Raw genomic sequence first — 144,179 nt, 5'->3', positions numbered from 1 at the left:
TACTTCTTGGGACCTCATTAACACCAGCTCTGAGGGAATGGGCTTCAACACAGGAGACATTAAGCATCTAAACAGCACACTGAGACAGCAAAGACTTCAAGAGCATGGCAGACAAGTGATAGAAATCAAGTAACTGATAGGAAAAGCTGGGCAGGACACAAAGGGCCAAGGGAAGCTTTTCAATTTATATTTCATGTTGATATTACATTTCTTTCCACATAGCAAGGATAGGTCCCCAAAATAGAGATAGTAGAGAGTTTGTGTGCCTCCTGGGGTCCCTGGATTCAGCTGAACTGAAGCCAGAAACAATATCATAAAACTAATTTAGCCATCACACCAATAGGGCTCTTCATCCATGAGACAGACTGGATAATTATATGTTTACTACAATTTCTGACACTTGGCTAGTTTCAGATAATGGCACTTCTAAATATACATTGCTTTGTCACAGCTACCTGTCTACCTCATTTTTTTTTTCCTTCAAACAAAAGAAAATGAACAGGAAGTTAATTGTGATAACAGAAAATCCAAGTCATTTTATCAGAACAATCTAAATTAATTAATGGACCCCAAAGTCAAAGGAACATGAGCTTAGGCAAACTCTGGGAGATAGTGAGAGATAAGGAGGCCTGGCATGCTACAGTCCATGGGGCTGCAAAGAGTTGGACACGACTTAGTGACTGAGCAACAACAGCAAATATTCCTGGTGATCAAGGACACAAGGTGATCAAACCACAGGTTCCTTATCTAAAAAAAAAAATAATTATTTATTTTACTGTGCCAGATCTTAGTTGCAGGATGTGGGATCTAGTTCCCTGACCAGGGATCGAACCTGGGTCCCCTGCATTGGGAGTGCAGAGTCTTAGCCACTGGATCACCAGAAAAATCCCAAGTCATAGGTTCTTAAAGTCCATGCCAAGGGTACCGTCTCAGGACAACTGCTTTACCTTGGACTTTATCTGTAAGTGAGGAGGTTAAATATCCTCTACAGCTCTGCCCTGTGTGGTCACTGATGCTGTGCCAGCCTCTACCACATCTCATTCAACTGTTAGTGTTTCTCTCTTGTCTGTTGTTAAGGCAGAAAGATTTCCTCAGCCTCTTATGCTGTCTGTCCATTGGCTCCCCTGAGTCCTCACGGAGAATACCCAATTTTCTCCAGTGTCTTCCAAAATAAATTTTGGTTCACACATCTATTCACACACATTACAAACAATTAACAGTGAAATCAAAAGTTCTCACTTGGCAGAACAGCTGATGTGGCTAAAAGCAAGGCTAAACCTTCGATATCAAAGTCTCTGGCCACGCTGGAATGGGGTCCTTCCCGCTGGGAGATGCATGTCCAGCAGAATCTGCCCCACCTTCTACCTAAACCAAAAGTGGGCTGTATAAGACCACAAAGGAAAAACCGCCACCAGGAGACACTTTTCCTCTCCAATGACCTGAGTAGAAAAAAAACAAAGATGTGTGATCAAATACTAAGAGTTCATATAGCAACCACTGCACTAAAGATTTAATTCCTTGGTTCATGAATTCATTATAGTAACTCTATGAGGAAGGGACTGTTAGTAGCCCCAGTTTATAGATGGGAAAACCAGGATATAGAGAAGTTAAACAAATGCCTGAAACCAAATAGTTGGTAAATGAAGGAGGCAGAATTTGAACTGAGACATTCAAGTTTTAGAACCTGTCCACTCACCACTACACAACATTAGCTGTTGTGAAGACTTATCATTATGCCTTTAAGAAACACTGATGAAAGCTGCACTCTAATGTGGAAAGCTCTCCTGAGTTCTTAAGACAAGTATCCATCTGGAGTGTGAATATGGATATTCAGGCATCTGTCTATTAATAACTACAGATGTTAATTAGGGGCCTAATAGCAATGAGCACACCAAGAACAAGCAGAGGTTGAATGGCCCTGGGTTCCAGGCTAAAAGAGGGCTATGGAGGAGAAGAGTTACTTGAGAAATGAGATTTAGGAAAATAACGATCTAGGACAATGGAACCAGCCTACAGTGGTGTAAAGTCATACAGATTTGAATTCAAATGCTGGATCATCCATAGGGTGGCTATACATGTTTAGAGTTTTGGTTTTATTGCTATGTCACATACCACCCTGAAACTCAGTACCTTAGTACAACAATGTTTATTTTGCTTCTAAGTTTGCAAGTGGGACAGGACTTTGCAGGGTCAGCTTATCTCTGCTCCATTAGGCATAAGCAGGGGTGGCTTGAGGCTGGGAGAGGGGGTGGAATCATTAGAAGGCTTGGCAACTGGTGGTAGCTGTTAGCTGGGACCTTAGCCAAGGCTGTCTGCTGAAACATCTACATGTGGCCTCTCCACGTGGCCTGAGCCTTCTCACAACATGATAGCTGGGTTCTGATGATGAGCATTCCTGAAGAGAAACAGAGATCTAGACAGAAAAACACCCCTTTCATTGACCCAACCTGAGAAGTCATGCAAAATTTTTACAACATTCTACTTCTTGAGGCAATCACAAAGGCCCGCAGGTTTAAAGGGTAGAGAAAATGGTCTTCACCTCTGGATAGCATAGTGGCAAGATTCTCGACAAGGCATTTCTGGACAAAGAAATACTGCTGTAGCCATATTATGAAACTATAATCTGCCATATTAGGTCAAGTTACTGATTTTTTTGAACCTCAGTTTCTTTACCTGCAAACTTAGGATAATAACGCTTTAAAGAGTTCTCAAAATGGTTGGGGATACTATATGTTATGTGCATGCCTACAGTAGATGCTCAATACTAGCATCTCAGTACAGGCTGGAGGTAAAATGTAGAGAAGCAGAAATGACGTATCGCTCCCCCAGGGGTTGCTGACATACCTGTACCTGGACAAGCAATGAAGCTTGTCATAACTCAGATAAGACTAAAGACCAGTCAACCATCCTTCAGGCTCTTCCTCATTACCCTGTGAAAATCTCACAAGGATATCATCTTGAGAAATTATCAGCTCAGTTCTAGAATGGAGACAGTTAATTTCTCCCACATTATTACATCTACGTTAGGCCATTTAGACTGAGTGTAAACAGCAAGTAACTAAAAATGGTTAGTTAAATGCTGAGGCTTAGAAGGAATCTTAATCTCATTTTCAAGTGTTTACTTATGAGAAGAAAAAAGCTCTTTACAAAAGCTCCAACAGAAGGACTAGCGGCTGGGGCTATTCCCAGAATCCAACATGCTCTCTAAATAAGTCTGAGCCTAGGTTGTTCACTATGCTTCACAGCAAACCAGCTTAAAACATTTAAAACACAAAAATCTGATGTGACAAAGCTAATTCAGATTCATAAATTTCACATGAGAAAATCCATTGATTTTAAAGACCAATGTAGGGGATTCCCGGTGGCTCAACAATAAAGAATCCACCTGCAATGAAGAAGACACAGGAGACGTGGGTTCCATCCATGGGTCAGAAAGGTGCCCTGGAGGAGGGCATGGCAACCCACTCCAGTATCCTTGCCTGGGAAAGCCAGGGGCAGAGCAGTCTGGTGTGCTACAGTCCACGGGGTTGCAAAGAGTCGGAGACGATTGAGCGACAAACACAGACACACTCACACACCATAATCTTTGGGGGTCACCTGAGTTACCCGGAAGGTGCAAATGAAATCTAAGCAGATGAGGCCTTCTGCATAAGACGGTAGGTGTGACAAATCAGCCCTTCAGGGAGATCGCCTCATCTCTGACTCGAGAGAGGTGCAGGTCCATCTCTGCTGAAGCAGGAGTTTTCTCTCAGAGTCCAAGGAATGAGAAAGAAAAGCAAAGCAGATGGGTGAGCATGCACTCTATCTCAAGACAGTATTCATGAGGAGACCCCCACAAAGAAGCTCTTCAAAGGGGAAAGATGAAAGGGGGTCCGGCTTTGTGCTGGCATTTGAGCTGGCATTTGCAGCATTGCCGTGTGACTGGGAGCAGGGCATGAGAAGCCCTTTGATTGCCAAAGAACAGTTGCACCTCTGTCAGCGTGGTCCTCGTGACTCACGCAGCTTAGCAGCAAAGGAGGGATAAGAGCAGATGAGTGGGGGAAGATCACAGCAGAGGGAAAGTTACTTGAATACAAACCAAAAAGAGAGGGGAAAAAAGAAAAGGAGAGGGAGCGTGAGGAAAAAGGAAAAGAAAAAAAGTGTTTGGTATACTCTGGCAGAGCACCTGTTGTCTACAGGCAAAAGCACATCCAGGAGGGAATGAATGGTTCCTTCTTCATCATGAAACCAAACAGCATTGCTGAGAACAGGTCTTAATGGCAGCAAACACCTTCCTTCTCTGCCAGTTTCATACAGTGGAAGCTGGATCTACATTGGAGAGTATGGGAAACTCATGTATTTTTCTTTAAAACATGAATACTTTAATAGCGATTAGAGTGTACCAGGAATTCTGCTGACCCCTTTACAAATATTAACTCATTTAATCCTCTTGGCAGTCTAAGGCGCCAATAAGGAAACTGACACCCTTGTCTCTCTCAGTTAACCATTATAGCTGTCATCATTTCCATCCATCACCACCACATTAGCGACTATTAATTTTTAGCCCTTGCTATCAGGTGTTTCTTACATCATTTTACATACCTCATCATTTCAGTCCTTCTCAACAACCCTATACTGTGGGCACTATTTTTATTTCCATTTTTCAGTGAAATGTAAATATTAAGATTTTACGATAACTGAGAAATGCTCACACGTACATAGAATAATAAGATTAATGGGCAGCAAGTCTGAGGAAAGAACCCAGTTCCATCTATCCTCAAAACCAGTGCCCAAACCACCATCACTTGCAGCCAAGAACCCATGAGGCAATAAATACCCCTTGCCATGTCTCACATGTTAGGCGCTGTGAGACACTCCGGTCTCAAGGAATTCAGTCAGAGCCATAAAGTTCCTGCTATTTCCACTCTCCAGTGGGTGGCCACTGAGTCACAGAACATCAGAGTTTCCCCTCTCTACCCCCATTACACCCACAAAGAAACTGGAGTCCCCAGCATCAAGTAAACTCAGAACCAAAATTCAAATCGCATTACTTCAATCTACCACCTCTTTCAAGAAACTCCTGGCTCAGAAAAATGGATCTATACTTATCAAGTCAATTTTTTGCCAGATATTTTCATTTTAACCAGATGACAAAGCAAATGGCATGGGCCTGGAACATGAATTTATCTGCTTTCACTGTTAACATGTCTAGGGACCTTCTTCTGCCCCATTTGCTGGATGCTCCAGAAAGTCTCATCCTATCTTCTGTGGATAAAGTTCCCATGCTGAAATGACTTTTGCAAACTTCAGAAATGTACTTAATGTCATTAGAATGAATTCAGAATTATCAGGAAAGTGTACAAACATTGGAAATGTTTGTCAATTACTTTGTTTACAGATAACAGATAACCACAAACCAAATCTAAGAAGCATGCTGAAATACTTTAGTAGTTATCCTAAATTTGAGCACAATTAATCAACTAGTTCCTGTGCAGTTTTATTCATTTGTTTATTGAAAACAAAATGTTTACTTCATATTACTGATACCCTGTGCAGTGACAGGCAATAAGAGACACACAAGGACAAGACAAATATCTTCCCCCTAAGGAGCTCCCTATATCGCAGGGGGAATAGGCATGTCTACAAAGAAAATTCAACAGAGCAGCTTTACAGCAAGTTAATCGAAGACCTTTATATATAGAAACTCTAAGAACAGGGCTGTGAACAAAGATAGAGTTCAAAGATCCCTTTATAATTCCATCAGTTGGATAATAATCAAATGACCATTTACCAAAATGATTTGAAACTGCAGAATCCCCTGATCTGCCTTCAGAATTAATACTCAGATAATGAATGCCTAGTTCCTTCAGATGTTTAATTACTGAAGGGCCTTACTTCCTAAAAGAGAGGCTATACAAACTTGGGAAGTGACATGGAATATTAATGAGATGTGATCTTGAGAGGTCATCTCATTCAGACTCCATCTTCAGGCAAGACTCATATTTAAAAACCTCAGGGAGAGAATCTTGACAACCTTCTTTATTGACAGTTTTGACAACCCTCAGATAGGTCTGCAGTGGTAGCTCTTAAAGTAGGTCCTTCCATCATGGCCTCTAAGGTCCCTCCTGGAAACTTGACAAAAGAAAGGCCTGTATTTATTTTGCATCTGGGACATATGTTCTTGTTCCCCCTCCAGTCCAGAGGATTATCTGACTCTCAGCTGGAAGGACTGGGGATTGTGGGGCCAAAGCCAGAGGTGAGGGACCAGCATTTGTGTTGCACGAGGGAGGGGAGACAGAGGTGAATTCCTGGAGCCAGAGATAGTAGCTGAATCGTAACATTCAGTAAAAACTAACATCTGGATAAAATTTACACATTTATAAAGTTCTGTGACATACGTCGTCATTTGGCTTTGAAAGCAAGGTATAATAACAGCCGTGTGATGTGGATTACCATCCCATTTTATTGAATAGAAAATGAGACTCAGAGGATTTAAGTGGTAGATATGAGATGACTATTACTACTCTACTGCTATTCCTAATCATAATAGTATTGTAGATAATACTAATAAACATGTAAATATTCCAGTCACTCTGCATGGAACATTTCATCTAATCTTCATAATGGCCTGGCAAAGTAGATAGTACAGAAGGTGAAACTGGGATTTTAAAAGATTAAAAATTTGCCTATGGTCTCACAGTTAAAAACTGAAGTGAAATTCAAATCCAGGTAATGTGACACCTAAGGGCATCCCTGGTGGCTCAGCGATAAAGAACCCACCTGCAATGCAGGAGATGAAGGAGATACGGGTTCAAACCCTGGGTCAGGATGATCCCCTGGAGGAGGGCACAGCAACCCACTCCAGTATTCTATCCTGGGGAACCCCATGGACAGAGGAGCCTGGTGGGCTACAGTTGAAAAGGTCCCAGAGTCGGACACGACTGAAGCGACTTAGCATGCACACAGTACGACGCTTAAGTCCATGGTCTTGCTATCTTCATGAGCATTTTAGAAAATAACCACCATTTCTACCAGAAATGGGATTAAAAACCTAATAAATCCCTGCCCAAGAATTCTTGATATGTATTCTAACCCACTCTGACAGTGATAAAACCCGCATCTCCCTGTGTCTAATGCCCCATCCTCCCCTCCCCTCTAAGAATCCCTCACCTCCTCATGCATTAACAGTGGCTGGGGTTGACAGTATCCCTCCCCACCAACAGGATGCAAAAAAAGTTAAACTGAGAGAGTGGGCTGCAATTCTCTTGCCTTGGGCACCAGGCAAGACCCTTAAAGAATAATACAGGGCCGGCCATTGGCAGTTTTCCTTCCAAAATACTTTTCCAATCTAGGATTCCATTAAATTTTGAGTTGTATGGAGATATCTGATGAGACTTGGAGAAGCAAAACACTTTCCCAAAGTCACAGAGAACAGGGACTTAAAGCCAGGTCTCCTGAGCTTAATGGTCCAACAAGTCAATTCAATAAGCATTCACGGTAGGCTGTGCATTCAGTTTACTAAGGTTCATAAGAAAATTCATTCATTATTTAAGAAACCCATTCTGAGTAGCTAGAAGGTGCCAGGCACTGCTAGGGCCACTGAAGATATAGCAGGAGACAAAAAAGGGCTGCTGCTTTCTTGAAACACGCTAATAGATGAAGTAAGATAATAAACAATGAAGTAAGTGAAAAAGTTGGCTTAAAGCTCAACATTCAGAAAACAAAGATCATGGCCCCTGGTCCCATCACTTCATGGGAAATAGATGGGGAAACAGTGGAAACAGTGTCAGACTTTATTTTTGGGGGCTCCAAAATCACTGCAGATGGTGACTGCAGCCATGAAATTAAAAGACGCTTACTCCTTGGAAGAAAAGTTATGACCAACCTAGACAGCATATTCAAAAGCAGAGACATTACTTTGCCAACAAAGGTCCGTCTAGTCAAGGCTATGGTTTTTCCAGTGGTCATGTATGGATGTGAGAGTTGGACTGTGAAGAAAGCTGAGCACCGAAGAATTGATGCTTTTGAACTGTGATGTTGGAGAAGACTCTTGAGAGTCCCCTGGACTGCAAGGAGATCGAACCAGTCCATTCTGAAGGAGATCAGCCCTGGGATTTCTTTGGAAGGAATGATGCTAAAGCTGAAACTCCAGTACTTTGGCCACCTCATGCAAAGAGTTGACTCATTGGAAAAGACTCTGATGCTGGGAGGGATTGGCGGCAGGAGGAGAAGGGGACAAGAGAGGATAAGATGGCTGGATGGCATCACTGAGTCGATGGACGTGAGTTTGAGTGAACTCTGGGAGTTGGTGATGGACAGGGAGGCCTGGCGTGCTGCAATTCATGGGGTTGCAAAGAATCGGACACGACTGAGCAACAGAACTGAACTGAAATGCATGTCAGATACCCACATGTGCAGGGAGGGGGAAAAAACATGGTAATGTGGATATGAAGTTTGAGGGGACAGGGGGACTGACTCCTTTATGTAAAGTAATGGCCTGAATATAAGCAGCACCAGAGGAGAGAGGCTGTGAGCTGAGCAGGGATCTGCAGGAGGGGCATCCCAGGCAGAAGGAAAACTGAGTGCAAAGGCCTAGTTGCGGGGGCATGTTGGCCTCTCCAAGAAAGAGCACAAAGGCTGCTCTGAATGGAATGGGAAAGGAGAATATCTGTAGAAGATGAAGTCAGATATGGAGGCCAAACTAGGAGACTTGGAGGCTCCTGCAAGGACCCTGGCTTTACACTTAAGTAGCAGAGGAGGGTGGACCAGAGAAGGAACAGGGCTTAATTTACATCCTAAGTCCTGGTTGCACAGAGGCAACAGGTGGCTGATGGCCTGGCACCCCACCACCTCTCTCTCTCCTCCCATCCGAACTCCTCACTGCCCAGAGCACAGGCTAACCTGGATTCCCTAATCAAGTCTAGGACCCAGGACATGACAGAGAAAGAAAAGAATCAGGTCTGTTTCTAGCCAGAACAATTCTTGACTCTTTATCATACAGGCTGCCTAAAACTGAAGATGATATCCAATCAAGGTCTTACCACACTTTAGAATTTCTAGATATATCCAGTGTCATGCTAACCTTTTTTGACAAAAAGGTTAGACTTATTTACATTCCCATGCTTGTTTGTCCATTATTTATCTTTAGTTCTTTTTTTTTTTAATGTAGTCACAATGGAGTCACCCATCTTATATTTACAGCCTGTCCCTATTAAATTTTATTGTTCATTTATGGCCACTCATACAACTAGCCAAGGTCTTGTTCTACGTCGACTGACTAAAACTGCATCTGAAACCCCTAGCCTGAAGTCATCATGCTGTCAGTGGGTATATAGGACTTATAAATCAGCAGGAAAATTCTCATGGACTTTTTTTTAAAATCTATGGTAGATGAAAAAGGACCACAAATTCTTCCCTGGTTCTCTCAATGATAGGTGAGTCTATTTCTTTCTCCTTGAACCTGCACTCACCCTGTGTCTTGCTTTGACCACAGAATGCATGGAATGAAATAGAACCAATCCTCTGAAACTTCTGAGCCCATGCCTTAAAAGAAGTATCAGCATCAGCTTTTCTCTTTTGGAAGTCAGCAGCAAAAGTGGTAAAGAAGGACAGCACTAGATTATTGAATCATGAGAGACCACGTGGAGAGGGGCTCTCAGAGGGTGAGATGTCTACCATCCTGGACATTTCAGCTTCACTGGAGTTCCCTCCCGAATGCAGCCCCCTGAGTGACCTCAGCTACATCATGTGGAACAGAAGAACCACCTAGCTGATCTCAGTCAACCCACAGAACCATGAGAAATAAGAAATTGTTGTTGTTGTAAGACTAAGTTGGGGACAGCTTATTATAGCAATAGAAAACCAAACAGCCACCCTTATCTAGAATACTCACAGGAGGAAAAATGGTAGGAAGGAGAGGACAGAGGACGAGTTGGCTGGCCTGACAATTATATTGCCGTTCAGTTCTGATTATTATTATTTTTCTTTCTGCATGAACTTTTACTAATGAGTTCCTAATTTTGGTACTCAGGCCCATACTAATGGAACAGAATTTTCTGGAAAATGTGGTTAAAACACCAATCTCTGAACCTTTCCCTTGGAATTTAGATTGACGAAGTTTAAATGGGGTCCAGAAATCTGTATTCTTACAAGTCTTCAAGTGATTTTGAGCACACAGATGTGGGAATCTTGGCTCTAGACTATGAACTACTTGACAGCGGGCAGTAGATTTATCCACTCACTGACCTGGTGGTGGGCAAGGTGGGAGAACAATCAACTCGACAGACATGAATTTGAGCAAACTCCAGCAGATAGTGGAGGACAGAGGAATCTGGCATGCTACAGTCCATGGGGTCGCAGAGTTGGACCCGACTTAGCAACTGAACAACAACATGGGCCTGATAGAGTGTCTAATATTATAGTAACAATGTTCATGTTTAGGGAATGAATGAATAAATGAAAGAATGAATGAATGAATCCCAAGAGAAGGGGAATATCTATAGGTATCCTGACAACCCAACAGAACATAGATATTCAGACCATCTCCCACACCCTTTCCTAATAACACTACCAGGTATATCTCATTCTTCCCTCCTCTTTGTTAATGACTGCTATCCAACTGGGGCTTCCCTGGTGGCTTAGCAGTAAAGAATCCACCTGCAATGCAGAAGACACAGGAAAAGCCGGTTCTATCTCTGGGTCAGGAAGATCCCCTGGAGGAGGAAATGACACCCCACTCTAGTATTCTTACCTGGGAAAATCCCATGGACAAAGGAGCCTGGCAGGCTATGGTCCATAGGGTCACAAAGAGTCGGACATGACAGCAGCAACTGAGCACACGCACACCCTACCCCAACTAGAAAGCTTCTGAGGATGAGAAGAGGGTGTAGATGGTTTGACAGTGGAGCAGTAGGTGAAAGATGTAAGAAAGACAGGGCATTGCTTGTTTGTTTAGTTGCTAAGTCGTGTCCGACTCTTTTGCGACCCCAAGAACTGTAGTCCGCCAGGCTCCTCTGTCCATGGGATTTTCCTGGCAAGCATACTGGAGTGGGCTGCCATTTCCTTCTCCAGATATGGCATTAGGGCAGTGCAAGTATGCACAAAAACAAAACAAAGTAACATGCACACAAACCTGGCACAAGCCTTGAGTACTTGTCTCACTAAAAACCACCCCTGAAAACTGGAAAATAAATTCTCATTTTCTCTCCTTACTTCCCTAGGCAATTCTACTTTCTTTGGGAAGACGTCCTAATTCAAGGACACTGGCAGTTTGCAGAGTTTGGAGGAGAAAGAAGTAGAGAAAAGGCAGAGGGGTGTTTGACAGAGAAGAGCAGAGAAAACCCAGGACACTTCAGGAGATGGGAGGGACCACAGGGATAATACCTCAGCCAAGGCGATTTGCTTGCTTTTTCCACCAAATTCTTTTCCTGTCATGCTGAGGAAAGTCAGGCTCAGGCCTCCGAGACCTGCATTTTAAAAAACCTGAGAACCTGAAAGCCTTCCTCTCCCACTTGAGCTTTCAATCTTCCCTGAATACAAAAGACTAAAAAAAAAAGTACAGATCTTGAAAACCAGTCCCAAACCATTTCCTGCAGCTTAATTCATTCTGATCCACACCTACTCAAATTACATTGGTAACTTTGTTCTCTGGCTGCTTTACTTGCCAAATGAAAGGGCAAGTTTTCTGGGTACAGGGGGCAAACAGGCACATACAGGACCATGCAAAAAAGTGATCCAAGTTGAAATTTCAAAAATGAACTAAACTGAAACCAAGAAAAAAATAAAGCCAGTCTAAACACATTTTATAGAAATTTTAGTTGTCCAGCAATGAATGTGACTGCTGTTTTCTATTTTCAAGACTTGATATTTATGAAAATCTACTCAAAACTTGGACATCAAGTACCAAAATTTGTAATACACAAGTATGCTGTGATGTGCTTAGTCGCTCAGTTGTGTCCAGGCTCCTCTATCCATGGGGATTCTCCATGGAGTGGGCTGCCATCCCTCCTCCAGGGGATCTTCCCAACCCACAAATTCAACCCAGGTCTCCCACATTGCAGGCAGATTCTTTACCATCTGAGACACCAGGGAAGACATACACAAGACATACACATTAATAGTAGAAAAATAAGAGTATAAAGTTTAGCAAAAAGAGGAAATCTTCCAAGATCCTACCATCTAAAGATGAGTATTGCTAACATTCTAGATACATCTATCCAGATTATTATACCTAAAACTATATTTACAAAAATGTGTCACTATGCATACCTTTTTTCACTAAGTAAAAAACCTAAGCAACTTTCTAGAATAATTTAGATATGCATTATCATTAATGAGAGTATAGTATTTGACATATATATATATATTTATAAGCTTGTATTATCCTTATAGCACAGAGTAAAAGTATATATCATATTTTTTTTCTTGTTTTCTTAAGATAAATTCCTATCAGTAGCATTACTGGGTCAAAATTTAGATAAATATTGCCAAATAGCATCTCAAAAACTTTGCACTTCTTGACTCTTTCACTACCTGCATGACAGTGGCCACGTCCCCACTCTCATCATTCTAGGACAGCAACCTTCTTACTCTTGGCTTAAGGGTCAAAAAGAAAAACATTCGAATTCTTTGTTCCTTCCTCACTGGTGAGACTGTAAAGGTCTCTTCTCATATATGTGCTCTTCTCATATATCTATTAGTCATTCTTCTTTATCTTAGACTCTTGAATGTTCTTTTTTTTTTTTTTAAATCTTTAATTCTTACATGCATTCCCAAACATGAACCCCCCTCCCACCTCCCTCCCCATTGGAGTATTTGCATATTCAATATTGATTTGTAACAAATCTTTTTAAAGTAGAGATAGTCATCTCTTGCCTTTGATGACACAGATGTTTTTCCTAGGCTGTCACTGTTTTGTAAATTTGGACTCAAGGTAGCTCCAGGGCTCCCCAAAGGGGACAGGAGAAGCCTTCTTTGAGACTGCTCTGCAGACCAACTTCTGTGCAGCCCTGCTTCTTCCCCTCCTCTTTCCCTGTCCACATGTATGTAAGCATGCTCAGTTGCTCAGTCGTGTCTGACTCTTTACAGCCCCATGCACTGCAGTCCACGAGGCTCCTCTATCCATAGGATTTTCCAGGCAAGAATACTGGAGTGGGTTGCCATTTTCTGCTCCAGGGGATCTTTCCCTCCCATGAATCGAACTTGAGTCTCCTGTGTCTCCTGCACTGACAGGCATTTTCTTTACCACTGAGCCACCCGGGCATTCCCAAACAAATGCCTTGAATATTAACCTCAGGCTCAGTCAGCTTCCTGGAAGGCCCTATCTATAAAATATCCCCTCTGAAACATAAAATTACTGGAGTTTGAATGACATTACATGTCATGATTAATTTGATGGAATCAACATTTTTATAATCTTGCTTGCTTGCTTTCTCATTGTATACTTCTCCATTTGTTTCTATTTTTCTTAAATCCTCAAAAATAATTTGAAGTTCTCTTTACAGAGGTCTTGGAATCTCTTTTAAAGTTTGTTCCTAATTTTTTTGTATAAACTATTGATATTAGTGAAATCTGCTATTTGTTCCTCTCTGTGGTGAAAATGAACTTGTAATCCCAGACACTCTTGTAGAAGAAATTACATTTATTCTGTATGACTTCAAAGGCCAGAACAACTGGAATTTGACCTATCCCTCATATCTTATACACAAATAACTCAAATGGATCAGGATACAAATGTAAAATATAAAACTATATAGAAGGAAACATAGGAAAAAATCTTTAGACAAAAAATTTGTGGATATTATTCCAAAAGCACTATCCATTAGAAAAAAAAAAAAGATAAATTGGCCTTCTTCAAAGTTTTTAAATTCTGTTCTATGAAAGACACTGTTAGGATAATAGAAAGACAGGTTACAAACTGGAGAAAATGCTTGGAATATACAACCAATAAAGGACTCATACACAGAATAAAGAACTCTCAAAACTCTACAGTAATAATATAAACAACACAACTTAAAAATTGGAGAAAGAATGAAATAGACACTTCAACAAAGAGAACATATGGATAAAAAATAAGCAACATGAAAACATGTTCAACATCATTAACCATTAGGGAAAAGCAAATTAAAACCATCTGAGATTACATTACACATCTACTAAAATGGTTCCCAAAATACTGACAACACCAAGTGTTGGAAAAGATTCACAGGAGCTAAACTTCTGATATATTACTGTGGGAATATAAAATTATATGGTACTTTGGAAAACAATCTGCTGTTCTTTACAAATTCTTTTGGCTGTGCTGGGTCTTTGTGGTTTGCAGCCTCTTTGTTGCGGCTCATGGGGACTTCTCTTTCTATGGGGCACAGGCTCTAGGGCATGTGGGATCTTATTCCCCTGACCAGGGGTTGCACCTGTGTCCCTGGAATTGCAAGGCAGACGCTTAACCACTGGACTACCAACGAAGTCCCTCTTTTAATTTAAACATATATATATATATACCACTGGAGAAGGAAATGGCAACCCACTCCAGTATTCTTGCCTGAAGAATTCCATGGACAGAGGAGCCTGAGGGCTATAGTCCATAGGGTCACAAAAAGTTAGACATGACTGAGCGACTATGATATATATATACACTTATACATATATATATACACATGTGTATTATATACATATATATATATATATATATATATATATATATATATATATATGCTGTGGGGCAACTAAGCCTGTATGCTGTAACTACTGAATGACTTATATATATATATATATATATATATATATATATATATATATATATATATAAAACTAAATAATGAAGAAATACCATTCTTAAGTATTTAGCCTAAAGAAATGAAAACATATTCACCCAAAACCTGTTTAAATGAACTTTTATCACAGTTCTATTCATAATCACTGAAAAATAGAATTATATTGGTTTGCAAACTGGCTTTATGCACAGAGGGCAAGGAGAGACTGAAGAAAGAGGCAAGCCACTCCAGATTGGTAGGTGACAGGTTTAATAAGCAAGGAAACTCAAATATAAGCTCTGTCTTATGCAGCTACAAGAAAGTAAATCTCCACATCCACCTGCCAGGAAGTTAAATGTTCAGATAGCGGCCTTAACTGGATTCTGTCACATATATTGTCCAGATGGTCTCAACACCGTGCCCTTTCAAGGCTGTGTCCTTGGAACAGCTCTCACTGTGGGACTAGTTGGCAAAATCTACATTTTTAGGATGAGGGCAGACAGTGGGATCAGGGGCAGTGAGGAGCCGCTGATCACCCCAGTCTAGCTCTTGGGTTAACTGGTAGATTACCTCCTCCAACAGATTAACCCAGTGCCCTCCAGTGAGTAAATGGCTAAGCAAACTGGGGTACATTCATATAATGGAATACTACTCAGCAATAAAATGGCATGAACATTTGAAATACACAACAATTCTGATGAATCTAAGCAAAGGCATCATGCTAAGCAAAAGAAATCAGTCTCAAAAGGTCACATACACCCTCGCATTTACACAGCATGAGGGAAAGCCAAACTGTAGGGAGAGAGAATGGACTGGCGGTTGCTACAGTTAGGAGGTGGAGGAAGGGACAATAAGGAGAAGTTTGATGGGACAGTGAAACTGTTTTGTATCCTGATTGTGATAACAGCTACAAGAATCTATACATTTACCATATGTTTATTTAAAAATTAATTTTTAATGTATTCAATTTATTCAAGAAATACTTGTGTCTTCTCTTTTCCAGACACTGATTTGGATTCCAGCCTTCAAGGTGCTGTAAAACAACAGACAAGGGACTAGCACATAAATAATCCCAGTACACCGTGACAAAGGCCTCGCACATACGTAACTCCAGTTCACCATGCTCATTTGGATGACAGGATGCTGAGAGGATGTGTGACAGAAGACTGCAGCTCTGCATCGAGCATGATTTGGGCAAGAAGTATACCCTGGCAAAATTGACTGGAAAATCAGTTCAGAGTTTTCTGGTTTGGCAAAGAAAGTGGGTGAAAAATATTAGAAGACATTCCAAATGAAGAAAAGCAAGATGATGAAACTGAGGCTTGGAGGGGATGAGTACCTTGCCCAAGTTTCTGTAAACCTGGAGCTATTCTAAAATTAAAAGGTTTTTTTTTTTTTTACTTCTTTTAAAAAAGGAAAAATGGTTCAGGAAAAGAAACCAAAAGCCAGAAGACAGACCTGAGTGCCGGGGCGAATTATTCCCAGACCTTGATACTTAATCAAGCAATAGCTAACATTTGATCAGCTGGATTCCAGAACTGCTGTTTCTAAAATACCAGTGATGCCGTTTTGTGTCATTCAATCCCCCTGTTTTGAGAAGGAATGTCCCCAGAAGTCACCCTGTGCCTGTCTCCCTATTGTGTGTTGGCTATATGTTTCTTCAGGTTCATAAGTGAAGAGGAACTGAACTTGAAGACTTGCATTTAAGGAACGATGCCTGAGGAGATTTTCCTCTCTGGACCCGATTTCAATAATAAAACTTTGGATTTCAAGCTGATGCTTTAATGCGATACTGTGGAGGAATGAATGTATATTGCATGAGGAAATGATGTACGTCATTTAGGGACCAGAGTTTCAGAATATGGTGGTCAACCTCCAAGATGGCCCCAAGGAACTCACATTCTGCTCTAAGACTCTTGTGAAGACCCCTCCTCCATTATGCCAGTGTTGATCTGTATTTCCAATATGACACAGAAAACAATTTGCCACCTCCAATATTAGGTTATAGAAGCCGTGGCAGCCATCTGAGGCACTCTTTTGCTCATTCATGTGGCCTCTGGAGGAAGCCAGTTTCTCTTCTGCATGAAGAACTTTGTTCCAACATGGGAAGAGACTGAAGCCCTCAGTCAACAGCCATGTTCGTGATCTTGGCAGCGGATCCTCCAACCCAGTCAAGCCCTGGCTGACACCCTGACTGCAGCATCATGAGTGATCCTGAGCCATGCTGCTAAATCGCTTCAGTCGTGTCCAACTCTGTGCGACCCCATGGATGGCAGCCCACCAGGGTCCCCCATCTTGGGATTCTCCAGGCAAGAACACCGGAGTGGGTTGCCAGTTCCTACCCCAATGCATGAAAGTGAGAAGTGAAAGTGAAGTCGCTCAGTCGTGTCCGACTCTTCGCGACCCCATGGACCGCAGCCTAGCAGGCTCCTCCGTCCATGGGATTTTCCAGGCAAGAGTACTGGAGTGGGTTGCCATTGTCTTCTCCAGGTCCTGAGCCATAAAACCTAACTAAGTCAGTCATAGCTTCCTGGCCCACTGAAACTGTGAGATAATAAACATTCACTGTTGCTTCAAGCTACTAATTTCCTACACAGAAATAGATAGCTAAAACACTCATTCAGCCTCTGTTACAATCCTAAATCAGCCCACTGCAAGCATCTCTGAAACTCAGCGATGAGCAGCTAAGTGCAAGAAAAGGGAGAATGCTGAGTCAGTAGCAAACTAGTTGGGAAGAGATAAGGAAACTCGTAAGGAAACATTTAAAGCAAGACATCCAGGAAATTGGGGATAAGGATCACCTAGGTAAACAATCATAACACATACTCTGAATAAATCAGGAACCAGAGATTCCAAACTCTGCCTTCCAGAGCAAAACAATCAGGCAGAAGATAACAGGTAGTTGAATGTAAATAAATGGATACCTGTCCAGTTTTCAAGCTGTAGGCTAATTTAAAGCAGCAATAAATTTTTGAGAATGGGCTCTTCATCACTGTCAGAACAAGAACAGAATTCAGTGCAGTCCAACAAATACATAGTGATCACTGGTTTTGCTGCAAAGGGAATGACTGATGCTCTAAAACAGAAAATGGATCATCAATAGTACTGTTATAGAGTGTTTAATCACTCCTCTGGGCATGGATAATAAAAATTAGTGCCTGGGCATATATATGCAAGATTGCTGTAGTCAGAATTAATAAGACTGAAATAAGACAAAAGACAATAGACAATGGAAGAGGTCAAAATTCAGCAGGGAGGGCCTCGGGGGAAAAAAGAGAGTAACAGGAAGAGACAAAGACTCCCTTATGAAGATGTAGTGCCAGGAAAAAAATTTTAAACTCAAAAATAATGTTAAGGGTTAACAGGGAATTGGTATTTTTGAGAGAGAACAGTAAATAATAATAACCATCATCATCATCACAGCAAATGTTAAGGACTCCTGTGCCCAGCATTGTTCTAAATGGGTCTCATGGGTGAGTTTATTTAATCCTCAATAATCCTGAGATAGCTGCTTTATTTTCCTCATTTAAAATGCACTGAAGCATGGAAGCTAAGTGAATATCTCAAAGCCCCAAAGCTGCTAAATGGCAGAGCTAGGATTCAGATCCAGGTGTCCTAACCCCACAGCCTTCCAAGGTGGCGCCAGTGGAAAAGAACCTGCCTGGAAATACAGGGGACAAGATGTAAGAGACGTAAGAGAACGAGAACCTAAGCTTCAATCCGAGGGTTGGGAAGAGCCCCTGGAGGAGAGTATAACAACCCAATCCAGTTTTCTTGCCTAGAGAATCCCATAGACAGAGGAGCCTGGTGGGGTATAGTCCATGGGGTCGCACAGAGTTGGACATGATTGAAGTGACTTAGCACACACAACCCCATAACCAGTGCTATGCTGCCCCTCAGTAAGGCAATGTGGACTACTGGCCTGCGCCCTTGACCACTTGCCATTAGAGCATCAGCTTCTACTGTCACTAGAGGAAGCCAAAAGTGAGAAAGTAAAAATGGGAATCAGAGGACCCAGAACTACTTTCTTCCTGCTCAGCTCTCCTCCTGGGTCAGCTATGGATGAGGTCCTATTAAAAATGCCTCTGAGGTCAACTAACTGCCATGGTTGGTACACCCCTGTCCTGCCTGCATCAAGGTTCACCCCTCCCCACCCTAGAAGACCGATCCAATAAAAAGGCATCACTCAGAGGGCACTCCTTCTCAAGCTGAGCTGGGAGACTCAACATTTGAACCGCACGCAGAAACCCAGCCCCACCAAGCTGCTCCAGACCACTGCTTTTAGACTACTTAAAAATTAAAGAATCTTTCTTTTTAAAACTCATTCTCTGCAGCATCTCTTGAACAAATAATGTTTTAATAATACATATAAGACAACTGGTAATAAGGCAAAATTTATACCTGTGTGTATAAACTGGTATTAAGACAAAGCTGAAATATTGTTACTACTAACAATAAAGTAAGTTTAAAAAAAAGTAATAGTTAAGTGGCAAATATAATAATTTTTGTTGTCGTTATTCCTTCGGCTCCTTGTTTCAGTTCAGTTCAGTTCAGTTCAGTCGCTCAGTCATGTCCGACTGTTTGCAACCCCATGAATCCCAGCATGCCAGGCCTCCCTGTCCATCACCAACTCCCGGAGTTCACTCAGACTCATGTCCATCAAGTCAGTGATGCCATCCAGCCATCTCATCCTCTGTCGTCCCCTTCTCCTCCTGCCCCCAATCCCTCCCAGCATCAGAGTCTTTTCCAATGAGTCAACTCTTCGCATGAGGTGGCCAAAGTACTGGAGTTTCAGCTTTAGCATCATTCCTTCCAAAGAAATCCCAGGGCTGATCTCCTTCAGAATGGACTGGTTGGATCTCCTTGCAGTCCAAGGGACTCTCAAGAGTCTTCTCCAACACCACAGTTCAAAAGCATCAATTCATTGGCGCTCAGCCTTCTTAACAGTCCAACTCTCACATCCATACATGACCGTAGGAAAAACCATAGCCTTGACTAGATGGACCTTAGTGGGCAAAGTAAAGTGCTGCACTCAATATGCCAGCAAATTTGGAAAACTCAGCAGTGGCCACAGGACTGGAAAAGGTCAGTTTTCATTCCAATCCCAAAGAAAGGCAATGCCAAAGAATGCTCAAACTACCGCACAATTGCACTCATCTCACACGCTAGTAGAGTCATGCTCAAAATTCTCCAAGCCAGGCTTCAGTAATACGTGAACCGTGAACTTCCTGATGTTCAAGCTAGGTTTTAGAAAAGGCAGAGGAACCAGAGATCAAATTGCCAACATCTGCTGGATCATGGAAAAAGCAAGAGAGTTCCAGAAAAACATCTATTTCTGCTTTATTGACTATGCCAAAGCCTTTGACTGTGTGGATCACAATAAACTGTGGAAAATTCTGAAAGAGATGAGAATACCAGACCACCTGACCTGCCTCTTGAGAAATCTGTATGCAGGCTCTTTGTTTAAGTAATAGCAAAAAAAAAATTTTTTTTAATCTAAAATTTTCTTTGGTTGCTTACACATCTGTCTTCTTTGTGATCTTAAGGGAACTGAAAATCGTGCCTCTTTTTAATCCCCTCCACAGAGCTCTAAGAATATCCTTGGAAACATCTCTACCTTCATGTGTACATGTCTACTAAGTCACTTCAGTGATGTCTGACTCTTTGAGACCCTATGGACTATAGCCCACCAAGATCTTCTGTCCATGAGATTCTCCAGGCAAGAATACTGCAGTGGGTTGCCATGCCCCCCTCCAGGGCATCTTCCCAACCCAGGGACAGAATCCACATCTCTTACCTCTGCATTGGCAGGCAGTTTCTTCACCATTAACGTCACTTGGGAAGTCCCCTCTACCTCCATACTTTTGCCTGTGTCACACCCTCTGTCAAATCAGTGGTGGGTAAATATGTCAGGCTTCATGGATCCTAAGGTTTCTGTGGCAAGTTCTCAAATCTGCTGTTGTAGCAGGAAGCAGCCACAGACAATGTATGAATAAGCAAACATGACTGTGTTCCAATAATACTTCATTTATACACACTGAAATTTAAATTATATAGTTTTCATGTGTCAGCAATATTACTCTTTTGATTTTTTTTTTCCTGACCATCAGTTCAGTTCAGTTCAGTCGTTCAGTCGTGTCTGACTCTTTGCGACCCCATGAACCGCAGCACGCCAGGCCTCCCTGTCCATCACCAACTCCTGGAGTTCACTCAAACTCACGTCCATCGACTCAGTGATACCATCCAGCCATCTCATCCTCTGTCGTTCCCTTCTCCTCCTGCCCCCAATCCCTCCAGCATCAGAGTCTTTTCCAATGAGTCAACTCTTCGCATGAGGTGGCCAAAGTACTGGAGTTTCAGCTTTAGCATCATTCCTTCCAAAGAACACCCAGGACTGATCTCCTTTAGAACGGACTGGTTGGATCTCTTTGCAGTCCAAGGGACTCTCAAGAGTCTTCTCCAATACCACAGTTCAAAAGCATCAATTCTTTGGTGCTCAGCTTTCTTCACAGTCCAACTCTCACATCCATACATGACCACTGGAAAAACCATAGCCTTGAGTAGACGGACCTTGGTTGGCAAAGTAACGTCTCTGCTTTAAAAACAGCAAATCCATTCAGGCTCTACTACAAAGCCACAGTCATCAAGACAGTATGGTACTGGCACAAAGACAGAAATATAGATCAATGGAACAAAACAGAAAGCCCAGAGATAAATCCACACACGTATGGACACCTTATCTTTGACAAATGAGGCAAGAATATACAATGGAGTAAAGACAATCTCTTTAACAAGTGGTGCTGGGAAAACTGGTCAACCACTTGTAAAAGAATGAAACTAGATCACTTTCTAACACCGCACACAAAAATAAACTCAAAATGGATTAAAGATCTAAATGTAAGACCAGAAACTATAAAACTCCTGGAGGAGAACATAGGCAAAACACTCTCAGACATAAATCACAGCAGGATCCTCTATGATCCACCTCCCAGAATTCTGGAAATAAAAGCAAAAATAAACAAATGGGATCTAATTAAAATTAAAAGCTTCTGCACAACAAAGGAAAATATAAGCAAGGTGAAAAGACAGCCTTCTGAATGGGAGAAAATAATAGCAAATGAAGCAACTGACAAACAACTAATCTCAAAAATATACAAGCAACTTATGCAGCTCAATTCCAGAAAAATAAAAGACCCAATCAAAAAATGGGCCAAAGAACTAAATAGACATTTCTCCAAAGAAGACATACGCATGGCTAACAAACACATGAAAAGATGCTCAACATCACTCATTATTAGAGAAATGCAAATCAAGACCACAATGAGGTATCACTTCACACCAGTCAGAATGTCTGCGATCCAAAACTCTGCAAGCAATAAATGCTGGAGAGGGTGTGGAGAAAAGGGAACCCTCCTACACTGTTGGTGGGAATGCAAACTAGTACAGCCACTATGGAGAACAGTGTGGAGATTCCTTAAAAAATTGCAAATAGAATTGCCTTATGACCCAGCAATCCCACTGCTGGGCATACACACTGAGGAAACCGGAATTGAAAGAGACACATGTACCCCAATGTTCATCACAGCACTGTTTATAATAGCCAGGACATAGAAACAACCTAGATGTCCATCAGCAGATGAATGGATAAGAAAGCTGTGGTACATATGCACAATGGAGTATTACTCAGCCATTAAAAAGAATACATTTGAATCAGTTCTGATGAGATGGATGAAACTGGAGCCGATTATACAGAGTGAAGTAAGCCAGAAAGAAAAACACCAATACAGTATACTAACACATATATATGGAATTTAGAAAGATGGCAATGACGACCCTGTATGCAAGACAGGAAAAAAGACACAGATGTGTATAACGGACTTTTGGACTCAGAGGGAGAGGGAGAGGGTGGGATGATTTGGGAGAATGGTATTGAAACATGTATACTATCATGTAAGAATTGAATCACCAGTCTATGTCCGATGCAGGACGCAGCATGCTTGGGGCTGGTGCACGGTGATGACCCAGAGAGATGTTATGGGGAGGAAGGTGGGAGGGGGGTTCATGTTTGGGAACGCATGTACACTCGTGGTGGATTCATGTCAATGTATGGCAAAACCAATACAGTATTGTAAAGTAAAATAAAGTAAAAATAAAAATTAAAAAAAAAAAAACAGCACATCCATTGTTAATTTGCAGGCTATACAAAAACAGGAAGTTCATTGGATTTGTACCAAAGGCTGTACTTTTCTGACCCTTGTCTTAGACTGTAAGCTGCTTAAAGGCAAGAAAAGAACTCGTTTTTATATCCCCATCACCTACTGCAGAGTCTGCATCAGAGGGGAGCTCAGTATTCATAACTTGAATGGCAGAATAAACGTAAGTAACAATTCTCCCTTGTAAAGATCTGAGTGTAGATGATTACGTTTTTGCCAATTTAACAGGTGCAAATTCCAAAGTTTGTAATTATTACATCCTAATTTCAACCTCGTTTCTGGGTATGGGGCTCATAATTAAATGTGTTTCTTGCCTTAATAATTGACTCCTGGTTTGTGTTCCTGTTTATTTCCATAGAATACTAGCTTTTCTACCATGAACTATGTGCCATTCAATTTTGGACGTGTGGCTCTATTCCTTGAGGCCATCTGCCCAAGATATTTTCCAGCCATCTTGTTTCCAAAGATGCACATGTGTGGTGCATAACAAGAAGTCTTGGCTTGGTGAGGCCCAGGTTTCAGGGGCTCACAATGAGTGGAAGGAGGCGCCTCCATGCTCCTCAGACACACTGACATCCTAGATTTACCTGGGGCTGAAGAAATGGGTACAGATGTGTCAAGTGGGCTGCAAGATTGCAATGGAGTCTCTGCTTGGGAAAGAGCATTGAAAAAAGTGCCTGGTTAAATGCCATAACACTCCAGGCTCAAGAAACCTGAGCTCAGTGTCCTGGAGAAGGACAGTCAAGACACAGGTCATCAGCTTCAGGGCACCTGGCTCCGTTCCAGGGGCACCAACATCACACCCAGCTTTCCAGCTCCACACCATGAAGGCAGCCATAGAAATGGAGTAAAAATTCAGCTCACAATAGCTACTCTATACATCAAGGCCCAAGTCTACAGAGCTCTAGCTTGGCTCGCAGAGTAATAGGCAATGGTCAAGACTCACTGGAGACACCTAGGTACTCCCAGGAATCCTCAGGGTCACAGAATCAGTAGCACTTCATTTTCCAAGTAAATGTGATCACAAATGATGCTGAATTGACAGAATATCGACCACAGTACACATCGGGCATGTGGCAGCCACTCAGTAAACTTTCGAGGATAGAATGACAGAATATTGTCTATGGCCAGTATTTTGCCTGTTCAATCTACATCTTATCCAGTACCTAAAACTGTGCCCAGCGTACAAACAGCACTCAGTAAGTATTTGTTGACTGAAAAAATATTGAGTTTGTGTCTCTTCAGTTCGTTTTATTGTTTTCTATAGATGTGATTTATTGCTGAGAATACTTTTTAAAGATGTAAACAGATTAACAAGCCAGGGAAAAGTCTTCAGTCTTGTGTCCTGATTTTATGTGTTAAAACATGAGATTACCCTGCTTTATATCATTCCTGTGATCCACTTGCCTTTGAACCTGCAGCCACCATTATCCTCTTGTACAGAAGCTTATAAATTAGGCCACCCTGCTGTGCATAACAGTGCTGACGATGTTTGAATATCTGTTTAATAGCAACTATTGCTGGCGTTTCCTTAATGTGGTTTCTCTTGTAATTCTGACAGCTTTATGAATGCTCCAGTAACTTTCGGCTAAATCATCACAGTTTCAATTTCCATCTTTAAGCCCTGTGGATAGATCTGTATCCATATTATGCTAATAAATAACTGCATCTCAGGTGGATGGGGGGAAATGATCTTAAGGAACATACAAGGTAATATTGCTGGTCCTTAGGCTTGAGCTAGCCCTCATTCACTTATTTCCCCTTCAGTGATCAAAGGCGTATTAACCAATTAAAAATAAAACTGGGAAATGGTGCTGACATGATTTTGTTCTTGCTGCTTACTCTAGAAAGGAGAATCTTTCCAGTGAGTCAGTGCTCTCCCTGCAATTTTCCAGCACCATCGCAAAGCACTGGGGTAGAAGAGCAGGCTTATGTGCATGGCTATGTTTCTCAACTAGAAGAAGAGAAAAAAGAACTTTGCAGTTATCATTTAGGGAGCTGATATTGCGTTTAAGACCTATATCTTAATATGTCCATACAAAAAACAAGGAACTCTGACCTTTATGAGGTACCATTAATTATACTTGAAAATTTCTTATATGTTTACTAATTACCGGGCTGCCTTACATTTATTTAAAGGAGACTTTCTTTAAAATGTACTTTTTGCTTCCTTAACATTTCAGTGTTTCAGAGCTCTCAGAGTTTCAGATGTCCAACTGGATAAACTCAAAGTTTTCAAATTTAAGAAAGAGTTTAAAATATCAAGAAACAGCAAAGTATCTTCCAAATGACAAAATGTACCATGTAAATTCCTTTCTTGAGGATCTCTAACTCTCAGACTTGGTGTCTACCAGGAAAGTTGATATTGTTCCAGAATACATCGTGATTTGTAAAACAAATTTATAGTCTCTGTCCAGCAAATTACATAACTCCCTTTGTTTCAAATGCAGGTTACCTTAGAATTGCTAAAACTTCTTATACTGAATCCAGTCCAACCCTGCTCTGCTGTCCTAACCATAGTCATCAACAAGGATTTGCTGATAATCCAGGGGCACATTCCTTTTTTTTAAAAAAAAGAAGAAGAAGAACTGAACTTTAAAAAAATGCGTCTTTAGTTGACTGCAGTGGGTCTTAGCTGCAGTACGCTGCGGCATGTAGGATCTTTTGTTGCAATGGGAGGGCTCTTCATTGCAGTGCACAGGCTTCTCTCTACAAACGGAGTGTGGTGTTAGCTGCCCCACAGCATGTGTGATCTCAGCTCCCTAACCAGGGATCGAACCCACATCCCTTGCATTGGAAGGCAGATTCTTAACCACCGAACAGGGGCACATTCTTGTGCCAGCAGAGAATGCATCTCTGGCATCATAGGTTGAATAATGATGGCTCCCAAAGAGATATGTCTGTATCTTAATCCCTGGAATCTATGAATGTGGCCTTATTTGGAAAATGGCTTTTGCAAGTGGAACTAAGCTAAGGATCTCAGATCATCCTAGATTTAGGCTGGGCCCTACATCCAATGAAAGATGGCCTTATAAGATAAACACAGAGTAAGATTTTCAATACAGGTACACACAGAAAAAAAGCCATATGAATCTGAAGGTAGAGATCAGAGCGTGCAGCATCAAGGTGTTTGTGGAACACTTGGAACCACCAGAAACTGGAAGAGGTAAGAAGGATTCTCCCCAAGAGAATTCAGAGGGAATGAGGTTCTGGAAACACTTTGATTTCAAACTTTTGGTTTCCAAAACTATGAGAATATTAATCTCTTTTGTTTGGGGTACATCAGCCCTAGGAAAGCAACACAATCAGGTACCAGGTTCAACATTTCATGCTTGGAAACATGTCTAGGATTTGGCTTTCATGGATGTATTAGAACCTTTTATTTTTTGGACAAGTAGCTCCCCAACTCCAATCACCAAGTCCCCTACTATGCCCTGTCAAAAAGACAAAAAATCTACTCTTGCATTTACTTTAGTCACACCCTAGTACAGAATGTTAACAAGAGAACATAGTTAAGAATAACTGACAATTTGTTGCTGGTTATTAAGTTGGCTAATTATGCCCCTTACCCTTGGGTGGTCCTCCTTGTCCTTCTATTTAGAATGAGAAAGATACTGTTGTCATAACATTTTGAGTTGCTCTTTAATGAATCAACAACTCTGAGAGAGAAGGAAGATCCAGAATGAGGAAGTAAGAGAGTATTAACGACCAATTTCAGCCTGGCCCTGGCCTTGAGCATTTGAGTTTCCCTGAATATGTAACTTGGTGATTCCCATATATGTCCTATAACCCACACTAAGCAGACTTGAAAGCAGCATGATTTCCACCCTTGGACGGTGAGTAACCAGTCTCCTTCTCAAAGAAACATTCACTGTAAAGCTAAAAGCTCTACAGACCCACTTCCAGGCTGGAGTGGAGGAGTCACCTAATCACAGGACTCTTGGCAGCTAGCTAACAAACCAAGATGTCTTCTAGGACCAACCAGAACATTGTACAACTGGAAACAACTAAACCACAACTATAAACCACTTCATTGGATTTCCAACGCTTATTCTTGACTTCACTGGCAAAACAAAACCAAATCCTGGTATAAACAAGGCTATATTCAGACTATAAGCTTTCTGAACAAGACAATACAACATTCCCCAAACAGATCCCATGTTCTCTGCTTCCTTGCCCTTGTTCTCCCCTGTGTCTCTCACTTCCCCTGTCTGCCTAATGAATGTCTACTCCATCCAAAGTCTAGCTTAGATGTCACTTCTCCCACAAAGATGCCCCCAGCTCCTTTCCCTAACTAAAGCATGAGACCCGCCTTTCAAGCCCATGCTAACCCCTTGTGTCTTTTCCTGACTCCAAGCCCTGTAGTTTTTGTTGTGCTCCTCTTATCCTCCTCCAAAGCTAGGAGACACTGGGGGAGTTCTCAGCTTTGTGACCCAGTGCACATTCCACGTTAGAGTCAAAGGAAATAGCTACTGAATGAAACCAAGCCAAACGAAATCAGGGAACCATCCAGGGAATTGGTGGACCTGGATCCCTTTTTCCTCATCCACACTTCACGGAGGATTCTAAAGAAAATATTCAATCATCTCTAACTTTCTTTCCAGAGAGAACAGTAAGAGCTGACCTGGACTCTCTCCCTAGTCCTCTTCTCAGCTAGAGTAAGGACAAAGTTTTCTTCACCTGCATTGCTCCTATACTGCTTATTCTCATACAAGACACATGGTAGTTCAGTTCAGTTCAGTTGTTCAGTCGTGTCCGACTCTTTGCAACCCCATGAATTGCAGCATGCCAAGCACCTGAAAATATTGAATGGAGAAGCTTTCTAGCCAACAGGAATCTATACAAAAGCACAAGATGGTTTCCTGATCCCTCAGCTCTCTTTGATCCCCATTAGATTGCCAAATCCTGCTCAGTCTCCCTCAGGACCACTCTCAGTATCTCCTCTTTTCCCTTATATTCACATTGCTACCACTCTTTTCCTCCAAAGCTGTTTGCCTATGGGCCTCCGGGTCAAGAAGGCAAGATTCGGCTTCTTAAAGTCCAATATGTTGTCGCGGTTACTTATTTATCTACAAGAGAACAGCCTCCAGTGGATACATATCTGACCGAGTCAAGTCAGAACCCCTAGTCTTGAGTCTAAAGTCTTCCAAAGGCTTGATCTGGCTAACTTATCCAGCCTTTTCATTCATGATTTCCCTTAAATAATGCAAAGTTTTTGCCAAACTAAATATTATTTACTTCCAAATCATACCAGAACTTTTCCATCTCCCTATATCTACTCAGGTCAATACATCCACCTGGGGTGCCCACCTCACCTGTCTCGTTACACAAACCCACCTGTCCTGCAAGGCCAATCCAAGTGCAACTTCTGTCTTGGGGTCACAAACAATTGGACACAACTTAGGAACTAAAAACAGCAACAGCATAGCACCCCCGCTTGTGCCTTCTCCATGCCCTCGGAGAAACAGCATGTGGGGAGACAGAGAAGCTTCCCCGGCTGTGGCTCCAAGCCTTGAGGGCGTCCCTGCACCACAATGGGCTGCTGAAGACCACCCCTCAAAGTGCATCTCCCTCCACCCCACTGCTCACTTCTCTACTCTCACCCGCTTTGGGGCAGAGGACAGAGTAAAGGGAGGGGGTGGGCAGAGGGAAACAGGATCTGATAACAAAGCAAGTCAAAAAACAGACCTAAAAGAGTATGTGGCGAGCCCCAGAGGGTGGCAAAGGCAACAGTCAAAACACCAGGAATGTCTGCCCTTGGCTGCCCCGTGGGCAGTTCCTGTATCTTCAGGGAGGTCTGCCATCTGGGGCTGGGCTGGAGTCCCAAGCCTCCTCCCTGACCTCCTTATCACCATGGGCATCACAACCCAGGCCTCAGAATTCTTTCCCACTGGCGGCAAGGTCACAGTGCCTAGAGCAGAGGGCTGTGCTCAGCAGTCCAGGTCAGGGCAGGCCAGACGGAGGGGGTGGTTTCATGAGGCTGTTTCAAACCCTGAGCTAGGGCGGTGGGAAGGGCACCCACATCCTGTGCGGGCAGTGATGGTGGACAGAGTAAACTGGCAGCAGAGTTGTTCCGGGGAACCAGGCTCAACACAGGGGAAAGGGCTTAAATAGGCTGTGGAGGGGCCAAGGGTTTGCCACATGATGCAGGCTCAGTACCAGCAAGTGTAAGAAAAAGTGCAGGATATGACTCCTGCGAGAAGACGATCTCACCCCCACCCCACCCTCACCGGGGGAGGAGCCACCAACTGGTGATACAGAGGTCATGGTTCCTTCATTTCTCATGATCGGAATCCAGTTTCCAGCTCTGAGGGGGCTGTAGGTGAGCTGAGAGACAAGTGTATGGAGAAGACAACCACCGCTGGCTCTGTGTACCTGAGGACTTGTGCTGAACCAGGGAAAGAAGCAGAAAAGAAGAAAAAATGCCTAACACTGGGATGACAGTTGGGGAGGGCTTGGCAACGGGAGCCTTTCAGGCAGTAGGGATAGCAGAGCACAGCTAGGATGCAGGATCGTCCACGTGCTCTTGGAGGAGAATGGCAATTCCTCACATGGCATGAGAAGAGAGAACGCTTCACGGACCCAGAGGCAGATGTGGCCAGTGGGCAGAGTAGCTGAGGAGATGCAAAGTAGGCCTAAGTGCTGGAAGCTTGATCCTAAATTGGCTTCAGGGACCAGATGAAGAATTTGCTCAGCAGGCTGGTGTTTTCCAGGCTTGTGGGACATTTATTAGAATACAGATTCCTAGGCTCCTACCAGAGCTTCTGATTCTGTAGCTCCGGGGTTGAGTCCAGGAAACATAACTACTAGGAACTACTGAAATAGAAGAGTGGATGAACGAAGCCTGGTTGGAGGCTGTCACAAAAAACAGACCAGTAGCTGTAATCCTAACAGGGGCTTCCCAGATGGTGCTGGTGGTAAAGAACCACCTGCCGATGCAGGAGACATAAGCGATGAGGGTTCAATCCCTGAGTCAGGAAGATCCCCTGGTGAAGGAGATGCAACCCACTCGAGTATTCTTGCCTGGAAAATTCCATGGACAGAGGAGCCTGGTGGGCTCCAGAGAAGGTGGGGAGAGAGGAGGGGACCCAGGCTCTGGGAAGTCGAGAGGTTCGTCCAGTGAGCTGGAATGTGAAACTCATCCATAATCTCCCATTTGTTCCACCTACTCTGTCAGCTAAGAAAAACTGACACTTTCACCAGAGAATGTGCCTTTTTTTTTTTTCTTTCTGATGTTAATCTAAAGAGGTCCCTTATCTCCTTAGACCAATTAATTGTGCAGACCTGACAGCAAAACAGTCTGGGAATTAAGCAACCAGAATCGAGAGATTAAACCCAACCTTACTTATCTGGGTCAGACACTTCTCCGGGTTTCTTGGCTGCAATTTGTGTGGTTTTCTCCCATGAGGTGTCTTTAGGATCCCTTCCCATTCAAATGTATTCTGCTGAAATCCTTGGTTTTCCCCAGGGTTTCTTCCCTGCATCTCTAATCTGAATGTTCTCTTCTGTTGGCCTTCCTTCCCATATGACTGTGAGGAATTTGAATGTGGACATGATTCCCTCGGGAATTCATAAGGCTTCTCAGTTTATCTCCAGGGCAGTTGTGGCATGAGAAGAGCAACACTGGATTGGGAACAAAAGCCCAGTGTTCAGAGCCTGCAAAGTGGGAAGGTCATTTCTGGATTTCTCAGGGGCAAGATGGGAACCCCACTGTGAAGGCTGAGTAACTCAGTGAGCATAGTCCTTCTTTATACACAGAAAAACTTCCCAGGAGGCTCGACAGTAAACAATCTGCCCGCCAATGCTGGAGACACAAGAGACATGGGCTTGACACCTGGATCAGGAAGATCCCCTGGAGTAGGAAATGGCAATCCACTCCTGTATTCTTGCCTGGAAAATTCCATGGACAGAGGAACCTGGCGGGCTACAATCCATAGGGGTCACAAAGAGTCAGACCTCCCCTCCTCTCCGCAGGTTGCTCCTCATGCAGATGATTTAGCTTCTCCGGGTGTAACCTGCACCTATGGAGCTCCCTGGTGAGCAATTGAGCACACAAGCGGTAGGTTAATAAAGCTCTGCTGTAAAAAATCTGCCTACAGTGCAGGGGACGTGGGTTTGATCCCTAGCTTGGGGCGATCCACTGGAGGACAACATGACAACCCACTCCAGTATTCTTGCTGGGAAATCCCATGGTCAGAGGAGCCTGGTGGGCTGCAGTCCATGGGGTTGCAGAATGGATACAACTTAGCAACTAAACAACAACACATATGCCTCAAAGACCATCTCTTCCCATAGACCAGCTGAGCCTCTCCAAGGTCAGGTCACTATCAAAAAATCAGACTCTCTTGGTTCTGGGTGGGGTATGTGCATTTATCTCACCATCTTATAGCTACACAGAGCAGGTCACTGGAGTTCAGGTTTAAAGGCGTCAGCAGGGTTCTGCACTGAGTCAGAGGCCAGGAGACTCAATCACCTTTCTTCAAAGTTAGCCTGTCCTTGACTAGTCAGAGGAGGCTGGGAGAAGCGTCATTCTAAACACAAAGATGGAAAGCTGGAAGACATATATTACTAGGAAGATCCTGGGGGACCCTGTCCCCTCCAACACAGAGGTAGGACAAATCAGCCCATCTCACTCCACCAGCATGTGGGATGCAAAGCCACAGCACCAGTCATGATGCTGCTCAGAGCTCTAGCCTACTAAACATCAGTACAGAGGCAACTGGAGAACACCTGTGCCTGGTGTGGATGCTGTTTTGAATGTTTATTAGGCTGGTCTGGGGCTGTTGTTTATTTCCTAGGAGCAAAATTATCTCCTGAAGTTCTCTGTCACTGTGTATATGAGTTTGGAATATGAATATTAATGAAATAAAATGATACACCTTCCACTAAAACTTTATTTGTAGATTTTATTTTCTGCTTACAAGAATATTCATGTTAGTGCTTAGGTCTTCGCTGCATTTAAAGTGCCTCTTTAAAAATCTCATTTGGAGTGAATATTCCATTAATGTTTTGTAGTTTGGGGCATTGTTCTTTCTGTGTTTTCGCTGTTTGCTTCCCCATGTCAAGGGAGGGTGGGGAAATGGGAAAGAGGAAGGCAGGGACTTCCTTGGTGGTCCAGGGGTTAAGTCGCACTCTTCCACTGCAGGAGACGCAGGTTCGATCCCAGTCAGGGAACTAAGGTCCCAAACACACACTGCACAGCCAAAAAAAAAAAAACTTGGAAAGAGGGAGGCAGAATTCAAGCTATTGAAAAGGAGCTGTGTACATCATGAGGCAACGGAACAGGGTGAAGTGAACAGAGGTCTACAGGGCAAATTCTTGTTATGGTGAAGGCAAGTCTTGTGAGTGTTTCCCATTCTCTGCACGGTCCCCTACTACCAAACACCCATTCTTTATTTTGACTATTTTCTGTATTTATAAGCTCACCTTGTTCAAGAACGGATTTAGCTAGCTTCAAAAAGTTCCTGTGATTAATTTATTTTGACAATCGATGAAACAATCCCAAATCTTTGAACAAATGACTCAAGCTCCCTGGGAACAGATAGCATATGGAGCTATCTTCCCAAATAGCTCTCATGACCAGATCAGACCTGTTCAAGGACTCCTGAAAATAAAACTGACAGCTGGGCTGGAGTCATCCCAGAGTTTGGGTGAAATACGCCCTCACACAGACCCCTGAGGAAAACCCATTCATGGACTTGTCAGCTTCTCTTATCAGAGCTTTCGGAGGACTAAGTAGCACCTCACTATACACATTCCTGGGATTTCCCTGACATCTCGGACAGTAAAGAATCTGCCTGCAATCCAGGAGACCTGGGTTTGATCCCTGGGTAGGGAAGATGCCCTGGAGAAGGGAATGGCAACCCACTCCAGTATTCTTCCCTGGGAAATCCCATGGACAGAGGAGCCCAGTGGGCTATAATCCATGGGGTCACAGAGTTGGACACAACTGAGCAAGTAACACACACACATACACATTCCTACTGCACGAGAAGGCAACGAGCCTTGGCAGAGGGGGTGCGGTGGTCACACCTTCCCCACTAGCTCTCTGCAGGAACCCAAGGCAGAGGGCAGGAGTGTGGCAAGAGCTCACTGTTTCATGAAGCCAAGCATCCGCTCCTGGAGCAGAGTAAAGCCTTGCTCCACCATGATCCTAGAAGGAGGATGCAAGAGGCCTAAGTGCACAGCCAAGAACTGGAGTGTCATAGGTTTTATACTATATATCTCCTCTGTCTATGGGATTTTCCAGGCAAGAATGCTGGAGAGGGCTGCCAATGGCTACTCCAGGGGAGCTTCCTGAGGCAGGTATCTAGCCCACGGCTCTTGGTGTCTTCTGCATTGACAGGTGGATTCTTTACCACTAGCACCATCCGGGAAGCCCAGGTTTCATGCTGCATGGCTCCACAGAAAGAAGAAAAGGTTCATACCAGGGTACACTTTGAGGACGAGACAGCAAACATTGACCCTCAGTCTCAACCCAAATAGCTCCCACGAATATCAATCAACTTATGCTCCACAGCTCTTACCAAGAGACAGGGAAAAGGATGGCACAATTAACAGGCTTGGAGGCAGTCACAGCTGGGAGCAGTTCCTCCTACTCTCCAAGGCCATCTGCATGGGCAGCCCAGTCCTCTGACTAATCACAATGTAAAGGTTCCCAAAAACCACAGAAAAACAAGGTGAACTAGACTAAATTGCTGAGGGTAAGGCTGTACTGTCATTTCTGTTACGTACATGGAATTAGCAGACATACTTCTCTTCCCTTTCCTGTTGCAAAGCCTGCCCCAGGATGGGATGGGAGAGGGAGCCTGGTCCACCAGGACCTTCCCCCGGTCACTAACATTCAGGACCCCTAAGAAGAGGTACTCGTTGGTATTGTTCACAGCTAGATCTTCAGTAACAGCAGCCAGCCTGGCAGCGAGTAAGTCATCAACAATATCTATTGAATAAATGGTGAATGGAGTCTATCTTCAAGAGAAGCCTTAAAAACAAAACCAGTTACCTACTGTGGATTTATTTGTGGTTTGGGAAGGAAAACTCCAAGGACTGGATCACAAAAGGCAAGTGATGTCTGAGTTTCTAGGGGCTGAAATGAACATCCTGAGACAGCCCAAACAGGCCACAGAGGAGCGTGGCAGTGAGCACAGTGAGGGGCAAGTCACACGGTATCACGAGGAGAATCCTGAAGGGCCCACATGGTAGAAGACTGACAATGCCATCTTCTCCAACCTCCTTCTGAGTAAGAGGACTCTTTTTCCATAGGATCCCTCCAGTCAGAACAGGAATTAACAGAGTCACCCAGGACAGTTTAGGTGACAAACAGAAGGCAAATAGTGGTGCTAGTGGTAAAGAACCTACCTGCCCATATGGGAGATGTAAGAGATGTAGGTTCGATCCCTGGGTCGGGAAGATCCCCTGGAGGAGGGCAAGCAACTCACTCTAGTAGTCTTGGTGTAGAATTCCAGGGACAGAGCCTGGCAAGCTATGGTCCACAAGGTCGCAAAGAGTCAGACATGACTGAATCAACTTAGCAGACACGCATGCAGATGGTAAATGAGTATCTTCCCTATCCCCACCCCAAATCTTTGCATATAATCAGAAAGAGTAATATCAGAAGAGTATGATCCATAGATTGAGGAGGAAATGGCAACCCACTCCAGTATTCCATGGACAGAGGAGCCTGGTGGGCTACAGTTCTTGGGGTCACAAAGAGTCGGACATGACTGAGCATAAACACACACACATATTATCTGCAGAATATCTAACTCATTTGTTCAACAAATAAGTCCAACCTCTCTGAGAATACAGCACTGATCCAGATCTAAATTCTGGCCCCCAGGACTAATGTACCACCTGCTTTTGTGAGGACTATCACAGTTTATAAAGAACTTTTAGTTTATTTGATGGTATGGCCACATTAAAATTGTTAGTAAAACTGCTTTAGGGTACAGTCTGTTGAACAAATTTCTTCATGTGGTGGGGGTGGGTGGCCTCCTTCTGGGATCCTAAAACATAACCACCCATCAGGCCTTGAAGTTTCCAGCCAAAGGGCAGCAATCATGAGTCATAGCTTATCCCCAAGGCCCCTCTTTTCCCCTTAATCTTTCAAATCAATAAGATAATTACTGCTCTTGTCTGAAGGTTTTACATTTTCTATTATTCTTGTTGACTGCAGTCAATTTTTAATGTTTATTTTTAACTTAATGATTTTTGTGGAGAGATTTTCTAGTTCATTGGAGGTTTGGGGTTTTATGGTAGATTTAAAGAAACATAAGAATATAATTTTGTCTGATTTTCTTTTCTGGCCTAAATCTTATTTGGCTATGTTGGCCAAGGGTGAGTTTTTGTGAGTGTGTCCGTTTCTGTGACCAGTATTTCAGTGAGGGTAATAGAGTTAGCTACAAGGAACAGAATGATGTTTGGTAAAAAGTAGACAAATCACAGATATTCCGGACCCCAGAGCAAAGGCTTGGAGTCTGTTTCATTCTCATGTTCTACTCTTACCCACTCCCTCTCCTTGCCTGTGACCCTGCAGCCCTGCAACTGGGTCTTCCACTCCCCTCCAGTCAAAACATCGCGTCTCTCACCACTGTGTGACTGGTGGGGATGCACAGTCCTCTCTGTCTGGCTTCTCCGCATCTTATCACTGCAATGAGGCCAAGCTGTACTCCAAGTCACCCTGACATTCAGAGAAGGGCTCCTCCCCAGCCTTCTGCAGGCTTCTCCCTGGATTCCTCTCCCCACTAGACTCTCAGCCTCCTCTCTACTTTCCTAAATTGTATTGGCTCCTGCAGACTTCTCCTGTCTTTTGGTCACTCCTGACCTTCTTGCAAGCATAGTCACATCATGGGGCTTTCAGGTCTCTCAAAAATGTCTTCCCCTTTCTTCATCTCTGCCCCACTTCACAGAGGTCTTTTGTTTAGGCCCACTATCAAGAAAAGTCACCCTCTCTGGGCAGGCAGAAACTTGGCAAGGGGAGCAGAAACTGGATTTCAAACCCAACTTGTCCCCAGAATGGGATTCTAAATGTGAGTTTAGCACACTAACCTCACATTTATATTAATAGAGGTTTCTGCCTCAGATTCAAGTATGCTTAGTGGCAGAAGTTGGGGGGAAGGTGACATTTCCAAGATTCCCATTTATGGATTACATCTACCATATAGCACTGGTTCCAGCCTACCTGAGCCCCAAGGGAGAATTAGAAGGAACATTTCATTGTATCAGAGGAAGAGAGGAAAATGAAGAAAGAAAAGGGGAAATGGAAGAGTAGAAAAAGTTAGATTTTCATCTATCTTCCTTTTTTTTGGTTAATTTTGATGTAAATATAAAATGTCTTTCGATTTTCTTTAACCCAATTAAGTAGCTATTTGCCGTTAGGAAAACAAATTTCTATACTGCAATCCCTTAATGTTCTTTTCCTAAGTCACATCTGGCTTTGTTTGGGTCTTGGGATTTCTTTTCTGCCTTTTTTTACAGTCCTCACGACAGCCACCCCAACGCTGCAGTGTCATTAACCCAGCTGCAGCTTTGATTCTACTGGCTCCTTACCACGGTTCCCACAGCTGTCCCAGCCCACTGTCCTCCCCCGCAGAGTGGTCAGTGGAAGCTATAACTCAGGGGCTGAGGTGTTCAAAGAAATTTCAGGGAGTCATCATCTGGGTGTCAAAATAGGCAAGAATATAAATGCTAAGAACTCATGCTGTGAAGAATCAGGAGGAGCAAGGCTCCTTCTACCCCTGCTGCTGAGGTATCCCCTTCCAATGTTCTGAGAGAATGTGAAGCCCCATGTGTCCTGACATCTAGAAACAGCCTTAGCTTCTCCTAAGATGAATCACAGGAGCACCTTCTAGGTGACCAGTACTGTGCTGGTTGGGCTTCCCTAGTGGCTCAGTGATAAAGAATCCACCTCCCAATGCAAGACCCACAGGAGATACTGGTTCAATCCCTGGAAGATCCCCTGGAAGAAAACCCACTCCAGTATTCTTGCCTGGAGAATCCTATGGACAGAGGAGCCGGGCGGGCTATGGTCCATAGGGTTGCACAGAGTCAGACACACACACCATGCCAGTTGCTCTACCCATATTATCTTTCATTATTTTCCTTTTATTTTTCAGATGAGGAGACTGAGGCTAAGAGACAGAAAGTGACTTCTGTAGAGGTCACATGGTCATCAAGAGATCAATTCACATAAGGGGAACTTATTATATGTAAATTAAGGCTAAGTAGGGCCCAGAAAGCAGAGTGAGGCCATTAGGACGTGAAAAAGGGAGCAAAAGAGGGAAACTGACCCTACTCATCATAGGCCAGAATTTAGGTATCAGGACATTAACCTTCTAATAATGTAAACTTGACTCTACTTTGTGCCCTGGCACTGAGTTGATATTCAAATGTTCCATGACTCCTCCACTAACCCAGCTCTGAATTAAGCAGCAAGGGATGTGAAGCTAAGCAGTGTTGCCAACCACCTCTAATCTCGTTTGCTCACCTGTGGGCACATGGCTTGCTTCTTAGGACTAAGATTGGTTACACCTTCTTTGTCCAGTATGGCTCTAGCCTCTCAACTCCTCTCTTCAGGGAAGAGATAAAACATTCCATTTAGGGGCTGTTGGCTTATAGCCCAAAGGCTTCATCCCAAATTGATCTGCATCTGGCTGCCCCCCCGCCCAGGGCAGACAGGTGACATCCGTACTCTCAACTTATCCAGACCATCTGCTCACTTTTCAATAACACTGTCCTCCGGGTCCGTGCTAAGGTACCATTTAAGAAAATGCTGCTCCAGTAACTAAGCCCTTTAGTGGGAATATAAGATAGATCCTTATTATAATTAACCTGATAGCCCATAAAAATTATTGTGGGTTTCCAATAGAGTCCTAATTTTCTCCATCAGGTGAAAACAAAGAGGAATTAGAAAAGTAAATAGCTTTATTTTTTTTACCTCCTAGACAACAAATCAACTGCATAAGTCCAATATTAGAGCAGCATCACGGCCCAATTCATTGATTCCCACAAGCACTGGATGACTCTCTGCCATGCCCAAAGTTTCCTGATATAAAAAAATCAAGGGACACAGTCATGATAAAATGAATTGAAACCCCTAAGGGGGGGTTTGAAGAAAAATATGTGGCCCTTATTAGGCTAACTTGGAGAGCTTTATTTTCCTGACTAGATTTTTTTACTCTCACTGAAGAGAAACTATAGACCAGAGGGGAAGAGAAAGGACACAGAAATACTGCCTGATGTAGAAATGTGATTGTCCTGCTGTATGATTTATGAGGGACTCTTATTTCCAATAAATGCCTCACAAAACTGTTGAGAAATTCTACATTTTCATCACTGTGTTTTGAGTTTCTCTTTTCTTTATGGGAATAGATGCATTAAAATGCTATGTTGGCAGAGTCTGTGAAGGCGGGCCCAGTCACAGGTGTATTACACAAAATGAGATAAACGTGTTTCCTATGATCAAGTAACTCATGATCTGGTAGGACTGGAAAGACAAAGAATAGTACCAAAACAGGTAAGGCTTTGGTCAAGACCCAAGTAAGGTGCAAAGTCAAAGAAATTCAGAGCGGAGCAAGACATCATGACATCATTATGTTGACACTGCTGATTTTGTATCATAAGCGCCACCTGAGTTCTGTTTTTTATTGTCCCATCTGCTGAAGTTGAGGGTGGAGAGAATAAAGAATAGGGTGAGGATGTCTGATTTGTATCTTATTTGATGTAACCTGACAATATATGGTTGTCAAAGTGACAGAATATAATGCACATAAAGAGTTCTATCCGTTGGGATGGAGGGACCTCTAAGCATTATCCCAAAGCCAGAAACAATAATATGAAATAATGTGATTTCACACATAAAGAGACACAAACACACAAACCAAGTTAAAAAAAAAAAAACGTTAAAAAATTTACAACATATATCACAGACTATCATCTGCTCTCTTTTAGACTGATTTAAGTTTGCCTTCATTATGCACTTAGATTCTTACCAAGCTCTGCCCTGCATCAGCATAAAAATGATTTATTCAAATGATTAATAAAAGCATACATCTGAGAAACTGTCATTGACCAGAGAAGACAAGGAGGAAATGACAACTAAGTGCAAGGTGGGATTCTGGGCTGGATACCAGGACAGAAGAAGGAAATGGACCAAGTATATGTTCAGATAATTCAAAGGAAGAAATGAATAAAAATGAATATGGCCAATGGAAAAGAAAAAGAAGTCCAACCTTACCAATGATCAAAGGAAACTGTATACATAATTCATATTCTAACTTGTGTATATAATCCATATTGTATAATTTATACTATGCATATAGCCCTTAGATTGGCAAAGACAAAAAAAGATCAATGATATCCCTTCTAATATTGGTATTAACTGGTAAAATCATAAAAGCATCCATTTTCGTCTACTTTTGCCTTGATTTCTTATTATTGTCCATGCTTCGGATTAGTTTAGTGTTATCATCTGTCACTTAGACAGTTAGCCTCTTAACTTGTCAACCTGTGTTCATTCTTGCCTCTGTTTATGAGTCCTTTCTACTCAGCCAAAGTTATCTTTTTAAAAAGTAAATATGATCCCCAATCGCTGCTTATATCTCTCCTAGCACTGGAATAACAATAACATTTTTAACAAGACTTATGAATCCACCAGTAGCATGCTCCCTACCTATATTTCCAGTCTCATTTTTGCCTAGTGCTTTCCCTCCCTTTCCATGGACTCCAGCCACACAAGCCTTCTTCAACCCCATGCCCCACCAGAAGCCACATTTGCAAAGGCTGAGGCTGAAAATCTCTTACCCGCCTCAATTCCCCCACAGTCTAGTTAACTCCAACTGAAGCTTCAGGCCTTATCTGAAACATCACTTCCTCCAGGAAGTCGTCCTTGAGCTCCCCAGCTAGGCAGAATTCGCACTACTGTACTTTCTCACAGTATATGTGTCTTCTGTTAGAAATACTTACACAGACTCCACAAGGGCAGGGACTACACGTGGTGTTGCTCATCTCTGTACCCTAAATAGCACACAGTACTTGCCACACACTAGGAATTCAATAAATGTTAAATGGATCATAAATCTTTCTGGATGTAACATTTTAAACATTTGGCAACATTTTAAACATGTATGTTTTTTGACTAGGGAATTTATTTCAGGAAATTTATTTTTCTTTTATTCCATTATGCACACACACACAGAGCACAGCATAAACACAAAGGAGTGTTTGGGTTTCCACATTTCTAAGTACAGTTAACCCTTGAACAACTCAGGGAGTTAAGGGTGCCAACCTCTGCACAGAGAACCGTCAGCACTCTGGATAGGGCACTCTATAGGTGCTTCCTCCCTGTGTTGTAGTCCCTAAATTGTGTCTGACCCTTTGGGGACCCCGTGGACTGTAGCCTGCCATGCTCCTCGTCCATGGGACTGGCCAAGCAAGAATACCAGAGTGGGTTAGCATTTCCTTCTCCAGGGGATCTTCCTGATCCAGGGATTGAACCCAAGTCTCCTGCATTGACAGGCAGATTCTTTACCACTGAGCCTCCAGGAAGCCCACTTCGTCCCTATGCCTGGTTCCAAATTCTAATTCAACCAACTGCAACTCCCGTGGTACTGCAGTGTACATTTACTATTGAAAACAAAAGTCCATGTATAATTGGACCCATATTGTTCAAGGGTCAACTATAAATGAATGTTCTATAATCAGAAACAGAAAAGATATTTTCATTGGGGTTGGGGGGTAAGGGTGTACATGAATAGTGTCTTACGTAGGTTGTATCTTTTTCCCCAGATTAAAACAGTTGCATCAAAGGGCAAAGACATCAAAATATCACTATCATTCCAGCCCCCAAAGAGTCACATGTTAAAAGCCAGAGCAAGGGAGTACCCAGAGAGGCGCCAGGGAGGACAGCTGCCCAGCCAGTTCTTCGCTGTCGCCCAGCTCAGAGAAGGCCCTGCTGCCAGAGCTCAAGGGGCTGCAAGAGGAGCCAGTGGAGGGCTTCGGTGTGTGAGGGCGATCTGCCTACTGAGAGGTGCAGCACCCCAACACCTATTCTGAGGGCTGCTACTTGAAGGCATACCTATAGATCGCCATTGGCTACCCTTACTCCTAGCCAGCCTTTCGTTCCCCGCCCCCAAGATGCGGTGCCCCGACATCTAATAGGCTCAAGACGTGTGCATCTCCCCCCTTCATTCTCCGCTAGACAAACTGGGCCAGGGAACGCCCCCAGAACATGGGATCATCCTCCTGAGCATCATCTCCCTACTCAACGAATTCAACACCGTCTTACCTGCCAACTTGGACACCTCTGTGATGCACAGGAAATGAGAAGAGGGCGAAGGCAGGCCTGGGAGCACGCAGACGTCATCAGGAGGCAGGTCCCCGGGACAAGGGCGGATGCTGGGTGAAACGGCGTGAAGGCCCCGCCTGGCGGCCCCCTGCAGCATGAAGACCCCCACCCCCACCCCCACCCCCCGCTGCTCAACCAGGGCTCAGACTTCTACCACCACGACCTCAGGATGGCGAGGCCCAAGCTGAGGCCCACAGCTGACCCATGAGGATTGCTGACACCACGTGCCCATGAATAAGCTTTAAAATTTTTACCTCAGCTGCTCCAACCGTGGGGGTACTTGGTGCCCCTGCCGACCCTGGGCCCCTCTCCCTGTACTTCCTCTGCTTGGGGGGAAGGCCCCGCCCTGCCTGCGGTCATGCCCTGGGGGCCACAGTACTGCTAAGCTGACGCTCTGGATCCAGAAGGAGGGGGAGACTGGGGAGAAGGGGAGCAGGGAGGTGACAGAGGAAGGGGTCAGCGCCTTGGGACCTTCGACCACCCCCACTCCACCCCACACCCCGCCCTGCCAGCAGCTTCCGGTGGGTGGAGTCAGGCACTTCCGGGAGAGAGGTCTCAACTCACTAGTGGATGGGTTAACTTGGGTGTCGTCTCTTCTCTCTGCTTTGGTTTAGAATCTAAAGCAACTTTATGAGAAGCCAAAAAAAAAAGTCAGAACAGGTAGAAATTTTCGACTAAGTATAGGAAATCATAGAGGCTCCAATGTCCAAGAATATCTTCAGGAAAAGATAGCATATGAGTCAGGTTATAAAGGTAGTCAGGATTCACGTGGAAGAAAGGAGAGGCTGGGAACAGTGCAAGTCATGCAACAGGAAACAGGATTGCATAAAGAGGTACAGAGACAGGGAAGGGGCAGGGCAAACAGAGTGCTCATTTGGCCAAGTGTAAGGGGTGTAGCAAGATACAAGATGGAAAAAGTATGCTGGGGCCAGATCAGGAGAATTTCAATAACTGATGGGGAACAATCAGAGGATTAGAGGGTAAACAAGCTTTACTATTTTTTCATTTCTGTTTTGAGATGGTAAAATATGCTATTATGCTTAACACTGCAGTAAATATCCTTATGTTTTTCTCCAGGCAGAAGCTTAAACGTAACTGTAGAAGTTCCTAAACATGGAATTGATGTGTGAAAGGGTATGCACATTTTAAATGTTGATAAATATTCTGAGATTGCCCTCTTTAGAGGTGGCATCAATTTACATACCTCAAAAATGTATAAATGTCTGTCTTCCTATACCCTTGTTGAAAATAAATTGTCAAAAATACATTTAAGAAACTTTGGATATTAAGTGAAAAATACAGTTTTAGCTTATATTTACTTACTATGTGGGAACCTAAGTATCTTTTAAACTATCTGTACCATTCGTTTTTCCTTTTGTGATAGATTTGTTCATGTTCTTTGCTAATTTGTCTATTGAGAGTGTTGATTTTTTCTTATTGATTTGAATAAGTCCTTTATATATTAATAGATTCAGTGCTTTATCTGACAAGTTTGTTACAAATATTTTTCCCTGTTTATGATTTTAATTTTGACTCAATTTGTAGTTTCCTACCATGTGGAAATATTTGATCTTTAGAGCCAAACTTATATGTTCTTTTATGTCTCCTGAATTTTATCATGCTTAGAAATTTCTTCTCTATTCCAAGATTATTAATTTTTTCCATTTTTTCCCTACAACCTTGATAGTTTAGCTTTCATGTTGGTAGTCCATCTGGCACTCATTTTGGTATGAAGACTTAGGAGAAATACAACTTTATTATTTGACAAGTGGCTACCCAATCCAACCAGTCCATTCTGAAGGAGATCTGACCCAATTGTCCTAATACCATTTATTGAACTGTAAATATTTCCCACTGATTAAGACAAGCAAACTATCAAATCTTCAGTTCAGTCACTCAGTCGTGTCCGACTCTTTGCGACCCCATGAATCGCAGCACGCCAGGCCTCCCTGTCCACCACCATCTCCCGAATTTCACTCAGACTCACATCCATATAGTCAGTGATGCCATCCAGTCATCTCATCCTCTGTCGTCCCCTCCTCCTGTCCCCAATCCCTCCCAGCATTAGAGTCTTTTCCAATGAATCAACTCTTCGCATGAGGTGGCCAAAGTACTGGAGCTTCAGCTTTAGCATCATTCCTTCCAAAGAAATCCCAGGGCTGATCTCCTTCAGAATGGACTGGTTCGATCTCCTTACAGTCCAAGGGACTCTCAAGAGTCTTCTCCAACACCACAGTTCAAAAGCATCAATTCTTCGGCGCTCAGCCTTCTTCACACTCCAACTCTCACATCCATACATGACCACAGGAAAAACCATAGCCTTGACTAGATGGACCATAGTTGGCAAAGTAATGTCTCTGCTTTTGAATATACTATATAGGTTGGTCATAACTTTTCTTCCAAGGAGTAAGCATCTTTTAATTTCATGGCTGCAGTCACCATCTGCAGTGATTTTGGAGCTTAAAAGAATAAAGTCTGACACTGTTTCCACTGTTTCCCCATCTATCAAATCTTAAATTCTTATAAAAACTTTGGGTTCAATTTCTGATTCTGTTTTGTCTATTGTTCTGCTTGTTTATTCCTGCATGGGTTTAACTGTATTACTGATAATATAAATTGTATATATATAAATAATTATAATATCTTTTAGGATTATTTTTTATTTCTCCAATCAGAATTATCTTAAGAGTATTCTAGCATACTTATTTTCCATAACACCTCTCAGATATTGGTATTTTTATTAAAGCCACATTAAATTTATAGATTAATTTCAGAAGAATTGGCAGCTTTATAATAATTTGTGCTCCTGGCCTTTCCATTTATGAAGTCTTTTTGGGGTGTGTGTCTCTCATTAGCATTTGAAAGTTTTCCTCATAAAATGTTATGAGTTTCATATTATATAAAAAGATTATTTGTCAGCTAGTTAGATAATTAGGAGATGAACAAAACTGAAGGTGGAGTGGTCAGTTAAGAGATTACTCCCCAGGCAATATTTAATGCACAACTGAGTTATATAGGAAGGTAGTCAAAGTCAAAACAACAGAATTTTTTTCTATATTAGAAACTGGAAGCCAGGGAGGAAAAAAAAAAAAAAAGGAATCAAAGCCTTCTCTAAGGCTTTGAGCTTAAGAATGATGAAGTTGGGGTAGTATTATCAGGAAATGATAAGAAGGAAAAGAATCCAATGGTGAACAGAAAAATGATCTATATGGTTTGGGAAATACTGGCTCTTGGGGTCCAGCAAGATGTCCAGGTGGAAACGTCCATCAAGTAACTGGAAATAAATGCCCAGAAAGTGAACCCAATAGGGTTGAGAGTCAGAACTCTTCTGGAAAGTGGGATTAGCTAGAGAAAGGAAGATGAGGACAGACCTTGGAGACAATCTTATTTGAGGAGAAGAAGAAAGAAGAGCCAGCAAAGGAATGAGGAAATGAGCAGCGGCTCAAGTAGTCAAAGAAGGAATCTGGTGAAGGTCAGAGAGAAGGGAAGAGTGGTGAAGGGAAGCACTGGTGCACTTGCACCCCCCCCTACCCCGCCCCAGGCTCCCTTGCATCAGTGACCTGATCTGAGGTTCAGATCTTGCTCCATCACCTAGGAGTTGTATGGCTTGAGGCTACTCAGTTAAGCTCTCTGAGCCTCAGTTTCCTCATCTGTTAAATGGAGATAATGAGTGCCCACCTCATAATGCCATTGTATGATTAAAAGAGATATTTCTTTTAAAAGATAGCTAACACTCAGAAATACTAGCTCCCTCCTTTCCTCTCTGTGTCTGCTGAAGTTCATAAAGGTTAACAGGCATTCTATGCACACAGAGGTAAGGATTGGCAGAATCTCTGATACCCATACACTGGAGTTACCTCATTCTGGAAGAATGTATGGTCCACGGCGGTCAGTGACATCAGGGAGGTTGAGAGTTTGGCATTTAGGACATACTAGGGGAGTCAGTAGGGAAAATTTGCTTCAGAATAGTGGACAGAAAAGCCAGCTTAAGAACTGCACAGCTACTGGTTATATACCCAGAAAAATGAACACAGGATTTTGGAGATACATATGCACTTTCATGTTTATAGCAACATTTTTCACAAAAGCAAAGATATGGAAACAACTGAAATGTTTATCAAAGAATGAGTGGATTAAAATGCACACACACACACACACACACACGCGTGCATGCGCGCGCGCAGTGGAATATTAGTCAGCTGTGAGAGAGAAGGGTATCCTGCCACTTGGACCTCGAGCACATTATGCTAAGTGAAGTAAGTTAAAGACAAGTGCTGTATCACTTATATACAGAGCCTAATAAAGTCAAACCCATGAAAAATAGGGCCAAAAAATGGTGGTCACTGGAAAGCAGGAGGGATGTTAAGGCTACAAGCTTGCAAAGAGTAATAGATAAGCCATAGTGATCTAATGTGCAATAGAATGAATATAGACAAGAATATCATAACTACATACTGTGATAAATATAGATAATAACAGCAACCACATTACAATACATAAATGTATCAAAGCAATATGTTGTACACTTTAAAGTGTATGACACTTTTAGGACAATTGTTATATGTCAAATATATTTGACTTAAATAAATAAATGAATGATTTATTCCCTTCTGGGGGCTCTGTTCTTGCTTTCCTGGTAGCCTATTTCTATGTATCCTTCTACAGTTTCTTTGTCGTTGCTGTTTAATCACTAAGTCCCATCAGATTCTTTGTGAACTTATGGACTGCCGCCCACCAGCCTCTTCTGTCCATGGGATTGCCCAGGCAAAAATGCTGGAGTGGGTTGCCATTTATTTCTTCAGGGAATCTTCCTTACCCAGGGATTGAACCCATGTCGCCTGCATTGACAGGGCAGATTCTTTATCACTGAGCCACCAGGGAAGCCCAGAGTTTCTTAACGTGTATACAAATGCTACATGGATTAAACTGAAATGCATTTTGTACACTGTGTTCTGTATCTGACCTTTCCTAACAAGTGTCCTGGACTTCTTTCCATCTCTGTATATACAGAACATCTTCCTTCTTTCATACAGCTGTGTGAATAATATTATAATTTAATCTCTTCTCTGTTGATGAACATTTGGGTTGTTTCCAATCTCCTGCTTCCATAAATAATGCTAGGATGGTTAACCATGTACACTGTTGTTCTACACAGCAGTTCTTTCTTAGGATAAATTCACTAAGATGAAGTTCCTGCAGGACAAAGTCTTAATCAGACCTAAAGAGAAGATCAACCCATAAACACAGAAACCAAGGCTATAATTCTTTCATGAGGTGTCCAGTTTAGCACAGGAACAGATAACTAAAAATCCCTATAGGAAAGATATTTCTTACTTCCTCTCTTTGTAAAAACAGAAAACAAACGCAAACACCCATGATGAATGTACGTTTCACTCCCCATTTAATGTACTTGGCTCCAGATGTTATAGAAATCACTGAGTTTGCTGTAGTCTGTGATAATTTTTATTCACAATGCTGTTCAAAGTCTTTTGAATAACATTATGGAGGTGGCTGAGTTTTGCAGGAATTAATACATAGAAACCTGAGCTGGAGTTCGTTAGAGTGACAACTATAGAGCCATATTATGGTCGTACAGCTTCAGCAATAGAATCTTCTATCCCAAAATTGAGTTATCAGGTTAGTGGGTTGGCAGGCATGCAAGTTTAAATTGGCATTGTTCTCTCTCTCCTTTCCTGGCAGTTTCCAGCACACTCATCCCAGAAACAACTATATAACCCTCAATTTATAACAAGGAGCCTCTTCTTCCATGAAGCTTCATGCACTAAGCCAGCTTAGCATGTCCATGGCTGGGAGCAGAGACTTGGCAGTTAAACTACATGGGATAGAAGAGCCAGCGAGACTAAAGAGCCAAGAGGAGGGCTGTTCTGCTTATTCCTGACATCAATCATTTCCTTCTAGATGATTCTGACAGTAAGAGAGCTGAATTTTCCAGAGAAGCTCCATCCCAGGTCATGTCTTCATAAATCAGAACAAGCTGCCCTCCCACAATCTACTCCAAGGACTAGCCCTTTAGGCTCAGCAGAAGGCCAGCCCAGGCACCCCAAAAAAGAATGCAAGCATCCCTGTAATCAGGTGGTAGTTGGTGGTTTAGTTGCTAAGACGTGTCAGACTCTTGCGATCCCATGAACTGTAGCCCACCAGGCTCCTCTGTCCATGGAATTTTCCAGGCAAGAATACTGGAATGGGGTGCCATTTCATTCTCCAGGGGGTCTTCCCCTCCCAGGGATCGAAACTGCATGTCCTGCATTGCAGGCAGGTTCTTTAACACTGGGCCACCAGGGAAGCCTGGGACTTGGAAATCAGAGAGACTTGGGAAAAAAAGAATAGAAACAGCCCAGCAGGCAGAAATATGAAAATACCTGAGTCTTGTGCTTTGTAGCACTTTCTTCTTCCAAAGAAGTTAGAAAACTGCTACAAGGCAGAAGGAGCAGAGAGATGGACCGACTAAGCTGGATGCAGCCAACAACAGAACCAGCAACACCACCATCTGAAGATGGTGCCACCTGGTGAAGATTCAGAGTGAAGCACACAGGATTAAGGAAAGTAATTTAAGAAACTCCAGTGACCTAGGAAAGCCGGGAGGAAAGGCATCAGAAATCAAAGTGCAGCTGCTCTTTTAGCTGTTTAAATCATTATATATTAGCTGCAAATTTGGTTTGTTGGCCAACACTCAGAAGTGACATATGGCCAATAAAAGGTTCGGTTGAGTTTTCCATCTGCTGTTCAACTTTACCATGGCTTCTGCACGGGTGGCTCGGTATCAGAGCAGGCTGCACTTCAGAATCCTTTCATGAGTGGCTCACAGGTCGTTCCGTGGGCACCATTCTATGCCGGCGTATGCCATCAATCCAGCAGAATGTTTGACAGGTTGGTGTGCATGTTTCCTGGAACTTGTCCCCCTCTCAGACCTAACAGCCTTCCAGAATCCACCAAACAAAAAGTGTCTGAGTGGACCAGCTCTCTAGAGTGTTGCAGGTGGGGACACTGTAGGTTTTACAAGTGGAGTTCTCCTGAGGCATCACCTGGATACTCTGCAAAAAACTTGTGAGAGACAACGACACTCTGGGTGCCCATTAAAACTCACGCCAAACGCACAGGAATTGGCAAGGGCCAGCAGCTCAGGTTTGGAAATCATATTCACTGGTCTTTAAAATGCAGAAAGAAGAGATTTATTTTCCTGGTCCTTGGCTGTTCATTTCACTCACCTTGCAACTAGAACTGCCTGCAACTGAGCAAATGGAGGCAAGCTGACCCGCTGTGTGCTGTACTCACGGCTATCAGCTGGTCCTGCTATCCTCTGCCGCTAACATTCAGGGACACCCTGATGGACCTCCCAGTAGTGGGGGACACATTGTTACCCCAAAACTTGGAATGGGAGGAATCGAGATAGTCAAATCATTTGAATCCTCTTAGACATGGAATGGGGGGGATGAATGATGTCCACAGTGACTCCTTCAAGGAAAAGAATAAAACGTGTCCTGCTAGGTGATTTCACTGTAACCCAAAGGGACACTAGCAGGAAAAACAGTGACGCACGACACTGCATCTGCTTGCATTCTGCATGATGCTGTCATTTCTCCTGCCTGCTCTGCACCTGTCAGAAACACACAGTCAAGAGGCAGAGTGAGATTCAGGCCTAAAATCAAAAAAAGCTCTGTGGAGAACTCCTGTTTCGAATCTGTTGGCAGAGAGCTGATGGTGGAAGGACAGGAGGGAGACAGAGGAGAAAAAAGAGACTTGTTGAAATATTACATAGGAATTGATGTAAAAAATGAAAAGTCTGAAGGTCTGTGAGGAGGTGGCACAAATTATAACAATGAATCATTTGCACAGAAATGGGCTTTCAGTTCTGACAGACAGCGAGGATTTAGGAAGATAGATTTCTCCAGGGTTCAGCAAGAAACTAAGGCAAAGAAGCCAGTGGCACTTGGGGTTTGGCAGAGAGTCACAAACTCCTTCTTGAATGTGCTGACTTGGCGAAAACTCAGTCCTCAAGGAGCCAGCCTCTCTGGAGACTGTAATTTTTTTAACCCCTGTGTATTTGAGGGAAAATTTAATCTCTCTGCCTCTGACTCATTTACACTTAAATCATCATAAAAACATTTTGTTTTGTGCTATTTGCTGGTCAGTAAGTTCGAGTCTAATTTAGAAACAGTTTCTAGTCCTGGAAAAGGACCCAAACTAGACACAAGACTCAGACCAGCTTCTGCTTGGATTGCAAACAGTGGGAGGTTATTTCTTTGGGTCACACTGAGGGGAAATGGGTGTATACATTTTAACCCCCAGCTCCCATGTCCCCACCATCCAATGCATACACACAGTTAAACACTCACACACCCAACTAAGATACTGTGTCTGGTAAGAGATCAATGGAACAGGATGCCTGAATAGCTCTGTCCCCTAAAATTAAACTAGGTCATAGTAAATCTTCAAGTATTAATAGTAATGGTGAAGGATGATGGCAGGTTATTTCGTCCTCCTGAGCTTCAGTTTTCTCATTTATAAAATGTGGGCAATGATAATAGTGGCTGCTTCCCAATGGTGAGCCTTAAATGCATTGATCCCCAGGGAGTGCTCAGCACTCTTTCTGTGTATGGTAAATACTTACCCAGGGCCTGGTTCAAATCAGTGAACTGTAAGCCTTCTTGGCAGGTGGAGCAGACGCCCATCAGATGCCTGCTGCACCCCCTTACCGCTAGGCCTCCCCTGACTCTCCTCTCCATCATCACTGCCCCTGGAGCACTCCCGCTGCGTGCTTGTTCCCTGGGCCTCTCACCTCCTCCACAGCTTCTCTGTGGTCTTTGGTTGGGTTCTCCCAGAAGCGGACTTTGAAATAAAGATTGGAACACTGAGAGGGGAGGAGGGGAGTGAGATGGGGTGAGAAGAAAGCCCATAAATGGTCTGACAACGAGCAGGTGATTGCAGTGGTAACTGAGGTTTGACCACTGGAAGCCTCTGGAATAATGGACAGCACAGGCTTCATCATTGGTTCACATAAGGATAAAGACACTAGCTTATTTAGCCATGGACTCTGAGCTCTCCACTCTCCGTGATGTTAACTCTCTGGGGAGAGCTGTAAGTGTGCTCCCCTAGAAAGCCAGGTGCACTGAGGGGCATGGCAAGGCCTGACCAGAGGGCAACGGGAGCCCTGGGTCTTCTCAGGGCCCTACTCAGGGCCCATGCATGCAGCCAGGAGGCACTAAGAACCCATGGAGTAAACCTGGTAGCCAGGTCCTGGTGGGGAGACAAAAGCTGGGAGATAAATTCTCCCTTCTCCCCCCGTCAGGGTCAACTGAACTGAGAGGCATCTTGTATCTCTTCCAGGAAAATGGCCTCAGGAGGTGAAGCAACTTCCAGAAGGCTGGCTCCACAGCCCAACCTCACCTCACCCTTCCTCCTCCCTGTCTCCCCTCCCTCTGCCCTCAGTCCTGCTCCAGGCATTATGTTCTTCCAGTAAACCTGGGCTTTGGGGGAAGCCAGGCTAACACTGCAGGGTTAATTTCATATTAATTCCAGTCTTCATCACTCTATTTCACAGAGACTAGATTTTACTGAGAGTGCCAAGAGCCATGATTAGGAAGGACTTCCCTGGTGGCTCAGATGGTAAAGAGTCTATCTACGATGTGGGAGACCCGGGTTCGATCCCTGGGTTGGGAAGATCCCTTGGAGAAGGAAATGGCAATCCACTCCAGTACTCTTGCCTGGAAAATCCCATGGACAGAGGAGCCTGGTAGGCTATAGCCCATGGGGTCGCAAAGAGTCGGACACAACTGAGCAATTTCACATTCACATTATCTGTTTAAGAAGGTAAGACCCTCTAAGTCATCCAGGAGAAAGTATTAGATCCCGGTACGTGGGTATCCCTAGAATGGGAAATACAGCTCCTGGATGAAATGGTCCACAAAGGCGAGGCCTCCAGCCCCCCAAGTTAAAGAAAGTAGAATTCATGAAGAATCTGGGAGGTCGCGTGCAACGGCTTCCTGAACTGGACCTAGAAGCAGTGTCAGTGCAGCCTGGCCGTTTGATGTCGTCAACAGAGACCCTTCCTGGTGGCTCAGATGGCAAAGAATCTGCCTGCAATGTAAGAGACTTAGGTTCGGTCCCTGGGTCAAGAAGACCCCCTGAATGAGTAGGGAATGGGTAGGGAATGGCTACCCACTCTATTCTTGCCTGGAGAATCCCATGGAGAGGGGAGCCTGGTGGGCTACAGTCCATGAAGTCGCAAAGAGACGGACACGACTGAGCCACTTCACTTCCACAGCAATCCTGGGCCACCCCTGCCACTAACCAGTGGAAAACAAGGGTCGCCTGATGGAAAGTGGTCCTTAACCAGAAATATCATAATGAAGCAGACAAGCAGTTAACCTGAAGTGTTTCATGACTAATTCCAGTTTTTGAGATTTCAAACACATTCTGAAAGAAAAAAAAAAAAATAAGTGTCTTCTTTTATCTGGTAAGGCAACAGCTGTCAGGACACATAATTGTCCGGTATCTGCCACACTGAAACAGCCATCGCTGTAGTCCTCTCACTGGTCCTGGCACCGAGATGTTGCTCCCAGTCCCAGGCTGCTTCCACCCCAGCTGGGGATTTCCTGGAAATACTCTGCAGAATGAATAATACATCGTTTTGTTTCTATGAGGACACTTGTCACTGTTTCACTTGCCAAAGTGCAGATGAATATTCAGCGAGGACTGTGGCCTCCGCTGCCTGCCATGAATGGGCAGGGGCAGCCGTGACCCACGTGATGTGATTTCAGAATGCTCCGACAGCCGGAATCCACCACAGGAAGCCGCCAGAAACCCGCGGAAGGGGAAGTAGCCACCATGGAGCCCTATGCCCCGTGCTCGGCAGTAGGGCCTTTCTGTAGTGTCACTGGGGTGGGCAGTTTCTCCAGAAGGCTCAGAGAGCAGATACCTTAGGCTCTGTGGTCCACACCCTCTGTCCGAAGCTTCTAACCTTGCCACTGTAGTGCTACAGCAGCCACAGCAAATAAATACACGAAGGGGCACAGCTGTGTTCTCCTGAAATTTTATTTACCAACACAGGATCTGGCCAGCAGGCCAGAGTTTGCTGTCTCCTGGGCCAGCTGATGTCACGTTCATGACTCACGGGTGGCAGGCATGGTCCTCCTGGAGGAGTTTCTCATGTGCTGTCACTCTTGAGAGAAATGACTCAGCAAATCGCAAATGTGAGATTTATCATCCACTCTTCTGGAGATGAGCTGAGGAGCAAAGTACCAGGAGAGGGGGCAGAAAAGGACAGAGGGAGAGGAGAGGACGAGGTGATAGACCGTGAGACATAAGGCGAGGTGGGGACGAGGGGAGGCACGGGCTGTGAGCACAGATGGTGACAAGGTCGCCTCACCTCAACTTTCCTGGACCCTTGTAGGCAGTGCCACACCATGGTTAAAAGCAGGGTCTGAATGTCAGTTGCTTTGACATAACTGGCTTTGCTTCTGATGGCGGGTAGGGACCTTGGGTAAATTATTAATCCTGGATGTTAGACTTCTCATCTGTCAAGGGGGGATTCTTAAGATTGAAGGGAGGATTAAATGAAATAATCCACGGAAGGGGCTTGGCAAAGTGCCTGGCATGATGTGAGTATTCAAAAAAGGCCAGCTGTTATCATCGTTCATTACCTAGGATGAGCCCAAGGAAGTAAAGGCTATCAGAACAAAACAACACTGTAAATTCACAAATACTCTTAGTGAATATTCCATACGGCTCCTGTCGCCCTTACAAGTAAGGAACTTACCAGAGAGCCCACTGGATGGTCTAGAGTAATAATCCCAGCAGCAGTGACACACTCAGATATAAGTTTCTGCGCAAGCCAGGAATCCATCAATCCTTTCCCCAAAGAAGTCTCCCTTCCCCGTTTGGTACACTTAAATGTATTATGTCTTAGCAGTTGATTACTGACACTATAGGGAATGCGTCTGCGATCCAACCTAAACGCCAAGGCTTGTTTTTCTAGTCACTTATTATAAGCATGCTTTTTTCAGGGCTTACTGAGGCTTGAGCAGTAATATGAGAGACTACAAATTAGATAAAATATAGTGCATAAGGTACACAAAACCAATTGCTTTATAATTCCATTTGCATGAAGCCCGGTGACACCCTATTCACAGCTCTTGAACTGAAGGGGTCAACATATGACAAGAGCATTTAAGATGGGAAATCGAGTTTCTAAGCAAAAGTGTAGCCACCACCAGAAAAACTGAAAAATGAGAATTGGAAATTGAATGTTTCCTGGGCTTGAAACATTCATGTATAGTGGAACCCCACTGGCCTCAAACAATCTCTCCCAGCCTTTCAGGATTCATGCATGTTCTGCTTCTCTGGGAAGTTTGTACCCAAGCCTCCAGTCTAAACTGGTTTCTGGCTCCTCTCACTGCCCACAGGACAAATAGCAGTGGTTCTCAATCCTGGAGGCACATTCAAATAATCTAGGGAGGTTTTTAAAAATCCTAATGCCCAGGCCCTCCTCTAAGAAATCTGATTTAGATGGTCTAGGTAGGATTAGACATTAGCATAGCTTTTCACGTTTTATCAAAATAAAATATTACATACAGAAATTGCTCAATACATTTTCATAATGGAACATGCCCATGTAACCAACACGTAGATTAAGTCACAGAACAGGACTTCTCTGGTGGTCCCGTGGGTAGGAATCTGCCTGCCAATGCAGGGGACACAGGTTTTGATCCCTGATCCAGGAAGATCCCACGTGCTACAGGGCAGCTGAGCCTGTGCTGTACAGCTACTGAAGCTGTGAGCCACCACTACTGAGGCTGTGAGCCTCAACTACTGAAGCCCACAAGCTTGTGCTCGGCAATAAGGGAAACCCCCATTATAAGCAGCCCCCACACTGCAACTAGAGGCTAACCCCTGCTTGCTGCAGATAGAGAAAGCCTGTACACAGCAATGAAGACCCAGCATAGCCAAAAATAAACAATTTTTTAAAAAAAGATACCACCCCAGTTCCCTTCCCAGACTTATGCCTTCCAGAGTAAGCATCTTCCTGAATTCTAATAGCTTAGGATGAATGCTGTCTGTCTTTGGCATTAATGGAATCATACAGTATAACTCATATTTAAATAGACTTCTGAATTTTGGAGCAGTCCAGATTTGCAACAAAAAAAGAAGTGTGGATAATACAGAATTCCAGTGTACCCCACACCTACTTTTTTCTATTGTTAGCATCTTCCATTGTGATGGTACCTTTAAGCGTGACACTTGTTTATCTGGTTTCTTTCACTCAACATTATAGTGAAGAGATTTATCCATGTTGTTGCATGTAGTCAATCTTTCCTTCTCATTGCTAAGTGGCACTCCATTATGTGAATGATCCATAATTATTTATCCATACTACTGTTGATGTGCGTTTGGATAGTCTCCAGTTTGGAGCTCTTATAAGCAGTGCTGCTATGAACATTCCAGTAGGCATCTGTATTTTTTAAAAGCTCTCCAGGGATTCTAATGTGCAGCCAGAACTGAAAACCACTCATAAATTCTTGGCCAAACAATTCATTCCTCCTTGGGTTGTTGTTCTTATCCCTCAGACTTTTCTCCTCTGTGACAGGGTCGGGGTGAGGGGTAGAGGGGAGGGGAGTAGAAGCACAGCTTGGTGTTTTTGTGCTCCCCACTGGAGTCAAATAGGTCTTCAACAAATGCGTGTGTGTTGATTCTTCAATTGACGACGCTTTCCTATTTTGCAACACCCCTTTGCTCCAGGTTAGGATTGTTTCCATGCTTCAGCATTACTCCTGCTGATGCATCAAGCTGTGCAGCACCCACCTTTGCTTCCTCTGGGCTGAAAAAAGCCCCCTCTCTCTCTGGTGCTCACAAGCTGGGTGCTAAGCATGCATCATTAGGACACATTTGAAAGAGCAAATCTCAAGTACCAGTTTAAGAGGAGGCAGGATGCTCAGTGAGCCCAGGTCGATTCAGGTGATGATCCATTCATCATTTGCATGTTTCCTTTGTATAGTGATTGCTTCTCAACTTTTGTCATTTTCCTAAAAGGTATTTATCTTTTTATTGATTGATAGTGGATCTTCATGTAATGAAATTCACACTTTTTGCCCTGCATGTTACACTTATTTTTCAAAGTGCTGTATGCTATTGAATTCTGTATGTGGTCCTCTTGGTAACCTCATATGGTAGCCTTTTTTCCCCTTCCCAGGTCCTCCCCAGAGCCCAGGCATGCAAAGCAAAGCTGCCATGTGCCTGGCATCATGAACTTTCCAACCTGTTTTCATTGAGACATCAGAGCCGGATTTCTACTTGAAAACGAGGCTGGACCATCACAAGTTTATCTAGATATTAGTTTCCTACTTGTAACAAATTGCCATAAAGTAGATGTCTTAAAGGACTTCCCAGGTGGCTCAGTGGTAAAGAATCCACCTGACAGTGCAGGAGACACAGGTTCAGTCCCTGGACTGGAAAGATCCCCTGGAGTGGGAAATGGCAAACCACTCCAATATTCTTGCCTGAATAATCCCTAAGACAGAACAGCCTGGTGGGCTACAATCCATAGAGTTGCAAAGAATCAAGCATGACTGAAGTGACTGAGTATGCACACAGGTGGCTTAAAACAACGTAAATTTATTTTCTCACAATTCAGGAGGCTCCAATTCCAAATCCAAGGTGTTGACAGGACTGATTACTTCCAGAGGCTCTGAGGAAGAAATCATCTCATGTATCCACCACCTAGTCTGTTTCCCGCTAAGATGGAGAGATGCTTGCAGGCAGAAAGCACATCTTACTCTCCCCATCTTGGTCTTGTGTACCAAGCACACAGTAGGACATCAGTATATGTCCCTGGTCAGCTCAATGGGCCATACTGAGTGCTGTGAGCCAGCTTGCTCTGCGCTTATAGTTTCTCACTCATCATGGCTCAGCTGGTAAAGAATCCACCTGTAATTCGGGCAACCTGGGTTCGATCCCTCAGTTGGGAAGATCCGCTGGAGAAGGGAAAGGCTACCCATTCCAGTATTCTGGCCTGGAGAATTCCATGGGGTCACACAGAGTCAGACACGACTGAGCATCTTCCACTTTCATCATGTTTTATTTGTGTTGCACTGCTTGAAATTCTTCTACGGCATTTTCTCATAGCATTTGTCTTCATCACTCTCACTCACCTGTACTCACCATAAAGGAACCAGCCAGCCAGGTTCATGGTCCACTGTCCTCACATGTCCTGCTGGGGGGGGGGGGTGGTGCTGGTCACACAAGCATGGCTCTGAATGGGTGTGTGTACATCTTCAGTCCCTTCAATAGTGCCCAACTCTTTGTGACTCTATGGACTGTAGATTCCTCTGTCCATGGATTCTCTGGGCACGAATACTGGAGTGGGTTGCTATGCCCTCCTCCAGGGGATCTTCCTGAGCCAGGGATCAAACCCACAACTCCTGCATTGCAGGCAGATTCTTTACTGCTGAGCCATCAGCGAAGACCTCTGAAGGAGTGAGTTAGCTCCAACATTAGAAATCGCACCTTGGCCCTTGTCATTTCTGCTGTGCCAATATTATTGTACAAGCATGTTTTCAGCCTACTTGGGACATGGTGCACCTACCTGTAAACTGACAGTTTTGACCTGCCCAGTCACAGAGATTAACTAAATTCTTAACTCAGCAATCTAAAAAACATAAACAACTGAGGCAAGATGGAGAAGCCCAAAGTATCTGAGTTCCAACCTCCAAACAGATGGTCATGCAGCCAGCTAGTGTTCAAAGAGTGAGCCAGATACCTGAATTCACTTCTCAAGAAGCCTGACATATAAGAAGACAATTGGCATTCACATTTCTCTTGTCTCTGGTGAAAGATGACGGAGGATTTGCTTTAAGAATATTCCTGTATTCTTGGTGCAGTAGCATTTAGGACTGCTAGTCAGTGTGCGTGGTACAAACTAAAAATTTTGATCTCCCTCTCTACTTCACCCTCCACATTGTAACCAGGGAGGTCATTCTGAACTCCTGATCTACGGATTCAAATGGCCCAAGGCCATACAATGTTGTGCCCAGCGCAGCCCAAGCTTCTTCTAGAGAAATGTGTCTTTCTGCGCTCCTCACCCGCACTCTCCACTCCTCACCTGCTCTCACCACACCCTCCACTGCCCATCTCTCAAACACAGAGGGTGTCACTCTTCCATGCCTTGGCTCATGTTAGTCCCCTACCTTTACTCCACCTTCCTCTTGTCCTGCTGGAAAATGCAATTATATATCCACTGGTTTCCCTGGTGGCTCAGACAGTAAAGAATCTACCTGCAATGTGGGGGAGATGTGGGGAAGATCCCCTGGAGAAAGGAATAGCAACCCACTTCATTGATCTTGCCTGGAGAATTCCAAATCTCCAGCGCACTACATTGCAATGAATCAGAACTAGAAGCCATGGTAAACTGTTATTTTGTTTTTGGTTTTGGTGGGGAGGATAAGAGCAAGTTTTGCAAAAATATGCATAGCCTGTGGGCATGGAAGATCTTTGGAGAATTCCAAGAACATATCTGACATCAGCCTCCTCTTTCCCCACCCCCGCATCCCCCACATTCACTCTGCTTAAAGTGAGGGTGCAGCCCAAGCCCACTGGCCATAGAGGTTTGGATGCATATATCACCTTCCATGCCTACTCACCATCAGGGCTTCATCACAAAGCCTGTCATGTGACCTGAACAACCAAATGTCCTAATCAGGTTTCAAGCTCAACTAAAGGCTGTCACTAAAGCTTTACTTAACATAAAACACATTATGAACCAGCAAATTAGAGTTTTAAAAGTTGGATTTAAAAACTTAATTACACAACACACAGTCTGAGCTCTCACTCCATCTCTCATCTGATCTAGACTTGATACCCCTCCATCCTTGCCTTTACCTGAGCCCCACAATCCGATCTCTCTTCTGTTCTCTTCTTCCTTGTATCACCCTTAGTGGGGTGAGCAGCAGAGTTGTGGTAAAGAAAGAACTGGTTATAAGGGAAGAAGTGAGGAGTGCCATGATGCATTGTACATGACTATTCTTTAGTAATTTCTTTAAAGATAGAAGTTTAATTGTTTTTCAGTCAATCAAATCAAACTATTGTCATATTAAATTGAGTCAAGATGTCATGTGACACAAGAAAGGAAATCAGTAATTTTTATGGCCATGGAATGGAGTTGGGGACACCCTTAGTTTTCAAACTACATGATAAACACCTCTTGTATTTTGTCTTGTGTGCATGCATTACCTTTTTGCCAAAACATTTTTTTAAGGTTCTATGTGCTCTTAACAGACCCAATGCACCAGGGTCCTAGAAAATAGTGCATGCCAACTCTAGGAAGGCATAACATTAAATATCCAATTAATTCCATGTGTTTGTGCCACAGCTTTGTTGGAAATGAAAACCTGAAGGTTTTCTTAGAAATGTTTCTTCTTTTCTTATATTGGAGGTAGAGTCTAGAATTGGCTGTGAACTTGTAAACAGCAATTGAACATAAGAGATAGGTTCAACATCACTTCTCCTACAGGAAGCCAAAGAATTATACAAATGTGTGTCTGAGAAGCAAAGGGCTATTTAGGAATGCAAACTCATGTTTCCTGATTGGTGAATAAATATTACAGTCCTGTAACTCAACATACACAGCCAGCAATCTTCAGTGGAAGTTTATTGGCTTATTTATTTTTCAGAAACTAAACCAGCAAAATCTAACATGCTACAAATTTTGTTTCATTTGCTCTCTTCAATCAACTGCAAATGAATTGTTAAGAGTGTTACTCTTTTATAGGTTATCAATGGTTTTTTCCATCAAAAAGCTATTTTGATGCTTCTCACAAATGCCACCATAAAGTCACAACTCTATTGATGGCAGAGGATAAAAGAGAAAACATCTGAGGAAATGTGGGACATGAATTCTGTGAGCACAGCATTGTCTTGTTTTAATGAAAGTGTATTTGTTGCTCAGTCGTGCCCGACTCTTTGTGACTCCATGAACTGTAGCCTGCCAGGCTCCTCTGCCCATGGAATTCTCCAGGCAAGAATACTAGAGTGGGTAGCCATTCCCTTCTCCAGGGAAATCTTCCCTACCCAGGTATCAAACCCAGGTCTCCTGCATTGCAGGCAGATTCTTTACCATCTGAGCCACCAGAGAAGCCCATTAAATTATCCCTGATGATGCAAGTAAACTCAGCAATGCCTCCATTACCCCCCCCCCCCAACCAGGACACTGGGAGCACCAGCAGAAATCCCCTATACACACTCCCATCTGCTCTCTTGAAACCAGACAGTCAGTCTGGCTAAGAATTACATGTTGAGGCTCAAGAGCCAGACTGAAATGCTCCACTAACTCCTAGCTAATCACCTTGGCCAATTGTCTTTAACTTTTCTGCCTGAGTTTCTTCATCTGTAAAAGAGAACAGTTGTGTCTCTCTTATGGGATAGTTATGTGGAGTAAGAAAGATAATGCATGTCAGGAACTTGGCAGCAAGTAAGTACTCAGTAAAGATTAGCTCTTATAATTATATTGAGATTATAGTAACAACAACCAGACTTGGTACTGTCATGTCTGGAGACTTTCCTATCCAGGTGCTTTCCTTTTCACCTTGGCCTCACTGATGATCTGATCAGTGCACGGAGAATGCTTTTCTGTTGATCACTGTCCCCCACGTTTCACAGGATCAGTTCTACCTTGGGTGTTTCCCATGTTTGGTATCCAGAAATTTGTAACTGAACAACCTGGAAATGTGAACTCTTTCCTATCCTTTCCTCTACTCTGCTTTGATAACTGCTCTTAAGCACAGGCAGAATATCAAGGACCAGTGGAAGATAAGGGAGGCCACAAAACCCTCCCTCATCCCCAGCCATCCCTCATCTCTGGACAATGCCTGAACTTACATCATTGGCTCAGTGAAATCTTCAATTAAGAGGAATGACAGAAAGATATATGGAATCTAGAAAGATGGTCCTAATGAACCTATTTGCAGGGCAGGAATAGAGATACAGACATAGAGCACGGACTTGTGGACCCAGTAGGAGAAGGAGAGGGTGGGGCAAATTGAGAGAGTAGCATTGAAATATATACATTACCTTGTGTAAAATAGATAGCTAGTGGAAAGTTGCTATATAGCTTAGGAAGATCAGCCTGGTGCTCTGTGGTGACCTAGGGGGGTGCGTTGGTGGGTGGGGTGGGAGAGAGCCTCAGCAAGGAGGGGATATATGTATATTTAAAGCTGATTCACATTGTTGTATGGCAGAAGCCAATACAACATTGTAAAACAATTATCCTCCAATTAACAATTTTTTAAAAACAGAAAGTTGAGTTAAACTCTCCTAAAAGGAAATGAAACATGATTTTTACCTTCTTCCAATCCACTCCAAACTCAGGCTTTAGATATGGTAGGAAAGCATGGCGCATGATGGATTGTGTAGCCTATAACTTACCTTAAGAACCAGATCCGCAGGCTTTAGTTGCAATACTTCACCAAAAAATAGACATATGAGTTACTCTTCCTCTTCTGCATACACAAATCCTATACATCATTCAAGACTAAAATACTTCATCCAGGTATAAACACTCCTTTCTCTAAGTGTGCATAATGCCTTGTAACTCGATTCTGGCCCTCGATTCCTGCCTTATTTTATGTTATTCTTGTATTATAGGTCCTGGTGACTATGCTCTAACTTTCCCCCTCAGCTCTCAGAGACCTGAGGTCAGTGCTGCTGCCTCTATTTCTCATCCTCAGCTTGTCATCCATGTTCATTTTCATGTTGTGTCATCCTTATTGCTCCAGTCTGCATCGACAGCCCCATTTGATGCATGAGCAACGATGATTAGAGATCCAAACATACAGTGACTTTATATCATCACAGCCTCTGAAACCATGACACAAACCAAGAAATAATCAATAGCACAGTTTTTAATAGTGCAACTAAAAATGGATTACCTGCTCCTAAGCATAGAAAAACAATTACAGCTGGAGCTGCTACAGAAGGGAGGGCTGATGTTCAATAACATGAAATAGGAAATCTCATGCAGTTACGAAAATGGGTTATCTATTCTTAGCTCCAACCTGGAAGTGACTTTTTCACACAAAGGAGTGCAAACCTTATTACTAACCACAGCCCTTAAATATTCAGCTTCTGGCCCCCAAACTATGAATCCTCACAAAGGGAATGCAGTGGTCTGGTCCATCTCTTCTTAGAGCCAAAAAAAACTCAGAAATCTCTATGAACCATAGGCAGCATGTTGGAGGGCTATCGAAGGGAAACCGAGGCCTTTTAAAAAAGTCCATCTGATGGACTCAGAGCCAGTGACACCAGAGCCAGAAAAAGCATGTTCTTCTCATCAGCTTAAGTGTACCTCAAAGTGCATGTCATTCAGAGCCAGAGATGCAGTGTCTCTCAGACTTCATCCCAGCCTCTTTACCCATGGTGGCTTCCCAGGTGTCGCAGAGGTAAAGAATACTCCTGCCAACACAGGGGACACAGAGACATAGATTTGATCCCTTGGTTGGGAAGATCCCCCGGTGGTGGAAATGACAACCTGCTCTAGTATTCTTGCTTGGAAAATTCCATGGACAGAGGAGCCTGCCAGGCTGTGGTCTATGCAAAGAGCTGGACATAACTGAGCACACACGCAATGTGGTAAATCTCCTATGGTACCTCAGAAAGCTTGCCCTCCTAGAGCTCTGCTAGGAGCAGGGCATGGGTCCTAACTACTCTCCAGACTGGCCATTCTCCAGATCTTCTTACTATCTGGATTTCCCTGCTCCACCTTGTGCTTAAAGATGTTCCCTCTGCATCTGTCTTCCCCAGAACACCCAACGCCATCACTGTGAAAAGCTCAAGATCTTCAAACATGTTAGAAAAGCTCTTGTCCTCTGATGTTTCTTCTCTCTTCCCTGCAGAAGTTTCCAAGGTAAAGAAATAAGAACAACCTTGCTTCCCACCTGAAACAGGGAAGGAGAAAAAAATGGAAAAACTCACACCAATTGATAGGTCATTTCTTCATTCTGCCACAAATAAAGACTCTATAATAAAGACAAGAGCAAGATGTAGATACCCCAGGGCAGATGGGAGCTTTTCAGATAAGAGCAACATGAAACAGGCAGAAAAGAAACCAGTTTGGACCAAAACTAGTCTAGTAAAAAGTTATCTTCAAGTTCCTTAGGGAGGAAGGAGAGAAGAAAAGGGCCAAACCTGCTGTGTATCTTTCCTTTACAGCTTGAAGTCTATCTGTAAGAACAATGAATGGTGTTTTAGTTCATTCTCCACAATACATTAACCATCTTCATAAAACCCAAGGTACAGAATCCTTTCTAAAAGTGTTAGAAGCAAACTCTAGATGTGGGTGACGCCCACTTGAACACCAGTGTCCAAATTAAGTGGACAAACCAAGTATGAAACACCCCATAAGAGGACTGGCTCAACCCCAGATTAGTTCCATCTCTATGTGCAGAATATGAAAAATCAGAGTTTTTGAAGGGGGATCCCAGTGTCCGGTGAGACATTTGCACAGCATAGATGATCTGAAAAATAGCAGATGCTTTTATCCGATTTATTATGTCATTCAGCCACTAAGGAAATGGAAATTCTGGAAGTCAGCCAGCCATGCTTAACCTAAAGATTTGTGCTTTCCAAAATGGAGTAGTGATAAACCTAGCCTATCTTTCCCATCACAGACACAACCTACAAAAGACAGAAGTTTTCCAGCCATTATATATTATCCCCAAACTTCTTCATTTTCCCCAATCATCTGGCAAACAGTTGCAGAAGAAACAATCAAAATATCTTAAATAGGTGTAGTAAACAGGTAAATTAAAGAAGGAAATGGCAACCCACTCCCATATTCTTGCCTAGAAAATCCCATGGACAGAGAAGCCTGGCAGGCCATACATAGTCCATGGGTTGCAAAAGAGTTAGACACGACTTAGCAACTAAACAACAACAACAAACAGGCAGATAATCAGTCTGCACTCACATGGGGAAATGATGTATAACTCTTTAATTACACAAGTAATCAAGTGGTGCTTGTTTATTGATAAACCAAAATCCTAGAAATTATATGGATAAGACAATAGTAGAAATTAAAAATTGCCTACTATCCTACCACCCAGTAATAACTGCTATTAACATCTTGGTATAAATTTTTCCAGATTTTTTTCATACGTACACATAAGTAGACTAATTTTTGTAAAAGGAAATAAACCTAATCTTGTAAAAATATCTAACTCTTACAGAATTAGGGTCATTATACATGCCATTCTGTAACCTGTTTTTTCATTTAGGAATATACTTTCATATAAAATTTTCATATTTCAAAAACCTCTACTTAATCATTTTATTATTGACAGAATACTCCACTGTACCATAATTATTTTATTAGAAAATGTATGTTATCTCCAGTTTCTTGACATTATAAACAATCTTACAATGAACGAATATACTCTAGATGCATTTCTGGCCAGTCCCTTTGAACAAATTCTTTAAAAAGGAATTTGAGGTCAATGCTGTTCAGATTTCAAATGCTGTTTTGACGTACATCGCCAAACTGCCCTTCAGAAGAACTGTTCCAATGTATACTCCCACCTGCATGGTGTGAGTGAGTGTCCAAAGCATTAATCTTAATTCTGCACAGTAAACACACTGACAGACCCAACTTCTTGGGTCTATAAGAACACGAAGCCCTAACAACACACTGTCCATCATTTGCAAACATGCACACCTAAGAAACAAAATGGTTATGTTGATAATACATATGTGTTCAAGCAAGACAAAAATCTGCAGGAGATTCTCATTTGGCAGTAACTCTTAAATCATGCTCTATTTTTAAATATGTAGTTTAATCAATTCACCATGTGGCTCTCAGGTTCTTTATCAGCCAGATGTTTTTTAAGACATCCTCCTGTTCCAAAATCTATGGTTCCATTCCACAGAGGGAGAGAAAAAGGCCCCGGGCCCCTGGCTGGGAACCAAAGGCACCTTGTGTGGCACGGCTTCCTCTCCAGCCATTGCTCCCCCAATTCCCTGCAGGAGCAGCTCCCTCCTGCCTGTGTGCTATTTCCTGAGGAGGCCAGGCTACTTCCGGATTCCATGTCTTTGGACACAGAATTCCTCTACCTTGAAATATTACCCTTCTTTTCTTTCTCTCATGGCAAATTCTTCTTTTCCTTCAAGGCCCACCCCAATAACTCCATCTCTTTGAAGCTTTTTTGGAATCCCCCCAGTTACTATTTGTATTTCAACATCACCCTGTTTTGCCTACTTTACACCACTTATAACCCTGAGAGCAATGATCTTCTTAATGTCTGTCTCTCCCATGAGACCATGTACTCTCTGTATTTCTTGGGTTAAGAACTGTGATGTGAAATATCATACTATCAAATTAAAATTAAATTAATATATTTTATTTAAAAAGAACTGTGATGTGCATATTCAAAGTGCTTTTCTTAAAAAAAAGTTTCTTTTTTTTTTAATATGGACTACTTTTTAAAGTCTTTTATTGAATTTGTTACAGTATTGCTTCTGTTTTATGTTTTGGTTTTTTGGCTGCAAGGCATGTGGGATCTTAACTCCCACACCAGTGATCAAACCTGCATCCCCTGCACTGGAAGGTGAAGCCTTGACTACTGGACCACTAGGTATGTCCCCTAAAGGTGCTTTTTATATGCACTTGATAATAAGCTGCAAATGAGCTCACAGGTTACAGTTCTTCTAAATCTGTCTCTGACACCTCCAAAAATTCAGCGATCTACTCAAATCTGTGTCAAGTAGAAGACTACTACTTTGTACATCAAGGCGCCAGGGTTTCTTCTGGGAATTATCCCAGACCCAGTCTCCTCTCAATAGCATGTTCTTCCTTCCTTCTTAAGAACAAGCACCTACTACTAATGCTCATTCCTGGATTGAGAAAGAGGGGGATTAAACCCAGCCCATACACACAACACCATGGGACCAGCCAGGGACTATCTGCCATCTACAAGGAGGGCTCCAGGGAGAGAGGGAAGATTGTAGCAATTCTAGTTGAGCGAAGTGGTCTGCTGAGTGTTAAGAGGGACATAGTCTTTGTACATTGTTCCAGAAGCTACTATAGCAGGACAGAGAAAACAAATGAGAGGAGGCTAAACAGGGAAACAGAAACGTGTTTCTACTATCAACTTTATCTTACAGGACTCAGGCAAGGGCCCAATGTGAATTTCCCTCAAGCCGTGTGAACATTCTGCAGGTGCACATTCTCCAGGTAACACTTTAGAAGTGCTAACTCAGCACACATGATTCTTAAGGCACTCCCCTTCAGCTGATTTTCACACAGCAAAACAGATACCTTGTTGTTTTTCAAACTGACTTTAAGCAAATATATGTTTCTCTTTTCACTATGAAACTGGAGCTTCTCCAAATGGCCATGGTCAGAGCAGGGGGCCACTGAGGCTCAGGGAGCAGCAAAGCCTGATGTGGGGAGCTGGAATTCCAGAGGTGGTCAAGAAGATGCTTTGAAGAAGGAAATTGCAACTCACTCCAGTATTCTTGCCTGGGAAATCCCATGGACAGAGGAGCCTGGTGGGCTATAGTCCCTGGGGTCGCAAGAGTCAGACATGACTTAGTGACTTGAACAACAACAGCAATGCACATCATGTGCGGTAACTAGTAGTTCTAATAATTCTAATAATACACATTCCATCCCTAGAGTCATTTTTTCAATTCAATAGTAGAAATATGACTTGGTATAGTCCTATTTTATGTTTAATGAATAACTCAGCTTCTCCCATAGAAGGATTTTAGGTAGTTTACAAAAATATGTAAAACTAGCTATACCAACATAACTTATATTGTTCTCAAATATTTTTACAATTGTTAATAAATTTTTAATGCATTTTATTTGCTTATTCATGTATTTTACAGCAAACACTTTGAACAATCTCATTCAACAATCTCACTCTTCTTATGCACAACACTTACTGAGACTAGTGATCAAACCTGAGAGAACGTTCAGTTACCCTCAGTCAATGCATGCAGTGGCCTGGTTTCCACCCCACTGTGACAGCACTCATGCCAAGTTGTGCTCATTCTCTGTCCTGCTAACTTCGCACTTCCATCTGAGGAAAGCAGCTCTTATAAAATTACAGTAGGCATCAACGAGTGATCTGGAATACAGTTTCCCACAGTGACAGTATTTAGTGTACGTAATGTATTTAATGACTGTCCACTATGATGTACTGCAAAGCTCATAGCTATAACACGCTTCCTCTTTTTTTGCCTTTCATTTTCTTTATAGCATGAAGATCTCTACATTGAGTGTTCCCGTGTGGTTAGTCCTGTAGAGTTTCACTCATCTTCTCATTCCCATTCATTCTTATCATCCCTCGGAGGTCTCTGTCCGTATTTGTCATCTTGATCTCCACTTTACTACCATATTTGCGTTTTTTATGAGGCTCCCAGAGTCTTTAGACATGATTTAGCTCATCTTACATTTCTTAAATTATTTGACTAAGCAAATATATTTCAAAAATTCATAAAGTGCCTTAATTAAGTTAATAAAGGCTCAGATAGGAACTGGAGCCTCTCCAAATGGCCATGGTCAGAGCAGGGGGCCACTGAGGCTCAGGGAGCAGCAAAGCCTGATGTGGGGAGCTGGAATTCCAGAGGTTTTAATTGATAAATTAAATTTAATTGATAAATCTTCAGAAATATGTTTACTTTTTATAAACAATTTTGTACCTGGTATTGTCTAAGATAGATGACATTTTGAATATTATATATTATAGAAATTCTCAACACTAATTAACTCAATAAATCCTCAGAAACATGTACTATTTATAAATGGACCTAATCTTAATCTTCACTATTAAGGTTTATAACAGGCTTGCTTTCCCCAGGATCACCAGGAATTTGCACCAATTGAAGTGGTCAGGAGAAAATTTCACCCAGCTGAACCTTGGGGAGACATATTTTAATATTAAATATTCAAGAAAGATTCTAGAATAGAAAAAGAAACATGAGAAGAAATCACCAAGATGAGGAAATCAGGAAAAGATAATCAGATAAAGCAAAGGATACAATAATTCATAAGAAATGGATATCATATTTTTCTGCATAATTGCTGAAGCTCAGCCTCAGCCTCCGCCACAAATCTGGCTGTAATAGACAAAGCAAAGAGGAAAACACATTCACTTATGAGACTCACAAATTGTCAGTTCACTCAGGAGAGTCACAGGTCTTCCTGGCAATGAAATCTTAGAAAAGTTTCCCTTGTGGGTCCTAATGGAAGGAATATTGTGTAAGGGAGTGAATTACTTCCTCAGCAACCTACACTAAATACCACAGAGAATTACAAAGAGTGCTTCTCACAGCATCCACAGCAGCAGTAAATGTTATTACCCATAAGGCCGCCCATAAGGAGTGGTCCATGAGGAGGGAAGACAGCGGTGTCCCAGGGAGCAGCTCTCAGTTCAGGAATCAGTTTCAGAATTTTTAAAAGAATAGACTTATTTGTTCATTCTATAAATGTTTATTGAGTATTTTATGGGTCAGGTACCATTCTGGGCATTAGGGAGGAAGCAGTGACAAATGTGATCCTGACCTAAATACCTGTTGGAAAGATAGACCAACAACTACAAAGCGCCAAGATGTGTGCAAGATGAGAGGACACCCAACTGGACTTTCAGTTCCTTGAACTTCTCATCTCCACTTGCTTTTCTAGTCTTATTATCACACACTAACCGGTTATTACTGCAATCAGCGCCATTTCCAAATCTGCAAATCTCCAAATATACGATGAATTAAACATGATTTTTTAAATGTTATTTATGATTAAAAATAGAAATCCATCAGCTAAGAATTTACATATCCTCCTCCCCACTTAATCTCCCCACCTATCTCGAACTCACACCCCCCATCCCCAACTCCAGTTCATGCTCATGATTTTTTCACCTCACCAATATCCCTAAACCATCAGCCATGTTCTCATTACCCTCCAATCAGTCCCCTCTTTTCATTTTCTTTCTGATTCATTTAGATCACATAATCCATAATTTATAAGCACTTCTTTGAAAATTTCCTCCCCTCCTTTACACCTCTCGTGTCTATCAACACTTATTTGGAATAAAACACACCTAGTGGAGTCCAGTTTCCCCACACCTGCATTTTAAAAATAGAATATTACTGGAAGATGAATGCATACACACAGAATGGAGGTAACCAGTTTTGCTTTAAATTCATGATCAAAAACCTGAACAAAACACTCAACACTGCTCTTACGTTTCCCTAGTAAATTAGCTTTTCCAATAACCATATGATCATTTCATATCTTCTACAGTTTCTCTTCTCAAACCTTCCTCAAAAATGAATTAACCATGATTTCTAAAATGTTATTTATGATTTAAAAATAGAAACCATCATAAAAGAAAGTATATATCCTCTTCCCCACCTAATCTGTGACTCTATATCCATCTTCTATATCCATCTTCTCCATTCCTTCTCTTTCAGGGGAAGAAGCAGAGTTTCTCCAGCAAAAGTCCACCTACCCTCTGGAGCTCTGAAACCCTGACCCCCAGAACTTTCTCAGGGATTCCCTTCTCTCTTCTGCATTTGCAAGTAATGCTTGTTTTTGGATCATCCAAATCAATGCAAAAACCTGCTATAGAATATCCCATGACATTCAAACAAAACCCCAGATCCCTCACCCAATATTCTCCTCCAGTTGCTCAATTTCCTTTTCACATACATAAAACAATCAAAAACCCTCTACTTTTCTCCTCTTCATCGTTTATTCCAACTTAACTTCTACCCATTGGACTCCACTGAAACTTCTCTCTTGAAAATCACCCATGATCTCTGTGCTGCCAAATATTATGGACTGTTACATATTTCACCTTAACCTCTAACCAGTCCTCAGTGCCAACTTCCCATCTTCTGCTCTGGCAATACCACATTCCTTTGGTTTTCCTCCTGCCTCAGTGACCCTCTTTCTGAAATTCACTGGCTGGCTCCTTCTCCTCTACCTGGCTGCACCTCTGAGCTGTGCGCATGCGTGCTAAGTCGCTTCAGTTGTGTCATATTCTTTTTGACACTATGGACTGTACAGCCCGGCTCCTCTGTCCATGGGATTCTCCAGGCAGGAATACTGGAGTGAGTTGCATTTCTTTCTCCAGGGGATCTTCCCTACCCAGGGATTGAACCCACATCTCTTATGTCTCCTGCATTGGCAGGTGGGTTCTTCACCCCCAGCACCATCTAGGAAGCGTGTACTATCTTCTACTGCCTACCTCATACACAGGTGTTGGAAGGACAGCGGGAATGGGGGATTGAGATGACATCCTTGTCAGGAGGCTCCTACAGAAATCTGGGCAACAGACAATGGTAGCATGGATATGGAGAGGAGTGTGGACCCAAGAGATGTTCAGGAGGAAGAGTTATTTGGACTCGGTGATTGATAGAGATGGTAGAGAATGGGAGAAGTAGGAATCATGGATGACAACCAGGCAGTATCTTTCACTGAGATTCAGTTGGAAGGAAAATGGGCTGCATACAGCACATCCTTTAGAAAATTTCCAGAAACCTGCCCAAGGAATCACTGGCATTCATTGCTTCAAGAAAATGATAGACACAGTAAAGAACAAAGGAGTTATTCCTTAACTGTGAGCTTCAAATTCAATCTGTTTTCCCATCTGTAGGCAACAATTTTGAAAGCCAAGGTTTGTTGAAGGAAAAGAGCATTTTCTCAGATCTTAAACTCACTGTTCAAATATCAAGGGTAAAGTTTGGAGTTCTGAGCATAAACAAAGCTACAAAAATAGGCTAGGGCCTATCACAGGTAGGGTTCTTTGAGGCTGTCATTTAGATGGAGTTGGGGTATAAGATGTTTACTGGGGCTCTGCACCTGTGAGAGGAAAGGGAGGAAGCAGGATTTGGAAGTTAAAGAAGCTGAACTTCAAGGCAGGTCCAAAGAAGCTCTGGTCCAATCAGTGGGGAGCTCTGAAACCACACTGCCCATCAGAGTTGTCTTCGTGGCACTTAAATGACTGGGCTTCTACATCTCTGCCTTACTTAGATGTGGGCTGCCCAGAGGATGGTGTGGTTTTAGGTAAGGAGGCTCTTTGGCTCAGGCAGTCCATGACAGGGCTAAACTGGAGGCCATCTGCTGACAGCAACCCCCATCCTGGGATAGCAAGTCCTTCAAGGGGTATCTGTGAGGTACATATCCGTGTCTCCTTCAGAGAACTTTCAGTTTGGGGAAGAAGAGGGAAAAGAGGGAGAGAAAGCAAGCAGTGAAATATGCGTGTCCTTAGGTTCTAGAAAAAAGTAGTGTAACTCTAGTTCTTTGGGAATACCCAGCCAAAGATGCAGCAGGCTAAGAAGACTCGCAGTCTGGAAAGCAAGGAACCTTTTCACAGAGACTTGTGCCAACCATGCCAACAGATCGATTTACAAAGAGTGGCCACGGTCATAGTACCAACAACAGCCCTGGCCTTCATGGGCATGGAGTACAAGCTACTCGTGTTACAGTGGTTAGCCCTCTTGGTCAACTCCCCTGCTTCCCCTCTAGCTCCATACTCCCAACAACAATAGCAGCAGAGCTATGACCACCTCCAGCTCTACTTGCTAAGGAAGGACTTCGAACACATGACATGATGTGTGTAACCTATCCCAGTATGGAAAGAGTTATAAAGTGCTTACTGGCTTCCCTTCTTCAAAACCAGAGTCTTATACATTCAGTCCCCATGAACACCAGGGCTCTTGAGTTCCTAGCCTAGGCAAGAAACTCTAAGCCCAGCAAAATTTGAAGAATCCCTGATGCCTTCGTCCCTATTATTTAGAGTGAAGGAGGCATCAATCTCTTCATGTGGGGATGACAGCCTTCACAGAGCAGACTAAGGAGAAATAATGATGCTAACTCAGACCCTGAGGGGGTTTATTATATTAAAGTGAAGAAAATAAATCTTCCCACTTCAGCACATGTGAGGCAGGGCCCCCTGCCCTCCACTTTTCACACTTGCCACCCCCTCAGAACGCCTCAGTGAAATAGAGCTGGAGGAGAAAGTGAAAAAAAAAAAAAAACAGGCTGGATCAAGCTTTTTTACAGATCACTCATTAAACCACCAAGTTCTGAAACATGTTATATTTAAACCTGGCGAAGGAAGACAGAGTAAGGCTAGCACAAATGAAGAAGGTGTAACAAGTACCAAAATGCAGGCTAAAAAGCAAACATTTTTTTATAAATATAGCTAATGAAAATCCTTTATCTATTCATTTTCCCCCAACTCATGGCCTGCCCAATGCATTCAATTTCATTGAGAGCCAAACACTCTGCCAAGTTCTAGTGACATAAAATGTGCTCTCATGGAGTTATATTCCAGAGGAAAAGGGGATGAATATTCATGCTCTAGGTTTGTAATCTCAAAAGCATGTGGTATTACCCCCATTTATTGAGTTTCAGAAAGAATGAAGGAGGCAGCTGTAACCCAGGTTTAGCTAATTTTAAAATTATATACACTCTAAAGTGTTTTTTTATTTTAAACAATATTTGATCTATAAAACATGATCAGCATATTCAGAGAATTGGAATATACCCTCCAGGGGGAGAAAAATACAAATTTTGAGAAGACTGTGAAGCCCTTCTAGGAACTGAAAATGTTTTAAACACTTTTCACTGAGTAGGACCCACACAGCAGTGAATGAGACCAATCTGAACTGGGTTAGAAATTGGAAACGCTCAGTCATACTCGCAGCCAGTGCATGACCCCGACTTTTGCTGATAATCTCACTAAGCATGAGAGTGTGAGAAAGTTGGCAGGTAAAAAGGGAATGTGTGAACCACACTGAGCAGACTGTTGCTCACTCACGGCCAGGTCTGTGGTCCCAGCTAGCAACTTCTTTGTTGATTAGAGACAAAAGATGAAGCAGCTTGGTAAACTGAGCTGAAAGCTCCTTGTCATGAGGACTCCTAGGCTACTTCCTAGGAAAGCAGCCTGAGGGAAAGCCAGTCATGGGGCAGCGGCAGCTGAGATTCAGAGGGCTCTCTATGATGATGCACTTGCAGTCAATGCTTGCTGCATCTCCACCCTTGCAGACTGTTCTTAACATGGTGACCATCAATCACTATCTTGTTAAGAGGCCCCCACCTGGCTTGACTCTGTGTTTAAATAGCAAAAAAGCAATGGCAAAGCATGTGCCCTCTTTTTGTATATTAGTTGTATAGGTATATTATATATTTTAACAGAAAGTTAAAAAATAAAAAGGTGATAATGACAAGCTGAAGTCAGAGCACAGGACCAGCCTTAGCCATCTGTTTCCTTTCCCTTCCTCGTTCTTCACAGTAGTTGGGATGCCTACAAGAGCCTCCACTTCAGGGCTGGGTGCAGATAATTAAAGACATTACTAGCTCTCTTTCTCATGAAGAAAAGTCGAAATCTCTTATCAAATGACCAATTTCACAGGGTTCCTCATTGTAGATTTCCTGTACTTCCTCCAACAGGAAGTTGGAAAGCCCAACATGGTGTTTGAAGTAGTAGCAGGTAGAGATGGGGAGCTGATTGACAGATGCTTGGGGAACTGGATGGCACAAAGGGTCAACTTACAGAAGATACTGTGTATTCTTATCCTGTGGATGTTGTGAAGGAAAAGTCTTTGGGGAATTCCCTATTTTATTTCATTCACTCATCCATTCAACAATATTTAATAAATGTCTACCACATGCCCAGCACTGTGTTGAACACTGGAAATGCTGGAGGAAACTAGATAGGCATGGTTTTGCCCTCATGAAACTTACACTATAAAGAGTTGGCTCAACTTAGCAGATGAGGACATTCTTGTACTTTGACATTAAATAGACCTTTGCCTGCATCCTAGCTCTGACACTTAGTTGGGAACTATATAACCTTAGATCTTAGGCAATTGACTCAATCTACCATCTACAAAGCAAGGGTAGAAATATCTATCCCAGTAGTTCTCAACACCCCTAGAATCACCTGGGAAATTTTAACTAAATATCCATGCCTAAGCCACCCCTTAGATTTTGATTCAATTGGTCTGAGTAAGTGTCAAGTCATCAGCAATTTTAAAAGCCATAGATACTTCTACTGAGCAACAAGTAAAAACTACTCCTCTACCCTTTAGGGTTAGAGGGAGAATTACACTGAATAATACATATGAATATGCCTCATGCTTAGTAAACATAACTTTACTATCACCTTTGATTCCAAATATAGCAGGTGCTAACTCAGCAGAGGTCCAGGTATCTGTGAGAAGACTGCGAAACTGAAGCTGGTCAGTGAGCAAGGAAGAGCCGAAAGTAATTCTGACAGTTTTATTCCTCAGAAGAAAAAAATTACTACTAGTCATCGACTCAATGACCACCTCTGCACTGATTTTACCAGGGTAGCTTACTTGGTTGTTTCAATAGACTGCTTGTTCTGGGCGTCTTTATGTTTTATTTATTTTAGTTTTCACTGTGAGTACAGGACACAGTTCAAACTTTAATAATGCTATCAACATGAAAGAACTCAGGGAATATAGTTCCCATGAGCCCTTCCAAAGAATCTACTAGAATATAAGATTTGAGCATCAGAGTATCTAGAGAAATATCAACCTAAGAATGGTGGCAAGTGTTGATAATGTAATTATTTGTTTGTAGTACCAAGATTAGATGAGGGTTAAAAGAAAAAAGAATATATTTAATGACTGTATGCTCAGGCAATGAATATAGACTATAGATCATAGCATAGAAAGAGAATGGAAAGGGCATATACTGCATTTTAAAACTCTTCTCAGTAATTATATATGTGGTGGTGACATCAATATCACTATTTTGAGGTTCATAAATAGGATCAGCAAATGAGTAATTATGAAGCACTGGATTTTCTACTCCCCCCCCCCTTAGTACATGAGAACCTTGAATGAGAACTATTGGTATGAACTCATGAGGCAATCTATTAAGAGGTGTGTGTGTGTATGTGTGTGTGTGAGAGAGAGAGAGAAAGACAGACAGAAAGAGAGAAAGGATGGACATCCCTGGCAACCCAGATTCTTAGATTGTGGTCTTGATGTACTTAACATCTGAAAAAACAGAGAGACATTTGGGACAATGGCTGGTTTGAGGTAAATGACAAGCCTAGCGCATTTTTTTTTTTTAACATTAGGCAGTAAGAAAGCTATCAGAAACTATTAAGGCTCTCAGAAGTCATATTGAAGGGTTCCTTCTGCCTAAAGATGAGACAATTTGAACTTCAGAAGTGATAATAACTATAATTGGAACCCATCAAAATATTTAAGTACATTAATTCATAATAAATGTTTAAATAGAATTGGTTATTTGGGAGGAAAACAGAGAGCCAGTCATCCTGAGAAGTGATAAATACAGAAGAGTCAAGCACATATATTGTCTTTTCTATATACCCCTGGGAACCTACCAAGTGGATGATAGAAATTATCTCATTGTAAAACATTCCAAGTGATAAATGAAGAAGAAATCATAGAAGTAGAATGTCTTTCTTTTGCAAGTGAATGGGTTGCTAAAGAATAAATGGATTTAGGTAATGAGCATGAAGGGCTGTGATTAATAACTTTACCACAAGAGAGAAGCAGACATTGTGTGCTTTATAAGGAAAGACCTCACCACCACCTTAGTGATGCCAAAGCGTAGCCCAGTAGCAGAGCAGATTCTGAGCAAGCAGAGTTAGTCTTGCCAAAGGGGCAGAACTGAGTCTAATCAAGTTCTGCATCCAGCTGTCAATCAACAAAAGTATAGAAAAAGGACGCATCTATTGAGCTGTACCATAGGACACAATCGATAAAATCAGGACTGTGAGAAACTCTACAGATCAAATGCCCGGGGTTTTCTAACAGATAACCCATAAGGAGAAGAAAAAAAGAGAGGAAACCTATAAACTAAAGGAGTCTTAAAAGCCTTCTTTCAAGGCTAAGCTGCAGTATCCTAAGAATGCACCCAATTAGGGATGGGTGATAAACTATTAAAAATACACCCACAAGGAGGTGACTACTATATAAGTCAGGAGCCTGGTTACTCTCAGGGAAAAGGATAAGTTGGGACTGAAGCACATGAAAGGATTGCTGAGGTGTCTGGTAAACTTCTGTTTCTTGACCTGGGGAGTTTATGAGGGAGTCCATCTTACAAAAATAAAACAACAATAACTGTTATGCCCAAGTCGCGAAATCTCCCAATGACCACCAGGGAGCCGATATCCGATGCAAAAGCAAGAGAGTTTTTATTACCAAGCTCGAGCTGGGGGCTCCCACCGTTACTGACGCAGGGGCTAAGGAGAGGAGTCCCAAACTCTGGGTTACTTTGCTTATATAGGGTATTCTCGCATGAAGAATTTGAAAAACGGGAGTTTCTGGGTTGGAAGATGTCTAATTGGTTACCTTCTGTGGAAGGGTTAGGTGTTGGGTACTGATTGGTTTTCATTTCCCGGGCTGGCTACGGGTTCTGATTGGTTCCCATTTCCCGGGCTTAATTCGAATTTCCTGGGCAGGTCATAAGTCCTGAACATAAAGTCAGGAGATCCTGATCTGGGATCTGATTGGCTCACAGGTGGTGAGGTGAGGTCAGGGGATATCCAAAGACTCTTTCCTCAGAACTCTAAAATGGAGTCTTTTTTTAACAAAATGGGGTGGCTTAGGTTCTTCAATAACAATATAATAATAAACTATACATTTATTTTATGTGGCTTTTTATATGTTTTATTTTACAATAGAAAGCTTTTAAACATTCTTTTGCAAATGAAGCATAAATGTATGAAGTAAATCTAATTAGCCTCCTAAATTCTCTTTTCTTGGTAAAACTATGCTTTATCAGATAGTTTGTTTAGAACAAGTATATGTGTGTTCTGGGAATGTGTTTTCAAGACTTATTACAATCTAATCAATCAACAAATGTTTATTAAGTACCTACTCTGCACAGGATTCCACTGGAATTGTTTCATAGTCATTGGCTTTTCTCTTCAGATATTTGCTCTGTTTCCTGGATTAACAATATACATTGTATAAGTATTCACCCTGGGCTTGCGTTTTCCTGTTTTGTCTGTTTATAATGTTTAGTTTTATTAATTAGTTAAACCACTGCATTTCAGAGAGGAAAGGTTCATGAGACACTTCCACACACACAAAGTTAAGTGGTACCTTCCCAGGGGGTTAGCACTGCTGGCATTGAGACCACAGGCCAGTGGTCCAGGGTGCCACCTCCTGCAGGTATCAGCAGCCAGAACTCTGCTTGCTGGGAATCTGCTCTGTTCCTGGGCTACACTTTGGTGACTCATTATCCCAGCTTCACAACCACACCACACATCTGGGTAGCCAGTTCCTGGAAATGATGGTTTCTGAGAGGTTTATAATGGGTAACAATTCCCAGCAAAACAAAGGGGGTGTTTGAGAATTTTCACCAAATCAAGATCACAAACATCGGAAGCAACTTACTCCTTTCCACCAGAAAAAACCAGTTTCTAAATTTAAAACTAAGCAAATAGAACACTTTTTATGCTCTTTTCTGCAAAGCAAAGGAACCACAGGAGTTGCAAAACTAAAAATTACCCTTATGGCCAAGCTTCTATCTTAATCAAAAGTAATAAAATAGCAATAATAATACACCTGATGCAAAGAACTGATTCACTGGGAAAGACCCTGATGCTGGGAAACAATGAAGGCAGGAGGAGAAGGGGATAACAGAGGACAAGATGGTTGGATGGCATCACTGACTCAATGGACATGAGTTTGAGCAAGCTCCAGGAGTTGGTGAAGGAAGGGAAGCCTGGCGTGCTGCAGTCCATGGGGTTGCAAAGAGTCTGACAGGACTGAGTGACTGAACTGAACTGAACATGATAGATAATAGATAGCTAGGTAAAATTGACCAAGGGGCAGAGGCTGTTCTAAGCAGATGACATGCATTCATTTATGTAATCTGCACACAGCCCAAACAGAGGGTACTATAACCTTCTTGTTTTACAGAGAACGGAACAGAAGAGGAGAGAGGTTAAATAGCTTGCCCAAGGTCTTATAGCTAGTAAGTAGCAATGCTAGGATTCAAACCAAGAGGTCTGGCTTCAGAGCCTGTGCTATTTGCTACATGTTACCACACTGCCAGAAGTTCTTAACATTCCAGCAAGCCCAGTAAATGCTTAAGCAGGGAAGATAGTAGTTTATATTTGAACACTCACTGGCGTGTCCAGTTTGCATTTTCGAACCTCTGGCAGAGAGCACAGCTAATCAATGATCAAATAGCCTTCATCCACTATGGCTCTTACTAGTTCTTGAAGCTGCCCGCTTCTCTGCTCCCCCACTGTTGTTGCTCTGGTTCAAGTCACCATCATTTCTCCAGGAGATTATTGTAGGAGCCTCTTTCATGACCTCCCTGTATGGAGCCCTAAATGGAGAGAGAATGAGAGGCCCCAAAACAGCAGTATAAAAGTGTATAAACAGCCAAAGAACACATAGACATCAGCTCCAACAACTTCTAGAAGCGCTGGAGAGAGGGGTAGAAGCACTTGTAAACTCAGGTTCTTAGAAATCTGGAGAAAGCCCACAGCAGGAGTGGAGACACAGACGTAGAGCAGACTTGTGGACACAGAGCAGGAAGGAGAGGGTGGGACACACTGAGAAAGTGGCACTGCTGTACATACACTATCATATGCTAAACAGATAGCTAGTGAGAAGCTACTGTACAACACAGGGAGCCCAGCCTGGAGCTCTGTGATGACCTAGAGGGTGGGATGGAAGTGGGGAGGGAGGCTCAACAGGGAAGGGATAGATACATAGAATTATGACTGATTTTCCTTGGTGTATGGCAGAAACCAGCACAATACTATAAAGCAATTATCCTCAATTTAAAAAAAAAAAAAAAAAGCAAAGCCACTATGAAGACAATAAAATCAGTCCACAAAGAACAAGCTGCCTCGATCTGCCCTCAGGGACCATGGGCCAGGGGACTGTCCCCCTCCTCTCCACCTCTTCCAGCCTCTCTGAGGCTTACAGCTGCTGAGCAGAGTAGCTTAACTTACTCCAGTCACCCTCCCTCAAGCACTGGCCTTGCTGTGATGTGCCCTGGGCAGGGCGTGGGGCAGGAAGGAGACTCCTCACATGATCCAGCTTAATCCTCCTTTTCTCCCTTCCCAAGGCTGCACGCTGCAGAAAGATTGCTACTGGAATGCAGATCAAAGGGGGCCCACGGTGGGCAAGACGGGCCCTGCTCCTCGGCCTCCTCTGGGCTACTGCACACTTGCCTCCCCCAGGGGCCTCCCTGGCCCAGCGTCTCCCAAGGGCTACAGGTAGGTGGACACTGGGGTCAGCCACCCCTGTTGCTACTGCCACATACAAATAAACAAAGAGAGGGGAATTCTTACGTGACTCACTTTTGCTTATGCTTGCCGCTGTATTTGCTTGGATTTTTAGCATTTGGTGGGGCTTCCCAGGTGGTGCAGTGGTAAAGAATCCAGACACACGAATTTGATTTGATCCCTGGATCAGAAAGATCCCCTGGAGTAGGAAATGTCAACCCGCTCCAATATTCTTGCCTGAAAAATTCCTTGGACAGAAGAGCCTGGCGGGCTATAGTCCATGCAGTCACAAAGAGTCAGACACGACTGAGCATTTAGATTATTTTAGCATTTGGTAGGATATCGAATACTTTCGGTCCTTCGGGTAGGTTCTTGAAAATGGCTCTGAAATAACACACAGACATCATGAAACAGTAGAGTCTTCAGATTTTATTGCTGGAGACTTCACAGAAAAAGGAATCTTTCATCCTATAAATGCTGTCTGCAACAATGATTTTCTGTGGGCCTTGAGATTTGTGGACAATTTGGGCTCTGAAATGGGAAAATGAGATTGCACAGATATTAGAAATTTTTATCTTTAGATATACAGTTTCTAATTTAGGAGGAAAAGGGGTTCAGAATTCCCTTCTAGAGTTGAAACAGACAAGGAAAACCGATTTCATTATTTCTTCTTTTAAATTCATCCACTATCTTTATTTTATTAAAACACCTCTTTTGGGTCCCAAAGACTAATATTTTTAAGGATCTATAATTATATCACAGTCTAAAGAGATTTATACATTTTTACCAGAGTTCTTAAAATTCCACCCAGAAACCCCACACTTACTATTTTCTTAAGGAATTTCTCTTTGTGGGCTTGGAATGCGTGACTCCAATATCCTTCAGATTTTCACCTCCCTTTCCTTACCAGGAAATAGCACCCAGTGTGTTATATCCCCATCATCGGAGTTTCCTGAGGGGTTTTTCACGAAACAGGAACGTGCAGATGGAGGCATCATAATCTACTTCCTAATTATCCTTTACATGTTCATGGCTGTGTCATTTGTCTGCGATGAGTACTTCCTACCATCCTTGGAAATCATCAGTGAATGTAAGTTGCTGGAAATCTCCACTATAACTTCCCAGAATAGTGATGCCACACACATATATGCCTGTGTTTGGAGAAGCTCAGTAACAATCCTGTCCATCTTACCTGGCTGCAGGACACTAACGTCTGTGTTGTGGCATCCTGTATCGGGAGGAACTGGCCTGACTGTGGTTTTTCTTGGTAGCTCATGTACAGCAGGGCATCTTTAATGGGTATAAAGCAACTATCCTACCAACTACGTCTAAAAATTGCCAATTTGTCTACTGTATTGTCTAGCTATTTGTTAGTAAACTGTTTAGAATTTTATACACATGCATTTGGTGCTCCTAATACTTGCCATCAAATACTTCAATTTTTAAAAAAAATTTTTTACTCTGAAATCTCTATAACTTTTTAGAAATGGTAGATGATAAACAAATGCCTTTAAGGATCACCCTCCTACCTCTTCCTTTACCAGTCTTCTACAAGGAGGGAAAGGAAACTAATTCATGTTAATGAACCAACAAATATATAAATAAGTCCTGCATCTTATGTAAAGTGACCTCAGGGATTAGGTAATTAAAAATTAAGCTCAGTTATTGGTTTCTGGGAAATAAGACCTGCCAAGTCCTTTAGTTCTGTCTCTTCAATCATGTGTATCACTCAGCATTCTGAGCATAGACCTTACATGGGTGCACTGGTCCCTAAAATCCGGATACCAGTGATGTATTATGATGACTAAGCAAAAGTGCCTGCATTTCCAGGCTCTATCTCCTGTTTAATTAGTTTAACTGGTTGAGCATGCTCATTTCAGAGAAGGTCGAAATTCAGGATTAGATTTCCCACTGCATACTCCCAGGATTGCACAGAAATAGCATGCCCCTTCCCCACTGCCAGACACACACACTGCTAGCATTTCTTCACAGAGGGAAAGAGCATGAATGTAAACTCTCCTTTTCCCCTTTTTCCCATGGCCTCGTCCCCACCCCTGCTGAAATGCAAGTCATTTTTTCTCTTTTCTCTCTTGTTAGTGCAGTATAGCAATATTCTTAGGACTTAAAACAGGATGTGGCAACAGTGTTTTCACTCAACACTTATTTCTCTAATTCAAAATATTTATAGAACAGGTCAGTGTAAGTTTATTATAATTATTATTTATAGTTTTACTTTGATATTATATTTGACATGGACATTTCTTTAATAGAAATTAACATTTTACTTAGATTGATGAAATGCAAGAAAAATAGAAAAAGCATAGACTTTCCTATATTACTATCACCCAGAGAGCCCCACAGTTGTCATTTGGTATATTTCCTTTTAGTCTTTTAGATATTGCTACACATACAGTCTGAGACTATTTCTTTTTCCTAAGATACTATTTTATTGTGAACATTTCCCCATATTATTAAATAGCCTTCAAAAACACGATTTTTAATGGTAGCACAATACTTCCTGCTTCTGTAAATGATTTCAGCACCTAACACTGGTTTTTATACAGAATGAGCACTCGGTAGAAATTTATCAATTTTTTAAATTATTAATTTTATTCAGTTCAGTCGCTCAGTCATGTCCGACTCTTTGCGACCCCATGAATTGCAGCACGCCAGGCCTCCTTGTTCATCACCAACTCCGAGTTCACTCAGATTCACGTCCATCGAGTCAGTGATGCCATCCAGCCATCTCATCCTCTGTCATCCCCTTCTCCTCCTGCCCCCAATCCCTCCCAGCATCAGAGTCTTCTCCAAAGAGTCAACTCTTCGCATGAGGTAGCCGAAGTATATTAGACATTTGATTTTTAAATTTTTTGTCCTACATAATGCTCATACTTGTATCAAATCTTTGCAAACTTCGCTGACCATTTCCTAACAAAGACGCAGAGCTATGTATATTTTAAGCTTTATTTTATACATTGCCAAAAACATTTTACAAAAGGTGTGCCAACAAAAACCTCCACAATGTCTGGTAGCTTCCATTCCCGAAAACCATGAATAATATCATTTTAAATTTGTTAATTGCTTTAAAATAGAAGTTTATTTTATAAAATTTGCATTATTATTTGTGATGTTAAACATTTTATATAGGTACTGAAATTTGTGGTTTTGTTCTTGTGGGTTTTTTTTTTCCCCATGTTCTAATTAGGGGAGTATTTGTCTTTTACTTATTGATATCCAAGATTTTTTTCTAATATAAATTCCTAACATAATTTTCCTATCATATGCTTTTTATGGTTTGTTTGGTTTTGTATTTTGTGTTTACTGCATTGAAGTGTACATAGGTAAATTTATAAATATTTTCCTTTATGATTCTTTTTTGGTTTTATACCTAGAAATACCTTTTATCCCTAGGTCAGAAAAAATTTCATCTTCTCTCTACTGATAGTTTTTTCTTTTCTTAACATTTATTTATTTGAGTATTTTTATTTTTTTCCACTAAGAATTTCTTTTGTTATACGGTACATTGCTATTTTACCAAAAGTTGATCCATTTTCTATACCTTCAACTCTATACTCTAATGATCTATTAATGTTTGTGCCAATACCACACTTTTCATTAGAAAAACTAAATCATATTAATTATATAAAACTAAGAAATTTAAAATTCAAGGTACTATCTCTCTACTTAGAATCTTTCTTTTTCTGGAAAATAATAAATCCCCATCCCCTTTTTTTGCTTTCTTGACTGAAAGAATTAACCCATCAATAATTTTTTTTAATTAAAAACCTGTCTTGGGAGTGGTAAATAAATAAATAACTTTTCTGGCCCTGCAGAAGAAACTACTGCATTAAAATTTAGACTGATACTTCAAAATAATCTTCTTTAAGTAACTTCATGAAATATCTATAATAAGTAACTTCATGAAACATCTATAATAATGACTTCCACAATGCCACTTGTGGAATTACCTTGAACATCATCAGCAAACATGCGTTTCTCAAGTGAATTGCCTTTTGCTCTGAAATATAACACAGTAGCTATTATGGATGTGTGACTGATGGATGCCTATGCCACTGCCTATCTTCAGCTGCTAGGAATTTATCCCTGTCTTGAGTATTGAAAATACTGGCAACAAAATGAAATAAAAATAGTGCTAGCTTGATTCATTTTTAAATGCCTACAAATTAATTCTGTCATTTCTCTTTTCAAGGTCTTAGCATGGTCTTGTCCAAATTAGGACATCAGCAATAAAAAACAGGTTCTCTGAAATTTGTTTACATCCACAGAAACTAGCTTCAGAAAGTCTGTAATTGCTTTACATTTCCCCATAGTTCTTTGATGAGCATGAGTTATAACAGTCCCACCCAACTAATAAGTATTAATATTATCCTCAAAATAATTTACTGAGCATTATACATTGTACTGAAATGTTAACTACTTATGTATTTATTATAGTTATTTTTCATAAACAATTATAGAAGACCAAGCATAGTTCTAAATTAAATATATAAGGTTTTAGTTCTCCAAAAAACCCTACAAAGTAGGGACTATTAGATTGGTTTTACTAATGAAAAAACTGGGGCTGAAAGAATATATAAGTTCTCAAGACTACACAGGGCTTCCCAGGTGGCACAGTGGTAAAGAATCTGCCTGCCAGTGCAAGAGACACAAGAGATGCAGGTTTAATCCCTGAATCAGGAAGATCCCCTGGAGGAAGAAATGGCAACCCATTCCAGTATTACTGCCTGGAAAATTCTATAGACAGAGGAGCCTGGTGGGTTACAGTTCATGGGGTCACAGAGAGTTGGACATGACTGAACACACACACACACACACACAGAGCCAGTACACAGGAGAGCCCTGGTCTCTTTAATGTCAAAACCCAAGAATGTTTTCAATTGCTATATAATTTTACATATCCTTATTTGAGATTAGCTGTCATAATATGGTTGTTTCAGAAGAACTGTTATTTAAATAATTTTAAAAGGTATTTTCCACCCAAAGGCACGAAAAATTTTGATTAAAAAATACGTCAAATAGTCATTGTAATGACAGAGGAAGTATACTACAAAATAATGAGAATCTACTGAGTCACTTTAAAACATCAGTTAAGAATTTCAGCAACCTACTAGGGGTTGTAAATTAATGTTATAAATGGTTACCCACAATAATTAATATGAGAACTAAGCATTTTGTTTACAATGCACATGAGATTATAGCATCGTACTGTGGAACCAAACCATCATGTTTGATTCAATGACATTCTGTGGAGTACACGTCTGAGTTCCAATCTAGGATACAATGGTTGAATTGGCTGGCCCCTGGCCCACCCCAGCCCCATCGTCCCATGACCCACTCTTCCAATCACTGACAGTGGTTCATTTGGTTATTAGCACAAGGGGCTTCAGCATGGTGAATTCTTGAAGTGGCTGGGACTGCAGTCTCCATGCAGGGGATACGTTGGAGGTGGTGGAGGACAGAGCCTCTGGCTGATACTCTGGTCAGGCCCAGCTTAGACACCTGAGTTCGTTCTCTGTAGCTATACACATTGGTTCTATATACATTGGTCTGTCAGTTACCTCTAGAACCACTACCACTTGAGGCTTCCACTAAGGATCTTTCTCTTTCTTGCTCTACTCATGATCATTAAAGTCAAACAACCTCTCCTTTGCACCTCAACACTAGGAAAGCAAGCACACACAAACCCTGAGACATTTTGTTGTCATTTTAACCAAGTAGATCCAATATGAGAAAATGCTGTTGCTATACCACCTTCCTTTAATCCTATCTTCTCTTTTATCCATTTAAGTTCTAAAGGAAAAGAGGCTAAAGATTCTTTGAACACATTTGTATATAATAGAAACTATATTAACTTACAGCCCATAGTAGGATGATTACCTCTCATCTTTATAAGCAGTTTATTTTTAGAAACACAGAAGTTCAGCAGAAAGCCAAAACAAATCCTTTACGTATCATTTTAATATGTAATGGGGATCTTCTAGAGTTATTTAATCACTGTTTAGAGTACCTTTCTTTAACTTTTCTGAGGCTAACTACAGAGAAGACTGAGAACCGCTAGTGATTGGTCAGTCACTTGATACTACCAAAAGTCCACAATGAGCTAGTTATGAAACTTTTTGTCTTAAATGTTACACTAATATGCTATTCAGTTGATACTCTAATCCCTCCACCATGTTGCTCCTTTGAAGTATAACATGTCTTAAGTGAAAATGATCTTAATAAGGTTTTGGGAAACATACTTAAATAAAATATTTACTTTTTTATTAAAAATTCTTTTTATTCATACTGCTTTGAACTAATATTTGTCCATGTTCTATTTTATGTTTCAGAAACAGACAATAAGAAAGAAATACAAGTTTTAATTCCAGGTAGAATTTATTCTAAATTGATAAAATTGAAAGGGAGTCAAATAATTCTGTGAGTATGGCATTTGGATAGCCGACAGTTTCAGGGGATTGTTTGATTCTTAATCCTTATGAAATTTACAGAGGCAAAGCCTTCCTCAAGAACAAAGAATCTAAGAAGAGTGCTTCCTCCCTGCCACACAGGCACTCATCCTCCTCTTAAGAGCATTTTCATCCTCTTTGCTTTTCTTTTTCCTCTGATCTAAACTAATATGAATTTAAAATATAAATAAATACATTGTGGTTACCTTGGATTGCATCTAAATCTACCTTAGGTATACAGAGATAAATAAATGTCAAGTGGTCTGGATATTACCCAAATGCTATTGGAGAGACAGGCAATAATAATAATAATAAAGCTATGTATTAAATCTCTTCACTTACCTACATGGATAACAGAAAGAGCAGCTCTTTCAACTCAGAAAGATCTAAGTGCCCATCCCATCTCTGCAACTACTACCTATGTGACCTTGAGCAAGTTATGGAGACAAAACTCAGATAATTGTGAGGTTTGGACACAAAAAGTCTTGCATGTGGCTTTATATGATTGACTTACAGCAAGTGGAAACTAATAGCTGTTAGATTAGGGCATGGGGGCGTCCTTTTTCAGTGGAATCGGGCTTTTCAAAGCATTATACAGAGCTTCAGAATTTGTTCCGTTATGGCTCAAACAAGATATGAGATGATAACTATAAAGTACTCAAAATGTTTTTATTTACTATTAGAAGCATCACAGAGCATATAGATGCAATTGTGCATGGAGAGGCTAGGCATTTATTCCAGTGATGCTGACTTTACTCAAAATATTTCTAGAAATATATCTGAAATTAATGTCAGAACCAATTTTGCAAATCATACAAAACACTGGTTTGCTGTCACACTTCATTTTGAATCCTAAGTAGAGTTACTCAGCATGACTACCCACCATAGTCACTAGAATTGGGTCTGAATGACTTAATTGCTTCCAAAACTCAAATCCATTCACAAAGCATAAAAATTTGCTATCACTGAGGACTTTATAAAATTGTACCAGAAGACACCAAATTGCTTATAGCCTAGTCTTGTAACTCTGTTAAATGTACATGTGAAAAGAATTGAAAATACATTTTTAAAAAGGTAGCAATGGTTAAAATACAATGGTAAAGGTATAAATGATGCTCCCTCCCATCTGTTTTCTCCTCTATCTTCTAAATTTTCAGTTAACCTAGGGGTTTTTAATTATAAAAGGAATTTATCTAACAATAAGAGGTGGTCCAGAGGTGTAAGGCATAGAATTCATATTTTATAATTTTTAAATTTGATAAAAATTAGACGATACCTCAAAGATTTGTATATTCCAACCCTATTACAGATGGCAAAATACAAGCCTTGTCTGAATGACTTATCTAAATTCTCACATTAAGGTACTGGCAGGGCCAGAAGCCAGGTTTCCATTTTAGTTTAAAACTCTTTTTCTATATTTCCAGAAAAAGATTTGCAAAGATGGTTATAAACTTTGCAGCACGGTATCAGAGAAGAGAAAACACTTAAGAAAAAGTCTGTTGAGTTTTAGTAATCAGTTCATTATCATAAAGTTGTACTTTATATAACCAATGTAATATCTAAACCTATAAAGAAAACTCACCTTGAACATTTCTACTATATCCTCAAGGAAATATGATTAGTCCTTTAGAGTAATAGAGAGGGGAAAAAAAGTAATAGCTCTGGGGCGGGGGGGGGGGAACAGAACAATTTATCTTTAATAATAAACTATAACAGAGAGAAATGCTACCCAAAGGTCAGTGAAGACAAAGCCAGTCGATTCTAAAGTTCAAAGGTATAAACCATTCTACAAAATATGCTTAGAACCTTAAGATATAACTTGTTAAAATATCTTTGAAGTTTTATAATTCATCTGTAGAGAGCTCTTCTTTTCATAACTGGAACAGAGCCCAGTGAATAGCAACAAGCTTTATTGTTAATGCCTTTTGAGAAAGAAAGTGTTCAGAAGGGTCACTTATTTTCTTACCTTGCAACAGCCAGATGGATCACTTTTTCTCTCTCCAGACTGAATTCTTCTAATGAAGCATTCTTCAGCCAGCACTAGATGCAGATCAGCCAATCACTCTTCAGCTGCCCCAAGTTTAGACAGTTTAACATATTTTGTTCTTTTTTCAATTTCCTCCACGTATTAGTTAACCCTGATTTCATTCAAGAATTCATGGTAATATCACTAAATTTATACATTCTCTGAAATATGCTAGAAAACTTCTGAATTATTACTCTCACTAGCTATTTTTTCCCCCTAGAAAAGAATACAATGGGGGAAGTTACGTACCAGTGCCACAAGGAAGGGAAGAAAATGACTCAACCACCTCCCATCTTAAATTGCCTCAGTGCCTTTCGGATACTGAGTTTCTGTGGTGAAAAAGAAATAACACTGGACTTAGGTATAGCTCAGCTGGTAAAGAATCTGCCTGCAATGCGGGGGACCCGGGTTCCATCCCTGGGTTGGGAAAATCCCCCGGCGAAGGGAAAGGCTACCCACTCCAGTATCCTGGCCTGGAGAATTCCATGGACTGCATGGGTTGCAAAAAGTGGGATACAACTGAGTGATTTTCACTTTCATGTTTCATGTTTAGAATCAATAGACTTGGGGTTTACGCCCAAACTCCTCACATTTAAGACCCTTACTTTCCATGTCACTTTAAGTTACTTAACCTTCTGATTATCTGTTTTTTATATGTGAAATGGAAACACAACTCAGAACTTCCCTGGTGGCTCAGATGGTAAGGAATCTGCCTGCAATGCAGGAGACCTGGGTTTGAGCTGAGTCGAGAAGATCCCCTGGAGAAGGGAATGGCTGCCCACTCCAGTATTCTTGCCTGGAGAATTTCATGGGCAGAGAAGCCTGACAGGCTTCATGGAACCACAAAGAGTAGGACACAACTGAGCAACTAACACTCATTTCAAGGAATAGCTGAGATGATTAAATTATATATATGAAAGTGAATTGTATGCCATGAATATATTATTTAATTCATAAAATTTTTAAGAAGTTAATAGAACAATATGCTTCATCTTTTCTAAGTTTTATGACCAACTGGACCTTCTATGTATCAGAGTTGTAGTAAAAGTATAAATACTATATATACATGCAAAATCACTCCAACCAATTAAAGAAATGCTATGAAATGTAAATCACTCCAATTAAAGAAATGCTATGAAATGTAACTTACATAAATTATTACTTCTGTCCCTTCATTAGTCACCACAAATAGTGTTCATCAAGCAACATGACCAAAGGCAAATAGGATAGAGAACCTGGATTTGGTAACTCCAACTATCCTGAGAGGATTTTTCCCAGTGGAGGCATAACAGGTAGCAAAACAGTTCTGACTGGAGCTGGTTTGACCACTGAGACCAGACAGCCTCATGGGGATAAACAAAAGATGACTGTGGCTAGTATCACCAGCAACACTGTAGATGTCTTTCCAAAAGTGAAAGTGAAAGTCACTCAGTCGTGTCCAACTCTATGAATTCTCCAGGCCGAAATACTCGAGTGGGTAGTCATTCCCTTCTCCAGGGGAGAAGTTATCCAAACCAGGGATCAAACTCAGATTTTCCCAAACCAGGTCTCCTGCACCGCAGGCAGATTTTTTAACAGCTGAGCCACCAAGGAAGCCCAAGAATACTGGAGTGGGTAGCCTATCCCTTCTCCAGCAGATCTTCCTGACCCAGGAATGGAACCAGGGTTTCCTGCCTCGCAGGCAGATTCTTTACCAGCTGAGCGACCAGGGAAGCCCATCTTTCCAAGCACTTCCCATATTTTTCACAGTAAAAGCCCAAGTGCTTGCTAGGATCCACAAGGCTTTATATGATCTGGCCATCTATCACCTTGGACTCCATCATCTGCAGCTCTCCTTCACAAGCTTTATTCCAGACACTCTGGCCTTTCTGTTTCTTGAACATATAGGCTAGCGTCTACCTCAAAACCTTTGCATGCACTCCATCTGCCTATATGACTCCCAGGTCTATGTGTGGCTACTCCCTCACTTTGTTAGCATCTCGGTGAAGTCCTTTCTGGTTACCCAATCTAAAATTACAATCTTTCTTCCATGACATTTTATATCCCCCCTCCTGACTTTCGAGCTTCCCTGGTGGCTCAGACAGTAAAGCATCTGCCTACAATGTGGGAGACCCGGGTTCAGTCCCTGGGTCGGGAAGATCTCCTGGAGGAGGAAATGGCAACCCACTCCAATATTCTTGCCTGGAAAATCCCATGGATGGAGGAAACTGGTAGGCTATAGTCCATGGGGTCACAAAGAGTTGGACATTACTGAGCAACTTCACACCTGACTTTTGCTCCTTCTAACACAGTATGTATTTTTTCTTGTCTGTTTGCGCTCACTGGCATTAAATTCCAGAAGATAAATGTTTGTCTGTTTTGTGACTGCCACATTCCTATCACATAAAAAAAGCATCTGGTACAGTAGGTGGTCAATAAATACAACAAATAGATAAACAGGTGTTCCAGTTATCAATGGCTTCTTATGAAATCACCCCAAAACTAGGGGCTTAAAAGAACAATCATTTCAGACTTCTCATAGCTTTAAGGGTTTACTGGCCTCAGCTGGACGGTTCTTGCTTGAGGTCTTTCATGCAGTGATAGTCAGAAAAATGACTAGAATTATCTGAAAGCTCCCTCCTTCGCATGTCTGGTGCTGGGACGGGAGGATTCAAAACTGAGGGGCTGAAACAGCAGGGGTTCCTCAGGCATCTGTATGTGGGCTCTTCACAGGGTCTTTCCTATATGGCAGCCATGGTTTTTATGTGGTAGCTTAGGGCTCTGAAGCAAATGTCCCTAGAGAGAACAATTAGAAAGGTGAAAAATCACCTTTTATGTCCTAGCTTCAGGCATATGGTTCTGCAATACTTTCAGCGGTCACAAAGGCTCATCTAGGCTCAAAATACATAAAACTCCACCTTGTTTTTTGTTTTAGTTTGTTTGACAGGGAATGGACAGGTTCTGAAAAACCATGTGGGCAGAAATAGTGTAGCTATTTTTATAAAATTCAACCTGCTACACCACCAACAAAAAAAGAAATCAGTAATGTCAAAGGCAGATATCTCAGTAGAGAAGCAGAAGTTGAGATGGACTGGAGAATAAGCAACAGGTAATGGTCCCACAGGTAAGAATAAGGAAATACTGACTACAGGTGACAGGGACTCAACCAAGCACACCAGAGTCTGAGGGTCTGGGAAGACTCAAAAATCAATAATAAACAATAAACATTGACAAAGGATTGCTATCAATGGCTTGGAAACCTGAATTTTCATTCTAATTTTAACTTTCTGATATAGGGTAAATAGTGCCTAGAAGGCTTCCTCTATTGCCTGTTTCCCAGTTGAAGCTAGTAACAATGGCTTTCTATGAAAGGTTTGCTTTGATATATACTTAGTTCTGAGAACATGCGCTCCCGTTTGTCACTCTACCAGGCATAATATAATTTCATTTGTCTTCAGCCTTTGGACTGTCCCAGGATGTTGCAGGTGCAACTTTTATGGCAGCCGGTAGTTCAGCTCCTGAATTAGTTACTGCTTTCCTAGGTAAATACCACTCCTTATATTTTTTTTGCTTAATTGGTGTTATTTGATCTTCTCCAAAGCAACACTAACTTAGCTACAATCTGGCTCATAGGTGTATTTATCACAAAGGGCGATATTGGCATTAGCACCATTCTTGGATCTGCAATCTATAACCTCCTTGGTATCTGTGCAGCCTGTGGCTTACTATCTAATGTGGTACGTAAGAAAACTTTATTCAACAAAATATATTGTCTGGACAAATTATAAGAACTGCTTACTGTCAAACCGCAACATTAATCAGCCATAGGTATATATATATCCCCTCCCTTTTGAACCTCCCTCCCATCTCCCTCCCCATCCCACCCCTCTAGGTTGATACAGAGGCCCTGTTTGAGTTTCCTGAGACATACAGCAAATTTCCGTTGGCTATCTATTTTACATATGGTAATATGTTTCCATGTTACTTTCTCCATGTATCTCATCCTCTCCTCCCCTCTCCCCATGTCCATAAGTCTATTTTCCATGTCTGTTTCTCCACTGCTGCCCTGCAAATAAATCTTCAGTACCATTTTTCTAGATTCTATATATACACATTAGTATATGATATTTCTCTCTTTCTGGCTTCACTCTGTATAATAGGCTCTAGCTTCATCCATAGAAATAACAGAAAACAACAGAATTTGACAGAGTTTTGACAGAAAAGAACAAAATTCTGTAAAGCAATTATCCTTCAATTAAAAAATAAATAAATTTATTAAAAAAAAGACAAAGAAAAAAAAGAACTGTTTATAGTCTGGAACAAACAAGGCACTAGGGATGTGTTTAATTAAGTTTATTAATCAGTAGAAAAACAACATGTATTCAATTTTAACCCACAAATACCTCTTGGTCAAATTTATGAAAATCAGACTAGGTTTAGAAACACAATTTTTCTTAAAATTCCTTTCTCTAAAAGCAATATGTAAAAGATAACAATGTTTAACTACAAATATACAAATAATTTTAGTATTACACTAAGCAAGTACTTGAAGAAGTAATAGTGTAATGGAAACATTAATTATTTTTACAGGTTTCAACACTATCATGTTGGCCCCTATTCAGAGACTGTGTGGCATATGCTATCAGTGTAGCAGCACTTCTTGCCATAATATTTGACAACCAAGTTTACTGGTAAGCTTGAAACAATCATTACTCTTATGTAAACCAATTAGAGAGTACTTTTATAAAATTCTAGTTTAGTAACTTTTTTTTCAGAAACGTTATTTCTTTTACTTCTTAATTATCTACCACTTCCATACATTTTTCCTGTAGATCTGAGCTAACCTCATCACACTTGCTGGTTGGGTAGTTCTCCCTCGGCAATTTTTCAGTCAAATCAGTCTTCCTTTTGGTCTAACCAGTGGATGTTACCATCCTTCCTTTTCCCTACTGACTACCTTCTCAGAAAGTTTCCAAATTTTGATGTTTGTTAAAGCCCCAACAGGTGGCTTTTTCATCTGTTGGGTTGTTTACCTTTCCTCAGTTAGAAGTGGCCATGATCACACAATTAGAGAGATAACAAAGAAATAAACAAAGTCCCTTTGAATTCCTCCAACTTTTTCCCTGATGTTCATTTAGTAAGAGAAATATAGGCCTCTTCCTCTAAAAATTAAAAATGTTTTAGGTTTCAAAACTAAAAGCTATTTGTTTTCTTTATAATCTCCCCATGCCTTGTCATTCTAAGAAAATGGAAACAGTCACTTTTCCAGCTAACACGTACCAGGTATTTGTTAGGTATTGATCACTATGATATGAGTCTTAACAGATGAATAAATGTAAAACACAGACACACAGACTATACATTGCCTGATGGTGGAGGTCAATGGCACCCCTCTGGAATACTAGTTTGGCAGTGCTGCTCTAATACCTACTATCAAGAAACTTCAGACCTAGCAGGGAGTAAATTTTCAAAGTGAATCTTCCTGAAATCTAGTCTGTCTCCCAAGGAAAGACTGTTGATTACAACAGAAGTGCTTCTGGGACTTGGCAGTTGTCTGCCAGGGGACAATGACTGTGGGAGTATCCAAGGTAATGCTCCTTTCATAAGGGGAATCAAGAACTCTGTGCTTTCAAGCTGTAGCAGTGATTCACTAGCTATAAAATAATTGGTAAATGCAAGGTTCAAATGTGATGGCATCAGATAATCAAAATTCTCTAAATAGCAACAGAGTATAGGAAAACGGTGCAAGCCAAACTTATTTACATTAAAATCATCAAAAAATCTCAGTATAGCGAATTGAAAAGCTTCAGCCAAAGTCTAACATATTCTGATTTAGCATAGAATTCCTATACCAAAACAATTGAAATGAAGATATACTATATTCTTATAATTATTATCTTCTTTCAATGAACTGAGGTGGAGAAGCCCTATCACTATTCATTAGTTTCACTTTCACTTTGAAAATTTGTAATTACTATTATTTTCAAATAGGACCTCCCAGGTGGCTCAGAGGGTAAAGAATCTGCCTGTAGTGCAGGAGACTCAGGCTTGATCCCTGGGTTGGGAAGATCCCCTGGAGAAGGGAATGGTAACCCACTCCAGTATTCTTGCCTGGAGAATTCCATGGTCAGAGGAGCCTGGCAGGCTACACTCCATTGGGTCGCAAAGATTCAGACACGACTAAGTGACTAACACACATTTTCAAAGAACTTTCCATGCCTGCTATTTGGAAGGATTCTACAAATTAAGAATGAGTTTATAATCCTTGTTTTTAAAATACAAAAAGGACAGTGTAGAACTTTCATCAGTAAGTCTTTTATAATGTTGTAACCAAATCTGGACCCATCTACAAAATCAAAATGTATCTAGAATATTTCTGTTCTATTCTTTCATTAGAAAATTAAGCAGATACTGCCCCAAAACTACTAACTCTAAAATAACTTTCACTTTAAGTTGAAAACCACACAAATTTCTCTAATTTATAGGTATGAAGGAACTTTACTGCTTTTGATATACGGATTATATGTTGTGGTGCTGTGTTTTGACATTAAAATTAACCAATATATTATAAAGAAATGCAGTCCTTGCTGTACCTGTCTTGCCAAAGCAATAGAAGAGAGAAGTGAACAACAGCCACTGATGGGATGGGAAGATGAGGATCAACCATTCATCCGTAGGCAATCAAGAACTGACAGTGGAATATTTCATGAAGATTCTGGCTACTCCCAACTTTCTTTAAGTTTACATGGTCTTAGTCAGGTTTGTGAAGGTAATAACCACATCATGACCATTATTAAGTTTATTACTAGCAAAACTTAATTTCATTTCAATTCAGCAAGTACTATATACACTTACTATTTTAAAAATACTATGGGAATTTAGAGATGATCAAGAGGCAGACCTATCCTTAAAGAAGCTTCCAATATTTCAGAAAAAAACCAAAATAGCTAAAATATGAACATTTAAATACTGTAAAGAGAAAGAAATAAAGCATAAACATAGTTCCTAAATGGGACAGATGGTAAAAAAAATTTGATGAGGATGGTCAGATAGGAAAGATTATCACAGAGACAAACTAAGCCTTGTAGAATATTCTAGTAAGATTTTAACAACTTGATTTATGGTAAATAGATACTGAAGTTTTATCAGACTTCATATGTCATAAGTAAATGATGCAGAGCTAACAGTAAAAAGCATTCCATGGACTGACAAAGAAATAACATGGGAAAAAGGCTTGTCAAGTACTAACATAACTGGAGGACTGAATGTGCAGAATGGAAGCAGAAGAAAAGTAGATCGGAAGGAATACAACAGTCTTAAATGCTAGATTAATAGCGTTTGCAGGTTTGCAGAGAAATTATCAGAACTGAAATATGAGATAAAAGACATGCTACTAAACCAACTGATGTGTTTAACAGATGCTTAGACAAGGTGACGGAGGTGGCGATGGCACCCCACTCCAGTACTCTTGCCTGAAAAATCCCATGGACAGAGGAGCCTGGTAGGCTGCAGTCCATGGGGTCTCGAAGAGTCGGACATGACTGAGCGACTTCCCTTTCACTTTTCACTTTCATGCACTGGAGAAGGAAATGGCAACCCACTCCAGTGTTCTTGCCTGGAGAATCCCAGGGACGGGGGAGCCTGGTGGACTGCCGTCTGTGGGGTCACACAGAGTCGGACACGACTGAAGCGACTTAGCAGCAGCAGCAGCAGACAAGGTGAAGGCAGTGGGAATACAAGAAAACAGGTGTGAGACAATGCAGAGGAAGCGTCACCAAGACCAGGCAACTGAAAGGCTACATGGGAGCAGAGATAATTCTGAGGCTTTTGATCATGACAAAGTAAGAACACTGAGAATACCACGTACAAAAACTAGGAATTTAGGAAGAAGAGCTGGTGTGAAGAAAAAGTAGGAAGGAGACAGCTGAATTTTAAACATGTGAAGCAGTAGCAAAACATGTAAATAAATGTTTATAGTATATGTGCTAAGTCACGTCAGTCATGTCTGACTCTTTGAGACCTGATGGACTGTAGCCCACCAGACTCCTCTGCCCATGGGATTCTCCAGGCAAAAATACTGCAGTGGATTTCCATGTCCTCCTCCTCCAAGATCCCCTGGGGAAAAGAATGACCTACACACTGCAGTATTCTTGCCTGGAGAATCCCATGGACAGAGGAGCCTGTTAGGGCTACAGTCCATGAGATCGCAAAGAGTCAGACACGACTGAGCAACTAACATGTTTAGTATATAGGAAGTCAAATTCAGCTACAGCCAGAAATACATATTTAGGGATTTTTTTTAAAATAAAGTAGTTTCAAGAAACAGATTCTGGATTTTATTTAGTACATTAGACAGGGAACTTAGTAATTTATTATCTGAAAAAATTAAAACATAAATTTTCCCCTTCTTACAAAGATTATAGTTTCTAGTCTTTCAGGTACAAGAAGTACACATTTCTAAGTTAAATTTTATAACAAGAAACTAAAAAAAAAAACAGTCCAAACATTTTTCATTACAATAAAATTATATCTGTTACTTTCTGGCCCATTTGCTGCAATGTGGCAAAAAGAAAAAATTATGAGTTATTTTACTAGTATTAATTGTAATGTGACCTAATAGATGGGCAAAATATTGGACTGGCCAACAAGTTTGTTCAATTTTTTCCATAAGATGGTATGGAAAAAACCAACCAAACTTGTTGGCCAACCCAATATTTTATAAGTGCCATACAAATTTAAACAATCTAAAGTGAAGTCTCCTTTTTATCTAATATATTATTATTGACTTCTTCCACCAAGTTAATAGAACAAACTGAATTTAAAAAACAAACTCAAGTTTTACAAGTTACACTGTAGATTCACTACTTCCAATTTTCTTAAAGTTCTAAGAATTGTGGTGAATTTTGTTTAGTAAATTAATGAAAGAAAATGATGAAATAAGCCCCATAAAATCACCTGAGAATCAGAAATATTCAACTTAATAAAAAGATTATGCTATAGCTATCTTTTACTCCCTAAGTATACATTTTGTGATACACAGGGCAGGCTAGAGGTATCAATACTGGGAAGTGGAGACAACTGGGGTTGCTAAGGGAAGACACCAGGTTAATCCCATAAGCAAAAGTTACTAAAAACCATCCACATTGTAGAAAATCAAGAGATGTTGAACTGAAACTTCAGAAACCTTATATTTCTAACATACTTAGTGAATGACCCTAAACACTTTGATGGATTTAAGACCCCAAATCAAGAAATGCTGAGTATCACATTTTATAGTCAGCCCTGAAGTCTCAATTAGCTTCTTTTTGCCAGCAATATCAGTAATGAGATATTCAAATGTTTTAAATAGCCTCTTAAAAACTGATACAGCTAATTTATTTCAATATAGCTTCTTAAATGGACATTCTAACTTAATTGGCCATTTGAGAAAACTCAAAATCGTTTAATTTTTCCTTAACAGATCCGCCAAGTGTTTTCAACATGCCTGAAGCAGACTTAAAAAGAATTTTTTGGGTACTATCCCTTCCCATTATTATACTACTTTTTCTAACCACACCAGATTGTAGAAGAAAGTTTTGGAGAAAGTATTTTGTGATAACATTTTTTATGTCAGCACTGTGGATATCTGCATTTACATATATCCTGGTTTGGATGGTCACAATAACTGGTATGTATAATATCTTAAGAGCACAATTTAAAAATAATCAGTTGTATATAAGAACAGCATATATTCACTAAGTATAGTCTAGTTAAAGAGAAAATTTGTTTTTCAGCAAAGACTAAAAATAAAGATTAGTGCTATTTACAAAAAGATTAAATATTAATATACCAACAAGCTCACTCAGGTTTTGTGAGGTGTGTACCACATGTCAGCTATATGGTCACTATTACACAGCCCAGTACGAGTCAAAGGAACATGTTATGAACTATATCAAATTCACAGAATTTCTATGTTGCTAATAATTAAATCACATTGCATGGGTCCACAAGATAGTCTTTATACTGAATGCCATTCCATAATTTAACATATAGCAAGGTGCCAGTGTTTTGAGAAAACAATGGGTATTCACTGTTTAACTGGATTACATTTTGTTTTTTAATATGGCAATATAAACATACTACAAAATGAATTAAAAGGGTATAAAATAAAGTCTCATTTTAGTTTCTACTGCTTTCATGATTAAGATTTAACTATTACTGCCTGGCCATAATCAGCTCTAGTCCCAAAGAACTCCTAGTTCAGAAGGAAAAACTGAATATAAGCAAAGTACAAAAAAAAACCAGGAATTTCTCCCAAAAAGGTCAATCAGAGGTGAGCAAACTACCACCTGTGTACCCAAACACTGAGTCTCCCGTTTTTGCGAGTTAAGTTTTACTAAACAGTCAAGCCCATCCATTTATATACTACCCATGAATGCTTTCACATTACACTGGCAGAGCTGAATAACTGCAACAGAGATTGTATAGCCTACAAAACCTAAAAAAATTACTATCTCACCCTTTCAAAAAAAAGTTTCCTGACCTCTGACTTTTGTCAAATTAATATATGACTCAGAATAGTATGCTATTCTAAGAACATTTTTTTATGAGTAATATAGAAAAATCCAATAGCCTTCCTATTAAAGCTCTCCATAAATGTTCTCAGCCAGATCACATTTGACATTAGGAAATTAAGAAAAGAACAAAATCAAGTACTAGATCACAGAACAGTCCCCAAAATGATAAATGTTAGTGTTATTTATGTACATATGAACTCTGGCAAACCAGTTAACAAATTAACAACCAATTACAGTTTCAACAGCAATATATATAAGCATGCAATAAATATGCTACTTGAAGTTTTTTTTAAGTAACATTTTAAGAAAAAAAAAAAGAATTGTAAAGCAAGTTTTCAATTACAATATTAAGAGCAGTTACATTCTAGTTGTTTCCCAAAATGCATACATTTATGAAAAATGATGAACTGCCATCAGATTTAACAGAAGTATTAAACCCGGACCACAAAGTTAGAAAGACTCAAGTAGAAGCCTATTGTTTTCCTCAGATTTATGATTTCCCAAAGGAAACACCTGAACTAAGGTATATCACTAAAGTAGAACATTAAAAATGCATACCATGTTAACACATTTACAGCCTAAAAATAGCTATAAATAATTTGCTTAAATCTGACCTCTTTAGGAAATGTTTTTAAAAAGGAAAAGAGAAAATGACCAATCTTATTGGCATATTTTAAGCAACAACCTTGATAACAGTGGACATCCAAAACTTCTATAAGCATACCAGATAGGGAAATTATTCCTTGGTAGAATTTTGTGTATTAAATATCACCATCTGTCATGAAAAATCTGTGCTACCTTGGTTACCAATTCACCAATATTATTCAAATATTTTGCTACCTAAAATCTAAGTACATATTGGTTCTGAAATCTAAATATGTCTAGTTTCTTTTTCAGGAAAGAAATATCTGCAGAGAACAGTTAGTGAATCTATAAGATTTGTAATATATAATATCTGTGTTTGTTACAGGGGAAACATTAGAAATTCCAGATACAGTAATGGGCCTTACTTTATTAGCAGCAGGAACAAGCATACCAGACACGATCGCAAGTGTGTTGGTTTCAAGAAAAGGTAAGAACTGGGTCCCTCAAGCTGCAATGCCCATTCTTAAAAGCCTGACTGAAATACAATGAGCAAGGATACCTTTAAAATATTTCCTCAGTAACACACTTTGAAGAAAAAAGAACTCAAGAGGAAGCATTTACTATTTAATAGATTAATTTCACTAAATCTAATCCCCTAAATAATATTCACCTGAAATGTGAATTAAATTGTAATTAACCATGTTAGAATGAAAAGCAACAAGTAATCTACATACCTTATTGAAAAATGGTTTAATAAATACGGATAATTATTATTAGATAAATAAATGTTAAGACTTTAAATACTAACCCCCTAAAATTTTAAAATACAAATTCAGTAAGACTTTTGCTCTAATACAACAATTTTCCAAAACAAACAGAAAATGTATCCAGTGTTTTTTCTTATGAAGCTTATTAATAAAATACAGTATTGGTATGCACATTTAACAACATGCTTTTTTTTTGCAGGCAAAGGAGATATGGCTATGTCTAACATCGTGGGATCCAATGTCTTTGATATGCTATGCCTAGGTGTTCCATGGTTTATTAAAACTGCATTTATAAATCCATCTGCTCCTGTAGAAGTGAACAGTAGAGGACTAACTTACATAACCATCTTTCTCAACATTTCAATTGTTTTCCTTTTCTTAGCAGTTCACCTCAATGGCTGGAAACTAGACAGAAAGTTGGGAGTAGTCTGTCTGTTACTGTACTTGGGGCTTACAACATTATCAGTTCTATATGAACTTGGAATTATTGGAAACAATAAAATAAGGGGCTGTGGTGATTAATGTTAACAGTGTTATGTGGAAAATGTGAATGATGGGGAAGGGCAGAGAAGAAAAACTTCATTTCTTCATTTAACTCAAATAAAAAATAGTCTGAACTTCAGAATTTAAAACTTACTTACAGTAATTTTTTATCACCAACAAAAGTTATTTAAAGCCAATCAAAATCATTTCCTAATTTGTCTGAGCCCTTTCTTTTCAAGGACAATTACATATATTAAACAGAAGTTTTGGAAAAAACCATCCTTGCTTTACCTTACAGTAGGTTGATAACAGCTGGGGACACTTTTAACAAACAAATCCCACTATGCAGAACTGAAAATAACAAGAAAATGGCTTACTTCATTAAAAACAGTATAACCATTCATTTAAACTGAATGACCAGACTTGCTGTCTTAAAAACCCAAACTTGAGATTAACAAAAAAATCACAGTATATTTAACACTATACTGTTAAAAACTGGTGGGAGTTTTAGAAGTTCATTTTTACAACTTTTTGTAAGCAGACAGTATTACTTTAAAAAAATGACATTTACTAGGAGATTCAGCAAAACAGATGTAAGAATGTTCTAACCGTGGTTTCAAATTATGCATTACGATCCAAGCGAACATCAATTTCTCTGCCACTGATTTTTATGCCATTCATTATTCTGCAGGCTTTTTCAGCTGATTCTGGGGAGTCAAATCTGACCGTTCCACAGCCTTTTGACTTTCCATTCTCCATTTTTATTTCTGCAAACATTACATGACCTGTAAAAGAAAAATTATAGAATTACCTGTCAGTTTAAACAGGTTCCATTTCAGTATACAGGTTTGAAATTTCTCATAGCCTATGAAGTGACAAGTAACTTGGCTAAAAACATTAATGATTTTAAAATAGCACATCATATAAGTATTACTCTCATCATTTTATATTCTGTATATAATGCAATTCATATACAGTAATAAAGGTTATAATATATAAAATTGAAATAAAAATAGATTTGCTTAGGATTTAATATTTTTAGAATGAAAAATTTTAATGTAAATCTTTACTTGAATTTTATAGCAAAATAAGGTAAGCTAGCACAAAACAATACCTAGTTACCATGCCTAAAAACAAACACAAATCCAAACAAAATTTTTTTTTTAATTTCTTGTTTTATACTCAATCCCCTAATCTCTTTTCTTTCCCTTTTATCCTCCATATCACTGTTTATCCCTGAAAACAGTAACAACAACCCAGGAATTTTACCAGGTCCACAAAGGGCTCCACTAATTCTGTTTTCAACCACAGTGCAAAGTCATTTATTCAATATCTTAATTTGAACTCTACATCTAAGAGTGGCACCAAGTATTTATGGAAACAGACATGGAAGAGATACTATAGATTTAAATCAATAAAGGTAGAAAACACTGATGATGACAAGAGCATAAAGAAGGACCTCAGAGAGGAACTTTCAGAAGGAGGAAGAAAACCAGACAATGGTTCTGTTTAGAGTTAATATCATTACTGACTCTATACAGACTGGTATTTGAAATAAATGCATATCACTTATAAAAACATATGGCCATAAAAACCCATCATCCAAACCAGAAACTTGAGAGTAAAAGGGAGAGACAGTAATAAGTACACACAAATAACAGATGTAAACACTGAGACTATCCCCAGGTAAACAGGGATGTATGATAACCCAGTTCACACAGATTTAGATAATGAGGTGTGTAACTACTTACCACAGTGTTTCCCCCCCTTGGAATATGTAGTTGCCAGATCACTATGGGCTAACTTTAGTCTGGCAATAAAATCAACGAGTCAGAAAAGGGAGGAAGGTAAAAGAAAAGGGCTTATCAAAAAATTGCATAAGCCCTTTCCACATGATGGGATGAATTTTTAATCTGAGTGCAAGAGTAAGATTTTTTTCCTGTTTAAAGTTTGATCTGAATGATTGCTACAACATCCTGGACTATTTTTTACTTTTGTTTATTCATCCATCACCACCTTGCCCCATTACTGCATTTGTTTTTTTTAAACTGATAGTTACTCATCTACTTAATGCTAATTAAATGGTTCAAGTTTTATTAACTATTCATTATATCACACTGAGCCAAAACCATGACCTGTAACCCAGGTTGCTGTTGCTGCTGCTGCTAAGTCACTTTAGTCGTGTCCAACTCTGTGCGACCCCATAGACAGCAGCCCACCAGGCTCCACCGCCCCTGGTATTCTCCAAGCAAGAACACTGGAGTGGGTTGCCATTTCCTTCTCCAATGCATGAAAATGAAAAGTAAAAGTGAAAGTGAAGTCATTCAGTCGTGTCCAACTCTTAGCGACCTCATGGACTGCAGCCTACCAGGCTCCTTCGTCCATGGGATTTTCCAGGCAAGAGTACTGGAGTGGGGTGCCATTGCCTTCTCCTTAACTGTTTTCTAAAATTTATTTGTTGTTTAGTTGCTAAGTCACATCTGACTCTTTGTGAGCCTGTTGACTATAGTCTGCCCAGCTCCTCTGTCCATGGTTTTCCCAGGCAATTATCCTGGAATGGGTTGCCATTTCCTTCTCCAGGGGATCTTCCTGACCCAGGGATTGAACCCTTGTCCCCTGCATTGGCAGGAGGATTCTTTACCACTGAGCCACCAGGGAAGGCCCTTCTAAAAGTTCTAAGACTAATTTCCAGAGAAATTATATTACAATAGTTAAAGTTTATCCAAACAATTTTTAACTTACAACTGGTAAAAATCAAACCACCCCTGTGCACCATTAATAGGAATGTAAATTGTTGTTGACACTATAGAAAACAATATGGAGATTCTTCAAGAAATTAAAAATAGTAATACTCTATGATCCAGCAATTCCACTCCTGGGTATTTATCCAAAGAAAATAAAAACACTAATTAAGAAAGATATATGCACCCCTTTGTTCATGGCAACATTATTTACAATGGCCAAGATATGGAAACAAACTAAAAACGCCATAAAAAAAGAATGAAATCTTCCCATCTGCAACAACATGGATGGACCTAGAGGTTATTATGCTAAGTGAAATAAGTCAGACATAGGAAGATAAATATTGTATAATTTCATTTATATATGGAATCTAAAAAACAAATAAACAAAACAGAAACAGTTAAACAGAAAACAACAGGTAAGGTTGTCTGAGTGGAAGATTAAGAATACAAACTTCCAATCACAAAATAAATGAATCACGGGTATGACACATACTATGTGAGGAACACAGTCAATAACTAGCATCTTTTTATGGTGATATATTGTAACTAGACTTTATTGAGATGATCATCTAAAAAGTAGGGAAATATCAAGTAACTGGGTTGTGTAACAGGAACTAACATAGAGTTGTAGATTAATTAAACTTCAAAAGCAAAGAAACAAACTCAGTAAGAAAAAAAAAAGAGGTCAGATTTGTAGTTGTCAGAGGCAGGGAGAGGGCTGGAGAGGAGGAATTAGAAGAAGGCAGTGAAAAGGTACAAACTTCCAGTTATAAGATAAAAAGTACTAGAGATGTAATGTACAACATGATAAATATAATTAACACTATTATATGCTATATATGAAAGTTGTTAAGAATAAATCCTCAGAAAAAATCCTAACTCCCAAGGAAAATTTGTTTTCTGTTTCTTTGTTTCTATGAGATGATGGGTGTTCACTGAGCTTCTTGTAATACTCATTTTACGTGTGTAAGTCAAACCATTTACTCTGTACACCTTAAACTTATACAGTGCTGTATGTCAATTATATCTCAATGAAACTGGAATAAAAAGTAAAAAAAAAATACATAGAAATTGTATTTTCTAATAAATGTCATAAAATGAAACATTTTATATCATAAAATGAAATAAAAAACTGTATTTTTAAAAAAGCTTTAAAGATAAACGCAGAGCAATTTCCAGAGTCCTCTTAGTAACTCAAATGCTGGGACCTGAAAACAAGCACGTTTAATTAAAGAAGTACACCTTAGTATATGGCAGCATTTTTCAGTGACTTTGAAGAGGACTGTGGAGAACATTCAAGAGCTTTTAAGGTTAAAGGTTCTTCGTTATCCTAAATTTACCTAAAAATTTAGGGTTTTTCTTATCTTAAGTATCCTACCATAGATTTAACAGCAATACTGAGGTTCACTCAACCAAGAAATCTTCGTAACTTCAAAGGAAAATATGTAATTATCTCTTGCAAAAATCTGTTAATCTCCCAGGACAAGTTTCTGCATTTTTTCCTCTTAAATTTTCCCTCTTTTTAGGAATCATGATTCAGACCCCCAAATTCCTGACTTCACAATGATCACAAGGCTGTTCCAGCTGACAAGGTCTATCAGCTAAGATAACTGAATTTTCTTATATTCTGGACACTCAGGCTTATAGAGAAAGTGACTTATAGATACTTGTTTCATGGTTAGACTGCCCTAAAAAGCTCCTAGGCATAGAACTGGAAAGTTCTGTTATCCAAGTTTCTTCTTAATTCCATAAAAACACCAATAGAGATATTTTCTTTTCTAAAGATAAATAATTGAGGAGAAAAAAATTCAGCTTTAAGTGATTATTATCAGATTTCCCTGGCTTTTTCCATGCTCTGAGGACTCCAAAATGACTTAAAAATCTCCTGATCTTAGGTGATTTCATGAAAAATAAAATAGTACTGCTATTTCAGCAACCGTATAGGACAAACTGATGCTTTAGAACTATGGTGCTGAAGAAGACCCTTGAGAGTCCCTTGGACGGCAAGGAGATTAAATCAGTCAATCCTAAAGGAAATCAACCCTGCATATTCACTGGAAGGGCTGATGTTGAAGCTGAAGCTCCAATACTTTGGCCTCCTGATGCGAAGAGCCGACCCATTAAATAAGACCCTAAGACTGAGGCAGAAGGAGAAAGGGATGACAGAGGACGAGATGGTTGGATGGCATCACTGACTCAATGGACATGAGTTTGAGCAAGCTCCAGGAGACGGTGAAGGACAGGGAAGCCTGGCAAGCTGCAGTCCATGGGGTTGCAAAGAGTAGGACACAACTGAGCTACTGAACAACAACAAGCAGGACAAAAGAGTATGAAATGAGAAATCAGTATTACAATGATCAAAGATATTGCTGTTACATACACTAACTACAAAAATTACTTCCTTGCAATAAAAGAAACCTTTCTACTTTATTTAACTCAGTCTATTAACTTATCTTGTGGGGTGTACTCTGGAAAATGATGGAAAAGCATATCCAAAAACAGGCCAAGTTAAAGTACATTTAAATAGTTTAATAAAATCGACTTCCAAAGTATAGCTTAATATAACCATGGGAGAAAAAATGCAAAATCAAGATATTCTATAAGAAACTATAATTATGAAATAGAAGACAAAAAAGTTTTAGTGTTTCTTTACAAACAATAGAAAGTGATTATCTGTGAATGTTCTTCATATTGTGTTTCTACTCTTATTGCATTATTTTTACTGTTATGTTAATCTTGAGTACACTAAGTCATGCTTGATGCAGCATGTGAAAGCTGCTCAGTCGTGTCCGACTTTTTGCAACCCCATGGACTACATAGTCCATGGAATTCTCCAGGCCAGAAAACTGGAGTGGGTAGCCTTTCCCTTCTCCAGGGCATCTTCCTAACCCAGGGATCAAACCCAGGTTTCCTGCATTGTAGGCAGATTCTTTACCAGCTGAGCCACAACGGAAGCAGCATGTATTTTAGTAAATAAAATCTACCGCAAAATAAAATCTACCGCGAGTCTCTGTTTTCTGTGCAGTTAACAGATCTGATTGATATAGAAAACTACATTATGGAAACCTGTAGCGCAATGTTACATTTGTTACAGTTTAGAGCAGGAATAGTTAAGATGGGCTTTCCTTGCACTGCAATGCTATGGTCCTGCATCATACTAGACCACTGAGTACAGTTAAAGGGTACAGGCTATACGAAGTTTGATAGGCTATGCCTATTTGACCTCGGTAGCATAACCTAAACCTATGTGGGATCCAACTCTAAATGGTTCACTTATATTATAGTCTGCCTTCTTAAAAATGCATATTCTGAGGAATTACACCGAGCAGAATAAAGGAAGATCTACTTTACTATTCTCACTTAACTTCTCATCTTGTTATATTTGGAGATCTGAACAGATTTTTTTTTCCTGTATTTTATCTGCTGAGGAAATGCTGTACTGAGGGTTATATAACTCATACTACATTTTCTCAGCCTTTGTAAGTGCCCCATTAAGGAAAACTAAACACTACAGACATTTAATGATCAGAGGGCTTGCTGATGGGTCATTTGCTGACAGTTACTATTTTAGCAGAGAGCATGGAGTACCACTAGACTCTTAGTAAGTAACCAAGAGAATATACTTAACTTACATTGGGTCCAAGGGAGTTAAGAAAAAGCAAAACACTGACTTATACTACAAAAAGGGCCACTAAAGGCTTGAAGCAGATTAAAAACAAACTTCTCATTCTAAGAAAGAAAAATTCTTAAGATTTAAAAGTAAATAAATAAAGTGATGTGGCAGAAAATTGTTCAGTTCATACAAGCCAAATAAATAATTTTCATAGTTGTCAATAGCTGGACACTTAATTCTATATTACCATAACTTATTTTCCTTTCCACTAATGTAAGTTCAAGTTTAAAAAAGGAAAATGGTAAGAAATTTCTTATATTACCTTAATATCAATCTAAAATCAGATGCTTTTACAATTGAGAAAACAAAAAAATATCATTACTTTCGTGACATAACACAGACTGATCAACAAGGGACATAAGACTAGAGCTAAAATAACAAAGTTAACCACTTTATTTTATTAGCTAAAATGTACAGATTTTTAAAGTGTAGATTTAGGTATTAGTTTTTTCCTTTTAAAACATGTTTTTGAGTCGATGATGTCCTCCTGTCAAAACAATGCCAGTAGCAAGTATAGAAGCCCACCAAAGACCTCAATGTGCTACAATGTCTGACCTCGAAAGGAAATCTGCCTACATATGACAAAGAAGAGTCAATTCAATATTGGTCACATTTCCATTGATGTCACTATCTGTCCCATTTGTTCTTTATCTGGTTTCACTTCTACTTAATCATATGATATTTGGAGGTTTTTTTTTTTTTCACTGAAACTACAATAGCAAGGGTTATCTATACTTGCTGCCACTGCTCCCTTATTTGATGTATTTCACTAAGGCCCTGATAATGTTCCCTTCCCTGTAGTCTATGGGATTCATGGCTAACTGCTGCTTACTCATTCTGGCAGATCTTCTTACTCCTACAAAGACTACTAATACCTCAAAACAACTTCATAATTCTGCTTTCTCTTAGTAGCAACTATTACTACTAGCTGACTTATTTACAACAACTTTATCAAGAAAAATTATGTTTCTCTTCTTTGAATAAACTACATAAATATAAATAAGAGGATAGTCAGCTAAAAGGAGCCACTAGAACATTATAGACAGATTCATGTTGTATGTTCTTTGAGGGCAGTGGTAATATCTTACTTTCTTCCTCTTTCTAATCCTAATGACAAGCAGACTGCCAAAAATATAGTATTTGGAGATCTGATTAATGACTAAATAAGCAAATAAATGAATGAAGATCTTTTCAGAATGCTTAACTCATTCATAAACATTTAATAAACTCCTACTATATGTACAGAAGCAATGAAGGATGCTAAAATAAAAAGATGATGGTTCTTGCCCTCAAAAGCCTCTATCTGGGAGGGAAAAAGAAACATGTGAACAGATTATTATAAGAAAGTTAAGTATAAAGTACTCTCAGATTATAGCTTCCAAAAGATCACTATCACTGTGATAGTGGCGACAAAGGCTACTTTTACAGGAGAACACTGAAACTTATCCCCTTCACGATCTCTAAAAATTAAAGATAATAGTCCAAATACTCTTAGTTCAGTTCAGTCAGTTCAGTCGCTCAGTCTTGTCCGACTCTTTGCGACCCTATGAATCGCAGCACACCAGGCCTCCCTGTCCATCACCAACTCCCAGAGTTCACTCAGATTCACATCCATCGAGTCAGTGATGCCATCCAGCCATCTCATCCTTGGTCGTCCCCTTCTCCTCCTGCCCCCAATCCCTCCAAGCATCAGAGTCTTTTCCAATGAGTCAACTCTTCACATGAGGTGGCCAAAGTACTGGAGTTTCAGCTTTAGCATCATTCCTTCCAAAGAAATCCCAGGGCTCTCACAGGCTGAATGTATCACTTTTATTTAGTCATTTTTCATCATTATATGCCACCTACATGGCTTACTATTAATGACTATACTCTCTGGGTTATGATGCAAGAACAGACAAATATTAGCAGGAAATCTGTTACTTTGTTCCACTTGCACTAATTCTCTCATCATCACAAGAAAAGTCGCTCTTTTAAAAGTAATAAACCACCTAATTTTCTACAGAGCTAATGAACATATTATAGTTGTACAGGTAGTATCATTATAGCCAAGAACAGTTTATAAAAGAAACAGAAGGGCCAACAACATGTACCTGTCTAAGGTATTCTATACAGTGGGTTCTATGCTACCTACCACCTAAGCTACTTGAGTTGTACAAGTGACAAGAGTGTGCAGAATGGGTCTCATCTATTAACTCCATATCACTTAGAAGTCAGGATTTCATTGGGTCATACTGACAATGCACTGCACTACATCATAAACAAAGAAAATACCACTCCTCAGTATTTCCCACAGGAAAAAAATTCCTTTTAAATGCAACCAATGATGATATATTAACCATTTAAAAATCAGGTATTACAATATGCACCTTCTTTATCCACAAAGACTCTACTCAATGACAAACTCTACTCTAAATCTTGTTATTTAGTACTAATATGCACTGCTGTTATGTCAGAGGGTAGCAAAATAATTCATTTCTTTGAAGTGGAATTAACCCAGGAATAAGCGTCTGGAAAGGTAATGATCTAAGCAGTATTTAAAAGTTTAAAATCAATTTTTCTTCCATAGTCAATATCAATATATCTACAGTTTGGCATACTTACCACACTGACTGAATTTCTCTTTTAGTTTCTGCCAAGTCAAGTCAAAAGGCAGCTAGAATGAAAAAAGGTATTAGTAACAGATATACAAGGAAAAAATTAATTTTAAGTATCCTTTACATTTAGTTGCTTACATTTCTGACAAATATCTGGTTGCCTTTGGAGCCTATTCTGTCTCTCATTCCGCTTCCCATCGGACCCGATAAAAATCCTCGATCCATATCGATGCTTCTCTCCAGTATAGCTCCTATACCTGGTCCCATTCTATCAAAGCTGGAACTCATCCGATCCAGTCCCATCCCCATTCCTCCAGTCACACTGTTCATGCCACCCATTCCACCACCTGGATTTTCAAGAAGGGAAGGGAGGATTTGGGAGTTTGGCGTTTTTGTTTTAAAAGCAGAAGGAAAAGGAGAAGGAAGAAGAAGGAGGGAAAAAGGAGGGAGACAATCATTTTTGAGAAAGAAAGGGAGATAAAAATTAATTTATGTGATTAGACAATATATAAACATAAAATTATTTTCATACACGTGATATAACGATCTTCCAAGGAACAAATTTTAATTTGGTATATATTAGGTTAGTTGAATGTTAATGGCTAACTCAATCAGTTTATTCTAGCCACTGTATAACTACATTAGACATATACACTTCTATAAAGTTATATTCGTATCATAAAACATAATATAAATTTTCTACCAATTGTTAATGCTTTATTCATTAATGTTATAGTGGTTTTTACCCTCATTTTCATTTTCTAACATTACCAAGTTTAGTAATTATTAGAACAAAGACATATGGGATAAATTCAAATAATTACAACTCACACATCAACTGTTGCTCTCATCATACTGTCCTACATAATATTCTTTCCCTAGCTTACCTTTTATCTCAATATCTTTTCTCACATATAATTTCTCCTTGCATTATCAATTCAATTTCCAATAACCAAAGAACCTAACTTTTAGTCTCTCTGTTATACAGAACTTGTAGAGATAACAAAAAACACAATCACATCCCTTTAGCCAGAGCCTGAGAATCTAGCTTGTATCTCATACCCACTTGATTGCTATATTCAAGTTGAATCCTCTTTATTCCAATTCTACTCTTTCTCAAATGTATCCTTGTTTCTCATAGCTATTCTAGTATCCCCATTCTAAAAACTAACATCACCCTCAAATTGGTTTTCTGTTAATAACAAATATAAAATTAGGGGAACAGAAGTATAAACACTGAGGTGAAAAAGGAAGATAGGGATATTATATTTAACAAGGAAATAAATAGCCAAGGTTGACAAAAGATGTTGAAAAGAATAAAGTGAGAAGCAAAGTACAATGGAGTAAGTATCTTCCACTGACAAGATTTTTTTTAAACTCACTCTTAGAACAGTTCAAGTAGACAGTGTTTCCTATTTGTGAGATTTCAATCAAGTAAAGGAAGTCAATAAAGTATGGAGAGCTCACACAGACATGGTTCAGCAGAATTCAAAATTATAAGCCTTGTGCTAAGGCTTAACATAAGTTCTAAAATGTAGTAGTGGAAACAGAGGGAAGAAATTTAGAATTCTCTAGGGTTGCAACAATGGTACTCTTGATTCTATCATGGAAAGATTTAAGAGGCAAGGAAATAAGCATCTCTTTCAATCTTGCCCTCAAACTCAGGAGGTCTCTCAAGAAGTGTTAGATCTGAGGCAATTCACCCATGTTTACCAGAAGACACAAGATGCTCACAGATGAAATAAGTTAGTCTCCAATATAAGCAAGGAAACAAAATTGATGCTAAAGCTAATGTTGTTCCTGACACGATTAGAAAAATCCCCAGATTCATTAGCTAGAATAAATGTTCTTGAATTGGGTGACATTAAACACATATTCTGGGGTTTAGAAATGTCAAAGAAGTAAAATTCAAAGTTAGTTTAGAAATTTCAAACAGTAAAGCTCAATAACTATCAAAGTTTCTCTAAATTACAAGTCATAGTAACATTTAAGAACAAAGTATTACTATACTACAATAACTACTCTTGCAAAGTTTTTTGCAAGTACTCAAATATTACTATAAAATTCTAGTAAAATTTAAACCTACTTATTCCAGATCCTATTGGACCCATGTTAGAAGCTCCTATTCTTCCTGCAAACCCTCCAATCATTGCACTGCCTAAACAAGGATGGAAAGATAATATACTAATTAATAATCATACTTTAAAATTCCCAAAGTACCATGCTCTCAGAAGATGTATAAAAACTGAAAAATACAAAGTCTTCTAGAAATAGGGTTCAGATATGTAACTGAAAAAGAGAGCTAGTACATTAAAATCTCTAAAGTATTTTTCTTCAAGTAATAAACTACATGAAACATTTTAAATGTCTACTTTTTCATAAAAAAGAGAGCCAAACTCTAAAAATATAACCTGCAAAAAGAAAAGGAGAAGTAAACAGCCAGCCCTACCAAGTCTACCAAAGGAATCTCCAAAGCCTCGATTTATTCCAATATCACCACGTCCAAAATCTCTCTCCATGCTACTAGTCATCGCACCACGGTATAGCTCTGAAAAGATTATGCAACAAATTAACCCTTTTTCAAGTATTATCAATAAACAGTAATCTATTTAGGAACTTACTGAAACTAAACTGTAAAGACAGCAAATGTCACAATACAGAAAGTCCGTGATTCACCCAACCTACTTTCTATGCCACATATATCCCAGTCCTGCTATATCTGTCCTTATCCCCTAGTGCCCATACATCCTCTGAAAATATCTATGGTATCCATCCCCAAGTAAAGGGGGGACATTTTTAATAATAAGGACAATGAAATGTACCACACATATCCCACTATATACAATTACCTACCTCCCATTCGACCAACTCCTCCAAATCCTCCCATGCTATTCATTGCTTCCAGACCACCAAACCCAATTCCTATGAAATAAAGATTAAGTTTGAGATGTGACTGTCAGTTGTATAGCTGAATAGTGCATTTTGTAAATGTTAAGTCTCATCAGTAAACTTTTTATAACACATCACCTTCCATAGCCCTTAAGTAGGTACTAGGCCAAATTTCTGCTCACAGCCTTTAGGACGTGAACCAATAGTAAATCATGTTTTGTTTTCCTTAGAATTCTCAACATATTTCTAATTCACTCAACATGGTGATGGGTACATACAAAAAAAAAAAGAAACAAATATTTATACATACCTCCTCCAATTCTATTCATTCCTCCAAAACCTGGACCATCCATTCCCATACCTCAAATAAAATACACAAGATTTACTTTCAATAAACTTTATTTTAATGACTAAAGAATGACATAATGCAAGAGCACAATAGATGTAATACTGGTCTAGTCACAGCGGAACACTAGAGAAGCAGCAGGGCACAGGCAGGATGGTTTTAAGTGCTATGCCATAGCAATTGTCTAAGCAAGAGTCTTTAAAAAGGTCTCAGTGAAAATTCATTAGTCAAGAAAACAAAATTCACCGGTCATGCTCACATTCGGTTAGAGAATATCTAGGACTGGGCAAGAGTTCATTATTTTTTCAGCTCACACACACAAATATCACTACAGCAGATTGAGAAATCAGCTCTCCTTCAAACATGGCAGCTAAGGGAGCAGTAAAAAATTAAAGAATAAAAATAGTATGTGTTTAGGAGGGCAGAAGGCCTAGGAGTAAGGGAGAAAATTTCCACCCGTTTAGATGAGAATGATTATTTTAACTATCTTCACAATTTAAACTGTAGCTATAGCACCTCAACAAAAACAGAAACCAGACAGCATTTATTAGTTCATCAGTTAAAATAGCAATTCTCAAAGTATGGTATGGGGACCTTTGAGGGTTCAATAGATCAAAACTATTTTACTATTCAAATAATACTAAGATATTGACTGTTTTACTTTCACTTTCTCCTGAGTATAAGGTGGAATTTTCCAGAAACTACACAATAGATGGTATTGTAATGAATTGAATTCAGAAGCAAATGTAAGAGCATGATTATCTTGCATTAAGCCAAACATTAAAGAGATGCAAAAAAAGGTGAAATATCACTCTTCTAATTTTTGTTTTCTTAAAGACTACATTTATGTTAACACATAATAAGTTTATTATTTTAAACATGCAAATTTTTAAGTTCTAATTTTTAATTTCTTATAAAGTACATACCGACAAATATAACCACATACACAAAAGCACTTTGGAGTCCTCAACAAATTTTAAAAGTTTATAAAAGGGTTCTGAAACCAAAAAGCTTAAAAATTAATTTTCAAAGATAAACTGTAGATTACTCTAGGTGAAGAGTCAAACAGCTATCTGAAAAGCTACCTTCCCAACTAGATATTCAAATTTAAATTGCTTACAATATGGTAGTATTTCACCCATTCCACAAAGAAAGTATATCCATGATATACAAGGCACAGACAATACTGAATATTCTCCTTTGACAATTCAAAATCCACAGTGCTAAAAGGTTAACTGTAACATGGCTGGCCTCAGAGGAACCCTCCTGACCTTTGCCCAATCTCTTTCCTGTTCTCTGCTCTCAAGGTTTCCTTCCTTTTTCAGACTAAAGTAACATCTTAAATATTCAATTATAAACTACAGTCCTTTCAACATTATTACAAACTAGTAAGTATAAGCTTTACAATCTAGCAAATGTATCATTTAAAATGAAATAATAAAGTTAGAATACTTACCACTTGGACCTAAATTTCCCATTACACCACCTATGTTCAACTGGCTGGCACTAATAGGTTGTCCACCTGGACCAAGTCCCATTCCAATGCCTCCAAGACCACCTAAAACACAAATAAGGGTCAATTCATATTTGATCAACTAACTGCCACTGAAAAGTTTAAAGCTATATGCTTATAGTAGTAATTCTAAAAGTTTGAAAATTTGTAAATAAGATTAACAGTTCTTGCTTTCATTGAAACGTAGCACACTGAGGCCTTACTATATCATTTATTAAAGAGAAGTGTTTTATGAAGCAGGTTCATCTTATATCACAGTCAAATGCATGTTGAAAAAGAGTAATGAAATACTAAGAGCATTCTGAATCACTTTATAAATGACCTACATATCTTAAAATTATGTACATATTAAATCTGTAGACCCTCTTAAAATCTAGGAATTACTTTTAGATGATTCAGAAGAAACTAAAAAGTCAACAACCAAGTAAACATAATATTGAATAAAGTGAATGTTATATTACCTAGGTTTATCATTGACATATTTATATGTATCTTAAGTGTTTTCATATATGTCATGCATAGATGAGGTAATTTTTGAGACCTTAAGTTACTTGCAAAATGCTATGTGATTAAGCGAACACTAGAATTCAAGTTTTATGTCTCTAAATCCAGTATTCTTTTTACTTCTCTTAAACTACTTAAGTTCACTGAAAATAGACTCTAAGAAGATAATCTGATGACCTTAAAGACAGTGGGAACTGTTTTATTCTACTAACTCTGAGTTTGGTCTTAAAGTTCCTGCTAGTCAATGGAGCAATTAGTAAGTGCTAAGGGTTGAGAAAACCATATATTATATACTTTTTTTTCACAGTATAGAAGCATGTTGTGTTACATTGGGAAGATCAGTGTGACCTGGTAAAAGAAATACCTTTTTTTCAGTTCAGTCCCTAAAAATGATTCAAAGCAATAGCACACTTAACTATCAACAATGCTCATGTCTACACATAACACTCTTATTTTCATCTTTGATACCATTCTTCACTAAAAGGAACCAGGACTCTTTGAAAGTAGGCCAATTTCATGTCTCAGAAAAAGAAAAATCATGGATCTGGGAAATTCCATTCTTACCAGAAAGTAAGAATATCAGAGGCATAAGAAATGAAGAAGCCTCCACTTGCCAAGTTACAATAATCTCAGCAAAGGAAGTGGAAGTGGAGGGAGAAAGGAAAGAATAAACACATTAAAAATAATTAACTTAAAACAACAAACTGATTCTGTCCAAGTCTATGAATTCACACTACCTCTCAACAGAAAAGAGTACATAAAACCACAAATCTTGAAAAGAATAGATATAAAATAAATATGAATATAATAAAGGATTATTTTTAATCTAAATAAATTGAAGAGTTCTAGTGGTGGAAAAGAAAATTGAAAGCCCTTACTTTACAGAGCCAGGATCTTAAAAGATGACACCCTAAGTGATAAGGAAGGGCAGAGAAGGACTGCCCTACAAAGGGAGAACAGGCAATATTCAAAGACACGTTAAGCTGAGAATTTTCCAGAATTTATTTAAAAAAACTGAATTCTCAATTGTGAAAGCCCAATAAAGGATAATCCACACCCACAATGTAGTAAAACTATATGCCAAAGACAAAGATCTTAAAATAGGCTACAGGAAGAACACAGCTTACCTACAAAGAAAGGACAATTCAGCTGATAGCTGACTCAATAGCAATAATGGAAGTCAGAAGACTGGAATATTTTTAAAGTGCTGAGGGAAAATAACTATCTTAAACTATATAACTTCATCTTCAAAGACATTTATAGGCGAATCAAAATTGAGAGAATTTACTAACAACAGGTACTCATTGAAAGAGATTTAAAAGATACGCTTCGGGGGCAAAATAATAGTGTCATGATCTATGAAAGTAAATAATAAGATAAGTAAGTACTAATAATGCCTATTTTGTGGAACTGGATAAAAAGTAAATATATAACTAAAACATTAAGCAATAATAGCATATAATTCAGTAGGAAAGTGATTAAAATTAGAGCATTCAAAGGTCATTTGGCTTTTGAGAATAATCCTATTAACTTCAGACTTTATATCAACACACTAAAATATTCAGGATAACCACTGAAAGGGAAAGATAGAAAAAGAAATATAAAGTAAATATTTGTACAAAGCAGATAAATACTAATAAAACACAAAATAAGATAATAGGAATTAAACCAAATAAATCTATAAAGTAAATAAAACAAAGCTGTTGTATCTACATTACTATTAGACAAAAGATGTAGAGGCAGTTACTAAATATGAAATCATTCTACAATGATAAAATCTTAACTCACTAGGAAAATGTATCAGTTCTATACTTGTATGCATCTACTGAATTAGTTTTGAAATAAAGTAAAACTAAGAAAAAGCAGACAAATTCACCTTAATAGCATAGGATTTTACCATAAATATATCTCAGTAATTGACAGCACAAGTAGACAAAATTACTAGCAAAGGTGTAATTTAAATGATTAACAAACTTGACTTAATGAACACAGGACTCTCCAGGTGGCACTAGTGGTAAAGAATTCACTTGCCAATGCAGGAGACCCAAGAGATGCAGGTTCCATCCCTGGGTCGGGAAGATCCTCTGGAATAGGAAATGGCAAACACAGCAGTATTCTTGACTGGAAAGTTCCATGGATAGAGGAGCCTGGAGGGCTACAGTCCATGGGGGTCACAAAGAGTCAGACACAACAGAGCGACTGCACATGCACACACACACAACACACACACAACAGTATACTGAACACCTGGAATATGTATTAAAATGTGTCATATAGTAGGCCACAATAAAAAGTCCAAATTAATTAATTCCAAAGAATCACAATCATATAGACAGCTACAGCCACACTAAGTTAGAAATTAATAAGAAAAAACCTATACATTTGGAAATTCAAAAATACATAACTTAGGAAGAAATCATAATGGTAATTTAATAAAAATTAAATCACAATAAAGACACTCTAGCACAACTTGTATATAGTGGCCAAATTGATAGTCATAACTATCTGTATTAAAAAAGAGGCTACAAATTAGTGAAGTACACATTCAACTTAAGGAGTTATGACAAAAATAAGAGACTAAACCCAAAGAAATAGAAAAGGAAATAAAACTAAGAGCATAAACTAAGATATAAAAAAATGGAATTTACTTCTTCAAAAGCACTAATAAAACTGACAAATCTCCAAGTAAAACTGACAAATCTCCAAGCAAAACTGATTAAGAAAAACAGAGAAATTGCAAACCTTTGGAATTTAAAAATGACAGAACTATAGCTGTGGCACAAATTGAAAGAGACTATTTTATGCCAACAAATCTGAAAATGAACAAAAATGGTAAATTCTCAGAAAAATAGAAATTACCACAATGGACTCAAGAAGCAACAGTAAATACAGTAAATAATAGTATATAAATAATAGTAAATAAAGTTAGTAAGTAAAAATCTTTTCCTAAACACTATACATCAGGGCCAGTTTTACAAATAAGTTCTAGCCAATGTTGAGAGAACAGAGTATTTTCAGGGAGAGAGACAAATTCTCCTGAAAGTAGTATTGTTTCTTATAACAGAAAAATTAGAATAACCTAAAATACACACACACATATATTTACAAAATGTGGCATTAGCCACTGAAGTGAAGGGATTAGAGCTACAATTTTTCAACACACATGAAATCTCAAAAACAATGTTAAACCAAAAACAGCAAGTTGCAGAAAAATATAAACAATGTAATTTCACTCACACCAAATTTTGAATCCAGCAAAACAATTTCATATAATGTTTATGAATGTATAAATGTGTAATCAAATTATTAAAACACAGATAAAATGATAAACACTGTATCCATAAGTTGTTTCTTCTAGGTAAAGTTATCTAATGGGAGGTGGTTTAAGGGAGGAGAATCTTTATCTATAAAATGTTAACGAAAAATCACCTAAAACAAATATGGTCTATGATAGCTACATGAGTGATTTTATATTTGTCTATATAAACAGTTTATGATAAAAAAAACTTAAATAATAAACAGAAAAATATAACAAAAAGAATAAGAGATAGTATTTACTGAGTGCTTACATTACGCAGAACTGTTCTATGCACTTTATATATTAACTCATATAATTCTCATGCCAATCCATAAAGTAGGTACCATAAGAATCCTCATTTTAAAGATGGAGCATTGAGACACAGATGTGAAATATATTATATTGATGTTTTATAATCCTTCGGAAAATAATTTTGATAACACTGATCACCTGAAAACCTATAAATCTACTTCAAGGTATCTATCCTAAGGAAATAACCAAAAACATACCAAAGACTTGTATACAAAAAGAAAGAAAAAAGGAAAACTCTGTTGGTGATTAAAGGAAAAAAAGTTAACATACCTAAAATATACATAACACTGAAATAGTTATGGAGCTATATGGAGATATGGAGTTATATCATATGGATATAGTTATCTATATCCATATGATAGGTTAACAGCCAATAAAAAAATTTTAGAAAGAATTTATAACAAGGAATAGTGCTTACATTCTAATTGCTAAACAAAAAAAATAGAAAATTATTTATGTGGTAGTTTTCAACTATGTAAAAAAAATACATATATAAGGAAACACTGGAAGGAAATTCACAAAAATGTTATAATAATGGAGGTTATTTATGGATAATAAAATTACAAAGACTTTCCCCCACCCACATAAGACCTTAACGAACTTTTTAGTATATATTGCTTTTATAATCAGGAAAAACTACAAAAAGGAAACAGAAAGTGGCACATATTTATCTTCTCAGTCTTCCTAATTAATTACCACAAACTAGCTCCATAACTCGAAACACCACACAGCGGGCAACTGGGGATGCAAGCACAGACAGTCCTGTTTCGCCTATGACCGTCTGCGTTGCGTCTAGGAACGGCTTCACTTACGTGGCAACTGTGGCGCTTTACTGTCATGCGACCGGTAGTCTTCATGAGGGACAGACTTGTCATCCTAGTTGCAAAAAAGTTTATTATATGGTTAATATATAACTTAAAAGATCTGTAATGTAGAAGAAAGCAGGTAAACTTTGAGGTTGGAGAGTTGAAGTGATATACAGGAACTCACCATTTTCACATGCATAGGTCTATCAAACAAAAACTGCCCATTGAACATAGCTGTTGGTTCAGTCAAGGAAAGCCAGTCAGAACAACTATGAAATTATAGTTGAACACAAACACATTTTTAATAATCATATTTAGCATCAAACTACCCCTAATATTTTAATCAACGTCTTTTAATATTTTACTTATTTGTATTAGTTTCTTCCACATGCTCAAAGAAAAGCTTCAATTTTTTGCTTTATAGTTTTACTTTATAAATAAAATATCTTTTAATCCAGCCACTGAAAAAATAAAACTAACTAGGCATCATTTAAAGCAACTATGTTAATGTACAATGAGATACATTACTGTCAACAACATGTATACAATTAGTTGTAGTAGCAAGAAAAAGTAGGAAAAAGCTAATACCAGGCCTGTATAATATGGCTAATTCAAGTTTTAAGAGTGACTTTAGTACTTGGACATAATAAAGGTTTTATGCACTGGAGACCAAATTCTAATATACATTTCTAAATAAGGCAACCTTAAATTCCATGATCCCCACAAAATGGTATCAAACTTCAACCTTATTAAACAACGCTCAAGTGTAAATCAGGATACAAATTGCTTGAACTGCTTCAATTGCTTGTTCAAAAGTGACTGTGCCCATTCCTCTGCTCTTGCCATCTTTGTCTTCTTTAATATCTGCCCGCTTTACAGTTCCAGCTATGCTGAACACTTCCTTTAGCTTCTTCCAACCAACTTTGAAGTCAAGCTTAATATAAAATCATATAAAGTTACACATCTATTAACCCCTCTCCCCACTTAATACAAATCATTTCTAAATTCTCCAAAATATAAAGAACTCTAATTCTTGTAAAACAGTGTATCAACAGTATCAAATAGAAACATCTGAAGTTGTTAAAGATCAGTAAGCTACATCTATGTTGTTCCTTACCCTTGATTTTTTTAAATTCTCAAAAACAGCCTCTCAGTGCTGCTCAGTCCTGTTTTGTACATTTTGAAACTTTCATATCTATTTTTACTGACAGAAATTCAGATTTTGGAAAGTATAATTGATATCACTGGCTTTCAAAAGCTTAAGACAAACCAATGACAACATGCACATTCACAAATATCAAATCTAAAGAAAGAAATCCAGTTACCAATAAGACTAAAGTCACATACAATAATAGTATATAATATCAAGAACTGTTTGTTTATAAATTCTACAGTTCTATTTTTAAAAATCCTAAATACTTGTGTTTATACTCTAACCTTGTGTTTATGGACTCAAATTGGGTTTGAGTTTATAATAATTACTATTTTGCTTACTTTAGTTAAAAACAAGCAAAATGTTTTATAAACCTGTAACCCATTCATCTAATAATCTCATGATTAGGACTAAATATCTAAATGGCAAAATTTTAGAGTAAAGCTTACACTTACATTAGCAACAAAAATTGTGGAACCAAGTCTACCAGCCTGCAAATTACTGATAACCTCAGGAGGAATGTTTGGATTATTGAGAATGGAAGGTGGTAAATTCATCAATCCCGATCCCATGTCGGGTACATGTCCTCCTGGAAATGATCCTCCTGTTCGTTGCAATGCCCTACGAGCATTTTCTCCATCAGGATCCTATAATACACAGTCAATGTTAAGTGCCACTATATACATCAGTAAATCTATACCACTAAAATAACAACTTCAAATTCTATAGCAGCTATCCAAACTGGCTCAAATTACTGGCCCTCTTGAAGAGTGAGCTTTTTTCTCATCCAGAGAATCCAGTCCCATAAAAACCTGTGGACAGACAAAAGATTTCAGTCTCCAGGGATATCAATTAAATACCTCTTTCCAATCACTAAAGTCACTTAAGAACTTGAAATTAGTTTAATTTTGTCCTCACACAGGTATACAAATATATGGCACATACACATACAAATAACTCAAAGAGGAACAAATACTTACTGTGACTCTTTCCTTTTCAAAATGCGGTAAAGATACACCCAAAGCAATGCCAAATTCATATTACTGCAAAGCTTTCAACAGAGAACAAACTATTACAAAACCCAGAAATACTGGGGTAGAGGGGAACAGTTACAATCTGCAAATTTTATTCCTGAACAAAAGAGAATTATATACTTTCCAACCTCAAAAATGATTACAATTTGAGATGGAGAGAAGAAGAAGATAAAGAAAGGCTAAGTACCAAGTAAAGAATGGTACTAAACATTGTTTGGGTTTTTGTTTTCTTTAGTTCATTAACTTTTAAGAGAAACATTCTGCCTTTAAACAAAACAAAAAAGGCAAGCTTAAACATACTTCTCACTTATCTCAGTAGAGTACAAAATACAAAAACCACATAAACACACAGACTACTATCTGCAATACCAAATGATTACGATACATGTTACCATCTACACTCTACTCTGCTGGTCCTGGTCAGGGAATTCTAATGAAAAGAAAGCTGGGTGACTTTAATAAATTTTCTAGGAAGGCTAAGAGAATAGAAGGTGAAGTGAATGTAAGGATAAAGGTATTCTGCCATTCAATTTATTCCATCATGATGAAGAAGTAAAAAGAAATATAAAAACAAAGAAATGTTCTGAAGAATGCTACATAACTTTTTAAGTTAATAAATAAATGCTTCAGGCCTAAGGTTTCAAAAACTTGCACAAATACAAAACTGAGAATAGTGGTTATCCATGGGGGAAGGAGGAGGACATAGCAGGGGAGATGCTTCATGAGCCATTAAGAGAGTCGGTTTCTCCTTAACATCTTAATATTAATAAAGCACATTGCTATATTTTTATTTTTAATGTATGACATACATATAAACACATATACACACAAAATACACACATATATATCATAAAACATATATAAAATACAACTTATGTAAAACCACCTACTATACAGCGTGGTTTTTAGTCCTCCGCTCCCATTAGGTGTCAGTCTGTCTGTCACTGTCTACTATTGCTATGAGAGAGCCTATAAGTTTACAACTGCTATCAAGCACATTAAGTAAATTTAAAAATGTAATTCTAATATCTGTTAATGAACATTGGAAATATACTTTTCCCTAGACTCAAACTAGTATTTCTCGGCAATGATCCTAGCCACCCATGTGAAAATCAGATAATTTCAAGAAAGGAACCTTTAGAGATAATACTCCAGAAAAGTTAATTGAATAAAGAACACCTCATCATTTAGCTCAGCCAACTCAATCATTCTTCTCTTTAGGCAGTTAAAAATAAGAAGTATTCTATATTACCTTGGATCACATAAATCTGTTATAGGGTCTCTGAAATATTACCAAGGATCTACAGTGCGCTAAAACTTAAAAGAACACAAACAGTATGGGCTTTGTTCCCAGTTTAAAAAATAACAAAACAAACACAGAACCTATAATACTTGTGGGGTATTTTTTTGGCCCCACTGTCAGGTTTGTGAGATCTTAGCTCCTGGACCAGGCATTGAACCCCAGCCCTTGGCAGTAAGAACACACAGTCCTAACCACTGGACCGCCTGAGAATTCCCTGTAATACTTGTCTTTTGAAGAGGAATAGGAAACATCATAAAAAAGTAAGTCATAATCTTCAAAATTATAATTTCCTACATGGTGGTTGTTCTACAAATGTTACTTCCTTACGGGAAATTATTAGGGTATCAACACATTTCTGAAAAATTGGTCCTGGCTTATGCATGAAAATTATTTAATATCAAATAAATGGAACAGCTTACTAGAGTCTAAACTTCCTCTACCAATTTTCTACTTCTCAGTCAAAATGTTAACAACAAGAAAAACGAAAAAACCCTTAGGCTCAAACAGAATTAGAGAAACTCAGAAGCTGACTCCAATAAAGAGATAAGGGATACTTTTATTTGCTGGCAGCATGGCCTTTAATTTTAGGCTATTATTCATCTCATTTCCAGGAACACAAGACCAAGGACCAAGTTACACTGCCAGCTTGTGCAGCAATAACAACAGTCAAAATTATTACAGTTAACTCGTCACACAGCTAGAAAATGATAGAGCTGGGACTCAAACCAACACCATACTACATTAAACTGTGACTGACAGTACTATTCCACAATGATTTGTATCCATGTTGGTGGAAACTCTTCAGCATCCCAAGGTTATATCTTCTGTTGTTTCTTATTACAGACTTTAAAAAGGATATGCGCCTAAGTGGTATGTGATCAAACTATTCAGGTAAGATTAACAATATGAACTAAAGAGAGACATGAAAATGACTTCTACTCAAGCTAGCCATTTCCAAGGTTAATTAAACAGCTAACTGTAAATAGTTTTTCATTTTATCTTCCAATCATTCTTCTGTCAACATATTTACACTGCTTCACACAGTGAATATCTTCATCTTAAGGGAGGCATCTAAACATCCCATTTATATAAGTTCTGGTTATATATTTCACTAATAGATTTCTAACTTTTCTTAAATTTTAATCGGGGATAGTTTCAGGTTAATTTTATTAAAAGTGAGTATCAATTTTATTTAAATCTATAAGGTATTTGAATTACTAAGTAAACTTTATCAACTACAAGAATATCTGCAATATTTTTCAAATCTGACAACACAATCTGAAAACTGAAAGCGTTTATACCAAAGTCAGCATTGTCCTCTTTAAATTTCTGCACCCTGTAATTTTTACAAATCATACACCTCTGCTTATAACAACTTGTGACAAATCAAATACATAGGATATTGCTTAAAAGCAAATATGAAACCATGTACAAGCCAAACTGTCATCAACTATATAACACTTTAATAAGCATCTATGCTTAAAAAAAAAGTTGTAATCAGATAAATAACATTACCAGATGAAAATCCAAAGAAACCATGTCCTTTTATTCAAATGTTTAAATTATTTCAAATACAAGAAATCTTACCTCTTTAATATTCAACGGTCTTCCACTAAGATCATATTTGTTCATTGTCTCTAGTGCTTTCTTGACAAATTCTTCATCTTTGAATTCAACCACACTTAAAGGGAAAAAAATTTATAGGAAATGTTTATGTACTAAGATTTTTTTCCAATCATAAATTTAAATTTCACTTAAGATACTAAAAAAAAAAATTCTTACCCACAACCCTACATCCAGGTAGATTTGTCAATATATGCAAAAGAAAAAAAAGTTTTGGATCAGTAGATGAAGTTAATGATAGATTCTAACATTTAAATCATTAAAGCAACTGATAATACAATCACTCTGTTTTTTACACCTCCAGAACAGGCAAATGACCACAAATTTCCTATAAATTTTTAGATCTATCCATTTAAGATTGTAGAATCTAGCATCTAAGAAGCACATGTTTACTTTTAGATGACTGTTCTTTAAAACTAAAGCAATGTCATCGCACAAATTCAATCAAGGAAATAACTGAAGGCTCTCAAATACCTATCCTTACATTGTTATATGTGTTTTTGAAAGATGTATGGTGTACAAATAATTTTAATGTAAATTTTCCAATTTTACTTTTACAAAGTTCTCAAAGAAAACTGGCTACACACAATTTAATAACATCCAGTTGTAACTATGTTTTAAAAAATTAATGCTAAAGAAACAAAGTAATAGAATCATTTTTTAAAATAGTTCCTTGTCATTATTATATTCAAAGTGCCCTTTGAATATGATTACAGAAGTTTTATTTATCATACCCAACTGGTTTTTGCTAATATAATTAAACAATGTTAAAAAGTTTTCCATTATATTCTTCAATATGTTGCTTTTGTTGCTAAAGATAAAAATCTATCAACCTATTCCTTCTCTGTCAATTTAATCATCAATGTTTTTATATTCATCCAATTGGTCAGAGCACTGCCTTTTCTGTAGTCCTGTAGGCTATCAAATTAAGCTCTTTAGTGCAAGTTTCAAACATACATTCTGAAATAACACCTTTAAGCTACAGGCCTCTCATGGAACTCTGAAGAAATATTATCAATTCAGTGACTTTTAAAATATCCTTGAAGACATCAGAACACAACAAAAAAAAATCCTATATTAAAATCTATTGGCTAAGAAGCATTACCTTAGAGCATTAGAAAAGTGAATGCCTTTTATGAGCATTTTCAAAACCCACCTCTTCAAGGCAGCTAGTTTGGTTTGTGTGTCAGACTTGCTAGTATAAAGCCTCAAATCTTTCATAATAGAGTAAAACAAAATGAAACTTAAGTTTCCAAAAACTGGTACAAGTATTATACAAAAAGTAAACTGCTGAGGAACTTTTAAACCTCAAGCAGATTATTGCCCACAGCACTTACCCTTGATTTTCCTTCCGCATCCTTAAAGAGCTCCACGTATGTAACCTCACCAACTACATAAGACATACAAAAGGAAGATACCAAGAAACAATACATTTAAACACCAGTATCTTGCTTTACTGCACACCTGTGCACAACTCTACAGAAAAGCACCTATTATTCACCAACAATCAAAACCAGACCAACATACCTCCTGTCAATGACTATGTAAATTTAACTAATTTTCAGAAATGTACATCATCCACATTCTCTAAAAAAAGCTAACAACCATATTAACCTAATTCATGCTACAGATCATATTTTGGCCAGCATGATATAGTTGGTGAACAAATGCACATATACATACAAAAGGTCCCTTAGCCTATCATATTAAAAACATCAACATTAGCACTTTTCAAATAACTTTGGTCCCCTACACACAACAGCTGTTTTAAGGTGACTTTCTACCTGAATGTCTTCAAATCATGTTTGCCGTCAGTAAACTAAATTTACAAGTCATGCTTCACAGCAAGCCACACACTTTCTAAATAAAGTCAGTGAATAAAACCAATCAAATAGTTGTCACCTTACAACAGATACACCAATGCAAAAAAATTTTTTTTATTTATTAGATCAGCCTCAAAACCAAGTACATAGTTTGCATGACTATTGAAACTCAATTTTTCAAGAAATAACAAAACTAACTTTTACAAGATCAAGTATTAAAATGATTTTTCCCCAAAACAAACCATATATATAAAATGAAGGTTTTCAGGTTATTCTGAAAACAAAACTGCAACAGCAGTAACGCAATTTTAATATAGAACTGCAGAGACAGCATCATGGCATTCATGACAATGCAAACAAAATGAATTCCACAGCCAGATTCCAGACTCCACCAAGATAATAACAAAACAGCTTTTGGAAAAAGAAATAATCAGACCTTATTATTCATACTTTAACACACTAAATGTATTGCTTACCTAATGCAATAGTCCTTTAAAAAATCTATAAAAACTTCAACTAGACAAAGCAATCACTTTAACAAAATTCTTGGTGGCATGCATATGTTGTCTCGCTCCTTCCCCACTAACATGGCAAAAAAAAGAAACTTCATTTATCCATACTACCTTGTAATGAAATTGTACCAAGTGAAAGAAGAGGAAAAGATTAATTTATGTGTCAAGAAATAAACAAAAATCAATTTTTTGAGTCTGTGTGGCTAAGAGGAATGAAAAAAGTTTGCTTATCTCCCTCCCCATTCTAAATGAAGATCATCCAACAATGAGTTTATCAAAAATAGTTACCTTTTTCTCTCATTAGATCTTTAATAGCTTGCCATTTCATGTCATATGGGATGTTGCTAATAAAAACTCTGTTACGATTTGGACCCTTCTTTTCTCCAGTGCCTGAATTCTTATCTTTTGAATAAGGATGGAATCTATTGGCCTTCTTATTCCCTGTAGATTTTTCTTTTAATTCAGATTTCTCTTCTTTGACTGATTCATCATTCTCCCTATGAATTAAAAACAAAACAGAACAACAAAAAGAAAACCTCAGTGGTGCTTCCAATAGTGGAAGTCTATGTTAAAATAAGTATTTCACATTTATCTTTTCACAAAATTCTCCCCTAAGTTAGACCTAAGGAAAGCAGCTGGAGAGTCAACTACTGCCTTTGAAATTACCCAATCAATGTCTTTTCAAAGCAATGATTTCAGCATATTATCAAAGTTCTCATTTAACAACCCTTCTTTTTTCCATATTAAATAGCTGCAGCATTCAAACAAACCCAGTTTTCCCCATCATACTACTTAATAAATGTTGTTAGAACCTAACAAGAGGGGGAAATGGGTGATTTTATTCCTAGAGTATATTAAAACTGCCACTGTTAATGGAGAATTAACTTTCTGGGCCTCATTCAGAACTCTAAAAACTTAATTTACAAAATGACACAATGAAAAAGTTCATATCTTAAAGGTTAATAACAGTTTCCTCCCAGAATTTTTCTCCTTCATTGCTTAAAAACATAATCAAAACACAGTTATATCTATATCTATACACTCCCCATATGACTCTCATAATTTTTGTCTCTTCCCAGTTTTGACCAACCTGATAAGGTATCCTATTATTTTCACGTTCAGTATTTCTGTTTTAACCTACAAATTAGGATAGGGTATTTCACAGAATCGAGCCATTTTTATTAAGAGTAATATCTATAATAGGTGGGATGGGATGGAGGAGAGAAGCAGTACTTAAATGCAACATGAACCAGAAATGTATAAATCTACTTTTTAATGAGGCCCTAACTGGAAAGACATTTATCACATTTCAATTACATGACGCTATTCACCAAGCATCTGTAACATGTAGGTAAACAAAGTAAATCCTAAAGGCAAAAATTTGGATATACATTTTAAAAATGAAATTTAAAAGCAACAACAGATTTCTTTTAAGTCACCAATGATCCTACTGAACTTAAAAGTATTTAATTAAAACTTCAATTTGAAAGCAATTTTTCACTAACACATATTAAGAAAAATCTCTGAGAATGATGCCCTAGGTTTTCTGGATTATTCTGACAACCAATCAGGTTTCAGGCTCCATATTATCTCCTAAGCCAAGCAATTGTGTGATTTATACACTGCAGTACTTCACACACTTCTAATTGTAGTCACTTGTTCCACAATACATCGAATTTTTCAGGTAACTGTTTTTCTGGGCAGGAAACAACCTAGCCATGAGTACAGTATGTAAAATGCTAGAGAACAAAAACCATCTGCAGTGATATCAGCAGTATCTAGCATGGTAATACGTGCTTGACAAATGTTCATTTTTGAATGAATAGTTAATTAAGAAACCATACTCATCTGAGCACAGACGATGCTACTGTCTGCCAGAAAAACTGTTAAAATCAAGGAAGACACATGAGGGCCAAATATGCTTTGCCACCTCTTCAGACCTAGACAGGGACAACTTCACTATCCAGCATCTTCCCTCATTAGAAATGGCATGCCTGGAAGTGATCTCCTCAACTGTACTCCACCAAGTACCCACCTGTCTAAACAGAGTGGCACTCCTATAAACGGCAGCAAGCAGTCAAAAGCCACAGAGGACTTTTCTGTTTCCCAGGTACATCAGATACAAAAACAAATCCTTTCCATCCCCCAAAGAACCTATTTACAGTCTGAATTCAACAAACATTGTTAAAGTCTCTTTTCAGGTGAGCAGACAACTATACAGTCCCTATCCAAATACCCCTTCCCGTTATTTTCTTCCTACGTGAAACCAACTAGGAAATTTGCACAAAGTTCTGAAGTATGTTCTTTTATTCTTACACAGATGTTGTAAAGTTACAACAATCTGACAACTCCACTAAAAAGCAATGATGTAAAATCATTAATTATTAATCCCTTGAGTAGTAATAATAATATAATTCCTTAAGTATTAAAGGCTTCCTTGACAGCTCAGTTGGTAAAGAATTCACCTGCAGTGCAGGAGACCCCAGTTTGATTCCTGGATCAGGACGATCCCCTGGAGAAGGGATAGGCAACCCACTCCAGTATTCTTGGGTTTCCCCAGTGGCTCAAATGGTAAAGGATCTGCCTGCAATGTGGAAGACCTGGGTTCAATCCCTGGGTTGGGAAGATCCCCTGGAGAAGGGAAAGGCTACCCACTTCAGTAGAGTCAGACTCTAGTGACTTTCACTTTCACTTTTGAGTAGTAAAGGATATGCTCTTTACTGCTCAAGGGATTACCAGAGGGAGAGACATCTTCCAAGTTTTTCCCAATTAGTGGCATCTTAAAGATATTGCTAAACTGCTCATCTGCAATGCACAAATTAAAATTACTACAGAAGGTAAAATCAGTGTAGTTGCTAAAGGTATAGTCTGATTGTTAAGAAAGTGAACTATAATAATAGGGGAGGGGTGAGAGGAACATTTATGGGGGAGGGGATATGCGTATACTTTTGGTGGATTCATGCTGTTGCATCACAGAAACCAATGCAACACTGTAAAATAAAAATAAATTTCAAAAAAGAAATATACAAACATCATAATGTAACTCTCAATCTCCATATGCTCTAAGTTGTTAGTCACACATAAATAATGAAGCATTATAACAACACTGCTATTTTTCCTCACATTCACTTAAGAAAAGGAGAGCTAGTATACCATTTTGGCGTAACGAAAAAGACTAGACCAAGGGAAATATCTTTAATTTCTTGTCAAAAGATGTGAACATGCCAAATAAATCCTTTGTATTCAAGTTTCATGATCATATGAAAGCTCACTTTGGCATTTCTTAAAATGTTTACTGGGCATTTTTAAATACAAAGAGGAGTAAGACATAGCTGATGCCAACATAGCTGCCTCCGTTCTCAATTACTATGGACTAGCCTCAGTAAAAATTTCACTCTTGATGACAAACAACACTCTGTTCACCTCTAAGCAACATTTTAAGGCAATACGTGGCCATTTTTATCAGTGCTACAAGTTCTTATCATTAAGAATATATGGTGAATCAACTCAAGGTTTATGTATTGGGTTGTTGACTACTTCTGTTGGTGCCCAGAGTCAAAAAAAAAGGTTGTTAGGCTGATGTAAGTAAATGTCTCTAGTTACTTAGTGTGAGTGATCCATGCCTGTGTGCTCAGTCACTCAGCATCTGATTCTTTGTGATCCTATGGACTGTAGCCCATTAGGCTCCTCTGTCCATGTGGTTTTCCAGAAAAGAATACTGGAGTGGGTTGTCATTTCCTCCTCCAGGGGATCTTCCCAAGCCAGGGATTAAACACCCAGGTCTCCTGCATTGGTAGGCAGATTCTTTGCCACTGAGCCACCTAGGAAGCCCAAGTGATCCATGATGGTCTGTCGTACGTTCTCAAGGAATAGACAGTACAAGAAACCCAACAGTAAACTGGTTTCTTTACACAACTGGGAAAAGAGGCAGGGAGAAAGATGAGTTATAAGCAATAGGAAAAGAATCTGCGTTTGTATTTACCAGTAACATTTCTTCACCTTATATTTACCTCTGCTTCAGTAAGAAGTGAAAGTGATTCTTTTCCCACTTCTCACGTCTTTTGTCTATCTACACCCCCATGGGACTTAAAAAGGGATTAGAGACTTTCCGATCTCATGGAAGTTCAGACACCAGCTTTATCTGTACCAAGACTATTATACTAATCATACGCGAGTACAGTAGGGCTTCTCTCCATAATTCAAGGTTGTACTTTTTGATAAGGAGGTGGCAGGCCCATATTTAGATAAAACAAAGTACTTCTTATTTCTCATTCCACTGGTTTTCACTTATATGTATGATGCCAAATTCCTGAAAGCCCACAGTTTGGCAGGAAGGGTTGAAAATGCTTCATTCACTTTTTTGGTCTTCAGTTTCTAAGTGCACCAGGTTCCACCCAGGAACAAACTCCACTAGGAGATAGGTCAAATCTCCTATACCCACATCTCTGTTTTTCCTAGAAGATACTGCCCATCCTATTCAAATCCAATCGAGAGCAAGAGCACATAACCGAGCTGGGAGACCTACTTTATTTCACCTGCAATCAACCCTTAGACTGGTCCAGGTCTTACATAGTGTTCCAAACATTCTGATACAAAAGAAAAGTAAGAAAGTTTATCTTTCCTACTTTAGTGTGAACATTATTACTTTCTAGTAAATTTAGTGTTTTCACAAAATTATTAACATACTTTCAACTTCAGGTTTTAAGAGCTGGGCATGTGCAGATGAAATGTCTGACTTCATATTCCTTCTATATAACAAGAACAAAGGGAAGCACAGCATTTCCTTTTAACTGTTAATTATTATGACTCGAACCGATTACATTCTTCATCGGCAACTGATGACAGCTGCAATGTTTTAAGTAGTGGGTTTCCTTCAACTAAAAAACGATCTTATTTTACCAAAATTAAGATCCTACCATCCCGCACTGAGTTTTTTTTAAAAAGCCTGTGTGGCTGACAAACATGGGGAAGCGGTAGGGAAGGGGGTGGAGCAAGGCACCACGCACCGTTCCCTTTTTAAAGTAGCTCTCACCAGTTCAAGGATAACACAATGGATTCGGTCTCACAGCACATTACTAAACTTCCTCTTGGTATATAAATCAGTTAAGAAGTGAATACACACTTTAGAAAACAACAGTGAATTGATAAAGCTCAGAATGAGGCCGGGAAGATGGGGGAGAGGGGGTGTGCAGATATTCCTTTTACAAACGTTCTCGGCGGTTAAGAGGCAATGTCCGATGATGTCATCCCTAGTTACTCCCTAGTGATGAACACTAACTATTGGCCTTTAAAGGGGGGGACCATTTTCCTGCAAATCGTGGCGACCGCCGAGTTCTGCGTAAGGGTTCTCCAACCGAAGTCCGGGAAGAGGGGGTGACTCGCGGTCTTGGGTCAGTAGCAGGGGAGGGTAGCCCCCAGGCCCGCATCCGGGTTCCCCCGGTTCGGTGCGGGCGGGGAGGGCCCGCGAGAGGGCCGACTGCACCTGCACCAACCCGCCGCCCACGGCCCGGGGACGGTTATCCTCCGCCAAGGCTCAGCCCCGGCTTCGGCACCCCCCGCCCCCAGGTCGATCTCCCGCCCCCCACCTCGTCCCAGTCCCCTGAGGAAAAGACAATACATTTTAACGCCATTGGAGCTGCTGCTGTGCTGCGGAGGCTGCTTCTCCTGCTCGGGCGGGTGAGGTTCTCGCCGGGGCTCGCCCGGCGGCTCCGAGGGCTGCCGATGCGGGCTGTCGTCGCCAGCGGCCCTAAGCACCTCGGGCTTGTCGGCGTCAGCCATCCCACCGCCACGGCCTCCGCCTCCGCCGCCTGCGCTGAGGGGCTCCGAGCGCGACAATGGCGGCGGCCGGCAAAGCGGTAACGGATCCCGATTTGAAAAGGCCCCGAGCGCTCAGTTGCCCGGATCTCGCGAGAACCAGTCAGGGCTGGGAGACTGGGAGATGGTGTGAGCTGGTAGAGGGGAGGGAGTGGGAGTGCGCGGGGAGGGGAGTAGAAGGATGGGCTGGTGGCGTGTGTGAGCCACCATGGCCGTAGTCGGTCCTGCTCCTGCCCAAGGAGGGCTTGGTTTGTCCTGAAGCCCGTGGTAGGGCAGTGTTCTGAGCCCCAGCCCCTTCAGTCCTGTGGCACCCGGGGGGGTCTTCACTAACAAAAGTCGGCTCTGGGTGTTAGAAATCCCTAGGGCTCTGAAACCTAGACTATTCTAATCATTTCCTGTAGGGGCAATTTAAATTAGAGAAGCACCCACCGCTTAGCATCTTTACAAACGTCTGCTAATCTTCAGACTCCCCTTAGAAATCCTTTGAATAATGCAAATAAATCACTTGCTACTTCAGTGCCTAGGCACCCTGTGGACATTCAATAAATAGTCATTGATGACTGGTTGCAATTCACCAGAAAGAATGGCTTTGAATTCCTTTGAGTTCTGGTTGTTCTAGAGAATAAGGCAAAAAGAAGACTAAAGGTTTTAATTCTCCAGGCAGCAATCAATGAGGAGAATCTATACTTTTCCTAAGAAACCTACTAGACTAGCCAATAATGAACATTTGGGGGTTTGGTTGTGTTTATTATATGCTGATGGAAATTCTGTTTGAAGCAGTTACAGGCTCTCAAACAAATTTAATTACCGTATGGAGTTTTAAAATATAGGCATAGATTTTCCTCCCCCCACCAAGTATGAAAAAGAAACTCATTAAACTTAATCAACTTCTAACTTGGGAGTACCATAATAATATTTCACATTGAAATAACCTTTTTCAGCTGAAAAGTTCAAAGACCTTACCAAACCTTTCTTTTCCTAAAGAGGCAAACATGTATGATTTACATGCTTTGCTAAATATCATGCACACATTAGCGGTAAAGCTGTAGTTAGAAACTAATACCCAAGTAATACATAATTTCCTCAATTACCCCGTTTCCTTGACATTTCAATGTGTAGGGGTTTTTCCCTTCAACTAAAAAATACCATAAAACAGCCAGTTCTATGCCAGAAGAGTTACTTCATCAAATGCACACACATGAAAATCAGAACAATTTTAATCAGATGGGGACACTTGGTAAAATATTACTGTTTAGGGTGCCACTGACATTGTTTCAAAAACACAACACAGGCTGTTGTTGTTACTGCATGAATTGTTTCTCAGTCAGTTCTCCCAAGATTTAGTATTTGGAGTAGCAGAAGTCATTGGATTTTTGACACACAAAAACTGGGTTACAACCCCTGCTCTGCCACTGTCTGCCTGTAACTCCTTGGACAAGTCACTTAACTTTTCAATCTTTCCATAATAAGTAAGGATAATAATACCTACCTAGCAACATTAAGATGAGGATTAAAAGAAAGCACTTTATGTAGGGCAAATTGCTATATGAATATAAAGTAGTATTACAATTCCCTATCTCTCCAGGCTGAGCAGGGTTTTAATCAAAGAAAAGTCAAGTGGTTTTCATAGAACTGAATTGTAAGTACTTTCAAAACACCCATCACTCTCTGTTATTCTTTGGCTGTTACTGAATTTAAGATGAAAACAAACCTGCAGTCTCTTGTATATTCTTGCAAAATCTCAAAAAATTCAATTTAATATTTTTTAAGAGGCCTTTATGCTTAAAACAGAGTAGTAAGAACATGAGGAATACAAAACTAGATACAGTCTATTCCCTATTAGGGGAGAACACTTATAAAAAGCACTTTTGAGTGCTGTAATTGAGACAAATATGAAGTATAATTTAAAATTTATTTACAAAATCAGGACTCTGGCCTGCATTACTGTAGTGTGCTAATTAAAATGTTTCATTAAAATATTTATCTTGATTACTGAGCTTTTTGGCATCCTTTAAATGATGTACCTAAGACACGTACCTCCCTTGCTGTAATTTAACTCTAGTCCTGATAAATGTATAAATGGCAGAGGTTAATTTCTATAGGGAGATCCGTGAGAACTTTACAGAAGAGCTGAATCTCAAAAGATGGAGAGAACTAGGGCAGCTTCTGAAGAGAAAATGTTGAATAACTACTATTCCATCTGACTGCTCTATAGATTGATCTTTCCTCCCTCACTTGCTATTATATTTTACTTACCTTAGCAAAATGTGAAAAAAATTTTTTAAAACACATTTGCTAACATACTATTGCTACATTCCATTTCTATATTTTCCTTCCACACTTACTTTTTTAAGTCCATATACACATACTGAAAAATCTTGAGTAATGATTTAGCTTTTACTTTCTCATAATTCCTACTACAAAATTCATCCTTTGCAATGGCACAAAATGCATTACTGATGCAACCTCACATAACTACCCAGTTTTCTCTCTTACAAATTGAAATGTATTTGTAACAGAGTGGCAGAAAAGGAGAGGGGGAGATGGAGGGAGATTAAGGAAAGAACCATTATATTACACATACCTGGAAATTTAATACTAAAATTCCAAAATATTTTCAACTAATAATTTGTGTATCATTTAGAAATTGTATTGTTAGTAACAGAGTCTAGAAATAATAGTGTCTTAAACAAGATAGAATTTATTACTCTTTTAAGTAAAAATAGTGTAGAAGAAGGCATCCCAGAGCAGGTATAGTTGCTCCACAATTATCATGGACTCAGGTTTCTTCTGAGAAATTGATGCCTTTAAACTGTTGTGTTGGAGAAGACTCTTGAGAGTCTCTTGGACTGCAAGGAGATCCAACCAGTCAATCCTAAATGAAATCAGTCCTGAATATTCATCGGAAGGACTGATGTTCAAGCTGAAACTCTAATACTTTGGCTGCTTGATGCGAAGAACTGACTCATTGGAAAAGACCCTGATTCTGAGAAAGATTGAAGGCAGGAGGAAAAGGAGATGACAGAGGATGAGATAGTTGGATGGTATCACCAACTCTATGGACATGAGTTTGAGCAAGCTCCAGGAGTTGGTGATAGACAGGGAGGCCTGGTGTGCTGCAATCCATGGGGTCGCAAAGAGTCGGACAAAACTGAGCAACTGAACTGAACTGAACTGAACAGTTTTCTTCTTTCTTGACCTTTCACCACCCTAGTGTGTGGCAAACATTTTAAAGGTCACCCTAGGGCCCAAGCTGGCTACTGGAGATCTAGGCATCTTGTCTGGATTGAAGGCAAGAAGTTGTTCAGAAAAGAAGGCTCCTATTCAGAAGTCTCACACAACACTTCCCATTCACAGGTCAAAACTTAGTCGCATTATTGCAGGGCAGAAGCCAATTCTGACTCCATGTTGGAAACTGTTTCTTTGATTTGCTTTTATTATTATAATCATACTCAGTGGCTTGTCTGGAGGACCCTGCCTCCCTGTTAAACTAACGTGCCTTTGTTCAGCTCACGGAGAGATAGTTTGTCCCTTCTCACTTGTGAATAGAAGAGATTCGGTTCAGTTCAGTTGCTCAGTCATGTCCGACTCTTTGCAACCCCATGGACCGCAGCATGCCAGGCTTCCCTGTCCATCACCAATTCCTGGAGCTTGCTCAAACTCAAGTCCATCGAGTCAGTGATGCCATCCAACCATTTCATCCTCTGTTGTCCCCTTCTCCTCGCACCTTCAATCTTTTCCAGCATCCGGGTCTTTCCAAATGAGTCAGTTCTTCGCATCAGGTGGCCAAAGTATTGGAGTTTCAGCTTCAGCATCAGTCCTTCCAATGTATATTCAGGACTGATTTCCTTTAGGATAGACTGGTTGAATACCCTCGCAGTCCAAGGGACTCTCAAGAATCTTCTCCAACATCACAGTTCAAAAGGATCAATTCTTCAGCACTCAGCTTTCTTTATAGTCCACCTCTCACATCCTTACATGACTACTGGAAAAACCATAGCTTTGACTAGAGAGACCTTTGTTGGCAAACTAATGTCTCTACTTTTTAACATGTTGTCTAGGTTGGTCATGGTTTTTCTTCCAAGGAGCAAGTGTCTTTTAATTTCATGGCTGCAGTCACCATCTGCAGTGATTTTGGAGCCCAAGAAAATAAAGTCTGTCACTGTTTCCATTGTTTCCCCATCTATTTGCCATGAAGTGATGGGAACAGATGCCATGATCTTCGTTTTCTGAATGTTGAGTTTTAAGCCAACTTGTTCACTCTCCTCTTTCACTTTCATCAAGAAGCTCTTTAGTTCTTCTTTGCTTTCTGCCGTTAAGTGTGGTGTCATCTGCATATCTGAGGTTATTGATATTTCTCCCAGCAGTCTTGATTTCAGCTTGTGCTTCAGCCAGTCTGGCATTTTGCATGATGTTCTCTGCATATAAGTTAAATAAGCAGGGTGACAATATACAGCCTTGATATACTCCCTTCCCCATTTGGAACCAGTCTGTTGTTCCATGTCCAGTTCTAACTGTTGCTTCCTGACCTGCATGTAGGTTTCTCAGGAGGCAGGTCAGGTGGTCAGGAAATCTCTTTAAGAATTTTCCACAGTTTGTTGTGATCCATAGAGTCAAAGGCTTTGGCATAGTCAGTAAAGCAGAAGTAGATGTTTTTCTGGAAATATATTGCTTTTTCTATGATCCAGTGGATGTTGGTAATTTGATCTCTGGTTCATCTGCTTTTTCTAAAACCAGTTTGAACATCTGGAAGTTCACGGTTCGTCTACTGTTTAAGCCTGGCTTGGAGGGAGAATTTTGAGCATTACTTTGCTAGCGTGTGAAATGAGGGCAAGTGGGTGGTAGTTTGAACATTCTTTGGCATTGCCTTTCTTTGGGATTGGAATGAAAACTGACCTTTTCCAGTCCTGTGGCCACTGCTGAGTTTTTCAAATTTGCTGGTATATTGAGTGCAGCATTTTCACAGCATCATCTTTTAGAATTTGAAATAGCTCAACTGGAATACCATCACCTCCACTACCTTTGTTCGTAGTGATGCTTCCTAAGGCCCACTTGACTTTACATTCCAAGATGTCTGGCTCTAGGTGAGTGATCACACCATTGTGATTATCTGGGTTATGAAGATCTTTTTTGTATCATTCTTTTGTGTATCATTGCCACTTCTTCTTAATATCTTCTGCTTCTGTTGGGTCCATACCATTTCTTTCCTTTATTGTGCCCATCTTTGCATGAAATGTTCCTTTGGTATCTCTGATTTTCTTGAAGAGATCTCTAGCCTTTCCCATTTTATTATTTTCCTCTTTTTTTTTGCATTGATCACTGAGGAAGGCTTTCTTATCTCTCCTTGCTATTCTTTGGAACTCTGCATTCAAATGGGTATATCTTTCCTTTTCTCCTGAAGGCTGACATTTTCTCAAGGCTGGACATTCCCTTGGAGATGTTTTGCAAGACTGAGGACTCTTTCACTTTACTTCCCCACTGCATCTCCGTCTCTATTCTGCTTTTGACTTTAGTTCCTCATTGCTTCTTTCTCTCTCATCTATAAAACAACCTGGCATCCAGACCCCAAGAAGATGGTTATTTTGAGGCACTAGCCTGCCATCTGGTTGATCTGCCGGCTCCCTGATTAAAGTCTCTTCCTTGCCTCAACACCTATCCTGTGGCAAGCAGAGCGAGCTTGGACTCGGTAACAACACAACACACCCATCTGTAAGGGAGGTTGGCAACTGGGCTCATTGCCTATGGTTCTGCTACCAAAGAAGAGAATGGAGTAGCCACTAGCATTCTTTTAATTTGGCTTTAAGTACTGAAGGCAAAGACCAAGAATATGAAGTCAAAGAAATGGTATGTTTTTAAAGTCAGTTTACTTGGCTTTACAAAACTAAATGGCTGAATTTGAAGCCACTGTTTCCCAACTTTAGAAAACTGAAACTAAGAAAGGAATTTATAACTAAAAAATATTGCAGGTTATATGTGAAATACATATATAGTTCACTTTTTCACCATAGAAGCTCATTCTGTGATGAAAAAGTGGATATTGGTTATTATCACTTGAAAGAATAGATTTATTCTGACAATTAACTACTTACTCTTTTTCTTTCTTTTTCTTCCCTTCTTCTCCTATTACTCTGTGTAACTTAGGAGTCATTTTTAGCATTTATCATATTAAAATTACATACTTAAGAAAGTTCTCTACTAGTTAAGAGAAGTTTAAAATTAAGTCAATTATCTGAATAATCCGGGCAGGAATTCCACTTTCACTTCAATTATTCAAATAATTCAGGTAATACCAACATTGTTGCTTGAATTCCTTTAATAATTGTTTCATTTTTCCACTTTACAATGCTAGGATCATTGCCCATTAACAGATTTACTTTTGATTTTTGTAAGCAATATTGGGACAGTTTTCTCCTTTGAAGATTAAACACTCCTTTAATTCCTGGGTACTTACTTGAGTCTCAATTTTTTTTCATTGTCTTTTTGTTTTGGAGGAAAATTGCTTTACAATGTCATGTTGGTTTCTTTCTAATTCCTTAAATCACCATGTCTTTTCCTCAATCTCATTCCAGTAACTCCATTAAAAGAAAGATCAGAAGAGCAAATTTCTAAATGTTCTGCCCTACTTTCCTTCCTATAGGCATAGCTACCCCCTCCTCTCAGGTAGTAAGTTCATGAATTAGGTTTCCTCTGTCCAAAGCCATGATACCATGTGGTAATATTTTTAACTATTCCAAATTTGGTATTCTAGCTCAAGGAGTATTCATGAAAATGATTATTGTGTAGCAAACATTGTTTTTAATTTAATTGCCCTTTTTAGCAAGGTCATTCTCAATGTTTCAGTTCAGTTCAGTCGCTCAGTCGTGTCCGACTCTTTGCGACCCCATGAATCGCAGCACGCCAGGCCTCCCTGTCCATCACCAACTCCCGGAGTTCACTCAGACTCACGTCCATCGAGTCAGTGATGCCATCCAGCCATCTCATCCTCTGTCGTCTCCTTCTCCTCCTGCCCCCAATCCCTCCCAGCATCAGAATTTTTTCCAGTGAGTCAACTCTTCACATGAGGTGGCCAAAGTACTGGAGTTTCAGCTTTAGCATCATTCCTTCCAAAGAAATCCCAGGGCTGATCTCCTTCAGAATGGACTGGTTGGATCTCCTTGCAGTCCAAGGGACTCTCAAGAGTCTTCTCAATGTTTAGTTACCACATTTAGAAGGGACAATACATTTCTTAGAGTGTTGACTAATAAGGTCTAATCCACACACTGTCATGCATATTTGAATATAATCCTATAAATCAGGGGTACCAACTCCAGACACTCAGACAGATAGCAGTCCGAGTCAGAGAGCCTGGTAGGAACCCAGCCCCACAGCAGGAAGTGAGTGCATGTGAGGGACTAAAGCTTCATCTGCCCCACCCCATCACTCACATTACCACCCAAACCACCCCCCCCCCCGCCCCGTTCGTGAAAAATTGTCCCAGATGCCAAAAAGGTTGGGGACTGCTGCTGTAAATGGTAATGATAGACTTAATAACTAACATAATCCATATTCCTCTTATTTGATAATAGAAATTTATTTAAGATAATTGTGAATACAGAAGTCCAAATTTCCTAGCTTCACTTGCCACTGTGCGTGGCCACGCATCTATTGTCTGGCTATTAGAATATGAGCAGGAATGTTGTGAGGACTGAGGAGGAGGTTCCTTAGAAGGGACTGACCTAACTGGAAGAGTGGCACTTTTGTCCTCTCTAGTCTCCTCTTGCTGCTGCTTGGAATGGACAAACGATGTCTGTAGCAGTGGCAACCATGATGAACCGTGAAGTGAGCTTATGACTGAAAGCTAAGGACTGACGTTGCTAGAACAGGAAAATAGAATTAGGGTCTCTGATGACACCATGAAGCCACCACAAACAACCTTCATAGTCCTATCTCAAGCTTGTTCTCAGTTGGAGGAAATCCTCTATCCTGATTAATATGCTACTATTTGGAGTCTTTCTGTTAAGCACAGCTAAACTTAATCCTGATAGTCAAAAGGTTTTTTTGTAAAAACCAATTTGCTTCAGTAGTCTACAGTGTGGTCACACAAACACAGCTTTATTTTTTTCTCTTTCTTGAGGACATCCTTTACACTGGTTTTTTTTTGTTCCTTTGCTGTCTACTGTAGAACAGTACAAGTTTCCTGCCTGATATCCAGTCTCCCTCCTTTTTTTTTTTAACGACAGAACCACAATTTGTCTAGTAGCAATATGCCCAACTAAAATACTGGGAGTGGTCATAGGACACAACTCTAAGAAGTTGTAAGGATAAATACGCTTGGATTGCTAGAAGAAGCTTTCCTAATAAGTTCTTTGCCCCCCTGCTTTCCTGTGAGGCTAGATGGTGGAGTATCCCTCTGAAACCATGAGGTAACAGGTTTGAGGACAAGAGCCACCAGCTAAAGATGGCAAATCAGAAAAAAATAGGAGCCTGACCTCACAGAGCCAGTGGATAAGCCCTAGACTGCCTATATACAAACCTAGGACCTATTTTTGTATTCCTATATACAAAAATAGGGCCTCACAGAGCCAGCGTATAAGCCCTAGAGTGCCTATATAAAAACTTCTTGCTTGGGGAGAAAAAGAACCTCCATTCCCTTTAGGCCTTGCATTGGGTTTCTATTACCACAGTTTCATGAAATGGAACATAATCCAAAAATTCTACCCTTTTGCAACCCTTTATAACAAGGGTTATACTTTTGCTTATAGCTGCATAAGAGCTTACTCTGTTAGAAACAATACTTTTTTAGTAGTATACAAATGTATATATTTTTCATGGTGTATTACAGACTGGTAGGCTGAAGTGATTTCATGTCATATTTCAACTCACAAACTGTTTAAACATGTTAAAAATATATATGTCTATATGCATAACTGTAAACATATTGATGTATATAAACAGAGTTGATTAGGTATATTTCCATGATTTTACTTCTTTCTTTATTCAGTACTCAGTCAGGAAAAGAAATAAAAGCTTTTGATCCAGCTGTGGGCATTTCATGTAGGATCTAATGCACAAAGACAGGGAGGTTTACACAATAATTTGTGCGATTGATGGAGCAAAGGTCCAGGAACTATTGCTAGGGTTTGAAAAATTAAGCAGGGCAGGAATCATGGGAACCGCCACTAATTATCTTTGTTTCATGTAGCAGCAGGTAAGTCTCAGAACTTCCTTATGCCCTGAAGCTGCTGGTATAACATCTTATCTGCCATTTGCTGATACCTAGTTGCTGAGACTAGTGGTTTCTCTGTCCCTTCCTTTAAATTTTATATCTGAGCTTCTCATAAGTAGAATTTAGGTTAGAATTAGCAGAGTGTGAGAAATGTCTCATACAAGGGAGCTCAGAAGGGTGAGAATAATGCTGAGTATCAATAAATAATACTTGGCACAATGTCTAAGCTGTTTAGTATATGTTGTGAGATATCCCAAAACAAAGGAGAGAATAACTATGTTTATTTGTTCATTCATTCATTGTGTCCATTAGAGACAGGAATCCCTCCACCTCTAAATAAGTCTAAGTGTATTAAAAAAAAAAAGAAATTTGTAATTTATTTCATACTTTTTGCTCCATTAACAAATCTCAATTCTGAGTTCCCCAGAGTTTCCTTCAGATTACTAAGGATGCATGGTAGTACTGTGAGGACAGATGATCTGACAGTCCCAGGATTGACATTCTGTCCAAAACTTTTCTGAAAACTCAGACTTTATTCTTCCCGAATGTTTATTGCTTTGAGCATCATCTAAAGTCTTGGGATAGTTATATAAGGATTACTGTGTATAGAGAATACCATGTAAAAAATATTTAATTCTCAAACCATTAGCTTTATACTTTCTCCTTAAAATCGTCATAGTTTTAAGTATTGTTTTATACATAGCCACTAGCTTCAACTTATTTTACAACAACTTTTACGTAGTATCACAGGCTTTTTCAGTCTTACTGAATACTCATTCAGTTTAGCTTTACTTATGAGAGATGTGAGTTCAGTTTGGCTACCTTGGTTTTACAAATCTGATATCAAGTATACAAGTGTTTCTTATTTAACAATGCATGCATTTCTGAACACAAAAACTCATGTTCTATAAAATCATTCTTAAAAATACCTGGCAACTTAAGAAAATGAAAAGACAGACTCAGATAAGGATAAAATCTTTGCAAAACATATATCTAGTAAAGGCCATATTTCCAAACTATACAAAGAACTCTTAAAACTCAATGATAAGAAAACAAACTACCAAGTTAAAAAGTCAGAAACTATCTGAACAGACATCTCATCAAAGAAGATATACAAATGGAAAATCAGCATAAGATATTCAACATCTTTTGTCATAAGAGAATTGAAAATGAAAATGGCACCGAGATATCACTGCATAGCCATTAGGATGCTAAAATCCAAAACACTGACAATACCAAATGCTGATGAGGAATGTCAAGCAACAGGAATTTTACTTTATTGCTGGTAGAAACATAAAATGATAGACCTACTTTGAAAGACAGCATGTTAACTTTTTACAAAGCTAAACATGCCCTTACCATATACAATCCAGAAATCACACACTTAGTTATTTACCAAAATGAGTTGGAAAATTATGTTCATACAAAAACGTACAAGTGATGTTTAAAACACCTTTGCTTTTAATTTCCAAAAATTGAAAGCAACTAAGATGTCCTTCAGTAGGTGAATGGCTAAACAAACTATGGTATATCCATCCAATGGAATGTTAAGTGATAAAAAGAAATGAGCTACCCAGCCATGAAACATCATGAAAGAAAGTTAAATGCTTATTGTTAAATGAAAAAAAGCCAGTCTGAAAAAGGTAACAGAGTCTGTATGACTCCATACACACATTCTGGAGACAAAGCAATAGAGACAATGGTTTCCAAGGGTTAACCTGGTGGGTTAGGGAAAGGAGGAGAATGAGTAAATGGAGCTCAAGGAGTTATTTAGGGAAATGAAACTATTTTTTTAAGATATTATAATGCTGGATACACGACATGCATTTGGTGAAACATGTAGAACTGTACAACACAAAAGTTAACGCTAATGTAAACTATGGACCTTAGTAATAATGTGTCAGTATTGGTTCATCAACTGTAATAAATGTACCACACTAATGCAAGATGTTAATACCAGATGAAACTGTGGAGTAAGGGCAAAAGAGATATAGAGGAACTTTCAGTACTTTCTGATTGATTTTATATAATCCTAAAACTAATCTACAAAATAAAGTTTATTCAGTGAAAAAACAATTGGCAAAATTTAGGAAAAAAATATCATGTTGGAGAAAAATCCATGTAAAACTCATGCAACTTCCCAAAAACACTACAAAAACATTTAGAAACCTAATGAAAATACGAGCACAGTTAAAAATAGAAACTAAAATATATCTAGAACTTGACCAAAATTTTTTTAGTTAAGAGAGAATGATGAAAAAGCATAAGGAAAGGGTAAATTATGAAAACAAGGGCAAATGCACAAAGATCAGGAAATCACTCTGTGTGTTCAAGACAGAGCATATGGGTGAACTGAGCAAAGAGGAAGAAGAAGGAGTGAATGGGTAGTGTGTATAGGATTGCTTTCCTTCAAGCTTATTGCATTAGCTGTGTTAATAGAGTTAGCATTAAATTCCTTTACCAAGTAGTCAAAACACTAATGTTTTAGGGAAAATCTTGTATAAACCTTGATTTTCACATTCTCTTGGCATCCCTATTTGTCAATTAATTGATGCATATTACAGAAACATACACTATAGCAGAATAAACTGATTCTATTTCTCTGTTTCTTTAACCCAGCAAGATAACTTGAGCCAATTAAACATTATACTGTGGTTATGGATCACACATTCATTGTGCCCAAGGTACCTTATCATATTCGTTAAGATTCAACAGTAAATATAAAAAAGACTTGAAGTGCAGTTTATATGAAATGATTTAAGGCTTATGGGCAGTTAAATTGAAACCAGTTAAATGAAACTTCATTTAAAAAGTTCACTCTGAACTGACACATTTAGTGCATTTTTCTTTGCAGAGCAGTTTACCAGCAAAACATACCATCTCATTTTCAATGGGACTCATTAAATAGACCAGCAGTAGATCATTATCTATACTGAAGTATCATCATGCTCAATTCACTTATGATTCCACTTACTTAGATAATTTCTTCACTGTTGACAAAAATCCCACAGTCGTTTTCTAATCAAATTTAATCATCCTATTACAATACTCTTTAATCTTATTTCAGCATATTCAGCATTGACTACTCTCTAGAGATCAGATGGTAAGATGACCTGGAGGAAGAACTCCAAGGAAAGAAAATTGAAAATTAATAGGGCAGTTTAAAAAATACAGAACTTTAAGACAATCAGTACTTGGTTGCAAAACTGAGAATGAGACCACAGACCATTTATTTATAGCAGAAATTTAAAAATCACTCCTTGTATTACTTTGGGATTTATAAAAATGGACTTCCAAGAGTCCATGAATGCCACGAATTGTAAGCAAAATTATCTGCAAGTGTATGAGGACATAGATTTCCTATTGAAATTTCAAAAGCAGTCTTAACCTTCCAAAAAGATTGAAACTGTTTATGTAGAAAATAAGCCATAGGTACCTAAAAGTGACAATCCAAATAAGAATGTATTTTTTAAAAACAAACAGGTGACTTTTGGACATAATTAATTATCTAATACCATCTAAAGCTAAGTAAGCATTGGGTTGATATTTAACATTTATAACAAAAAGGTAATTTACATTTGTCCTCAATACATTTTTTTAAGTTTGGCATTTGAAAG

General features: G+C 39.6%; 2 protein-coding genes across 4 annotated transcripts; one reads left to right on the top strand and one right to left on the bottom strand.

Moving 5' to 3' along the window:
* Positions 1 to 78,247: 78,247 nt before the first annotated feature.
* SLC24A5 (solute carrier family 24 member 5) lies at positions 78,248 to 99,761 on the top strand. Of its 2 annotated transcripts, none has more exons than XM_069597899.1 (9): positions 78,248 to 78,544; positions 79,464 to 79,643; positions 90,484 to 90,567; positions 90,659 to 90,762; positions 91,616 to 91,716; positions 93,511 to 93,794; positions 96,486 to 96,692; positions 98,552 to 98,653; positions 99,133 to 99,761. In XM_069597899.1, the coding sequence occupies exons 1-9, from the start codon at positions 78,424 to 78,426 to the stop codon at positions 99,453 to 99,455; spliced, it is 1,506 nt and encodes a 501-aa protein (XP_069454000.1). In that variant the 5' UTR covers positions 78,248 to 78,423; the 3' UTR covers positions 99,456 to 99,761. The 2 variants fall into 2 exon arrangements, with proteins under 2 accessions (XP_069454000.1, XP_069454001.1); XM_069597900.1 differs by having other exon boundaries at positions 78,302 to 78,544; positions 93,607 to 93,794.
* On the bottom strand, positions 97,004 to 131,455 carry MYEF2 (myelin expression factor 2). 2 transcript variants are annotated; one of them, XM_070292490.1, is made up of 17 exons: positions 131,161 to 131,455; positions 125,832 to 126,040; positions 124,546 to 124,598; positions 123,368 to 123,375; positions 123,173 to 123,266; positions 119,704 to 119,895; positions 118,876 to 119,029; positions 118,280 to 118,329; positions 118,102 to 118,165; positions 113,119 to 113,220; positions 111,627 to 111,677; positions 111,281 to 111,349; positions 110,877 to 110,975; positions 110,514 to 110,585; positions 108,566 to 108,774; positions 108,435 to 108,486; positions 97,004 to 100,201 (listed from the first exon to the last, which is right to left on the bottom strand). In XM_070292490.1, the coding sequence occupies exons 1-17, from the start codon at positions 131,319 to 131,321 to the stop codon at positions 100,038 to 100,040; spliced, it is 1,803 nt and encodes a 600-aa protein (XP_070148591.1). In that variant the 5' UTR covers positions 131,322 to 131,455; the 3' UTR covers positions 97,004 to 100,037. The 2 variants fall into 2 exon arrangements, with proteins under 2 accessions (XP_070148591.1, XP_069454002.1); XM_069597901.1 differs by lacking the exon at positions 110,514 to 110,585.
* Positions 131,456 to 144,179: the final 12,724 nt, after the last annotated feature.

This window comes from Ovis canadensis, chromosome 7, assembly GCF_042477335.2.
Source record: "Ovis canadensis isolate MfBH-ARS-UI-01 breed Bighorn chromosome 7, ARS-UI_OviCan_v2, whole genome shotgun sequence".
NCBI classification, from domain to species: Eukaryota; Metazoa; Chordata; class Mammalia; order Artiodactyla; family Bovidae; genus Ovis; species Ovis canadensis.
The sequence above is the reverse complement of the archived record's forward strand: the minus strand, read 5'-3'. Positions and strand labels throughout refer to the sequence as shown.

Bases quoted from the DNA above. Each gene is read 5' to 3' on its own strand.
- MYEF2 (XM_070292490.1), bottom strand. From the start codon at position 131,321: ATGGCTGACGCCGACAAGCCCGAGGTGCTTAGGGCCGCTGGCGACGAC. The intron at 119,030-119,703 runs GTAAGTGTAAGC...TTTTATATTAAG, and splicing joins CCACAATTTTTGTTGCTAAT to CTTGACTTCAAAGTTGGTTG. The intron at 118,330-118,875 runs GTATCCTGATTT...CTGAACCAACAG, and splicing joins TGAAGCAGTTCAAGCAATTT to CTATGTTCAATGGGCAGTTT.
- SLC24A5 (XM_069597899.1), top strand. From the start codon at position 78,424: ATGCAGATCAAAGGGGGCCCACGGTGGGCAAGACGGGCCCTGCTCCTC. The intron at 96,693-98,551 runs GTATGTATAATA...TGTTTGTTACAG, and splicing joins TTGGATGGTCACAATAACTG to GGGAAACATTAGAAATTCCA. The intron at 98,654-99,132 runs GTAAGAACTGGG...TTTTTTTTGCAG, and splicing joins TGTGTTGGTTTCAAGAAAAG to GCAAAGGAGATATGGCTATG.